The sequence below is a fragment of the Haliotis rubra genome, unplaced genomic scaffold, assembly GCF_003918875.1.
Source record: "Haliotis rubra isolate DU_JTF1 unplaced genomic scaffold, ASM391887v1 Scf1616, whole genome shotgun sequence".
Taxonomy (NCBI): Eukaryota; Metazoa; Mollusca; class Gastropoda; order Lepetellida; family Haliotidae; genus Haliotis; species Haliotis rubra.
This window is the reverse complement of record NW_025765577.1, coordinates 1-141,293: the sequence shown is the minus strand read 5'-3', so window position 1 is coordinate 141,293 and position 141,293 is coordinate 1. Positions and strand designations below refer to the sequence as shown.

The window sequence follows — 141,293 nt, the reverse complement described above, 5'->3', positions numbered from 1 at the left end:
CTTTATTGTTTATTCTGAAACAATTATTTGAAAGATTAGGTAGTGCATTCTTTTATAATAAAACAAATTGTTTCAGCCTTCCTCAGTATACACCTATTGTTATGAAATGAAGTCTATGTTGTTACAAACATTGCGTATCAATGCTTCGATGATGACCGATCTGTGGACCACAAGCACCCAGCCATCCACGCACGCAGAGTTCCTTCCCTTATATACGCGTCCCGGTTACCGCAGGTCGAACCGTGCCATACCCATGACTGGTTTCGCAAAATGACCACCGTCCGCTTTCGTCACACGTGTAACTTATAAGTCATGATATATCTGGAATAGTATTCAGTACCTAGTGGCGGAAGGGGATTTCCATGCAGTTTCCTTTAGACTTGAATTAAGGAAACATTGATAGTTATTTCAAAACACCCACTTCACTATAACATACTCTATCGCATTCAGACACAAGAGACACGTGGACGCGAGGGCTTTCACCTGGTCAGTGAGTGAGTGTTACGGTTCCACTACTGAGTCACGTGAAAAGCGACCGCGTGCTTAATCTTCATTGTCCCGTCAGCTTCGAGGTGAGCGATGCCGTTCAACTTCCTCATGTGAAGATGTAGATGAATCCCGAAACCCGGTTCATCTAGTTCGTTATTTCTTGGTTTGTTGAAATCACGGGGTACACAAACTTTTGGAAGCAAAGCTCACTCGTACCCTTTATCGACTTGAATCTAGTCAAAATATTGCATTGTCACCGTGCCGATCTGACACAATCAAAATGGCGGATCGCGACATGGATGAAAACCAAGTGGTCCGATAATGACCAACTTGGACAATGATGAACTCACCCAGGTTTGCAAAACAAAACCATCAGCAATCACATAGATTGATATTGAATCTGAAAGCAATGAATAAACAAGTAGAGTAGTTGCATTTTAAAATAGAATCACTGAATCAGTTCTAAAATTGGTAAAAGAAACTGTTGATGGCGTCTATTGATCTCAAAGATGTTTACTATTCATGTCGCATGGCACAGGAACACAGAAAGTTTCTCAGGATTTATTTGGCGAGGTCAAATGTATCATCACACGTAAGAGCAATGATGGATGTAACACCACAGCTGTAAGTCATCTATTAATCACATGGACACCAGCCATTCAGAAACGTGCAATCAACTTACCGAAATGATTTAGGATTTTGCATTGAAATTATTATTTGATTTCAGTTGCTCACATTCCTGGTGTAGAGAATATCTCGTGGACGCTGAGTCGCGCTTTAAACAGGAAAAAGAAAGAATGGAAACTAGATGAGAAATTACCGAGAAAAATCTCTTGACATACTGAAGGTTGCCTGATGTAGATCCAGACCCAAATGCTTTCGCTATTGATGCATTATCACTAACTTGGCCGCTATGTTTTGATTGAACTTGGTCATGTTTTGATCCTTGGTCATGCTTTGATTGAACTTTGGTCATGCTTTGATTGGTGTCAACATAATTCCTCCTTTCAGTGTCCTGACTCAAACCCTTCAGAAGATGGACCGGAACGGGGTACCGCGTGGTGGTTGCACCTTACTGACCGGACGGGGCACCGGGTGTGGTGGTTGCACCTTTACTGGACCGGGACGGGTGTGGTGGTTTAACTTACTGACCGGACGGGCACCGGTGTGGTGGTTGCACCGGACCGGGATCGGGTGTGGTGGTTGCAATCCTTACTGACCGGACGGGGCATGCTGGGTGTGGTGGTTGCATCTTACTGGACCGGGGACGGGGCACCGGATGGTGGTTGCACCTTTACTGGACCGGGACGGGGTAATCGCGTGGTGGTTGCACCCTACTGACCGGACGGGCACCGGGTGTGGTGGCGGTAACTTGACTGGGACGGGGCACCGGGTGTGGTGGTTGCACCCTACTGACCGGACGGGCAAAGGCGTGGTGTTGCACTGACCGGGACGGGTGTGGAACACCCTACTGGACCGGGACGGGGCACCGGGTGGTGCCGCACCCCTTCTGACCGAGACAAGTAACTGGGTGTGGTGGTTTAACCACTGACCGGACGGGGCACCGGGTGTGGTGGTTAAGACCCTACCGGGACCGGGATCGCACTGGTTGCACCCCATTGCCAACCAAGGTTTGTTCCCGATGTTGATCTGCCTTCTGATCGACGATCCCTGATCCTTCAGATGGGAAACTTCTTTGCCTAGTGAAACAGCCAGCAGGAGATTCACCTGATGCACAGGACACCGCAGTTAATGATGCCACTTTGTCACTTTGTGCGAGATACACCTATCTCGAACGCTGGAGGAATCATCATGTTGGAGGAAAGGCACAACAAAGCAGTACAAGTCTTTAATTCTTACCAGGTAAGAAATTTATTGTGATTCAAGGCATGATTAATCTGTTTACACTATGTCTAGAGGATGGGATTAACTTTCACCAGATTCAGCATAGCGATGGATTGGGCTATAGTGGCAGTGAATACGTTTCTCCCAAAAAGCTTTATCTTCAGTGATATCACTCCCCGATGGTGTTTCATTTGAGAACATTTCTTGGTTAAAAAGTTTTATAAGGAGTTTTGAATGAAACCAATCCTTAATTAATGCCATGGTTTTAATTTGGATGTGGACATTGTTTTGAATCATCATCATTTTGAGTCTCCAGCTCGTGAAACCAGTCTCAACGATAACCTCAAGACAGATGTTGTTAGCTTTATTGACTGACAAAGGTGTCAAACATTCCATTCTTTGATATCAACAGTATGCAACATCTGCCCCAACGTGTGTGTTTCATGAACTCTAGAACCAGTAAATATTACAAGAAATCGGCTAAGACAACCACAATTCAAACTTTGGTGATTTTATTTATCTTCAGTTAACCAAAGCATTAAGTGCATTTAGCGTGAGTTTAATATCATCAACATTGTAATTTATGTCTGTAATACATCAGATTGTGATTCGATGTAACAAGTGTTCTCCGTTCTTTCCAATTACACAGTTTTAACACGATGGAACTTGTTATTTCTGTTCATGGATTACAGCCTTTGTCTTACCTGACTCCGTAGTGACCTCATATTGCGACGAGGTAGAATTGAAAAGTCCATAATTTACATGTAAGGTGAATTTTGATTGTAGTTCAGGAATGGAGGAGTCATGAGGAGGAGCCTTATACGTTGTGATGGATGCGTACATTCACAGCCAAAATGAAGATTAAGCACGCGGTCGCTTCACATGCCTCCTCTGTGTATTGGGGAATCGAACCCGGATCTTCAGCGTGACGAGCGTGCAGGGGAACAAGAACTTATCACTTCAGTTTTGCTTTTCGGCATTTGCCACTCTTCATGTGTTGGGACAGACGCCATTGCGACCCTGCCAGGCGTAGATACTCATCCTCAATATAACAGTAAGACTGCGTGCAGGATGTGGAGCTATTGCGTTTCTTCTTGAGCCGCTTATATTGAGCTGAAACATGTAAAGAGGCATGTGTTCAAAGTGTCACAGCAGAAAAGAACTGAATCATCAAGGTCACCAACTTTATGGCCAGCCATGTTTCTCAACCAGTCAAAACAACAACCTACAACTACAAAACTACTACTATAATCTCGCTAATACTACTTCTTTTCTATATTCTTCTGTTTTAGTGTATATTCTACACTGAAAACACAAACATTCGCCATGCTATTTGAAATGCCATGCAGCAAGACAGAATAATGGTCGAATGATATAATTCCCTTGTATGATTTCCCTTCCCAGCCATTGGGACGAAACAAAAGCAAGAACAAGACACGCCAACACATCCAACGAGTCGGCAATGTCAACTGATGGTAATCATAATGATCTGAAATCTTTGGATCAAAAGTCGAGTTTGAAATTTACGAACAAGGGAAGCAATGCGATAAATGAAGCAACATTTTCAGAAATTAGTTTTCCAAAATGTCAATGCTTATATTTCGCAAAAGAGTTAATTTCCTACAGGACAATCGCACAATCTTAGTTTTTCAGCAACCCATGCTGGTCGTAAGAGACGACTAACGGATCGGATCGGGTTCGCCGACTTGTTGACACATGTCATCAAATTCCAACCAGATCGATGCTGTTGATCACTGGATTGTCTGGCTCGGACTGGATTATTTACAGACCGCAGCCATATAACTAGATTACAGCTGATTGCGGCGTCAAACAACAAGCAGTCCCATAACTTCATTGTATTACGTAATGTACCATGAGACGTGTATCGTGTCTTGTTGTACGTAATGTACCATGATACGTATCGTGTCCATGTTAAATGTAATGTACCACGAGACGTGTATCGTGCCCATAAGCAAATCCTCTGTACGTACAATGAGACGTGTATCGCCCATGTTGTAAGTATCCTGTAATGCACTCATGAGACGTGTATCAAACAAGCTGTGGGTATCCTGTAATGTACCATGAGACGTGTATCGTGTCTATGTTGCAAGTATCCTCCGCACTTCACCATGAGACGTATCGTCCATGTTGTAAGTATCCCTTGCAAATGCACCACGAGATGCATCGTGTCCGTTGTAAGTATCCCGTAACAAAAATCATGAGACGCATCGCCCTTGTTGCAAGTATCCCCTGGCAATGTACCACGAGACGTGCATCAAAGTCTATGCTTCGTAAGAACTCGGTATCGGATTATGGCATCGCGTCTTGCTCGTATATCCTCTTACCAGAGACGCATATCGCGTCTTGTTGTAAAGAACTTCAACATGAGATATATCGTGTTCACGTTAAAGAATCCGTATCAAACATTAGCACGTATCGTTCCATAGCCAGGTATCCTCGGTATGCGTATCGTTATGTTACACTGGTTTATGAGGGTCGCAAGTCTATGTTTTATATCCCGTAATGGCCAACGAAGAGGTATATCGTTCATAAAACAACTTTCGTAGCCCTACGAGACGCATCGCAAGTTCAGGCTTATCCCGTGGACTTCATCGATGAGAGCCAAATCGTGTCTATAAACAGGTATATCCTCTGGTCAAAACATGACGTATCGCGTCTGTTAAAGTATCCTGACAACCACGAGACGTGTCGTGCCTTTGTTGTGGGTATTATCAACCATGAGAATGCGTATCGTGTCTATGCGCCAGTATCTTCTGTGGTCGCACATGAAGAGTATCGTCCACAAAGTATCCCCCTGTACCGATCATAAGATCTGTATCGTGTTATGTTAAAGTATCCTCCTGTAATCATTAACATGATACGAATTGTATCACCATGAATGCACGTCTTTGTTGGTATTCAGTATCGCCGTATCGCGTCGCGCCAGTATCTTCGAGATGGCCGTGTCTATATTGGTATCCTCTGTATCATGACGCAGGTCAGCCTTTAGCCAGTAATCTCGTATCGTCGATGAGATGCGTATCGTACCTATGTTAAGTATCCTCCGAGATGTCGTTTTGTTGTATCCTTTCAAATGATGAAGATGCGTATCGTGTCTATGTTGTAGTATCCTGCACGCACCATGAGACGCATGTTCATGTTAAAGAATCCCCTGTAATGCACGAGACGTATCGCGCTCAAAGTATCCTTGGATCATGAAAGACGTGCAGTCGTGCCATAGGTATCCTCAACATGGCGTAATGTCTGGCGTTTTGTAAATATAAAGAACTCTCCGTGGTCAACATGAGATGGTATCGTACCAGCATCCCTCTGGCACGTACCGATGAGACGTCGCCCATACTGTAAGTACCTGGTAATGTGTCATGAAGATGGTTATCGTGCCCATGTTAAAGAATCCTCAAAATATATGTTGTCGTCTATGTTAGTATCCTGGGACAAACCATGAAGATATACAGTTCATGTCGAATCAACAAACATGAGATGTTATCGCGTTCGGCGTTGTGGCATCCCCGGATGACGCAGTCTGCGTTATGTTAGCATCCCTCTGTAACTTCAACATGATTACGCGCATCGCATCCGTAATGCAACATGAAAGACGTATATCGCGTTCATGTTGTAAGATTTGTGGTCAACATGAAGAATTTATCGTGCCATGTTAAGTATCCCCTGTAGAAGTATCCTCTGGTTTCTAAATATCGTGCCACAATCATGAAGATGCGTATCGTACCGAAGAATCCTCAAAGCGAGATGTAAAGTCTATGTTAGTAACTTTCTTCAAATCATCAAAATTCAGTATCCTGATGCGTATCAAAATTGTGTTGGGTGCAATCAAATGATGAGACGCGTATCGTAAGTTCAGCCAGTATCCTCCAACGAGACGTCTGAGCATCCCGTATTGATCATGAGATATAAATGCCCTTGTTGTAGCCTTCGTAATATTATGACGGCTATCGTCTATAAAGCCAGGTAACCGGTAACATGAGACGCATATCGTGTTCATAAGAACTCTGGTCGTAAACATGGGGCAATGTGTCTATGTTGGCATCCCCGTAATGGACGAGACGTGTCGCGTCTGGCATCTCAATGCCGATGACGCAAGTTCAAATTTTTTGGTGATATCTTCAAATACGAGGGAGTTCATCGTTCGAGCATAACCGTATGTAACATGAGATGCGCATCGTCTATGTTAAAGTTAACTTCAACTTTGTCGATATCGTTGCAGCATCCCCGTTTTGCCGATGATGAATGCGTATCGTGTCTTTAGCCAGGTATCCTCCGTAATGCACCGATGAAGATGGGTATCGTCTTTGAAAGCCGGGGGCGATTCGGTAACGCAAATCACGAGACGGCATCGTGTCTATGTTGTAAGCATCCCGTAACGGATCACGACGCATCGCTTCAGGGTGAACTGTAAACATGACGTATCGCTATAGTAAAAACTTCGTAACATGAAAGATTGAAGTCTGGCGTTAAGAATACTTCAAATGCGTACGAAGACGCATCGTCTATAAGTATCCCCGGTCGGATCATATCGTGCCATGTTGTGGGTATCCCGGTTCTGCCGATGATATGCGTATCGCAAGTCTACAGCATCCCCCGGATGTATCGATGAAGATGTAATATCGCATTCATGTTAAAGAATCCTCTGTACGCGAGATGCGTGTCGTGTCTATGTTAAAGTACTGGTCGTCGCCATGTTGTGTCCGGTAATACGTAATAGTCGCCCATGTTAAAATATGAGATCGCGTAACAAGCCCAGCAGCCAGTAATCCCGGTAATGTGGTCACGAGACGTAGCGTCGTGTTCATGTTAAAGAATTACGAGGTATCGCGTTCATGTTGTAGCATCCCTGTAATTTATATCGCGGTTGCAATCCCCGTAATGCACATGTGGATCGTGACTGGCGTTTTAAGTATCCGTAATGCAATTACGAAGACGCATCGCGTCTACAGCCAAGAACTTCAGGCCACCCGAGATGTTCGCGTTAAAAAAGATCTCAACATGAAGACGGCGTGTCTATAAGTATCCCGACCAGCAAGCTGCTATCTCCTTGAAAACGCACCATGATGCGTTATCGCGCCCTTGTTGTGTGAACACGAGACGGCTATCGTGTTCGTGTTAAAGCATCCCGTAATGGATCATGAAAGATGTTATCAAAATCTCTTTGTAAGTATCCTTCAATAACATAGATTTGGGCCCATGTTGTTATCCTCTGTATCAAACATGAGACGCATATCGTAAATTCCATAAGATCCTTCACGTACCGATGAGACGCATCGCTTCCGTGCCAGTATCCTCACCATTAGAGGGCAGTCGTGTTCATGTTGTAAAGAATCCTCGAAAATAACATGAGATTATCGTTCAAGATCCTTAATAAATTACGAGGTATCGTAAAGCCCGCTATCCTTCCGGACGCAACATGAAGACGCGGTCGTCGTTATGCCAAGCATCCCCGGTCGTATCCCGGTCGTGTTCCGAAGGTAATCCTTCGGTCAAAATGCATCGTAAGTCGTTAGCCAGGTGTCCTCTGTGGTCAACATGACGCGTATCGTGTCGTTAGTGCCAGTATCAATGTATGACGCAGTCAAAGTTGGTGTTAAGGGTATCCTCTGTAATTTCATCATTGATTACGTATCGTCTGAATATCTAATAAATACGAGCATGGCTGGTCGTTCATGTTAAAGAATCTCTTCACAAAATATGGCGTTATGTTGTGCGCAGTCTCGTAATGCACCATGAAGACGCGTATCGTGTCGTTGGCTGGGTATCCCCGTGGTTAATATGCGTATCAAGCCCAGCAGCCAAGAACCTTCGGTCGTAAACATGCGTATCGTGCCTGGCGCCAGCATCCCGCACAACATGAATGTATATCGTGTTCATGTTGTAAAGAATCCTTCGTAACGTACCATGAGACGTCGCTCATAGCCAGCATCCCTGTAATGGATCATGACGTGCAGCCGTGCTGTGTTGTAGCACTTCAATGCAACATGATTATGCAGGTCGCATTCGACAGCCAGTATCCCCACGTGGCCCATGAGATGGCTATCGTGCCCATGTTGTAAGAATCTCTGTATGCGCACCATGAGATGAAATGTGTTCGTTAAAGGTCCTTCAGGGTCGTGTCATGAAGATGTAGCACTTGAAAGAAGTATCCTCTGCCATGTAGTGAGCCTGCATTTATAAGCGTTAATCCTCTAAATGTGTGGTCGTGTCTTTAGCTGGCAGCCAGGGACAAACACGAGATTTAAGGCCGTGTTAAAGTATCCTCTACCGGATCATGAGCATCTACGTCGTTGTGCCAGCAGTCTCTCTGCGAGATGCAGTCGTAAGCCCAGTTGCAGTCCTGTAATGTACCATGGTCGGTTATCGTGCCCATGTTAAGAACTTTCAACATGAGACGTGTATCGCGTTCGCGTTAAACCTTCGTATCAAACCATGAGACGTAAAAGTCTTTCGTTGTAAGGTCCAATAACATGAGGTATATATCGTGTCTACAAATAAGAATTGTGGACAAATCACGAATGGGTCGTTCGCGTTAAAGTATCCCCTGTGGACGCAACATGATCGTGTCGTTAGCTGCAAGCATCCCCCGTAATGCATCATGACGCATATCGCAAAGCCTATGGGTGAACTTCAATCGCACCACGACACGTGCAGGTCGTCGTTGTTAGCAGTCCTCCGTGGTCAACATGAAGACGCACGTTCATATTAAAGAACTTCGTATCAAATACAAAGTTCATGTTGGCATCCCCTGTAATTTCACCACGATTGCCGCATCCCCAGTTCATGCTCTTTATATCATTTCGTATCGTACGACGGCGTCGCGTCTGTTAGAGAATGTCAGTTCAGCCGTAAGTACTGTATCGTACCATGAAGACGCGTATCGTAAACGTTGTTGCTATCCCCACGATGATGCGTATCGTTCATAAGCCAGTATCCAATGCAACATGAGATGCGCACGTCTTTGTTGGGGTATCCCCCGAAATCATGAAAGACGCATCGCGTCGTTGTTAAAGTATCCCCGTACGATGAGACGCGGTCGCGCCCTCAGTTGTCAGAATCAACATGAAGACGCCAAGATCCTCCGTATCGAGATGTCGCCACCACGCAATCACGACAGTATCGCGTTCATGCCTTTAAGTACTTTGGTATCGCGGAATATCGTGCTCAGTTGTAAAAGAATCCTCCGGCGAGAGATGCGTTCGAAAAAGCCAGTATCCTTCGAAGGAGATATCGTCTATAGCCTGTCGATGACGCGTATCGTAACCCTTTGTTGTGGGTATCCGTATCGTATCATGAGATGTGTCGCGTCTTGTGCCGGGCTAATAACATGAGACGCGCATCGTACCTTACAGCACGGATCATGAGACGCATCGCGTCTGGAAGTTAAAGACACCGTAACATGAAGAATGTATCGTCTATGTTGCAGAATCCTTTCCGTGCATGGATCATGAGACGTGCCATGTTGGGGAAAAACTTCCGCCTACCGATGATTACGCGCATCGCGTCTGCTGTAAGTATCCTTCCGGTAAATGCAACCATGAAGATGCGTATCGTGTTCCTTGTTGTGCATCCTTCCGGTGAAATACGACAACGCGTATCGTAAACAAAAGCCAGCTGGCATTTTCACGTACCGATGAAAGACGCATCGCGTCAAACAGCCAGTATCCTCTGTATCGATGAAAAGTTATGTTATATCCCCTGTAATTTCACGATATGCGTATCGCGTCTGTCTTTGCGATCGTATCAACATGCTCAAGAATTCCTCTGTAATAACAGAAGACGCAGTCAAATTATAAATAGTATCCTGTAATTGAGACGCGTACGTGTCAGCCAGCTGGCATCCATGAGGCGTATCGTGTTCATGTTGTGCATCCTTCAACATGATGCACGTGTCTTTACTGTAGTATGGTCTTCCGGTATCGTTATCGTGTCATATCCCGTGGATCATAACGGTCGCGCCCTGAACCTCCGTAATGCACATGAAAGACGTATCGTGCTCCGCGTTAGCATCCCCGTGGGTCGATCATGACGCGTCGTTACGTTGGGGCACCGGTAATTTCCGATGATACGTATCGCGTTCATGCCTTGGCATCAAAACATGAGACGCGTCAAAATCTTCGGCGTTAAAGAACTCCGTGAAATGATGCGTCGTGTCTGAAGGCCAGTATCCGGTCAACTGATGAAAGAGTCGCCCGTTAGCATCCCCGTAATTTTAAAGATGCAGTTCGTTGTATAGTCTCCGTAAATGTATCGCGCCCTTGTTGCGGAACTTTCCGTAAAATATGAGACGCAGTATCGTACCGCTGCCAGGTACGGATCATGAGCATCTATCGTGTCTTCAAGAATACCTTAACAAAAACATGAGATATGCGTATCGCGTCTATGTCGTAAGCATCCCCCGTATCGATCATGAGATAACGTATCGTGCCATGTTGTGTTAACTTATGACGTATCGTCTGTTCAGGGTGTCCTTCGTAATGTACCGAGATGCGCATCGTAACCTTTGTTGGTCCCCAAATGTGTCGATGAAGACGCATCATGTTGTATATCGTACCATGGCTGGTCGTGTCTGGCGTTGTAAAGAATAGTGTATCGTGTCTATGCCGTATCCTTCTGGTCGGACATGAGACGAGCCGCCGTTGTGGGTATCCTCTGTAATTTTGTCGATGATCGTGTCTATGTTTTAGTATCCCCCGTACAATGAGACGGTTGAATGTGTTCATGTTGTAAGAACTCTCTGTGGTCAAAATAAAGATGCGTATCGTGTCTATAAAGCCAGTGAACTTCGGGACAAAATTGAGAATGCATCGTGTTCATGTTGCGTTAGTCCTCGGTATCGTGAATCACGAAAGACGGCGACGTCTGGCGTTGTAAAGAACTTTCCGTGGACAAACATGATACCGTAAAGTTCATGTTGTAAGTATCCTTCGGTATCAAACATGCGACGTTCATGCAGTTATCCCCGTAATGTAACCATGGCGGTATCGTACTATGTTGTGCTATCCCCAACATGAAGACGTATCGTGTCTTTGTTGTGGGTATCCTTCAGCCCTCGCAGACGCGTATCGTAAAATCTTTGTAGCCAGTAACCGTGGTCGATGAGATGCGTATCGTGCTCCATGTTGCCACATGACGTGTATCGCGTCTGGCGTTGTAAGTAACCTCTCGTGGATCATGAGACGCCATGTTGTATATCCCCGTGTCGATGATTACGTATCGCCTGTTTTGGTGCAGTCCTTCGAACATGATGCAAGGCGTCGCAAAGCCTGCGTTCGTAAAGAACTTTCGCGGTATCGTGTTCATAGCTGTAAGTAGTCCTCTATCGCCGTTGCCGGGTACTGGTTTGTCATTTATGCATGCCAGTATCCCCGTACCCAAACATTAGATGTACGTGTCTTTAAACAACTCGAACAAACATGGCGAGGTAAGCCAAAATCGTAACGGACGAGACGCGCATCGTGTCTGTGTTGTGTATCCTCGTAATGTACCATGTAAAGTCGCGTTCATGTCAGTATATCCTTCAATGACGCATCGCTCATAAAGCCAAAGAATCAACATGAAGACGTCAAAAAGACAAGCATCCCCGTAATGGATCATGAGACGTACGCCATGTTGTGGGCAACTCGGCAGATATGTAAAGTCGCAAGTTCGCGTTTAAGTATCTCTTCAAAATATATATATCGTGCCCATGTTAAAGAACTTCCGTAATAAACATGAGACGTATCGTGTTTGCGTTGGGTATCCTCGGTCGTACCGCGACAGGTATCGTGTTTATGCCGTAAGTATCCTGGTAATGAGATGCACATCGCGTCTGGCGTTGCAATAGTCTTCAACATGAGTATCGTAAAGTTCATGTTGGGTATCCTCCGTAACATGAGACGCATATCGCCTATGTTAAGAACTTCGTAATGCACCAAGAAGATCGCGCTCATGTTGTGGGTACCGGATCGCGAGACGTATCGTGCCATGTTAAGTATCCCCCGTGATATGCGTATCGCGTCTATGCAGTGACCGTAACATGAGACGTATATCGCCCGGCTGCTGTACCAGCGTATCGTGTCTATACAGCAATCCTCTGTGGGTCGGATCGATATATCCCTCTGTGGCTCTCAACATGAGGTATCGCCGTTTGCACCATGAAGATTTAATATCGTGTTCATAAATAAGAAAATATGAAGACAAGCGTTAAAGCATCCCCGTAATGGACATAGTATCGCAAGTTCATGTTGGGCAACCGTATCGTCTGGGCGTTTTGCTGGTCCTTCGGGGTCGTGTTAGTATATCGTGCCCATGGGGCCAAAGAATTCTCCTCGTAATGTACATGCAGACGCATCAGCCCAGCCAGTACTTCGGCTGTCGATGAGATGCGTATCGTGCTCCATAAACAAGTATCCTCCGTATCACCATGAGACGCGTACGTGTCTTTGTTGGGGTATCCTGTAATGCGCCGTAGTCTTTGTTGGGCATCTGTGGCCGTAACATGAGACGTATCAACAGCTGGGTATCCCTGTAATGTGCGAGACGTATCGCGTCTATAGCTGCATCCTCTGTAATGTAATATGAAGAGGGCGTCGTGCCTGGCGCTAGTCAGGTCATGGTCGCACGTCTATGTTAAAGCATCCTTCCGAGATGCGTATCGTGCTGGCGCGTATCCTCTGCATTCTTACCGATGATATGCACGTGCCCATGTTTGGCATTTCCTTTTCGTATCGTACAATGAGATGCATATCGCGTCTGGCGAATCTCGGTCAAATTACGAGATTTATCGCTCATGTTGCAGTCTTCGTAACATGAAGATGGTATCGTGCCCATAAGCCAGCAGTCCTTTATGGCACGTAAGCCCATGTTAAGCATTGTACGCGCCGATGATGCGTATCGTGTCTATGTTGCGGCATCCCGTATCGTACCATGAGTGCATAGTCGTACCCAAAGCCAAAGAACCTCCAATGCTCGATGAGACGCATCGCGTCTGATGTCAAGTACGCTCCGGTATCGATCATGACGTATCGTATTACGTTAGCATCCTGTATCACGATATGCATCGTGTCTATGTTTTAATCCCGTGGTCGTACCGATGAAGATATCGTGTTCATGTTGTAAAGAATCATCAAAATCATGAAGATATCGTGTCTATGTTGTGGGTAGGTCCTTCCGTGGTCGTACTTCTGACGTATATCGTGCTCCATGTTAAGGTCCCTCCGTAATTTTGCCATGAGATTCGTATCGTGTTCATGTTGTGTTATCCTCTTAAATCGCTCGATGAGATGCATCGCGTTGTTGTGCATCCCGCACGTACAACATATAAGCCAGCATCGACGCATCGTGTCTTTGTTGAACTTCCGGTCGTAACATGAGAATGAAGTATCAAAGCCTGGCGTTGTACCTTCAATGTAACATATAATGCGTCTATGTTAAAGTAGCTGTAATGCACCACGATTATCGTCCATGTTGTAAAGCATCCCCGGTAATGCACCATGAAGATGAAGAACAGTTCATGTTGTGCCATCTCTCATCAAAATATGACGCATCGTACCCATAAGAACCGCACCATGAAGACGCGTAAGTCGTGTCGTTAAAAGCCAGTAGTCCTTCCGTGATGCATCATGAGATGCATATCGCGTCTATGTTAAGTATCCTTCAGTAACGCACCACGACACGCGTATCGTCGTTACAGTATCCAAACATTATCGTCGTTGGTTAGTACAGTAACGCACCGAAGACACGTATCGCTGCGCTGTGTTATCCCCGACTTCACCACGACAGGTCATCGCGTTCATGTTCTTTGCATCATTCAATAAAATACGAGATATCGCGTCTGCGTCAGAATCCTTCTGGTCGTCGATGACGCGTACGTTTTATACAGCATCCCGTATCAAAATCACGACGCATCGCGTCAGCCAGTATCCTCCGTAATCAATATGAGACGCATCGCACCATGTTGTAAGTAGTCCGGTCGCAACATGAAGATGCGTATGTTCAGCCGTAAGAACTGGTCGCACCATTACGAAGACGCGTATCGCGTCCATGTCAGTAATCCCCGTATCGGACGATATGGTCGCGTTCAAGTATCCTTCAATGTTCACGAGACGTCTATGTTGTAGCATCCTCCGTAATAAAATATCGCGTCCATGCCGTTAGCTTTGGTCGTACCGATGATATCGTGTTCAAATAAGGTCCCCGTAGAGGACGCAAAGTTAGCATCCTCCGTAACTTTACCACGATACGCGCATCGCGCAGTTTGCGAATTCTCCGGTAATGTGTTAATGAAGATGTAAGAACGTGCCTGGTCAAATCACGAGATCGTGTCTACGTTATCTCGTGTCGTCAGAGATAGTATCGCAGTCTATAAATAAAGTATCCCCGGTATCAAAACATGAAGACGTTCATGTTAAGAACCTCCAATGGAACATGACGTATCACGTTCATAGCCAGTATCCTCCGTACTAACACGAGATTATCGCGTTCATGTTAAGTATCCCGTAATTATGAGACGTGTCGCAAGCCTCCAGCCAGTATCTCGTAATGCAACATGATGCGCATCGTAAGCCTGTTGTGCGAACTTTCGTATCAAACATGAAGACGCGCATCGTGCCCATGTTGTGGCGTCTCCGTAATGATCGATGAGACGCATCGTGTTCGTTACTGTGGTCGTCGAGGCACGCGTTCATGTTGTAGTGCAAACATGAGATGCATATCGTGTTCATGTTAAAGAATACTGGTCAAAACGATGAAGATGCAAAAATGCAAGCCCATATCCCCAAACATGATAAAGTTGGCGTTAAAGCATCCTCCGTAATTTCATCGATGATAGTGCATCGCACCATAAGTAATCCTTCGTATCACAATGAAGAGGGCGAACAGCAGTTCATAAATAAAGAACTTCAGACGTTCACGAAGATACGTTATCGTTATCCGTATCAACATGAGACGTGTATCGCAAGTTCATAAAGCTGTGTATCCGGTATAAAATTACGAGACGCATATCAAATTCATGTTGTAAGAACTTCGTAATGCAACATGAAGACGCGGTCAGCCCATGTTGTATCCTCCGTATCAACATGAAGACGCAATATCGCGTTCATGTCGTAAGAATCCTTCAAATATGATGTCGTTCATGCTGTGTACGTTCCATGACGCGTATCGTGCTGGCGTTAAAGTATCCCTCTGTAATTTTAACATGACATGCGTATCGCGTCCATGTTTTGGTAACTTTCGTGGTCATACCATGAAGATATCGTTCATGTTAAGAATCGTAAATCACGGTGCTCATGTTAAAAATAATCTCCAATCATTTAGCGACGCATATCGCCCGGCATCCCCTGTACTTTACCATTATGTTGTAAAGCATTCTAACGCAACATGAAGATGCACGTCTTGTTGGGGTATCCCGTAATAATGATATCGCGTTCATGTTGTCCTCCGTGGCCGGAGGTATCGTGTTCCTTTGTTGGGTTATCCTTCGGACAACATGCACGTGCCCATGTTAGAAATCAGGCAAACAGAGATGTATCGTCTATGTTGCGTTATCCTTCAATGTACCATGACACGCATCGTGCTCGCGTTGGGTAACTTCCGTAATAACATTATCGTGTTCATGTTGTAAAGAACTCCGTGGTCAAAACATGAAGATGCGTATCGCAGTCTAAGGCCAGTAGCCTTCCGTCAAATGAGAGACGCGTACCGTCGTTGTTAAAAGTATCCCTCCGTAAACATGAAGACGTAAGTCGCGTTTCAAATAAGTGTATCCTTCAATGCACCACGACGGTGTCGTGTCGTTGTGGATGAGACGCGCATCGTGTCGTTAGTTAAAATCCTTCCGTCAAAACATGACATCACGTATCAAAGAGCAGCCAGGGGCATCCCTCGTACTCTACCACGATACGTATCGCGTTCCGTTTTAGTATCATTCGTAACGCACCATACCATGTTAAGAATCTCGTATCGGTGGGCCGATGAAGACGCGCATCGTGCCCGCACGTACCGCTTACACGTATCGTAAGTCATTGTTGTGGGCATCCTTGCACCACCATGTATCGCAAAGTCTATGCGGGTTCTTCAAAATGCACCATGAGCGTATCGTAACCCTTGTTGGCAGTCCTCGTATCAAACATGAGAATGCATCGCGTCTGGCGTTAAAGGCATCCCGTGGGTCGGGATCATGAGAAAATGCCTTGTTAAAATCCTTCAATGTAAACATGTATCGTACCCAGTATCCTTCTGTAATGTAACATGAGAAGCATCGTGTTCATACCGTATGATGCGTATCGCGTCTGGCAACAGTATCCTCGTATTATGTTGGTGTTGGGGCATCCTGTAATTGCCGATGATATGTATCGTTCATGTTTGTTGGTTCTTCCGTAATGTACACGAAGATGCATATCGCCTATGCCAAGAATCCTTCCGTAACATGAGATTTCAGTATCGTGCCATGTTGTAGCAGTCCCGGTGGTCGCCGTTCATGTTGTGCTATCCTCGAAAATGCACGAGACGTATGTCGCAAGTCTATGTTAAAACTGTACGTACCATGAGATGGCACGTGTCTGTTAAAGAACTTTGCACAACATGAAAGACGGAGAATAAAACGCCAAAGATCCTCTGGTCAGGTATCGCGTTCATGCTGGGCATGTTCCTGTAATGATCGGCGAGACGCGTATCGTGCCATGTTAAAGCATCCTCTGTAATTTTACCGATGATTATGCACGTGTCTATGTTTTGTTGGCTGTAATGAGATGTGGGCGTCGCCTGGAGTAGCTAAGAAGTCCGCAACATGACGTATCGTGTTCATGTTGGGTAACTTCAACATGAGACGGCGGTCAAAGAGTACAAGTATCCCGTATCTTTATCGTTCAAGGCTGGGGCATCTCTTAAATGCACCATGAGATGCGTATCGCAGCTCCTGTTGGTATTCTTCCGTGGTCGTACAATGAGACGTATATCGCCTGGCAGCCAGTATCCCATCGCTATATCCCCACGCACCATGGTGTTCATGTTGCGTTAATCCTCTGTAATGTACCATGAGAGGCAGTATCGTGTTCATGTTGCAGTCTCTCCAGCAATGCAAAATGCGGTCTCTGTAATGTGTTCACGAGACGCAAGGTCGTGTTCATAAGAAGGTATCAAAATTACGTAGCCGCACCATGTTGGGTATCCTCGTAATAAACATGACGCGCATCGTGTCGCCAGTGTCCCCGTAACGCATCATGAGACGGTTGAAATGCTCAGCTGGGCATCCTCGTAATGCACCATGACACGTGTCGTGTCGTCAGGGTATCCTCCGTAATGTGTCGAGACGCGTATCGTAAACAACAGCTGGTAACCTTCGTGGTCGTCGAAGATCACGTATCGTTATGTCAGCATCCCGTAATTCCACCACGATGCGATCGCGTCTATGTTCGGTATCATCTGCACGCAATACGAGACGGCGATATCGTTCATGTTAGCATCATCGTACCATAAAGTAATTTCCATCAAAATCACGACGTATGTGTCAAATAAAGGCAACTTCCGTAATCACGAGACGTATCGCGTCTGTTGTAAAGTATCCTTCAGACGCACCGATGAGATGCGTATCGTAAATTCCGGCATCCTTCCGAAGATATCGCGTTCATGTTAAAACCCGGTGGAACATGCGTAATGTCTTTGCGCCAGTATCGTAAGCCCATAGTATCCTGTGGTCGCAAACATGAGATGCATAAAACCATGTTGGCATTTGGTCGTATCGCGTCTATGTTAGTAACTTCGGTATCGATCATATGACGCGTACGCCATGCCAGTAGCATCCCCGTGGTCTACGATAGAACGTGCGTCTGATCCCCGTATCGTAGCCAATGAGACGCATATTCATGTTAAAAGAATCCCCAATGACGATGCGTACTTCCGTATCGTAAACACGAAGAGTGTATCGTAACCATGCCGCTATCCGGTAATGTCATGAAAGATTTGGTCGCGTCCATGTCAAGAATCCGTAATAAAATATCGTTCGAGCAGCCAGCAACCGTAAACATGCGCAAGTCAAGAACTTCGGTCAACATGAAGATGCGTATCGCGTCCATGCCGGCATGCCCCGTATCGGATCATGAAAGATACGTATCGTGCTGGCGTTAAAGTAATCCCTCCGTAATTTCATCGATGATATTGCGTAACGCGTCTATGTTTTGCGATCTCCTCTCAACCATGAGACGGCATCGTGTCTTATGTTAAGAACTCTGTAATGTAACATGACGCATCGCGTCTGGTGTTAAAAACCCCTGTGGTCACCGGTGTTCATGTCAGCATCCCGTAATTTGCCATTACTTCCGTATCGTGCTCCACGTACCATGAGATCGCCTTTGTTGCTAACTCCGTACGCACAATGAAGATGTATATCGTTCCATGTTGCGCTATCCCGTAATGATCATGAGATGTATCGTTTCAGCCAGTATCCTCCGTATCGTAAACAGAAGATACATCACCATAGCCAGTTATCCTCCGTAATGCATCGTACCCGTTGGGGTATCCTTCGTGGTCGCACGCATAAAGTTCATGTTAATAAACATGAGAGGTATCGTCTACATATCCGGCACGTAAATATGACGTACGTTCATGTTGGTATCCTTCGTGGTCGTTCATGAAGACGCGTATCGTGTCGTTGCCAGTATCCCGTAATGCATCATGAGATTTACAATCGTGTCTATGCTGCGACTTTCCGCACCATGACACGCAAATGTCGTTGTTGCAACCAATGCAACATGACGTATGTCAAACAGCCAGGCCTGCATAAACATGATATCACGTATCGTGCCAGCAAAGTCTGTGGGCATCCTCCAGTACTTTACCATGATACGTATCGCGCCTTAAGTATCAATTCAATCGCACCACGAGCATATATCGCAAGTTCATGTTACCAATGCACCACGATGTATCGTGTCTGGCGTTAAAAACGATGACAGCCAGTATCCCTCTGTATTTAACATGAGATGCGTATCGCCTGTACAAGTATCCCTCTGTAATGCGATGCGTATCGTGCCTTTAAAAACTTTCTGACGTAACATGGTGTTCATAAAATAGCATCCCGTGGTCGGATCATGCGTATCGTAAGCCTTGTTAAAGAACTCTGTAAAACATGAGACGCGTACGTGTCTATGTTGCATCGTGGAAACATGAGACGCATATCGTGCCCATAAAGTTGTAAGAATACTTCAAAATCATGCAAAATATGCCAGTATCCCCGGTCGGATCGAGGAGACGCAAATATGTTGTATATCCCCGTAATTTTACCGATGATACGTGACGCAGTTTTATATCCTCTGCAATGCAATAATGGAGACGGCTGACGTTCATGTTGGGGCACCATGAAAGATGGTATCGTTCATGTTAGTCCTTCGTATAAAATTGATGAGACGTCTATAAAACAGGTGAACTTCGGTATCGTATCATGAGATACGTTCATGTTAAAGATCCTTCGTGGTCGTACCATGAAGACGTATCGCGTCAGTAACTTCAATAGCCGACGTACATCGTGCACCATGTTAAAGAATCCTTCCAGACAACCACGAAGAGGTATCGCGTCTGCTGCCAGCATGCCCGTAATCGAGAAACATGAGACGCATCGCGTTGTGTTGTGGGCATCCCGTAATCTCTGTCATTATCGCCGCGTATCGCGTTCCATATCCTCTGTAATGTACCATGAGATGCATCGCGTCTATGTTGGGACCATGAATGGCATCGTGTCTATGTTGGGTAATGATACTTAAAACATAGACACGACACACGTCCCATGGCATTAAATTACAGAGGATACTTACAACATAGAGCACGATACACGTCTCATGGTACATTACAGAGGATACTTTACAACAACGACACGATACACGTCCTCATGGTACATTACAGAGGATACTACAACAAAGACATCGATACACGTCTCATGGTACATTACAGAGGATACTTACAACATAGACACACGATATACGTCTCATGATGCATTACAGAGGATACTTTACAACAACGACACGATACACGTCTCATGGTACATTACAGAGGATACTTTACAACATAGACATCGATACACGTCCCATGGTACATTACAGAGGATTCCTACAACATAGACACGATATACGTCCCATGGTACATTACAGAGGATACTTTACAACATAGACACGATACACGTATCATGGTAAATTACAGAGGATACTAGACACGATACAACATAGCACACAACATAGATACACGTCTCATGGTACATTACAGAGGATACTTACAACATAGACACGATACACGTCCCATGGTACATTACAGAGGATACTTACAACATAGACACGATACACGTCTCATGGTACATTACAGAGGATTCTTACAACATAGACACGATATACGTCCCATGGCAATATTACAGAGGATACTTTAAACATAGACACGATACACGTATCATGGTAAATTACAGAGGATACTTACAACATAGCACAATACACGTCTCATTGTACATTACAGAGGATACTTACAACATAGACACGATATACGTCTCATGGTACATTACAGAGGATTCTTACAACATAGACACGATATACGTCTCATGGTACATTACAGAGGATACTTTCACAACATACACACGATACTACGTCTCATGGTACATTACAGAGGATACTTACAACATAGACACGATACATACGTCTCATGGTACATTACCGAGGATACTTACAACATAGACACGATATACGTCTCATGGTACATTACAGAGGATACTTACAACATAGACACGATACACGTCTCATGGTACATTACAGAGGATTCTTACAACATAGACACGATATACGTCTCATGGTACATTACAGAGGATACTTAAAACATAGACACGATACACGTCCCATGGTAAATTACAGAGGATACTTTCACAAACATAGCACGATACACGTCTCATGATCCATTACAGAGGATACTTACAACATAGACACGATACACGTCTCATGGTACATTACAGAGGATTCTTACAACATAGACACGATACACGTCTCATGGTCCATTACAGGATACTTACAACATAGACACGATACACGTCCCATGGTACATTACAGAGGATACTTACAACAAAGACACGATACACGTCTCATGATCCATTACAGAGGATACTTACAACATAGACACGATACACGTCTCATGGTACATTACAGAGGATACTTACAACAAAGACACGATACACATCTCTCATGGTACATTACAGAGGATACTTACAACATAGACACGATACACGTCTCATGGTAAATTACAGAGGATACTTACAACAACGACACGATACACGTCTCATGGTACATTACAGAGGATACTTACAACATAGACACGATACACGTCTCATGGTACATTACAGAGGATTCTTACAACATAGACACGATATACGTCTCATGGTACATTACAGATGATACTTAAAACATAGACACGATACACGTATCATGGTAAATTACAGAGGATACTTACAACATAGCACGATACATGTCTCATGGTACATTACAGAGGATACTTTTACAACAACGACACGATACACGTCTCATGGTACATTACAGAGGATACTTACAACAACGACACGATACACGTGTCATGGTACATTACAGAGGATACTTACAACATAGACACGATATACGTCTCATGATGCATTACAGAGGATACTTACAACAACGACACGATACACGTCTCATGGTACATTACAGAGGATACTTACAACATAGACACGATACACGTCTCATGGTACATTACAGAGGATTCTTACAACATAGACACGATATACGTCTCATGGTACATTACAGAGGATACTTACAACATAGACACGATACACGTGTCATGGTACATTACAGAGGATACTTACAACATAGACACGATACACGTCTCATGGTACATTACAGAGGATTCTTACAACATAGACACGATATACGTCTCATGGTACATTACAGAGGATACTTACAACAAAGACACGATACACGTCTCATGGTCCATTACAGAGACATATACATACACGATGACTTACAGAGGATACTTACAACATAGACACGATATACGTCTCATGGTACATTACAGAGGATACTTACAACAAAGACACGATACACATCTCATGGTACATTACAGAGGATACTTACAACATAGACACGATACAGGTCTCATGGCAAAATTACAGAGGATACTTACAACATAGACACGATATACGTCTCATGGTACATTACAGAGGATACTTACAACATAGACACGATACACGTCTCATGGTACATTACAGAGGATTCTTACAACATAGACACGATATACGTCTCATGGTACATTACAGAGGATACTTAAAACATAGACACGATACACGTATCATGGTAAATTACAGAGGATACTTACAACATAGCACGATACACGTCTCATGATCCATTACAGAGGATACTTACAACATAGACACGATACACGTCTCATGGTACATTACAGAGGATTCTTACAACATAGACACGATATACGTCTCATGGTACATTACAGAGGATACTTACAACATAGACACGATACACGTCTCATGGTACATTACAGAGGATTCTTACAACATAGACACGATATACGTCTCATGGTACATTACCGAGGATACTTACAACATAGACACGATACACGTCTCATGGTACATTACAGAGGATACTTACAACATAGACACGATACACGTCTCATGGTACATTACAGAGGATTCTTACAACATAGACACGATATACGTCTCATTGTACATTACAGAGGATACTTAAAACATAGACACGATACACGTATCATGGTAAATTACAGAGGATACTTACAACATAGCACGATACACGTCTCATGATCCATTACAGAGGATACTTACAACATAGACACGATACACGTCTCATGGTACATTACAGAGTATTCTTACAACATAGACACGATATACGTCTCATGGTACATTACAGAGGATACTTACAACATAGACACGATACACGTCTCATGGTACATTACAGAGGATACTTACAACAAAGACACGATACACGTCTCATGATCCATTACAGAGGATACTTACAACATAGACACGATACACGTCTCATGGTACATTACAGAGGATACTTACAACAAAGACACGATACACATCTCATGGTACATTACAGAGGATACTTACAACATAGACACGATACACGTCTCATGGTAAATTACAGAGGATACTTACAACATAGACACGATACACGTCTCATGGTACATTACAGAGGATACTTACAACATAGACACGATACACGTCTCATGGTACATTACAGAGGATTCTTACAACATAGACACGATATACGTCTCATGGTACATTACAGATGATACTTAAAACATAGACACGATACACGTATCATGGTAAATTACAGAGGATACTTACAACAACGACACGATACATACGTCCTCATGGTACATTACAGAGGATACTTACAACATAGACACGATACACGTCTCATGGTACATTACAGAGGATACTTTACAACATAGACACGATATACGTCTCATGGTACATTACAGAGGATACTTACAACATAGACACGATATACGTCTCATGATGCATTACAGAGGATACTTACAACATAGACACGATACACGTCTCATGGTACATTACAGAGGATACTTACAACATAGACACGATACACGTCTCATGGTACATTACAGAGGATTCTTACAACATAGACACGATATACGTCTCATGGTACATTACAGAGGATACTTACAACATAGACACGATACACGTCTCATGGTACATTACAGAGGATACTTACAACATAGACACGATACACGTCTCATGGTACATTACAGAGGATTCTTACAACATAGACACGATATACGTCTCATGGTACATTACAGAGGATACTTACAACAAAGACACGATACACGTCTCATGATCCATTACAGAGGATACTTACAACATAGACACGATATACGTCTCATTGTACATTACAGAGGATACTTACAACAAAGACACGATACACGTCTCATGGTACATTTAAGAGGATACTTTCTACAACATAGACACGATACACGTCTCATGGCATCCATTACAGAGGATACTTACAACATAGACACGATACACGTCCTCATGGTACATTACAGAGGATACTTTACAACATAGACACGATACACGTCTCATGGTACATTACAGAGATTCTTACAACATAGACACGATATACGTCTCATGGTACATTACAGAGGATACTTACAACATAGACACGATACACGTCTCATGGCAAAATTACAGAGGATACTTACAACATAGACACGATACACGTCCCATGATCCATTACAGAGGATACTTACAACATAGACACGATACACGTCTCATGGTACATTACAGAGGATTCTTACAACATAGACACGATATACGTCCCATGGTACATTACAGAGGATACTTTACAACATAGACACGATACACGTCCTCATGGTACATTACAGAGGATTCTTACAACATAGACACGATACACGTCTCATGGTACATTACAGAGGATACTTTACAAACATAGACACGATACACGTCTCATGGTACATTACAGAGGATACTACAACATAGACACGATACACGTCCCATGGTACATTACAGAGGATTCTTACAACATAGACACGATATACGTCTCATTGGTACATTACAGAGGATACTTTTAAACATAGACACGATACACGTATCATGGTACATTACAGAGGATACTTACAACATAGACACGATACACGTCTCATGATCCATTACAGAGGATACTTACAACATAGACACGATACACGTCTCATGGTACATTACAGAGGATACTTTACAACATAGACACGATATACGTCCTCATGGTACATTACAGAGGATACTTACAACATAGACACGATACACGTCTCATGGTACATTACAGAGGATACTTACAACAAAGACACGATACACGTCTCATGATCCATTACAGAGGATACTTACAACATAGACACGATACACGTCTCATGGTACATTACAGAGGATACTTACAACATAGACACGATACACGTCTCATGGTACATTACAGAGGATACTTACAACATAGACACACGATATACGTCTCATGGTACATTACAGAGGATACTTAAAACATAGACACGATACACGTCTCATGGTACATTACAGAGGATACTTACAACATAGACACGATACACGTCTCATGGTACATTACAGAGGATTCTTACAACATAGACACGATATACGTCTCATGGTACATTACAGATGATACTTAAAACATAGACACGATACACGTATCATGGTAAATTACAGAGGATACTTACAACATAGCACGATACACGTCTCATGGTACATTACAGAGGATACTTACAACAACGACACGATACACGTCTCATGGTACATTACAGAGGATACTTACAACAACGACACGATACACGTGTCATGGTACATTACAGAGGATACTTACAACATAGACACGATATACGTCTCATGATGCATTACAGAGGATACTTACAACAACGACACGATACACGTCTCATGGTACATTACAGAGGATACTTACAACATAGACACGATACACGTCTCATGGTACATTACAGAGGATTCTTACAACATAGACACGATATACGTCTCATGGTACATTACAGAGGATACTTACAACATAGACACGATACACGTCTCATGGTACATTACAGAGGATACTTACAACATAGACACGATACACGTCTCATGGTACATTACAGAGGATTCTTACAACATAGACACGATATACCGTCTCATGGTACATATTACAACAGAGGATACATTACAGAGAGATACTTTACAACAAAGACACGATACACGTCTCATGATCCATTACAGAGGATACTTTCACAACATAGACACGATATAATGTCTCATGGTACATTACAGAGGATACTTACAACAAAGACATCAATGATACACATCTCATGGTACATTACAGAGGATACTTTACAACATAGACACGATACAGGTCTCATGGCAAAATTACAGAGGATACTTACAACATAGACACGATATACGTCTCATGGTACATTACAGAGGATACTTACAACATAGACACGATACACGTCTCATGGTACATTACAGAGGATTCTTACAACATAGACACGATATACGTCTCATGGTACATTACAGAGGATACTTAAAACATAGACACGATACACGTATCATGGTAAATTACAGAGGATACTTACAACATAGCACGATACACGTCTCATGATCCATTACAGAGGATACTTACAACATAGACACGATACACGTCTCATGGTACATTACAGAGGATTCTTACAACATAGACACGATATACGTCTCATGGTACATTACAGAGGATACTTACAACATAGACACGATACACGTCTCATGGTACATTACAGAGGATTCTTACAACATAGACACGATATACGTCTCATGGTACATTACCGAGGATACTTACAACATAGACACGATACACGTCTCATGGTACATTACAGAGGATACTTACAACATAGACACGATACACGTCTCATGGTACATTACAGAGGATTCTTACAACATAGACACGATATACGTCTCATTGTACATTACAGAGGATACTTAAAACATAGACACGATACACGTATCATGGTAAATTACAGAGGATACTTACAACATAGCACGATACACGTCTCATGATCCATTACAGAGGATACTTACAACATAGACACGATACACGTCCCATGGTACATTACAGAGAGTATTCTTACAACATAGACACGATATACGTCTCATGGTACATTACAGAGGATACTTACAACATAGACACGATACACGTCTCATGGTACATTACAGAGGATACTTACAACAAAGACACGATACACGTCTCATGATCCATTACAGAGGATACTTACAACATAGACACGATACACGTCTCATGGTACATTACAGAGGATACTTACAACAAAGACATCGATACACATCTCATGGTACATTACAGAGGATACTTCACAACAAAGACACGATACACGTCCTCATGGTAAATTACAGAGGATACTTACAACATAGACACGATACACGTCTCATGGTAAATTACAGAGGATACTTACAACATAGACACGATACACGTCTCATGGTACATTACAGAGGATTCTTACAACATAGACACGATATACGTCTCATGGTACATTACAGAGGATACTTACAACATAGACACGATACACGTCTCATGGTACATTACAGAGGATACTTACAACATAGACACGATACACGTCTCATGGTACATTACAGAGGATACTTACAACATAGACACGATATACGTCCCATTGTACATTACAGAGGATACTTAAACATAGACACGATACACGTATCATGGTAAATTACAGAGGATACTTACAACATAGACACGATACACGTCTCATGATCCATTACAGAGGATACTTACAACATAGACACGATACACGTCTCATGGTACATTACAGAGTATTCTTACAACATAGACACGATATACGTCTCATGGTACATTACAGAGGATACTTACAACATAGACACGATACACGTCTCATGGTACATTACAGAGGATACTTACAACATAGACACGATACACGTCTCATGATCCATTACAGAGGATACTTACAACATAGACACGATACACGTCTCATGGTACATTACAGAGGATACTTACAACAAAGACACGATACACATCTCATGGTACATTACAGAGGATACTTACAACATAGACACGATACACGTCTCATGGTAAATTACAGAGGATACTTACAACAACGACACGATACACGTCTCATGGTACATTACAGAGGATACTTACAACATAGACACGATACACGTCTCATGGTACATTACAGAGGATTCTCACAACATAGACACGATATACGTCTCATGGTACATTACAGATGATACTTAAAACATAGACACGATACACGTATCATGGTAAATTACAGAGGATACTTACAACATAGCACGATACATGTCTCATGGTACATTACAGAGGATACTTACAACAACGACACGATACACGTCTCATGGTACATTACAGAGGATACTTACAACAACGACACGATACACGTCTCATGGTACATTACAGAGGATACTTACAACATAGACACGATATACGTCTCATGATGCATTACAGAGGATACTTACAACAACGACACGATACACGTCTCATGGTACATTACAGAGGATACTTACAACATAGACACGATACACGTCTCATGGTACATTACAGAGGATTCTTACAACATAGACACGATATACGTCTCATGGTACATTACAGAGGATACTTACAACATAGACACGATACACGTGTCATGGTACATTACAGAGGATACTTACAACATAGACACGATACACGTCTCATGGTACATTACAGAGGATTCTTACAACATAGACACGATATACGTCTCATGGTACATTACAGAGGATACTTACAACAAAGACACGATACACGTCTCATGATCCATTACAGAGGATACTTACAACATAGACACGATATACGTCTCATTGTACATTACAGAGGATACTTACAACAAAGACACGATACACATCTCATGGTACATTTAAGAGGATACTTACAACATAGACACGATACAGGTCTCATGGCAAAATTACAGAGGATACTTACAACATAGACACGATATACGTCTCATGGTACATTACAGAGGATACTTACAACATAGACACGATACACGTCTCATGGTACATTACAGAGGATTCTTACAACATAGACACGATATACGTCTCATGGTACATTACAGAGGATACTTAAAACATAGACACGATACACGTATCATGGTAAATTACAGAGGATACTTACAACATAGCACGATACACGTCTCATGATCCATTACAGAGCATACTTACAACATAGACACGATACACGTCTCATGGTACATTACAGAGGATTCTTACAACATAGACACGATATACGTCTCATGGTACATTACAGAGGATACTTACAACATAGACACGATACACGTCTCATGGTACATTACAGAGGATTCTTACAACATAGACACGATATACGTCTCATGGTACATTACCGAGGATACTTACAACATAGACACGATACACGTCTCATGGTACATTACAGAGGATACTTACAACATAGACACGATAAACGTCTCATGGTACATTACAGAGGATTCTTACAACATAGACACGATATACGTCTCATTGTACATTACAGAGGATACTTAAAACATAGACACGATACACGTATCATGGTAAATTACAGAGGATACTTACAACATAGCACGATACACGTCTCATGATCCATTACAGAGGATACTTACAACATAGACACGATACACGTCTCATGGTACATTACAGAGTATTCTTACAACATAGACACGATATACGTCTCATGGTACATTACAGAGGATACTTACAACATAGACACGATACACGTCTCATGGTACATTACAGAGGATACTTACAACAAAGACACGATACACGTCTCATGGTACATTACAGAGGATACTTACAACAAAGACACGATACACATCTCATGGTACATTACAGAGGATACTTACAACAAAGACACGATACACGTCTCATAGTAAATTACAGAGGATACTTACAACATAGACACGATACACGTCTCATGGTAAATTACAGAGGATACTTACAACATAGACATGATACACGTCTCATGGTACATTACAGAGGATTCTTACAACATAGACACGATATACGTCTCATGGTACATTACAGAGGATACTTAAAACATAGACACGATACACGTCTCATGGTAAATTACAGAGGATACTTACAACATAGACACGATACACGTCTCATGATCCATTACAGAGGATACTTACAACATAGACACGATACACGTCTCATGGTACATTACAGAGGATTCTTACAACATAGACACGATATACGTCTCATGGTACATTACAGAGGATACTTAAAACATAGACACGATACACGTCTCATGGTAAATTACAGAGGATACTTACAACATAGCACGATACACGTCTCATGATCCATTACAGAGGATACTTACAACATAGACACGATACACGTCTCATGGTACATAACAGAGTATTCTTACAACATAGACACGATATACGTCTCATGGTACATTACAGAGGATACTTAAAACATAGACACGATACACGTATCATGGTAAATTACAGAGGATACTTACAACATAGCACGATACACGTCTCATGATCCATTACAGAGGATACTTACAACATAGACACGATATACGTCTCATGGTACATTACAGAGGATTCTTACAACATAGACACGATATACGTCTCATGGTACATTACAGAGGATACTTACAACATAGACACGATACACGTCTCATGGTACATTACAGAGGATTCTTACAACATAGACACGATATACGTCTCATGGTACATTACCAAGGATACTTACAACATAGACACGATACACGTCTCATGGTACATTACAGAGGATACTTACAACATAGACACGATACACGTCTCATGGTACATTACAGAGGATTCTTACAACATAGACACGATATACGTCTCATGGTACATTACAGAGGATACTTAAAACATAGACACGATACACGTATCATGGTAAATTACAGAGGATACTTACAACATAGACACGATACACGTCTCATGATCCATTACAGAGGATACTTACAACATAGACACGATACACGTCTCATGGTACATTACAGAGGATTCTTACAACATAGACACGATATACGTCTCATGGTACATTACAGAGGATACTTACAACATAGACACGATACACGTCTCATGGTACATTACAGAGGATACTTACAACAAAGACACGATACACGTCTCATGATCCATTACAGAGGATACTTACAACATAGACACGATACACGTCTCATGGTACATTTCAGAGGATACTTACAACAAAGACACGATACACATCTAATGGTAGATTACAGAGGATACTTACAACATAGACACGATACACGTCTCATGGTAAATTACAGAGAATACTTACAACAACGACACGATACACGTCTCATGGTACATTACAGAGGATACTTACAACATAGACACGATACACGTCTCATGGTACATTACAGAGGATTCTTACAACATAGACACGATATACGTCTCATGGTACATTACAGAGGATACTTAAAACATAGACACGATACACGTATCATGGTAAATTACAGAGGATACTTACAACATAGCACGATACAGGTCTCATGATCCATTACAGAGGATACTTACAACATAGACACGATACACGTCTCATGGTACATTACAGAGGATACTTACAACATAGACACGATACACGTCTCATGGTACATTACAGAGGATACTTACAACAAAGACACGATACACGTCTCATGGTACATTACAGAGGATACTTACAACAAAGACACGATACACGTCTCATGATCCATTACAGAGGATACTTACAACATAGACACGATACACGTCTCATGGTACATTACAGAGGATTCTTACAACATAGACACGATATACGTCTCATGGTACATTACAGAGGATACTTACAACATAGACACGATACACGTCTCATGGTACATTACAGAGGATTCTTACAACATAGACACGATATACGTCTCATGGTACATTACAGAGGATACTTACAACATAGACACGATACACGTCTCATGGTACATTACAGAGGATACTTACAACATAGACACGATACACGTCTCATGGTACATTACAGAGGATTCTTACAACATAGACACGATATACGTCTCATTGTACATTACAGAGGATACTTAAAACATAGACACGATACACGTATCATGGTAAATTACAGAGGATACTTACAACATAGCACGATACACGTCTCATGATCCATTACAGAGGATACTTACAACATAGACACGATACACGTCTCATGGTACATTACAGAGTATTCTACAACATAGACATCGATACAACATAGACACGATATACGTCTCATGGTACATTACAAAGGATACTTACAACATAGACACGATGCACGTCTCATGGTACATTACAGAGGATACTTACAACAAAGACACGATACACCTCTCATGGTACATTACAGATACACGTCTCTACGATTACTACAACAAAGACACATCGATACACGTCCCCATGGTAAATTACAGAGGATACTTTACAACATAGCACGATACACGTCTCATGATCCATTACAGAGGATACTTACAACATAGACATCGATACACGTCTCATGGTACATTACAGAGTATTCTTACAACAAAGACACGATACACGTCTCATGATCCATTACAGATTATACTTACAACATAGACACGATACACGTCCTATGGTACATTAATACAGAGGATACTTACAACAAAGACACATTACGATACAATCAATCATCATGGTACATTACCATGAGGATACTTACAACAAAGACACGATACACGTCTCATGGTAAATTACAGAGGATACTTACAACATAGACACGATACACGTCTCATGGTGGTACATTACAGAGGATACTTACAACATAGACACGATACACGTCTCATCGTACATTACAGAGGATTCTTTACAACATAGACACGATATAATGTCTCATGGTACATTACCAGGATACTTAAAACATAGACACGATACACGCATCATGGTAAATTACAGAGGATACTTACAACATAGCACGATACACGTCTCATGATCCATTACAGAGGATACTTACAACATAGACACGATACACGTCTCATGGTACATTACAGAGGATTCTAACAACAAAGACACGATACACGTCTCATGATCCATTACAGAGGATACTTACAACAACGACACGATACACGTCTCATTGTACATTACAGAGGATACTTACAACAAAGACACGATACACATCTCATGGTACATTACAGAGGATACTTACAACATAGACACGATACACGTCTCATGGTAAATTACAGAGGATACTTACAACAACGACACGATACACGTCTCATGGTACATTACAGAGGATACTTACAACATAGACACGATACACGTCTCATGGTACATTACAGAGGATTCTTACAACATAGACACGATATACGTCTCATGGTACATTACAGATGATACTTAAAACATAGACACGATACACGTATCATGGTAAATTACAGAGGATACTTACAACATAGCACGATACACGTCTCATGGTACATTACAGAGGATACTTACAACAACGACACGATACACGTCTCATGGTACATTACAGAGGATACTTACAACAACGACACGATACACGTCTCATGGTACATTACAGAGGATACTTACAACAAAGACACGATACACATCTCATGGTACATTACAGAGGATACTTACAACAAAGACACGATACACGTATCATGGTAAATTACAGAGGATACTTACAACATAGCACGATACACGTCTCATGATCCATTACAGAGGATACTTACAACATAGACACGATACACGTCTCATGGTACATTACAGAGTATTCTTACAACATAGACACGATACACGTCTCATGATCCATTACAGAGGATACTTACAACATAGACACGATACACGTCTCATGGTACATTACAGAGGATACTTACAACAAAGACACGATACACATCTCATGGTACATTACAGAGGATACTTACAACAAAGACACGATACACGTCTCATGGTAAATTACAGAGGATACTTACAACATAGACACGATACACGTCTCATGGTACATTACAGAGGATACTTACAACATAGACACGATACACGTCTCATCGTACATTACAGAGGATTCTTACAACATAGACACGATATACGTCTCATGGTACATTACCAAGGATACTTAAAACATAGACACGATACACGTATCATGGTAAATTACAGAGGATACTTACAACATAGCACGATACACGTCTCATGATCCATTACAGAGGATACTTACAACATAGACACGATACACGTCTCATGGTACATTACAGAGGATTCTAACAACAAAGACACGATACACGTCTCATGATCCATTACAGAGGATACTTACAACAACGACACGATACACGTCTCATGGTACATTACAGAGGATACTTACAACAAAGACACGATACACATCTCATGGTACATTACAGAGGATACTTACAACATAGACACGATACACGTCTCATGGTAAATTACAGAGGATACTTACAACAACGACACGATACACGTCTCATGGTACATTACAGAGGATACTTACAACATAGACACGATACACGTCTCATGGTACATTACAGAGGATTCTTACAACATAGACACGATATACGTCTCATGGTACATTACAGATGATACTTAAAACATAGACAGGATACACGTATCATGGTAAATTACAGAGGATACTTACAACATAGCACGATACACGTCTCATGGTACATTACAGAGGATACTTACAACATAGACACGATACACGTCTCATGGTACATTACAGAGGATACTTACAACAACGACACGATACACGTGTCATGGTACATTACAGAGGATACTTACAACATAGACACGATATACGTCTCATGATGCATTACAGAGGATACTTACAACAACGACACGATACACGTCTCATGGTACATTACAGAGGATACTTACAACATAGACACGATACACGTCTCATGGTACATTACAGAGGATTCTTACAACATAGACACGATATACGTCTCATGGTACATTACCGAGGATACTTACAACATAGACACGATACACGTCTCATGGTACATTACAGAGGATACTTACAACATAGACACGATACACGTCTCATGGTACATTACAGAGGATTCTTACAACATAGACACGATATACGTCTCATGGTACATTACAGAGGATACTTACAACATAGACACGATACACGTCTCATGGTACATTACAGAGGATACTTACAACAACGACACGATACACGTCTCATGATCCATTACAGAGGATACTTACAACACAGACACGATATACGTCTCATGGTACATTACAGAGGATACTTACAACAAAGACACGATACACATCTCATGGTACATTTAAGAGGATACTTACAACATAGACACGATACAGGTCTCATGGCAAAATTACAGAGGATACTTACAACATAGACACGATATACGTCTCATGGTACATTACAGAGGATACTTACAACATAGACACGATACACGTCTCATGGTACATTACAGAGGATTCTTACAACATAGACACGATATACGTCTCATGGTACATTACAGAGGATACTTAAAACATAGTCACGATACACGTATCATGGTACATTACAGAGGATACTTACAACATAGCACGATACACGTCTCATGATCCATTACAGAGGATACTTACAACATAGACACGATACACGTCTCATGGTACATTACAGAGGATTCTTACAACATAGACACGATATACGTCTCATGGTACATTACAGAGGATACTTACAACATAGACACGATACACGTCTCATGGTACATTACAGAGGATACTTACAACATAGACACGATACACGTCTCATGGTAAATTACAGAGGATACTTACAACAACGACACGATACACGTCTCATGGTACATTACAGAGGATACTTACAACATAGACACGATACACGTCTCATGGTACATTACAGAGGATTCTTACAACATAGACACGATATACGTCTCATGGTACATTACAGATGATACTTAAAACATAGACACGATACACGTATCATGGTAAATTACAGAGGATACTTACAACATAGCACGATACACGCCTCATGGTATTACAGAGGATACTTACAACAACGACACGATACACGTCTCATGGCACATTACAGAGGATACTTACAACAACGACACGATACACGTCATGGTACATTACAGAGGATACTTACAACATAGACACGATATACGTCCCAGGATGCATTACAGAGGATACTTACAACAACGACACGATACATCGTCCCATGGTACATTACAGAGGATACTTACAACATAGACACGATACGTCTCATGGCACATTACAGAGGATTCTTACAACATAGACACGATATACGTCCCATGGTACATCACCGAGGATACTTACAACATAGACATCGATACACGTCTCATGGTACATCACAGAGGATACTTACAACATAGACACGATACACGTCTCATGGTACATTACAGAGGATTCTTCTTCACAACATAGACACGACATACGTCCCCATGGTACATTACAGAGGATACTTTCACAACATAGACACGATACACGTCCCATGGTACATCACAGAGGATACTTACAACAAAGACATCGATACACGTCCCATGATCCATTACAGAGGATACTTTACAACACAGACACGATATACGTCCCATGGTACATCACAGAGGATACTTACAACGTTACACGATACACATCCCATGGTACATTTAAGAGGATACTTACACAACATAGACACGATACAGGTCTCATGGCAAAATTACAGAGGATACTTTACAACATAGACACGATATACGTCCTCATGGTACATTACAGAGGATACTTACAACATAGACACGATACACGTCTCATGGCACATTACAGAGGATTCTTACAACATAGACACGATATACGTCTCATGGTACATTACAGAGGATACTTTTGAAACATAGTCACGATACACGCATCATGGTACATTACAGAGGATACTTACAACATAGCACGATACACGTCTCATGATCCATTACAGAGGATACTTACAACATAGACACGATACACGTCCATGGTACATACAGAGGATTCTTACAACATAGACACGATATAATGTCTCATGGTACATCACAGAGGATACTTACAACATAGACACGATACACGTCCCATGGTACATTATGAGATTCTTACAACATAGACACGATATACGTCCTCATGGTACATTACCGAGGATACTTACAACATAGACACGATACACGTCCCATGGTACATTACAGAGGATACTTACAACATAGACACGATACACGTCTCATGGTACATTACAGAGGATTCTTACAACATAGACACGATATACGTCCCATGGTACATTACAGAGGATACTTAAAACATAGACACGATACACGTATCATGGTAAATTACAGAGGATACTTTCTTACAACATAGCACGATACACGTCTCATGATCCATTACAGAGGATACTTACAACATAGACACGATACACGTCTCATGGTACATTACAGAGTATTCTTACAACATAGACACGATATACGTCTCATGGTACATTACAGAGGATACTTACAACATAGACACGATACACGTCTCATGGTACATTACAGAGGATACTTACAACAAAAGACACGATACACGTCTCCATGATCCATTACAGAGGATACTTACAACATAGACACGATACACGTCTCATGGTACATTACAGAGGATTCTTACAACAAAGACACGATACACATCTCATGGTACATTACAGATACTTACAACAAAGACATATCCGATACACGTCTCATGGTAGTAAGTACAGAGGATACTTACAACATAGACACGATACACGTCTCATGGTAAATTACAGAGGATACTTACAACATAGACACGATACACGTCTCATGGTACATTACAGAGGATTCTTACAACATAGACACGATATACGTCTCATGGTACATTACAGAGGATACTTAAAACATAGACACGATACACGTATCATGGTACATTACAGAGGATACTTACAACATAGACACGATACACGTCTCATGATCCATTACAGAGGATACTTACAACATAGACACGATACACGTCTCATGGTACATTACAGAGGATTCTTACAACATAGACACGATATACGTCTCATGGTACATTACCGAGGATACTTACAACATAGACACGATATACGTCTCATGGTACATTACAGAGGATACTTACAACAAAGACACGATACACGTCTCATGATCCATTACAGAGGATACTTACAACATAGACACGATACACGTCTCATGGTACATTACAGAGGATACTTACAACATAGACACGATACACGTCTCATGGTACATTACAGAGGATACTTACAACAAAGACACGATACACGTCTCATGGTACATTACAGAGGATACTTACAACATAGACACGATACACGTCTCATGGTACATTACAGAGGATACTTACAACATAGACACGATACACGTCTCATGGTACATTACAGAGGATTCTTACAACATAGACACGATACACGTCTCATGGTACATTACAGAGGATACTTACAACATAGACACGATACACGTCTCATGGTAAATTACAGAGGATACTTACAACATAGCACGATACACGTCTCATGATCCATTACAGAGGATACTTACAACATAGACACGATACACGTCTCATGGTACATTACAGAGTATTCTTACAACATAGACACGATATACGTCTCATGGTACATTACAGAGGATACTTAAAACATAGACACGATACACGTATCATGGTAAATTACAGAGGATACTTACAACATAGCACGATACACGTCTCATGATCCATTACAGAGGATACTTACAACATAGACACGATACACGTCCTCATGGTACATTACAGAGGATTCTTACAACATAGACACGATATAATGTCTCATGGTACATTACAGAGGATACTTACAACATAGACACGATACACGTCTCATGGTACATTACAGAGGATTCTTACAACATAGACACGATATACGTCCCATGGTACATTACCAAGGATACTTACAACATAGACACGATACACGTCTCATGGTACATTACAGAGGATACTTACAAACATAGACACGATACACGTCTCATGGTACATTACAGAGGATTCTTACAACATAGACACGATATACGTCCCATGGTACATTACAGAGGATACTTAAAACATAGACACGATACACGTATCATGGTAAATTACAGAGGATACTTTACAACATAGCACGATACACGTCTCATGATCCATTACAGAGGATACTTACAACATAGACACGATACACGTCTCATGGTACATTACAGAGGATTCTACAACATAGACACGATATACGTCTCATGGTACATTACAGAGGATACTTACAAACATAGACACGATACACGTCTCATGGTACATTACAGAGGATACTTACAACAAAGACACGATACACGTCTCATGATCCATTACAGAGGATACTTACAACATAGACACGATACACGTCTCATGGTACATTACAGAGGATACTTACAACAAAGACACGATACACATCTCATGGTAGATTACAGAGGATACTTACAACATAGACATCGATACACGTCTCATGGTAAATTACAGAGGATACTTTACAACATAGACACGATACACGTCTCATGGTACATTACAGAGGATACTTTACAACAAAGACACGATACATCGTCTCATGGTACATTACAGAGGATTCTTACAACATAGACACGATATACGTCTCATGGTACATTACAGAGGATACTTAAAACATAGACACGATACACGATACGGTACGTATCATGGTAAATTACAGAGGATACTTACAACATAGCACGATACAGGTCTCATGATCCATTACAGAGGATACTTACAACATAGACACGATACACGTCTCATGGTACATTACAGAGGATACTTACAACATAGACACGATACACGTCTCATGGTACATTACAGAGGATACTTACAACAAAGACACGATACACGTCTCATGGTACATTACAGAGATACTTACAACACATAGACACGATACACGTCCCATGGTACATTACAGAGGATACTTACAACATAGACACGATACACGTCTCATGGTAAATTACAGAGGATACTTAAAACATAGACACGATACACGTCTCATGGTACATTACAGAGGATTCTTACAACATAGACACGATATACGTCTCATTGTACATTACAGAGGATACTTAAAACATAGACACGATACACGTCTCATGGTAAATTACAGAGGATACTTACAACATAGCACGATACACGTCTCATGGTACATTACCGAGGATACTTACAACATAGACACGATACACGTCTCATGGTACATTACAGAGGATTCTTACAACATAGACACGATATACGTCTCATGGTACATTACAGAGGATACTTACAACAAAGACACGATATACGTCTCATGGTACATTACAGAGGATACTTACAACAAAGACACGATACACGTCTCATGATCCATTACCGAGGATTCTTACAACATAGACACGATACACGTCTCATGGTACATTACAGAGGATACTTACAACAAAGACACGATACACGTCTCATGGTACATTACAGAGGATACTTACAACAAAGACACGATACACATCTCATGGTACATTACAGAGGATACTTACAACATAGACACGATACACGTCTCATGGTAAATTACAGAGGATACTTACAACATAGACACGATACACGTCTCATGGTACATTACAGAGGATACTTACAACATAGACACGATACACGTCTCATGGTACATTACAGAGGATACTTACAACATAGACACGATACACGTCTCATTGTACATTACAGAGGATACTTACAACATAGACACGATACACGTCTCATGGTACATTACGTACAACATAGACACGATACACGTATCATGGTACATTACGTACAACAAAGACACGATACACGTCTCATGGTACATTACGTAATACAGCAAGTTACATAGGACTGCTTGTTGTTTGACGCCGCAATCAGCTGTAATCTAGTTATATGGCTGCGGTCTGTAAATAATCCAGTCCGAGCCAGACAATCCAGTGATCAACAGCATGAGCATCGATCTACAGTTGGAATTTGATGACATGTGTCAACAAGTCGGCGAGCCCGATTACCCGATCCCGTTAGTCGTCTCTTACGACCAGCATGGGTTGCTGAAAAACTAGGGTGTGCGGTGTCCTGTAGGGAAGTGAAACTCTTTACGAAATATAAGCATTGACATTTTGGAAAACTAATTTCTGAAAATGTTGCTTCATTTTATCGCATTGCTTCCCTTGTTCGTAAATTTCAAACTCGACTTTGTGGAGTCCAAAGATTTCAGATCATTATGATTACATCAGTTGACATTGCCCGACTCGTTGGATGTGTGTTAGCGTGTCTTGTTCTTGCTTTGTTTCGTCCCAATGGCCCCTACCAGGAAGGGGAAATCATACAAAGGAATTATATCATTCGGCCATTATTCTGTCTTGCTGCATGGCATTTCCAAATAGCATGGCGAATGTTTTGTGTTTTCAGTGTAGAATATACACTAAAACAGAAAGAATAGAAAGAAGTAGTATTAGCAGTTATAGTAGTAGTTTTGTAGTTGTAAAGTTGTTTTGACTGGTTGAGAAACATGGCTGGCCATAAAGTTGGTGACCTTGATGATTCAGTTCTTTTCTGCTGTGACACTTTGAACACATACTTACTCTTTACATGTTTCAACTCCAATATAAGCAGCTCCAAGAAAACACAACCAGCTCCACATCCTGCACGCAGGAGTCTTACTGTTATATTGAGATGAAGTATCTACACTTGTAGGGTCACACAATGGCGCGTCTGTCCCAACACATGAAGAGTGGCAAATGCCAGCAAAACTGAAGTGATAAGTTCTTGTTCCTTCCCTGCACGCTCGTCACGCTGAAGATCCGGGTTCGATTCCCCAATACACAGAGGAGGCATGTGAGAAGCGACCGCGTGCTTAATCTTCATTTTTGTAAAGCTGTGAATGTACACACATCCATCACAACATACTCATGACTCCTCATGACTCCTCCATTCCTGAACTACAATCAAAATTCACCTTACATGTAAGTCTCGTTTGGCTTTTCAATTCTACCTCGTCATAATATGAGGTCACTACGGAGTCAGGTAAGACCTCAAAGCTGTGTCCATGAACAGAAATAACAAGTTCCATCGTGTTAAAACTGTGTAATTGAAAGAACGGAGGAACACTTGTTACATCGAATCACAATCTGATGTATTACAGACATAAATTACAATGTTATTGATAAACTCACCTTAAATGCACTTAATGCTTTGGTTTAACTGAAGATAAAATAAAATCACCAAAGTTTGGTGTGGTTGTCTTAGCCGATTTCTTGTAATATTTACTGAAAGTGTTGGTTCTAGAGTTCACATGAAACACACACGTTGAGGCAGATGTTTGCATACTGTTGATATCCAAAGAATGGAATGTTTGACACCTTTGTCCAGTCAATAAAGCTAACAACATCACTGTCTTGAGGGTTAACTCGTTGAGGCCTAGTTTCACAGCTGGAGACTCAAAATGATGATGATTCAAAACAATGTCCACATCCCAAATTAAACCATGGCGTGGATGAGACGGTTTCATTTCAAAAACTCCTTATAAAACTTTTTTAACCAAGAAATGTTCTCCAAATGAAACACCATCAGGGAGTGATATCACTGAAGATAAAGCACTGCGGGCTGTATTCACTGCACTATAGCCCAATCCATCATATGCTAGATCTGGTAGAAAGTTAATCCCATCCTCTAGACATAGTGTAAACAGATTAATCTGCCTTGAATCACAATAAATTTCCCACCTGGTAAGGTAAGACTTGTACTGCTTTTGTGTGCCTTTCCTCCAACACTTGATGATTCCTCCAGCGTTCCGAGATAGGTGTATCTCGCACAAGGATTTCCTGACAAGTGGCACATCATTAACTGCGGTGTCCTGTGCATCAGGTGAATCTCTGCTGGCTGTTTCACTAGGCAAAGAAGGGATTTCCCATCTGGGAAGGATCAAGGGATCGTCGATCAGAAGGCAGATCAACATCGGGAACCAAACCTTGGTTGGCCAGTAGGGTGCAACCACCACACCCGGTGCCCCGTCCCGGTCCAGTAGGGTGCAACCACCACACCCGGTGCCCCGTCCCGGTCCAGTAGGGTGCAACCACCACACCCGGTGCCCCGTCTCGGTCCAGAAGGGTGCAACCACCACACCCGGTGCCCCGTCCCGGTCCAGTAGGGTGCAACCACCACACCCGGTGCCCCGTCCCGGTCCAGTAAGGTGCAACCACCACACCCTTTGCCCCGTCCCGGTCCAGTAGGGTGCAACCACCACACCCGGTGCCCCGTCCCAGTCCAGTAGGGTGCAACCACCACACCCGGTGCCCCGTCCCGGTCCAGTAGGGTGCAACCACCACACCCGTTACCCCGTCCCGGTCCAGTAAGGTGCAACCACCACATCCGGTGCCCCGTCCCGGTCCAGTAAGGTGCAACCACCACACCCTTTGCCCCGTCCCGGTCCAGTAGGGTGCAACCACCACACCCGGTGCCCCGTCCCGGTCCAGTAGGGTGCAACCACCACACCCGGTGCCCCGTCCCGGTCCAGTAGGGTGCAACCACCACACCCGGTACCCCGTCCCGGTCCAGTAAGGTGCAACCACCACACCCGGTGCCCCGTCCCGGTCCAGTAAGGTGCAACCACCACACCCGGTACCCCGTTCCGGTCCATCTTCTGAAGGGTTTGAGTCAGGACACTGAAAGGAGGAATTATGTTGACGCAATCAAAGCATGACCAAGTTCAATCAAAGCATGACCAAGTTCAATCAAAACATGACCAAGTTCAATCAAAACATGACCAAGTTAGTGATAATGCATCAATAGCAAAAGCATTTGGGTCTGGATCTACATCAGGCTTAACCTTCAGTATGTCAAGAGATTTTCTCAGTAATTTCTCATCTAGTTTCCATTCTTTCTTTTCCTGTTTAAACGCGACTCAGCGTCCACAGATATATTCTCTACACCAGGAATGTGAGCAACTGAAATCCAAATATAATTTCCAATGCAAAAATCCTAAATCATTTCGGTAAGTTGATTGCACGTTTCTGAATGGCTAGTGTCCATGTGATTAATAGATGACACAGCTGTGGTGTTATCCATCATTGCTCTTACACGTGTATTGATACATTTGACCTCGCCAAATAAATCTGAGAAACTTTCTGTGTTCCTGTGCCATGCGACATGAATAGTAAACATCTTTGAGATCAATAGACGCCATCCAACAGTTTCTTTTTACCAATTTTAGAACTGAATTCAGTGATTCTATTTTAAAATGCAACTACTCTACTTGTTTATTCATTGCTTTCAGATTCAATATCAATCTATGTGATTGCTGATGGTTTGTTTTTGCAAACCTGGGTGAGTTCATCATTGTCAAGTTGGTCATTATCGGACCACTTGGTTTCATCCGTGTCGCGATCCGCCATTTTGATTGTGTCAGATCAGCACGGTGACAATGCAATATTTTGACTAGATTCAAGTCGATAAGGGTACAGTGAAACTTTGCTTCAAAGTTTGTGTACCCCGTGGTTTCAACAAACCAAGAAAATAACGAACTAGATGAACCAGGTTCTGAGTTCATCTACATCTTCACATGAGGGAAGTTGAACAGCGTCTGCTCACCTCGAAAGCTGACGGGACAATGAAGATTAAGCACGCGGTCGCTTTTCACGTGACTCAGTAGTGACGAGGTAGAACCATACTTACTCACTCACTGACCAGGTGAAAGGCCCTCGCGTCCACGTGTCTCTTGTGTCTGAATGCGATAAGTATGTTATAGCGAAGTGGGTGTTTGAAATAACTATCAATGTTTCCTTAATTCAAATCTAAGGAAACTGCATGGAAGCTCCCTTCACGCCACTAGGTACTGAATACTATTCCAGATATATCATGACTTATAAGTTACACGTGTGACGAAAGCCGGACAGTATGCATTTTTGCGAAACCAGTCATGGGTATGGCACGGACCGACCTAGAAACAACCGGGACGAGCCAGGACGCATGCTATAAAGGTGTCTTCAAGGGAAGGAACTCTGCGTGCGTGGATGGCTGGGTGCCCCTCCCCATCCTGGTCCACAGATCGGTCATCATCAAGCATTGACCTTTTGGTGTTTCCACCACAGTAGCAACTACATAGACTGCTCATCAAACCATTTCCTCCAACACACTGCAGACAATAGGTTGGCAGTGAGTAAAGGCTGGAATAATTTTGTTTTGGTTTATGAAAATGAATTCGTTAGGTAAATAAAAGAATACTACCTAATCACTTTCAAATAATTTTGGATTGACTGTCCAGAGGCCAAACGTACCTGAATATTTATAATAATTTAATCTAATTTCCTATAATACTAATAGATAGTATTGAGAATGATTGGACGGTATTAATGGTACTTCGGTATAGCGCAATACGCTTTTCAAGTCGCTTTTCAAAATTCTTTCTGAGAACCGTTATATTGGGTAAAGAACAAATTATCTTTATGGTTTGAATTAAAACCTCCTACACAGACTTTCATTCACAACAATGTTTTCCGTCGTTATTCAGTGACGAAACGGTAAACTATAATATTATAGATGGTATGAAAAAAAAATAGAATCCCTGACTATGTAACCTAATTTTGGCATTGATGTTATCAGAACCATGTTTAGGGACATATAATGTAGAAAATAGGATTGACATGCGCAATTAGTGTCGCTCACTGTCAAACATTCACTGTTCCCAATATATCACAAGGCGTATCGCAATACGGGCAACTGGATCGCAATATATATTGCAAGACAAGTTATATTTGCCAATATACAGCCCCAGTGTTGGGTGGGCTGTATCTATAAATCAGACGTTCACTGTGATACCGTGCTAGTACTGATTCCCAAGTTGAACCAGACTTTCACTGTAAATACCGTGCTAGTACTGATTCCCAAGTTGAACCAGACGTTCACTGTGATACCGTGCTAGTACTGATTCCCAAGTTGAACCAGACGTTCACTGTAAATACCGTGCTAGTATTGATTCCAAAGTTGAACCAGATGTTCACTGTGATACCGTGCTAGTATTGATTCCCAAGTTGAACAAGACGTTCACTGTGATACCGTGCTAGTACTGATTCCCAAGTTGAACCAGACGTTCACTGTGATACCGTGCTAGTACTGATTCCCAATTTGTATCAGACGTTCACTGTGATACCGTGCTATTACTGATTCCCAAGTTGTATCAGACGTTCACTGTGATACCGTGCTAGAACTGCTTCCCATGTTGAACCAGACGTTCACTGTGATACCGTGCTAGTACTGATTCCCAAGTTGAACCAGACATTCGCTGTGATACCGTGCTAGTACTGATTCCCAAGTTGTATCAGACGTTCACTGAGATACCATGCCGCAGTGAAGCATGAATACCCCACTCAGACACATTATACTAACTCCGTGCCGACCAGCCCTTGTTGTACCCATTAATGCCGAGCGCCAGGCAGGGACCAACAAGTACCATATTTTTTTCACGTCTTTTGGTATGACGCGGGCGGGGATCGAACCCGCGACCTTCCGCTCTCCGGGCGGGCGCTCTAACCACTACACCACGGAGACGGTATGTTGAACCAGACGTTCACTGTGATACCGTGCTAGTACTGATTCCAAAGTTGTATCAAACGTTCACTGTGATACCGTGCTAGTACTGATTCCCAAGCTGAACAAGACGTTCACTGTGATACCGTGCTAGTACTGATTCCCAAGTTGAACCAGACGTTCACTGTGATACCGTGCTAGTACTGATTCCCAAGTTGAACCAGACGTTCACTGTGATACCGTGCTAGTACTGATTCCTTAGTTGAACCAGACGTCCACTGTGATACCGTGCTAGTACTGATTCCCAAGCTGTATAAAACGTTCACTGTGATACCGTGCTAGTACTGATTCCAAAGTTGAACCAGACGTTCACTGTGATACCGTGCTAGTACTGATTCCCAATTTGTATCAAACGTTCACTGATATACCGTGCTAGTACTGATTCCCAAGTTGAACCAGACGTTCACTGTGATACCGTGCTAGTATTGATTCCCAAGTTGAACCAGACGTTCACTGTGATACCGTGCTAGTATTGATTCCCAAGTTGTATGAGACGTTCACTGTGATACCGTGCTAGTACTGATTCCCAAGTTGAACCAGACGTTCACTGTGATACCGAGCTAGTACTGATTCCCAATTTGTATCAGACGTTCGCTGTGATACCGTGCTAGTACTGATTCCCAAGCTGAACCAGACGTTCACTGTAAATACCGTGCTAGTACTGATTCTTATGTTGTATCAGATGTTCACTGTGATACCGTGCTAGTACTGATTCCAAAGTTGAACCAGACGTTCACTGTGATACCGTGCTAGTACTGATTCCCAAGTTGAACCAGACGTTCACTGTGATACCGTGCTAGTACTGATTCCAAAGTTGTATTAGACGTTCACTGTGATACCGTTCTAGTACTGATTCCCAATTTGTATCAGACGTTCACTGTGATACCGTGCTAGTACTGGTTCCAAAGTTGAACCAGACGTTCACTGTGATACCGTGCTAGTACTGATTCCCAATTTGTATCAGACGTTCACTTTGATACCGTGCTAGTAGTGCTTCCCAAGTTGAACCAGACGTTCACTGTGATACCGTGCTAGTATTGATTCCTAAGCTGAACCAAACGTTCACTGTGATACCGTGCTAGTACTGATTCTCGAGCTGAACCAGACGTTCACTGTGATACCGTGCTAGTACTGATTCCCAAGTTGTATCAGACGTTCACTGTGATAACGTGCTAGTACTGATTCCCAAGTTGTATCAGACGTTCACTGTGATACCGTGCTAGTACTGATTCCCAAGTTGTATCAGACGTTCACTGTGATACCGTGCTAGTACTGATTCCCAAGTTGAACCAGACGTTCACTGTGATACCGTGCTAGTAGTGCTTCCCAATTTGTATCAGATGTTCACTGTGATACCGTGCTAGTATTGATTCCCAAGGTGAACCAAACGTTCACTGTGATACCGTGCTAGTACTGATTCTCAAGCTGAACCAGACGTTCACTGTGATACCGTGCTAGTACTGATTCCCAAGCTGAACCAGACGTTCACTGTGTTACCGTGCTAGTACTGATTCCCATGTTGTATCAAACGTTCACTGTGATAACGTGCTAGTACTGATTCCCAAGCTGAACCAGACGTTCACTGTGATACCGTGCTAGTACTGATTCCCAAGTTGAACCAGACGTTCACTGTGATACCGTGCTAGTACTGATTTCCAAGTTGTATCAGACGTTCACTTTGATACCGTGCTAGTACTGATTCCCAAGCTGAACCAGACGTTCACTGTGATACAGTGCTAGTACTGATTCTCAAGCTGAACCAGACGTTCACTGTGATACCGTGCTAGTACTGATTCCCTAGCTGAACCAGACGTTCAATGTGATACCGTGCTAGTACTGATTCTCAAGCTGAACCAGACGTTCACTGTGATACCCTAGCTTCCAGATTTTGTTTTTACCTCTCTGGGTTCGATTACATTCTAATATTCCGGAAAACGGCGAGTAATTTCCACTCCAATCTTGTCTCCCAGTCTACGTTTAGTCATCAGCACACTACTGCCTTCACATGAATGACAACAGCACCAACACACAGAATGAAATATCAATACAACACCGTTTTACAGCGTTTACATCACTGAAACAAGGCAACTTACACTGCGGTGATGATCACCCATACCTCGAGTTCCGGTAGACTGGCCATACCTCGGTCATGTTGGCTTGACTAGGGTTTACGAGATACTGGAAGGTGTATACTGAGCGGATTATATTTCGCTTCCTCTTGAGACAATGCGCCCTTGTCAGAGAACACCCTCAATCCTGCTCCTATGACTTAGGCGTGACATGAAACCAAACTCCGTGTGCAGCACGGTAAACATGACGGTGTGGTCTGCCTCAGGTGGAGAACCTTCACCGTCATGGACGGGCATTTACGTTTTCTGGCCACTGTGGTGATTTCAGTTATCGCTACGGTAAGTAAACTATAGTAGATCACTGATTTGGCTCTGTGTCGTAGTTCCAATGAAGTTCAGGTTTCTGTGTGAATGTCACTTTGTTACGGGGCTCGGTGTTGTTGGACTATAGGCTGATCAGTTTGTATTGGAAGCATATTATATGGCATGCCATAAACAGAAATATCCACCTGACTACCTTTGCTCGACATTTAAAGCTAAACCTCGCTGGGATCCTTCATATATTGACGCAGGAACTTTTGAAACTTGAGGGTTTTCACCACAAGATTTCACCCTAGTGGAAATATAGGTGAACAAAATGATCTTCAATGAGAACGGTTGATGCTTCTGTTGCGTGTCCTGTATGGGTATTCTTCATCGTACAATCCCACATAAGTGTGGTAGTGTGGTAGTGTGGTAGTGTGGTAGGGTGGTAGGGTGGTAGTGTGGTAGGGTGGTAGGGTGGTAGGGTGGTAGTGTGGTAGGGTGGTAGTGTGGTAGGGTGGACACTCGACGTGCTTGTACTGTACTATGTCCTCACAAACAAGCCGTTTTGACTTCCAACAAAATAACTGCACTTCGTATGCTCGTCTACTCCTATATTCATCTTGAGTTTTGCTAACCCGTGAAGATCCGGGTTAGAATGAACCTTCAGTAACCCATGCTTGTCGTAAGATGCGACTAACAGGATTGGGTGGTCAGGCTCGCTGGATTGGTTGACACATGTCATCTGTTGCCAATTCCGCAGATAGATGCTCATGCTGTTGATCACTGGATTCTCAGGTCCTCGATTATTTACAGACCGCCGCCATATAGCTGGAATATTGCTGAGTGAGGCGTAAAACTAAACTCACTCACTCACTTGAGTTTCGGTAATTTCTGTTTCAGAGTGAGGGACAAACAACGAAGACAATGGGGAACCTCACGCTGGTCTGTCGCCCGGGTGAGTAGCTGGTACATTACACCCGCCATGGACCGTTGTGTACCCACGCTGGTCTGTCACCCGGGTGAGTACCTGGTACATTACACCCGCGATGGACCGTTGTGTACCCACGCTGGTCTGTCACCCGGGTGAGTACCTGGTACATTACACCCGCGATGGACCGTTGTGTACTCACGCTGGTCTGTCGCCCGGGTCAGTAGTTGGTACGTTACACCCGCGATGGACCGTAATGGAATCACGCTGGTCTGTCGTCCGGGTGATTAGCTGGTACTGACTGACTGACTGACTGAGTTTAGTTTAACGCCGCTTTTAGCAATATTCCAGCAATATCACGGCGGGGGACGCCAGAAATGGGCTTAACACATTGTGCCCATGTGGGGAATCGAACCCGGGTCTTCGGCGTGACGAGCCAACGCTTTAACCACTAGGCTACCCCACCGCCCCGATTAGCTGGTACATTACACCCGCGATGGACCGTAATGGAATCACGCTGGTCTGTCGTCCGGGTGATTAGCTGGTACATTACACCCGCCATGGACCATTGTGTACTCACGCTGGTCTGTCGCCCGGGTCAGTAGTTGGTACATTATACCCGCGATGGACCGTTGTGTACTCACGCTGGTCTGTCGCCCGGGTGAGTACCTGGTACATTACACCCGCGATGGACCGTTATGGAATCACGCTGGTCTGTCGTCCGGGTGATCAGCTGGTACATTACACCCGCGATGGATCGTAATGGAATCACGCTGGTCTGTCGTCCGGGTGATTAGCTGGTACATTACACCCGCGATGGACCATTGTGTACTCACGCTGGTCTGTCGCCCGGGTCAGTAGTTGGTACATTATACCCGCGATGGACCGTTGTGTACTCACGCTGGTCTGTCGCCCGGGTGAGTACCTGGTACATTACACCCGCGATGGACCGTTATGGAATCACGCTGGTCTGTCGTCCGGGTGATCAGCTGGTACATTACACCCGCGATGGATCGTAATGGAATCACGCTGGTCTGTCGTCCGGGTGATTAGCTGGTACATTACACCCGCGATGGACCATTGTGTACTCACGCTGGTCTGTCGCCCGGGTCAGTAGTTGGTACATTATACCCGCGATGGACCGTTGTGTACTCACGCTGGTCTTTCGTCCGGGTCAGTAGCCGGTACATTACACCCGCTTACTTTACTTAGTTGTACCAATGTTACTCATCTGTACCTACCCAAGCTGTGATGTTATATGATTTACTCGCCTGTACCTAGTTGTCAAGCAGACTGGCTATATGGTACTCGTCTGTACCTATTCAGGCCGCGATGTTATATGATCTTATCGTCCGTATCTAGTTTTCAAACCGTGATGTTATATGATTTACTCGTCTGTATGTAGTTGTCAAACCGTGATCTTATATGTTACTCGTCTGTATGTAGTTGTCAAGCCGCGATGTTATATGATTTACTCGTCTGTATCTAGTTGTCAAGCCGTGATGCTATATGTTACTCGTCTGTATCTAGTTGTCACGTTGTGATATTATATGATTTACTCGTCTGTATGTAGTTGTCAAGCCGCGATGTTATATGATTTACTCGTCTGTATCTAGTTGTCAAGCCGTGATGCTATATGTCACTCGTCTGTCCAGATCTAGTTGTCACGTTGTGATATTATATGATTTATCTGTCTGTATGTAGTTGTCAAGCATGATGTTACATGATTCCATCTGTCCATCCATTGTCAAGCCGTGATGCCATATGTTACTCGTCACTGATATTATATGATTTACTCGTCTGTACGTAGTTGTCACATCTCGTCTGTAGCCTAGAAGCCGTGATGCTATTCGTCTGTACGTAGTTGTTACGTTGTGATGATCATGTAGTTGTCCAACCGTGATGTTATCTTTAGATTTGTATATGACGGGGAGAGAATGGAGTAGTGTCCAGAGGTAGATGGTGTAGTGAGGAGAGTAGATGTTGTATGTCAGTCATGGGGGAGAGTAGATGGTGTATGGGGAGAGCAGATGTTATAGATGATGTAGGGGACATGATAGTGGGGAAGTAGATGGTGTAGTGGAGGAGTAGATCACATGGGGAGAGATGAGATGAGTAGTGGGTAAAGAGATGGAGCAGAGATGGTGTAGTGGGGAAGTAGATGAGGGAGTATATGAGGTAGTGGGGGAGAGTAGACAGTGGAGGAGCAGACGTGAGAGTAGCAGTGGGGAGGAGATGGTGTAGACAGATGATGAGGTGAGTAGATGATGAGTAGAGGAGGGGAGGTAGGTGATGTAGCAGGATAGAAGTAGAAGTAGATGGTGTAGGGAGTAGAGCAGATGATGATGTGAGTGGAGTGGGGAGAAAGGAGTAGGGAGAGTAGATGATGTAGGGGAGGTATATGATGTAGGGAGAGCAGATGATGTAGAGATATATGAAGTAGTGGGGAAGTGAGAGTGGGGAGTAGACAGTAGTGAGGAGAGCAGATGGTAGGAGAGTAGATGGAGAGTGGGGAAGTAGATGGTGTGAGGAGAGTAGATGAGAGTGGGGAGTAGAGACAGAGTAGATGAGGGGAAGCAGTGTAGTGGGGAGACAGTGGGAGAGTACGTGTGGGAGGGAGAGTAGATGGTGTAGTGGAAGAGTACAGTAGATGGTGTAGAGAGTAGATGGTGTAGTGAAGAGAGTAGAGATGTAGGGGACATTAGATGGTGTAGTGGGAGAGTAGATGGGTAGTGGGGGAGGTAAAATCGTGTAGTGTGAGTAGATGGAGTAGAGAGAGTAGATGGAGTAGTGGGGGAGTAGATGGTGTAGTGGAGAGTAGATGATGAGGGGACAGTAGATGGTGTAGTGGGGAGAGTAGATGGAGTAGTGGGGAGAGAAATGTGGTGTGAGTGGGAGAGAGTAGATGACAGTAGATGGTGTTGTGGGAGAGTAGATCGTGTACAGAGTAGATGATGTAGACAGAGCAGTGGAGGGAGAGTATATGGTATGGAGAGTTGAGAAGGAGAGTAGATGTGTAGGGGAGAGAGTGGTGAGTGTGGAGAGTAGATGATGGAAGTAGTGGTTAGAGTAGATGGTGTAGTGGAGGAGTAGATGTGTGAGGGGGAGAGTAGATGGAGTAGTGGAGGTAGATCAGTAGTGGGGAGGGAGAGTAGATGGTGATAGTGGGGAGAGTAGATGATGAAGAGTGGTTAGAGTATGGTGTAGTGGGAGAGTAGATGATGTGGGGAAGTAGATGGTGTAGTGGGGAGAGTAGATGAAGTAGTGGGGAGAGTAGATGGTGTAGTGGGGAGATTAGATGGTGTAGTGGGGAGAGTAGATGATGTAGGGGAGAGTAGATTGTGTAGGGAGGGAATAGATGGTGTATGGGGAGAGTAGATGATGTAGGTGGAGAGTAGATGGTTGAGTGGGGAGGGTAGATGAAGTATTGGGGAGAGTAGATGGTGTATGGGGAGAGTAGATGGTGTATGGGGAGAGTAGATGGTGTACGGGGAAGAGTAGATGGTGTAGGGGGAGAGTAGATGGTGTAGGGGGGAGATTTTGGAGAGACTGACTAATGTAGAAGGTGGAAGAGAGTGTTTGGAGCTTGTCTGTGTCGATGTTCAGAGGACTGGAGCATGTAGAGAGGGTAGGGTGACTGGCTGTTGTAGTTGGTAGAGAGACCGGTTGTTGTACCGGTAGAGAAATTGGTTTCCCCCACCCCATAAACTCACACCGTGATGTTGCTGGAATATTGCTTACAGCGGCGTGCAAGGCATACCAGGAAGTGGGAGGTAACAGAATCACTGACTGCAGGTCTGGTAATATGAGAAGTTAGTACAAGGAATCTGTAGGATTACTGCGACGCAATATATGCAGATAAAAACAGAAAAAAACTGACATTTTCTGTGTAACTCAATTCGTCGAATGACAAGCACATTTGGAAAGGACGATTGTGTTTCACGGACATGCCGGGTGGGTGGCTTAGATTTGCAGCAATATCTATTTCTACACCTCGCCCAAGTCAGCATGTAACCGGATGGTGATGGGGGAGAACAATGCCAGACAGAAGCTTCTGGTTGGAGTGTTTAGTTTGCTTGTGTAAATGGAATGGACACCCTATAATGCACACGACGATAACATCAACTCTCATACAAGTGAATATTCACGCATATTCATGACATACCAGGTCATTTCTAATATCTTGAGAGACAGGCAAACTATCAGTACCCTGTACTGGGGTATTGGTTCTCAAATTGCAGTGTTCGCCCTGGGTACATATGTACAGAGGCGTTGTTGTCAGACCCTGTGATAGCAATTTAGCTTATCACGTTGCATCATGCCTTCGAAGTATCATAATTCAAAGTCTTCGTCGCCCAAATAAAATGGTACCTCTGTGTCATTACGACTTCGTTTGGTGTTTGGGTAGGGTCAGTGGTATCATTCAGCGGTAAAGTGTGTTACCTCAAACTGCCTCGTAAATCAGGTCATCCATACACGACACTGCCTTCGTTTGTACACTAATGTCGCCCATGCATGTGCTACCTCCAATGTTACCTCCAACTTGCTATGTAACTGCCTGGTAAATCAGGTCATCCATATGCCTGCAATGTTACCCTCAAACTGCCTCGTAAATCAGGTCATCCATACACGACACTGCCTTCGTTTGTACACTAATGTCATACATGCATGTGTTACCTCCAACTGCCTGGTAAATCAGGTCATCCATACACGACACTGCCTTCGTTTGTACACCAATGTCATACATGCATGTGTTACCTCCAGCTGCCTGGTAAATCAGGCCATCCATACACGACACTTCCTTCGTTTGTACACTAATGTCATACATGCATGTGTTACCTCAAACTGCCTCGTAAATCAGGTCATCCACACGCGACACTGCCTTCGTTTGTACACTAATGTCATACATGCATGTGTTACCTCCAACTGCCTGGTAAATCAGGTCATCCATACACGACACCGCCTTCGTTTGTACACCAATGTCATACATGCATGTGTTACCTCCAACTGCCTGGTAAATCAGGTCATCCATACACGACACTGCCTTCGTTTGTACACCAATGTCATACATGCATGTGTTACCTCCAACTGCCTCGTAAATCAGGTCATCCATACACGACACTGCCTTCGTTTGTACACTAATGTCATACATGAATGTGTTACCTCCAACTGCCTGGTAAATCAGGTCATCCATACACGACACTGCCTTCGTTTGTACACCAATGTCATACATGCATGTGTTACCTCCAACTGCCTGGTAAATCAGGCCATCCATACACGACACCGCCTTCGTTTGTACACCAATGTCATACATGCATGTGTTACCTCCAACTGCCTCGTAAATCAGGTCATCCATACACGACACTGCCTTCGTTTGTACACCAATGTCATACATGCATGTGTTACCTCCAACTGCCTCGTAAATCAGGTCATCCATACACGACACCGCCTTCGTTTGTACACCAATGTCATACATGAATGTGTTACCTCCAACTGCCTGGTAAATCAGGTCATCCATACACGACACTGCCTTCGTTTGTACACCAATGTCATACATGCATGTGTTACCTCCAACTGCCTCGTAAATCAGGTCATCCATACACGACACTGCCTTCGTTTGTACACCAATGTCATACATGCATGTGTTACCTCCAACTGCCTCGTAAATCAGGTCATCCATACACGACACTGCCTTCGTTTGTACACCAATGTCATACATGCATGTGTTACCTCCAACTGCCTCGTAAATCAGGTCATCCATACACGACACCGCCTTCGTTTGTACACCAATGTCATACATGAATGTGTTACCTCCAACTGCCTGGTAAATCAGGTCATCCATACACGACACTGCCTTCGTTTGTACACCAATGCCATACATGCATGTGTTACCTCCAACTGCCTGGTAAATCAGGTCATCCATACACAACACTGCCTTCGTTTGTACACCAATGTCATACATGAATGTGTTACCTCCAACTGCCTGGTAAATCAGGTCATCCATACACGACACTGCCTTCGTTTGTATACCAATGTCATAGATGCATGTGTTACCTCCAACTGCCTGGTAAATCAGGTCATCCATACACAACACTGCCTTCGTTTGTACACCAATGTCATACATGCATGTGTTACCTCCAACTGCCTGGTAAATCAGGTCATCCATACACGACACTGCCTTCGTTTGTACACTAATGTCATACATGAATGTGTTACCTCCAACTGCCTGGTAAATCAGGTCATCCATACACGACACTGCCTTCGTTTGTACACCAATGTCATACATGAATGTGTTACCTCCAACTGCCTCGTAAATCAGGTCATCCATACACGACACTGCCTTCGTTTGTACACTAATGTCATACATGAATGTGTTACCTCCAACTGCCTGGTAAATCAGGTCATCCATACACGACACTGCCTTCGTTTGTACACCAATGTCATACATGCATGTGTTACCTCCAACTGCCTGGTAAATCAGGTCATCCATACACGACACCGCCTTCGTTTGTACACCAATGTCATACATGAATGTGTTACCTCCAACTGCCTGGTAAATCAGGCCATCCATACACGACACTGCCTTCGTTTGTATACCAATGTTATACATGCATGTGTTACCTCAAACTACCTGGTAAATCAGGTCATCCATACACGACACTGCCTTCGTTTGTACACCAATGTAATACATGCATGTGTTACCTCAAACTGCCTCGTAAATCAGGTCATCCATACACGACACCGCCTTCGTTTGTACACCAATGTCATACATGCATGTGCTACCTCCAACTGCCTCGTAAATCAGGTCATCCACACGCGACACTGCCTTCGTTTGTACACCAATGTTATACATGCATGTGTTACCTCCAACTGCCTCGTAAATCAGGTCATCCATACACGACACTGCCTTCGTTTGTACACCAATGTTATACATGCATGTGTTACCTCAAACTGCCTCGTAAATCAGGTCATCCATACACGACACTGCCTTCGTTTGTACACCAATGTCATACATGCATGTGTTACCTCAAACTGCCTCGTAAATCAGGTCATCCATGCACGACACTGCCTTCGTTTGTACACCAATGCCATACATGCATGTGTTACCTCAAACTGCCTCGTAAATCAGGTCATCCATACACGACACCGCCTTCGTTTGTACACCAATGTTATACATGCATGTGTTACCTCCAACTGCCTCGTAAATCAGGTCATCCATACACGACACTGCCTTCGTTTGTACACCAATGCCATACATGCATGTGTTACCTCCAACTGCCTGGTCAATGCCCCAATCCTTCCGAAGATTTTCTGTCTGTAGATATGTCGGTAGATACAAGGAGTAAACAAGCCAAATATCCCTTCTACTTTCCTTTCTCTGTTCCAATCAGATGAAATGATGGTTTTTCGAAATGTAACCTCGGTTCAAACTCAAGTTCATGTGTTTTTTGTGCTCGCCCTGCAAGTTCCTAACGATACTTCTATGTATATATTGGGAAGGGAATGTTTCCATTAGGCAGGTGCGTGTTTATGGTTATTCAAACGTCACACTACTTCGTCATGACTGGGCGGTGGGGTAGCCTAGTGGTTAAAGCGTTGGCTCGTCACGCCGTAGACCCGGGTTCGATTCCCCACATGGGCACAATGTGTTAAGCCCATTTCTGGTGTCCCCCGCCGTGATATTGCTGGAATATTGCTAAATACGGAGTAAAACTAAACTCAGTCAGTCAGTCGTCATGACTACATTTCAGGAAGTACATTAGTACAACTACACCAACATTCCATGTGAGGTGTCCAGAATACATTACCCACACCAACAACGACCACGCTGTTTCATCATTATAATGGGTTGGTGTGATTCAGTTGACCTGTCACACTGGTTCAAGTTTTGAAACTTCAATATTGATGTGAGATACAGCATAGCTCTGTTACCATGGTTATATCGTTGTTCATTGGCCATGTGGTTAGACCAGGATATAAGTGAGTGAGTGAGTGAGTTTAGTTTTACGCCACACTCAGCAATATTCCAGCCATATGGTGGCGGTCTGTAAATAATCGAGTCTGGACCAGACAATCCAGTGATCAACAACATGAGCATCGATCTGCGCAATTGGGAACCGATGACATGTGTCAATCAAGCCAGTGAGCCTGACCACCCGACCCCGTTAGTCGCCTCTTACGACAAGCATGGGTTACTGAAGGTTCATTCTAACCCGGACCTTCACTGGTTCAGGATATAAGTGGGGATATACCAAACAGGGATATATCGGGACATATCTGAGCAAAATAATGTTAAATCTAAAACTTATGTAAACGGGTAACAGAATTCTACCACAGTTGTCGTACCAAGGCAACACACCGACAGAAGATTATCCGTTATTAGATACCCAGCTCGAACGGTGTACTAACGGCAACACTGGTGACAAGTCGTGGACTTCTAATATTTACAATAGTTGCTGTGCTGAATGTTCACTGAGCGTGGACACTGACAGAAGTTAAAGTAGCTGATAGTTTTGATACACAATGCCATTTAGAAAGTGGTCAAATGTACAATCACAAAGAAAGTGTAATCCTAAATATAACATATGTCACAGCTGATAGTTTGTTACCTTTACTTCCCTATATCCAATGCTTAAGTATATGATAGTTTGTTTCCTTTACTTCCCTATATCCAATGCTTAAGTATATATTGTTTCCTTTACTTCCCTATATCCAATACTTAAGTATATGATAGTTTGTCGCCTTTACTTCCCTATATCCAATGCTTGAGTATATGATAGTTTGTTCCCTATACTTCCCTATATTCGATACTAAAGTATATGATAGTTTGTTTCATTTACTTCCCTATATCCAATACTTAAATGTATGATAATTTGTTTCCTTTACTTCCCTATATCCAATACTTAAATGTATGATAATTTGTTTCCTTTACTTCCCTATATCCGATACTTAAATACATGATAATTTGTTTGCTTTACTTCCCTATATCCAATACTTAAATGTATGATAGTTTTTTTCCTTTACTTCCCTATATCCAATACTTAAATGTATGATAGTTTGTTTCCTTTACTTCTCTATATCCAATACTTAAATGTATGATAGTTTTTTTCCTTTACTTCCCTATATCCAATACTTAAATGCATGGTAGTTTGTTTCCTTTACTTCCCTATATCTGATACTTAAATGCATGATAATTTGTTTCCTTTACTTCCCTATATCTGATACTTAAATACATGATAGTTTGTTTCCTTTACTTCCCTATATCCAATACTTAAATACATGATAGTTTGTTCCCTATACTTCTCTATATCCAATACTTAAATACATGATAATTTGTTTCCTTTACTTCCCTATATCCGATACTTAAATGCATGATAGTTTGTTCCCTATACTTCCCTATATCCGATACTTAAATACATGATAATTTGTTTGCTTTACTTCCCTATATCCAATACTTAAATGTATGATAGTTTTTTTCCTTTACTTCCCTATATCCAATACTTAAATGTATGATAGTTTGTTTCCTTTACTTCCCTATATCCAATACTTAATACTTAATATGTGATGATAGTTTTGTTTCCTTTACTTTAAATACATGATGGTTTGTTCCCTATATCTCAATATCTTAAATGCATGATAATTTGTTTCCTTTACTTCCCTATATCCGATACTTTAAATGCATGATAGTTTGTTTCCTTTCCGATGCTTAAATACATGATAATTTCTTTCCCTATATCCTTTATACTTTAAATGTATGATAGTTTGTTTCCTTTACTTCCCTATATCCAATATCCAATGCTTAAATGTATGATAGTTTGTTTCCTTTACTTCCCTATATCCAATACTTAAATGCATGATAGTTTGTTTCCTTTACTTCCCTATATCCAATACTTAAATACATGATAGTTTGTTCCCTTTATTTCCCTATATCCAATACTTAAATGCATGATAGTTTGTTCCCTTTACTTCCCTATATCCAATACTTAAATGCATGATAGTTTGTTTCCCTTTCTTTCCCTATATCCAATACTTAAATGCATGATAGTTTGTTTCCTTTCTTTACCTATTCCAATACTTAAATGCATCCTTACTTCCCCATATCCAATACTTAAATACATGATAGTTTGTTTCCTTTACTTCCCTATATCCAATACTTAAATGTATGATAGTTTGTTTCCTTTACTTCCCTATATCCAATGCTTTAGTATATGATAGTTTGTTTCGTTTACTTCCCTATATTCAATATTAAATGCATGATAGTTTGTTCCCTATACTTCCCTATATTCAATACTTAAATACATGATAATTTGTTTCCTTTACTTCCCTATATCCAATACTTAAATGCATGATTGTTTTTTTCCTTTACTTCCCTATATCCAATATTTAAGTATAGGGCTAACTAACACAAGCCTGTATTGCTCCAAATAACTAAAGAAACATTGTAATTCTGTTCAGACGCAGCAATATTTCTTCTGAGCTTCAGTGCAGAAGGAGTACCCTGTTAAATGGCTGTATGCCAAACATTGTGTCATTCCAAATTGTACCATCTAGTTCCTGTAAGTATTATACCATCAATAGTTCTATCTTACAGGTTGGACGTTTTATGGAACCAACTGTTACCTGAAAGTATCCTCAGCGATGGAATGGGAGGAAGCAAAAGATCTCTGTGAAAGGTAGACAAGGGGAATATATCACCCTATTTGAAATGTCTCTGTAGCGTTAAAACTTGCAAACACCGTGATCTATACCAGGATTTTAGCCTCATCAGTGCAATATTTACTTATCTAACTCCAGGCACATTGCGTCAGTTCGGTGTCCGAGACCATCCAGTACAGCATGAGGAACAAAAATGTGTTGATACACGTGTTTGAAACATACAACAGTTAAACTTTCACGTTTGTGTTTCATAACAGAGAATTGGGAATGCCTTTGGAGATACAAGATGAAGTTGAAAACAAAGCTTTTGCTGAAATGGCGGCTTCATGGAACTTGTTCTGGGTTGGAGAAAAGATTAATGGTAAGGTACAGTTCATTGGTTGAATCTTGAACATGAAGTAAACAATGCATTAGATAGTATCCTGCCTGGTGTTTCATTGGTATGTTGGCCCAGTGTTTTGGTTACCCTGCATCGGCTAACACCAGTATAATGACTCCATTATATACTGACACTGGAACTATGTGGACATGGGATTCCATTGTTCTGTACCAGCTACCGTGACTTCTTTGAGAGGCCACGACGTTTCGATACTGGTTCTCGTATCGTTTTCAAGTGAGAATGGTACAGAGAGAGAACAGGTGATATATATATACAACAAGACTAATTAACAATCAAGGCGGAGTAACGATGTGATGATAACAAAAAAAGGGATAACAGAGGATTATAGGGATAAGCATAGAGGCCCGTGGAAGCCAATGATACACAGAGCATAGAACGGCTTTTATGTGTATCCCCGTTGTCCACTGCTATCCTGTATTCACTATCATCACATTGTGATTACACAATGCCATTTAAAAAAGTAGTCAGATGTAACATATGTTATATTTGGGATTACACTTTCTTAGTTTCTTAATTACACTTTCTTACTAAGAAAGTGTAATCCCAAATATAACATATGTTACATTTGACCACTTTCTAAATGGCATTGTGTCATCATACCGTTCGGCCGTGGAAGCTTTGCCAATTAACACTTATCAGAGGGGTACACAAAGCCAGCAGTCTAGACCACCAGTTGTGGAAGTCGCGGTAGCTGTGTGGGTTAGGCGGCTGACTTTGTGTGCTGGCGATTAGGTGCCTGACTCTGAGGGTGTGAGTTCGAGTCCCGGACGGAGTACAACTCAAAAAGTACTACAATTTGTACTTTACTAATAAACTTTAATAACAAATATAACATATGTTATCACATTGTTAATTGTGTATACATTCTATGCTCTGTGTATCATTGGCTTCCACTGGCCTCTATGTTTATCCCTGTAATCCTCTGTTATCCCTTTATTTGTTATCATCACATCGTTATTCCGCCTTGCCTTGTTAATTAGTCTTGTTGTATATATATATATCACCTGTTCTCTCCCTGTACCATTCTCACTTAAAAACGATACAAGAACCTGTATCGAAACGTCGTGCTTAAGAATAAAAGAAGTTGTCATCCATATATATTTGTTCTAGCTACCGTGAGGTGGAGTAAACCTGCTCATGTGATGACCCCAACCTCGGATTCCTACAAGGGCTCCTGGGACATTTAATTCTCATGTGATTCCCCTGACCTCAGATACCTGCACGGGCTACTGGGACGTCTAGTTCTCGTATGTGATTCCCCAAACCTCATATTCCCGTAAGGGCCCCTGGGACAATTAATTTATCACGTGATTCCCCTAACCTCGGATTCCTACAAGGGCTACTTGGTCGTTTACTTCTCATGTGATTCTCGTGACCTCAGATTCCTGCACGGGCTACTGGGACATTTAATTTATCATGTGATTCCCCTGACCTCAGATTCCTGCACGGGCTACTGGGACGTTAACGAGCCCCCAGCAAGTGTGAAGGAAGGAGATTGTGCTGCTGTGCAGAAGAACGGTCGTTGGAAGGTTGTGTCATGCCAGAGTCGTCTCCCTTTCTTTTGCAAATCTCCGTCCTGTTTGGAAGGTGATGTATTTTGCATTTGTCACATAACTCCATGTACTTTAGCATATCTTCCATATTTTCACAGAGGATAATAAACCTAGTAGGCCAGTAGAAACTGCACTGAACCTAGACATTTCTGATAACAGGCCAAATTTGTGATTATCCTGACCAGAAGGGTGTTATTGGTCACCATGAAAAACCCAAAGAAAATCAAGATGGGGAAATATATTTTTTGTGCATGGTTTTGAGGGTGGGGTCTATTGTCTTTTCATCCACATTTCAGCATGAATGCGCGTGTCACGGCTACATAGTTCACAACTAGTTTTTGGTTTATCTTCATACTGGTTAGTATTTTCATTTATAAAGAAGCCTACTTTCATCAAAATGTAAAATATTTAAATTATTTACCGATGTCGGCCATCTTGAATTAAAAATGGCTGCCATTTTGAAATCAAGATGGCCGCATATCACAATCAAGAAGGTCAGCTTCTGTTGCCTCTACTGTATATGAGGTCGTGAATCTCAAGGTTAATGGTTGCAATAATTTTCTGTTATATTTAAATAATTTTCTCTTTACATTGCCTCACTTCAATAAGAAACATTCTATGACATCAATCTTTTGCAATGCTTGAATGAGGTTTCGATCAAAATTCTGTTTGAAGCAAATGGAGCGAGATGCAAAAACTGTTTGCCTTTCTTGACATGACTTTGCTTCTGGTTAAACCTGTCTCATCAAATACAATGTTGTACCTGACTGCTGCTGTTGGCAATCTCATAATACACTGAATACTTTTGGACAGCATCATTCCACATGTGATCTTCCAGCTATATTAATTATGAAATATGTATACGTATCCATTTTCTGTCAGTTACACTATATTTTGAGGCGTGAGTAGACAGAATATGATAGTGATTGCTGTGAATAATGCGGGCCGAAGTTATAAATATCCGAGGGACACACGATTTCACAGCAGCTAATAGAAACATTCTTTTTAAACATTTTGAGTAAACTTACCGTCTCGTTGTTGATACCAACAGGGATCATTATGACATAAAAATGAAAACAAACACGAGTTCCCACAGTAAAATCTTTATTAGAACGGTAACTGCCAGTTGTCTTGTGGTCTGAGTTGGCCGCGATGTAACAGAGATGTTTATTCAACGTTATTTTAGTCATCTACGTCCGGATTACAAAGCATTGTTCCCATAGCAAGTTGATTGTCGGGACTGTTGTTTTAGTCCGGAATCCGTAATTAAGAGAGTCCGGATAATAATGATAAATTAAGAACAATTTTGCCGGGATTTGGAGATTCGTGGGTTCTTTTAAGTGTACAGGGTTGTGTACTGTACACTAGGGGTTGTGACAACACTGAACGAGTCTGCACACAAAATTGACGTCGGGTGGGCTCGATCCCGGCACCTTCAGCTCGCCGGATCACTAGCCTGGCGTCTTAGATCGCTCGCCCACTGCGCCCCACTATTTATAGATATAAGTTGTTTCTGTCACTTCATGAATAGATCGGTTGCATGTTTGCTGTGATAGATCAGTAACACCAAGACATCTGTGTCATCCACATAAACAACCACTTCATCTGTGCTTTTGGGCATCATGATAGCTTGTCTTGCAACAACAGCAGCAGCATCGCCCTCTCCACCAGCATGTTCAACAGGTATTCCTACTGAGGTTCTGAGAGCAGGTAGATTAAAGCCTGCTTATTCTGCTAGTTTGACAGGAAACCTGCTTTATCTTGAAGGACTGGAGTTGTGCTCTTCATTATTATGGCTGGTGAAGGTATCTTTTTAATTTTTCTCCTCATCGGCTCAGGCTCCTTGGTGGTCGCATTTTCATAGTGTCAAACACTACACAACATGGACGATTCTGTGTAGGTCTGTGCATGACACGATTAACATAGATCTTGCATATTTCAGCAATGGTCCGAATCCTTGGCCATGGTATATGCTGGAAACGTGCACATCCATTAATGACTACGCTTGGTGTTGTGTGTGCTTCTTCTTTGTGGTAATGTGTAAGCAGATATTTGGCCAGGGCAGACTTGGGCATTTTCTCATGGATCCAACATCATGGGAGAAAGCTGGTGGCACTGCTGCAAGTTCAAAGGAGAAGACATCATGATATGGAGGACCACTCACAAGACTTATTTATAGTAATCGCTTCTTCAACACATTTCCAGATGTCATGCCTGTCATATTTGTGCACAGAGCAGCCATTTGGTTTGTGCTGAATTCTTGTGGGTGATGTTGATGAATCCTCCTTTAGTTTTGCCTGCTCTGATTAGACATTGCTCTATGACCATGTCTCTCCCAGTGTCACTCCATAATTGCTTCGGGTTTCTTCTGATTGTAAACAGAACAGCTTCCATTGGTACTTTCACACAAGAGCACAGACAAAGACAATCGTGAAGATACAATCTGCAGAATTTGGCATAGTTGTTGTGTCCAGATGCTGGGTAACATGCCTACTGTTGGTTGCTTTCAGATGTAACTGCCAGTTCCCAGTGTGCTCTGCTCTCACAAACATCCTTACAGTGGAAACAAAGTCCATGAACATCAGCCACAGCTTGTCCTTGATGGTGATTTCTTCTGATCTTTCAGTTCAAGCAGTTGCACATGAAGCTGTTTGAGATTTTCACAGGCTGTGTTATCAACTTGTGATTCATGATTCATGTTTGTCAAGGTCACAGCACTTCGTCTCCCCTCTACTTCTGCAATAGTTATTCTTGATCCAAAATACTGAAGGAGGCGGCGTTTAAAATAGGTCGAAATCCCAGTAGGCAGATCAGCAGCATACAGACCCAACAGCTACTGTAGAGTGTACAGCTTTCCATTCTGCATACTTTCTGGCAGCAGCTCACACAAGGAACTGAAGGCTGTGTTCTTAATGTTTCTTGCTGAATCTGCAGAGTCTGTCCTTGCTGGCCATTCATGCTCATGCAAAAACCACTCCATGCAATGGCTGTGGTGTGTTGCCTCAACTGCACCAGTGTTACCAGCAACAACATCAACTGCCTTATCATCAGATTTCCTCCCACAGAAGTTGAGAACGGTCTCTTGCAGAATACTTTTTTCCCTCTGCTGAAAATATCAATATTGCTGATTGCTGAATTTCTATTTGGATGTTATTGAAGGTCTTCCAAATCACTATCATGTGCACATGATAAGGCAATGAGCCCTGTAGTTAATATACTGTTCCCTGGTCTCAATACACATGACTATTTTCTGAGCTTTCAGTATGTTCGATGATGCTGAGTATGACATTCTGCATTTTTCATGGACAAAGCTAATTTTATTTGATTAAAGAGTTGATGAATCATTACAAAGAGTTGATACTTTGAGTAGAATGTTTAAACCCTTGTCTCCTAGTTTCACTTCTCCTGAACCATTGTGACAAATGACACGTCATGATGGAGATCGAAACATATCTATAAAGAAAATAAACACTCCATTAAACTTATGATTAAACATAGGCGTATTTGGAAGTGGCAAGACATATTTTTTGGCCAATTATTATTTAGAAAATATATATAAACCTGTTTCACATCTTATATATTTCACTAATTGTGATAACTAAACTGATGTGCAAAAGAAAGTACACAGGTTGTGTTTCTTCCAATAAGATAAAAATACCTTTTGATGAAATGGAAAATGTATGTTGAAGCACACTGCAATACACGTGTTTTATCAGCAAAATGACCTTGTAACAATAAACAGCGATGTAGTAATGGCCACTGCAGACGGTCCCTACGATGCTGGAAGGTCAAGGCCATTCCACGTAGCTGTCGGTAGGCCCATACATGCCAGCAGGACGAAGTCGTCTTGTCACTGTGAATCGGCTTACGCAATGACCCAATGATGTGGCTGCTGATGACGTCACCGTCAACATCCAGTTGCGTAGGTGAATAACCCGCAGATAGCGGGGTGTTGTGACTCTGGAACATCCACTTCTGGGTCGATCACATGTCTGGCCTGTCGTACTGAAACGGTTAAACAGCCCAATTATGGTTTGCCTTGTGTAACCCAATGTCCTTGCAATATCGCTGTTGAAAGCACCCATTTTGACATCGATTTCTACTGGCCTATAGTTGTGATAACTGTCATATTCCTTTATGAGAACAGTTTTGTAAATGACAGGTTCGTTCGACTGTGGACGTGGAAAATGCCTGAACAGCAAGTGGAAGTGTGACGGCATCAACGACTGTGGCAACAACAGGGACGAGATGGACTGCAGTAAGTGACACTATCTGTATGTTCATTAGTACAAGCCCTCAGCCTTAGCCTTCGTAAAGACTGTAACGTTGAGATCCTGATTTATGACCATTATGATTCTGTGATGCCGGATCCGTGATTTTCCGTTTTCTCACACCAGAGTGGAATTTATTCTTGTTTATTGTCTCTGTTACCACTACAGCACATCAATGAACAGAGACACGTTACACATAAAATTGTTGTCTGTATTGGGCAGCAACGTAAGTTCATTATGAGAGACACTATCAACATGAAATTCTAAGTCTCATCTGTGAAGATCTCCCTTGTGTAAGTAAAGGAGAGTTGCTAGACGTCAAGGAATCCGACTTGAACCCACTAGGACAATTGACGAGAACAACAGGCAAGGGTTTCATGTCAGAAGATGCAGGTAGTGGCACAATGAGCAGAATGTACTGGAGCTGTGTCAGGTGTACTGTGTATCCTTGTAGCACACAAAGCAGTTCCTCCCAGGACATTTCTTCATATTACAGAGTTAGTTACATGTTTAGAAACAATTTATTCTGTGATATTATCCACACTGAAAATAGCAATTCATATGGAAATGACATTTGTGACATTTCATCTATGTTTAAGGTTCAAAGTGTACATTTATAAAGACCGGCGCCAGTGGCAGAATCAACTACTTCAGCGGCTACACCAACAACTCCGACTGTATGTGGACCATCATCTCACCTCCTGGAACACAGCTTGGAGTCACGGTACACAGGGAGATAACCGCAGTTGGAGGCGTAACGCCCTCAGCATATCGTATATATACATTCGTGATGAAATATGCTAGATAATATCATCATTCTACTCTGGACTATTCCATTGTCTCTACATGTAGCATATTTTTTGAAGTGGTAGGGATATCTGGGAACGCTGCGATAGCATCAGGGAACGTGTATATCAGGGGTCCTCTACAAGTTGCTCATTTGCATGTTTTTGTTGTCTAATATGGAGCGAAGAGATGCAGAGCGTGAGTAACTGGTGTTTTGCTTGTTTCAGTTCAGCTCAGTGCGCCTGGAAGATAAGGTGGATATACTGGAAGTGAGGGTTGGGGGCCAGACGATACTGGACACCCGGGTGTTGGAGACACTGACAGGCAGCCTCAGCAACAAGGTTATCTTCAGCACCAACAACATGATGCTGCTACGTCTTACATCCGACTCCTCCGTTACAACATTTGGCTTCGACCTCACCTGGTCGTCATGTAAGTTGGTGGATTGTGTTGGGACAGCTTGCCTTTTCCTTCTTTACATGTTTCTTTGTATTATGTTTTTGTGGATTCTTTTCACAGCTAACAATAACCTCTCGACGGACGTCCGCCCTATGACTGCTGGGTCTTCGTGGACAGCCTTGACGTCGCCATTCTTCCCCAGTACCCCACCTAGTGGTTTCCGACTTGAGTGGTTGGTGTTCAGCTCAGACAATACAATTGTCACACTCATGGTAAGTTGATCTTATACACAGCTAACACTGCCGACTTGAGTGGTTGGTGTCCAGCTCAGACAATACAAGTGTCACACTCATGGTACAAATCCTCCGCTCAGTGTACAGATTTCGGGGAGTGCACAGATCGAGTGTACAGTCTTACAAAATTATTTATCTTGGAGTAGCGGGGAGGCCCGGCCCCCTGCTCATCAAACGGGGGTAAACAGCTGCCCAAGTAACCATCTCTTCAAGATATTTCAAGACGCATCTTTGATATATTCATGACTTCTTCTAAGATCAACACGAAACTTATGGATGTTCTTCCAATACATCTTGTAATAATTCAAACGATACCTCATCTCAATTAACCTTGCCGTGGTGCCAGGAGGTACATCCAGGTTGTATATAGCTAAACGGTCATAAAATATCTACTTCCTGATCTAAAAAAAAAACTTTGCCGAAGAAAGTAGCATTGTTGTTTTCACCAGCCTTTAAATCAATAATGTATTGTGCTGTTGAAAGCTAAACCCAAACTAGTGCTCCCCCAGAATACCTGCCAAACTGTGATTGCTTCGAGGCTGGTGGACAGAAACTTTGGGAAATATACTAAAAATCATTGAAAACGCTCCAGTCTAACCTTTTCCATATTTTCATCAAGATGGATTTCAGCATGAAATGATCAATGGATATAACTAGCATGAAGTCGAAGGGCATGTCCAGTTGAAAAAAAATGCTTTAGAAGCAAATTCCTGTCCACAGTATGACTCTTAAGTCCAAAATGCATCAACATGCAGCCACGCCATGAAAAATGCGCGAATTTAATTCTGAAATCATACTGACTGTGACATTAAGCAGGTGTATGAGAACCAATTCTCATTGCTTCACTAACGATTGTGAAACGAGGACAGAGATGCCAAGGTTAACACCTCAGGAAAGAGAACGTGCACTAGGCATGATTCAGGTTGGCATCAGCAGCAGGGATATTGCTCGACAACTTGGACTTGGCTTCATAGACGACATCAGTAGACAGGCAGCACCCGTGACCTTCAATGACCTTGGCAACAACATGTTACGACGCTCAATCAGGATCGCCATATAGACATTGTCCATATCAGTGATTGAACACTGCCGACTGCCAGGACTGCTGCACTTGTTCAAGGTTGACGTGGGGGTCATCAGCGCTGACTCCATGCGACGCCGTCAACACGCTACAGGGCTCCATGCTCGACGTCCTTACGTTGGACCAATTCTGGTCTGACACCGTAATGAGCCTATGCAATGGGCTAGCAGGCATTTTCAGTAAAGGTTACAACAATGGCATGGTGTCGTAGTCACTGACGAGTCACGTCTTCATCTTTATAATGCTGACGGCCTATTACGTGTTTGGCGTAGACATGGTGAACGTTATGCTGATGAGTGTGTGGTTCAGACAGACCTTTGGGTGGTGGGAGTGTCATGGTCTGGAGTGGAATAAATTACAATCACAGGACTGCCTTCATGTCTGTCAAGGGAGAGTTAATGCCCTTTATTACCGTGAGCAGATTCTTCAGAATCACATCGTATCTGTCTTCAATCACCACCAAGAAGTCCCTACTTTTCAACAGGACAACGCACGGGCACACACAACAAGACTTTCCATGCAGTATCTGGCCCAGCAACACATCCAGGTTATTCATTGACCAGCACAGTCGCCAGATGTATCCCCCATGGAGCACTTGTGGGACGAAATTGGTCAAAGTCTTTCGCGGCGACAACAGATGCGAAACATCCGGGAGCCTGAGGCTGCACTACTGCAGAAGTGGAATGCCATCCTCAAAAACTCTATTCGGACGCTTATTGACTCAATGAGGAGACGTTGAACTGCATGTGTCAATGCAAATGGCGGTCACACGCGATATTGACCTTTCGTTTTGACCCCACGTGTGTTTGATCCTTTCTGACTGTGGAACATTTCAATGAATGAGCGTCTTTTCTGTGTTGTTGTTTTTGTCAGTCGGCCATCTGTTATTATCCACTCAAAAATATCAACTCCTTACACGTGCTTTTAATAATCTGAACTTTTATAAGTGGTGCGCTTTCAATGATGTTCAGTAATTATTACAGTCAGTTTCAGTTTGTCCAGGTTTCATACAAATAGACATTATTTAATGTTTCAAAAAAGTTATGTCAGAAAAAGTGAACCGATTTCGATTTTTTAAAGCATAATATTGGTGAAATCTTGATAAATATAATGATATTTGTTCTCTTGTGCACTATGCATATGCTTTGTTGAGGTGGAGGACGTTGACCTTGGCCCTGACTGGAAGCTGATGGTCTACAATGGGGAAGGGTATGCCGACTCACTGCTGAAAGCCTCCAGACGGACGCATCTCTCTTCTCCCGCCATCTATTTCTCCACCGCCCGTAAAATTCGGATTATCCTGAAAGGGAAAGACACGTCTGGAGGGGGACGTGGCATTAAGTTCAGGGTTAAGAATGGTAAGCTGAGGTTAATGTGATATCTAGCACTATACATATCAATGATCAGTGTGGGTTATTGCTACATAAACGGTCTGGGAATGCATTTTGTAATCGATAGAATTCATCACCAGATGCATTGTTGAGTCACTGATTCAAGCATGCTCTAAACGAGAAGTAAAGAGAATCTATGCATCCCTCGTCTGTAGGATGCAACGTTGAGATACAAGCAGCTAGTGGCACAGTGACCTCTCCTGGATTCAACAAGAAGATATACCCGACCTCTGTGACCTGTTCCTGGAAGATTCAGGCGCCGAGTGATGCGAACAGGAACCTCATGGTCAAATTCCTTTACCTCGTTCTGGAGACCGTTGGCAAGGATCTAATCGAGGTACACTATTACAGACGTCATGTCTTGCAAACAAATCAAAAAAGACGTAATCTGGTAAAATTATTATCTCTGTATTACTGACGATGTCTGTAAGGTTATAGTAGTTGGAATATTAAGACCTTCATACAATAAATCAGATAATGCTATAACCTTTACCGAAGAGCGATATGTAACTGCGATGTCACTATACGACAGATATACAATGGTTCCGACGCCTCGGCTGCAGCCCTTCACTCGGGCAGCGGCTACACCGGGGACCTAACGTCATCTCTTCCCAGCGTCAACGGAGGCAACACTCTCTTCGTCAGGTTCAAGTCCAGCCTCATCCAGGACGAGGGGGGTTTCCAGTTTGAGTTCTCAATAGGTGAGCGTCACTGATCAGCATTAGGTATCCCACACACCTATTGGTGAGAAATCCGTTTGAGAAAGTTGGTGAAACACGAGTGAGATCGAGGTCCTTGATTGGCTATTCCTTGGTGATGGCCTCCGGTCAGAATGTGAGGAACAAGTTTCCTTGTGGTAATGCATTTGGAGGTTTCCTTTTTCTTCAGTCCCAATTAACGCCTGTTTATCTAGCTTGCTTCTTCACCATCGCATTTATCATTTACAGATGTAACTGGAACCTCTTTGTCAAGGCTTGCACTTTGATACGCCCTTTGTCTTTTGTATCACAAGCAGCAGGCGAAAAGGCAACATATGCATCATCGATTCTACAGTGAAATGATCAGATATCAGTGTTTACAAGGAGGCATTACTGCATTCGTATCTATCATATAACATGTAAATTAAATGTCTTTTTTCCCTGTGCACAATAAGCACAGTCGCCTGTGTAAGTTCGCTCCTAAAATGGTTCCAGTTTCTTCCGATATAGCCCCTAGTGTGATAAACAACAGTTTTCTGACCCCTGTATTTTCAGGAGATGACCCGAGACTCACCCCTGACAAACCTAAGTGCTGCGACTTTACGTTTTACATTAATGTTTACAATTTTGCTGAACATATGTGTGTTCCATTCACATACCAAGATTTATCTATTTCAGTGAACATCACTGACAAATAATTTGCTTTTGTCCAGATTGTCCGTCTGTTCCTGACTCTGAACATATGGTGAAATTATCTGCCGCTACAGCCTATCTGAGTTCTGTGACTGTCAACTGCAACACTGGATACTCGTTCAAACAGGAGGAATATTATCAACAAGCTACTGTGTCTTTCCTTTGTGAGAAGGGAGGGAAGTGGGATAAACCGAGATATCCTACCTGTCAGGGTAAGTTACACAGTGAGGGCAAGTAACACGTGCTGTCAGGGCAAATAACACTGTCATGATAAATAACACTGTGATAGCAAGTAACCCTGTCATGGTAAATAACACTGTGATAGCAGGTAACACTGTCATGGTAAATGACACTGTGATAACAAGTAACACTGTTATGGTAAATAACACTGTGATAACAAGTAACACTGTCATGGTAAATAACACTGTGATAAGAAGTAACACTGTCATGGTAAGTAACACTGTGATAACAAGTAACACTGACAGGGCAAGTAACACTGTGATAACAAGTAACACTGTCATGGTAACACTGTGATAACAAGGAACACTGTCAGGGTAAGTAACACTGTGATAACAAGTAACACTGTGAAGGCAAGTTACACTGTCATGGTAAATAACACTGTGATAGCAAGTAACACTGTCATGGTAAATAACACTGCGATAACAAGTAACACTGTCATGGTAAATAACACTGTGTTAGCAAGTAACACTGTCAGGGCAAGTAACACTGTGATAACAAGTAACACTGTCTAGGTAAGTAACACTGTGATAACAAGTAACACTATCAGGGCAAGTAACACTGTGATAACAAGTAACACTGTGAAGGCAAGTAACACTGTGATAACAAGTAACACTATCAGGGCAAGTAACACTGTGATATCAAGTAACACTGTCTAGGTAAGTAACACTGTGATAACAAGTAACACTGTCTTGGTAAGTAACAGTACTGTGATAACAAGTAACAGTGTGAAGGCAAGTAACATTGTGATCCCAAGTAGCACTGTGAGGATATGAAACACTTTCAGGGGAAGTAACACTGTCTGGATATGAAACACTTTCAGGGGAAGTAACACTGTCTGGATATGAAACACTTTCAGGGGAAGTAACACTGTCTGGATATGAAACACGTTCAGGGGAAGTAACACTGTCTGAATATGAAACACTTTCAGGGGTTGTAACACTGTCTGGATATGAAACACTTTCAGGGGAAGTAACACTGTCTGGATATGAAACACTTTCAGGGGAAATAACACTGTCTGGATATGAAACACTGTCAGGGGAAGTAACACTGTCTGTATATGAAACACTTTCAGGGGAAATAACACTGTGGTGATATGAAACACTTTCAGGGGAAGTAACACTGTCTGGACATGAAACACTTTCAGGGGAAGTGACACTTTCTGGATGTGAAACACTTTCAGGGGAAATAACACTGTGGTGATATGAAACACTTTCAGGGGAAGTAACACTGTCTGGATATCAAACACTTTCGGAGGAAGTAACACTGTCTGGATATGAAACACGTTCAGTTGAAGTGACACTTTCTGGATGTGAAACACTTTCAGGGGAGATAACACTGTCTGGATATGAAACACTTTCAGAGGAAGTAACACTGTCTGGGTATGAAACACTTTCAGGGGAAGTAACACTGTCTGGATATGAAACACTTTCAGGGGAAGTAACACTGTCTGGATATGAAACACTTTCAGGGGAAGTAACACTGTCTGGATATGAAACACTTTCAGGGGAAGTAACACTGTCTGGGTATGAAACACTTTCGGAGGAAGTAACACTGTCTGGATATGAAACACTTTCAGGGGAAGTAACACTGTCTGGATATGAAACACTTTCAGGGGAGGTAACACTGTCTGGATATGAAACACTTTCAGGGGAAGTAACACTGTCTGGATATGAAACACTTTCAGGGGAAGTAACACTGTCTGGATATGAAACACTTTCAGGGGAAGTAACACTGTCTGGATATGAAACACTTTCAGGGGAAGTAACACTGTCTGGATATGAAACACTTTCAGAGGAAGTAACACTGTCTGGGTATGAAACACTTTCAGAGGAAGTAACACTGTCTGGGTATGAAACACTTTCAGGGGAAGTAACACTGTCTGGGTATGAAACACTTTCAGGGGAAGTAACACGGTAAAGGGTAGTAAAGGGAAAGGGACACTATGAGAATATGTTACATTGTTAGGTTGAGTCCAAGTGCCAATCTAGGCAGTATTCCAAGCATCTGCTGGTCCTTAAATAAATGCTGTTTGGTTATCATAAACACAATAACGTCACGTCTCGGTACGTCGACGCGCTGCAGCTGTCAACTGATTCATATATCTGATACCTCACTAACGCATGTTCTTACATATCTCCTAAACTTGACATTGTAAAAAGCATTACAACACATACTACTACCAAAGTAAGAAGCCCCATGACACATACCCCTCTCAGTGTTAGACGTCCTATATCACATACTGCTACCAAAGTAAGAAGCTCCATGACACATACTCCTCTCAGTGCTAGACGTCCTATATCACATATTGCTACCAAAGTAAGAAGCCCCATGACACATACCCCTCTCAGTGTTAGACGTCCTATATCACATATTGCTACCAAAGTAAGAAGCTCCATGACACATACCCCTCTCAGTGCTAGACGTCCTACAACACATACTACTACCAAAGTAAGAAGCCCCATGACACATACCCCTCTCAGTGTTAGACGTCCTACAACACATACTGCTACCAAAGTAAGAAGCTCCATGACACATACCCCTCTCAGTGTTAGACGTCCTATATCACATACTGCTACCAAAGTAAGAAGCTCCATGACACATACCCCTCTCAGTGTTACACGTCCTATATCACATACTGCCACCAAAGTAAGAAGCCCTATGACACATACCCCTCTCAGTGTTAGACGTCCTATATCACATATTGCTACCAAAGTAAGAAGCCCCATGACACATACCCCTTTCAGTGTTAGACGTCCTATATCACATATTGCTACCAAAGTAAGAAGCTCCATGACACATACCCCTTTCAGTGCTAGACGTCCTACAACACATACTACTACCAAAGTAAGAAGCCCCATGACACATACTCCTCTCAGTGTTAGACGTCCTATAACACATACTGCTACCAAAGTAAGAAGCCCCATGACACATTCTCCTCTCAGTGTTAGACGTCCTATAACACATACTGCTACCCAAGTAAGAAGCCCTATGACACATACCCCTCTCAGTGTTAGACGTCCTACAACACATACTGCTACCAAAGTAAGAAGCCCCATGACACATACCCCTCTCAGTGTTAGATGTCCTACAACACATACTGCTACCAAAGTAAGAAGCCCTATGACACATACCCCTCTCAGTGTTAGACGTCCTACAACACATACTGCTACCAAAGTAAGAAGCTCCATGACACATGCTCCTCTCAGTGTTAGACGTCCTACAACACATACTGCTACCAAAGTAAGAAGCCCCATGACACATACCCCTCTCAGTGTTAGACGTCCTATAACACATACTACTACCAAAGTAAGAAGCCCCATGACACATGCTCCTCTCAGTGCTAGACGTCCTACAACACATACTGCTACCAAAGTAAGAAGCCCCATGACACATTCCCCTCTCAGTGCTAGGCGTCCTATAACACATACTGCTACCAAAGAAAGAAGCCCATGACACATACCCTCTCAGTGTTGGGCGTCCTACAACACATACTGCTACCAAAGTGAAGCCCATGACACATACCCCTCTCGGTGTTAGACGTCCACCACACACATACTGCTACCAAAGTAAGGGCCCCATGACACATACCCCTTACATTGTTAAACGTCCTACAACACATACTGCTACCAAAGTAAGAAGCCCCATGACACATACCCCTCTCAGTGTTAGACGTCCTATAACACATACTGCTACCAAAGTAAGAAGCCCCATGACACATACCCTCTCGGTGTTAGATGTCCACCACAACACATACTGCTACCAAAGTAAGAAGCCCTATGACACATACCCCTCTCAGTGTTAGACGTCCTACAACACATACTGCTACCAAAGTAAGAAGCCCCATGACACATGCTCCTGTCAGTGTTAGACGTCCTACAACACATACTATTACCAAAGTAAGAAGCCCCATGACACATACCCCTCTCAGTGCTAGGCGTCCTACAACACATACTGCTACCAAAGTAAGAGGCCCCATGACACATTCCCCTCTCAGTGCTAGGCGTCCTACAACACATACTGCTACCAAAGTAACAAGCCCCATGATACATACGCCTTTCAGTGTTAGACGTCCTACAACACATACTGCTACCAAAGTAAGAAGCCCCATGACACATACCCCTCTCAGTGTTAGACGTCCTATAACACATACTGCTACCAAAGTAAGAAGCCCCATGACACATTCCCCTCTCAGTGCTAGGCGTCCTACAACACATACTGCTACCAAAGTAACAAGCCCCATGATACATGCTCCTCTCAGTGTTAGACGTCCTACAACACATACTGCTACCAAAGTAAGAAGCCCAATGACACATTCCCCTCTCAGTGCTAGGCGTCCTACAACACATACTGCTACCAAAGTAAGAAGCCCCATGATACATACGCCTTTCAGTGTTAGACGTCCTACAACACATACTGCTACCAAAGTAAGAAGCCCGCTGACATATACCTCTCAGTGTTAGACGTCCTATAACACATACTGCTACCAAAGTAAGAAGCCCCATGACACATTCCCCTCTCGGTGCTAGGCGTCCTATAACACATACTGCTACCAAAGAAAGAAGCCCCATGACACATACTCCTCTCAGTGTTAGACGTCCTACAACACATACTACTACCAAAGTAAGAAGCCCCATGACACATACCCCTCTCAGTGTTAGACGTCCTATAACACATACTGCTACCAAAGAAAGAAGCCCCATGACACATACCCCTCTCAGTGTTAGACGTCCTACAACTGAAAAAGTCATACTGCTACCAAAGTAAGAAGTCCCATGACACATACCCCTCTCAGTGTTAAACGTCCTACAACACATACTATTACCAAAGTAAGAAGCCCCATGACACATACCCCTCTCAGTGTTAGGCGTCCTACAACACATACTGCTACCAAAGTAAGAAGCCCCATGACACATTCTCCTCTCAGTGTTAGACGTCCTACAACACATACTGCTACCAAAGTAAGAAGCCCCATGACACATACCCCTCTCAGTGTTAGACGTCCTACAACACATACTGCTACCAAAGTAAGAAGCCCCAAGACACATACCCCTCTCAGTGTTAGACGTCCTACAACACATACTGCTACCAAAGTAAGAAGCCCCATGACACATACCCCTATGACACATAACACATTCGCCTGCCACTGTAAAATGATCTTAAACAAATACTCCTCTCAGTGTAAAAGTGGTGAGCTGTCTTTTAACAAAGTATGGTGAGCGAACAAAACAAGGTTACGTAGTAGGTTCCTGACATAAGAATACTTCTGAGAAAGGAGATATAACATCTGTTAAAAGAATTATAAAGGTTTGCTTGGATGGACAATTACGACATTCAGGTGGTATGTAGCGTTGTATCAACTCAGAGTAAGCATCACATACCAAAAGGAAATGATATGCATCTTCAGCAGCATCACGACTACAGTATCTACTGCAGGAAAATTTCCTTTGTGAAACATAAAATCACAATAACAAGGAAACTGGGCTAATGGTGTTCTCACTGACTTAATGTTTACACAATAGAGGTACTTTTCACAAATAAATTGTTCTTTGAAAAAAGAATATGTGTACGAACGTATATTTTGTTTTAAGTTGGCTGACCAGTTCAGTCTTTAAATGCCTTAAGTACAAGTGACAGGAATATGGCTTTGTTTCCTTTGCTTTGTTTCAATCCATGCTTGGCAAAGTCCTCCTTCGAATGGAGTGATGTTTGACAAGGGTAGCCCAATGAGATTGTTTCTAGTCGCAGCAGAATGTTTGTTATATAACGTATATGTTTTCAATGGGTAGCATGTGTAAAGCTTTTAACCAATAAGAAATAGAACGTGTAACTGTATAACCATGTTTTGGAAATAATTCCACAAATGGGATATTAGTTGGTCTTCTTACATCAACAAAACGTTTTAATACAAAGCTTTTCTTAAATACAGTTATATTTACGAAGACCACATATTTCACACCCATACATCAATATAGATAATATTTTACCTACATATCATAAGACACAGATTGAAAGCTTAAAAGATGTCTTTGTACAGACATTGGTACTTTCTAGGCCGTAAAAGCTGAATCTTCTACATGTGCTTAACAAGAAAGGCATCTTGTGAATGACAGACTTACATTATTGTATCATTTATCAATTGTTTTATCGGAAAACATTTATAGAGAAATATTTCTGTTTTTGAGAGATTACGGCCATTTCAATAAACATCACCTTTGATTTTTTTGTTTTCATGTTACCGAAAGTGACACAGAGTCACAATAGCGTTCTAGAAATCAGTTTGTTTTTGAAGACCAATTACTGAATAAGATAAAAAGAACAACATCGTCCAGAAACAAAAGTAAAATTCAAGTGAATCTGAATAACTATTCAGAAAAAATGAAAATAGAAAAGAGCTCAGAAAACAACCTTGCCAAAGCTAGTTGGACAAACAAAATGATCTGAATTTACATTATTGAATGTTCGTACACTCGCTTTCACATTTTCGTAGACCATCTTTAATACTAGATCCATGTTTGTACAAACCAACTTCTCACCTAGATTTAAGATCACACACTTATAGAAACTGACGAGTGCCAGTCGTAAAACAGACATAGTCTGAAATGTAAAACATTGGTATGATATCTGTCTCAATGCCGATTGGTCCCATTGCAGTGGTGTACTGTGGAGCCCCGGAGGCCATTGCGTTCGGTTTCGTGAAGAACTACAGTGGCAATGTTATGTATAACAGTACAGCTGTCTATGAATGCTACAATGGCTACAAGATGCAAGGGACACCGGAAGTGACGTGTAGTACATCCGGCGAATGGCAGACGCTTCCCTCATGTGAATGTATGTATCTATAGAAATGATAAATAATAATCAACAAATAACACATACTTGAGTGGTTGGCACATATTGCATTATATACTGAAAGGCAAAAGAAACGTCGTAATATTAGAAGTGACATGTAAGTATCAATGGAGTATTTGAACCTATTCTTTTTTAAATGTACACCGGAAGTCTAGTTTTGAGGAAAACATGAATCGTGGTCGTATAGCCTGTTTTCCCCAATAAAGGATTGTTTGAGATTGAGGTTTGAACTGTTTTTGTTTGTGTAAAGGGATGAGTTCGCTCAAACACAACATTGAAATCGAGATGCACATGCATAATGCATGCATCCAGACATAAATTGCCGGCTTGAATCGTTCACTAGTTTTCTGAACACAGCACTATACATAGGTCTAAAGTTTGTTGACTTTCGATGTCACTTTTGATTGCTTCTACTGCTATATCTTCAGGAAGACTACTAGAATATTGTAGAATAGCACAAATGTATAATTTTAACAATATGGACATAAATTATGAATTCATAATAATAGACTGACACTGTATGTTCAAGGCTGGTTAATATATGTTGACCTATTGACACAATATATCACACCGCAAATGTTTTGGCCTCCCCTTAGCTGTCACGTGTGGTGCTGCTCCTGATGTGACGAATGCTGATTCCAACATCATCACCAAGACAGGTGCGACGGCGTACGGGGCAATCGTGGAATACATGTGCAAGGCCGGCTATGAGATTAAAGGATCCTCGCGCAGACTCTGCAACGCTACCAACGTGTGGAGCAATACCGCCCCAACCTGTGAAAGTAAGCACAGAGCGTTTAGACACCACCCTTCTTGTGAAAATACGAACAGATTATTTAAAAACCTCCACACTAGGGACAGTACGTACAGAGTATTTAAACACTTCCCAACTTGTCACTGTTCGTACATAGTATTTAAATACCTCCCCACTTGTCACAGTACGTACAGAGTATTCAAATACCTCCCCACCTGTGACAGTACGCACAGATTATTTAAATACCTTCCAACTTGTCAAAGTAGGTACAGTGTATTTAAATATCTCCCCACAAGGGACAGTACATACAGAGTATTTACATACCTCCCCACTTGTCAGAGTACGTACATAGTTTTAAATACCTCCCCACTTTTTGCAGTACGCACATAGTATTTAAATACCTCCCCACTCGTCACAGTACGTACAAAGTATTTAAATACCACACACACACACACACACACACACTTATCACAGTCCGTAAAGAGTATTTAAATACCTCCCCACTTGTCACAGTACGTACAGAGTATTCAAATACCTCCCCACCTGTGACAGTACGCACAGATTATTTAAATACCTCCCAACTTGTCAAAGTAGGTACAGTGTATTTAAATATCTCCCCACAAGGGACAGTACATACAGAGTATTTACATACCTCCCCACTTGTCAGAGTACGTACATAGTTTTAAATACCTCCCACTTTTGCAGTACGCACATAGTATTTAAATACCCCCACTCGTCACAGTACGTACAAAGTATTTAAATACCCACACACACACACACACACACACACTTATCACAGTCCGTAAAGAGTATTTAAATACCTCCCCACTTGTCACGGTACGTACAGGTATTCAAATACCTCCCCACCTGTGACAGTACCTTTCAGATTATTTAAATACCTCCCAACTTGTCAAAGTAGGTACAGTGTATTTAAATATCTCCCCACAAGGGACAGTACATACAGAGTATTTACATACCTCCCCACTTGTCAGAGTACGTACATGGTTTTAAATACCTCCCCACTTTTTGCAGTACGCACATAGTATTTAAATACCTCCCCACTCGTCACAGTACGTACAAAGTATTTAAATACCACACACACACACACACACACACTTATCACAGTCCGTAAAGAGTATTTAAATACCTCCCCACTTGTCACAGTACGTACAGAGTATTCAAATACCTCCCCACCTGTGACAGTACGCACAGATTATTTAAATACCTCCCAACTTGTCAAAGTAGGTACAGTGTATTTAAATATCTCCCCACAAGGGACAGTACATACAGAGTATTTACATACCTCCCCACTTGTCAGAGTACGTACATAGTTTTAAATACCTCCCCACTTTTTGCAGTACGCACATAGTATTTAAATACCTCCCCACTCGTCACAGTACGTACAAAGTATTTAAATACCACACACACACACACACACACACACACTTATCACAGTCCGTAAAGAGTATTTAAATACCTCCCCACTTGTCACAGTACGTACAGAGTATTCAAATACCTCCCCACCTGTGACAGTACGCACAGATTATTTAAATACCTCCCAACTTGTCAAAGTAGGTACAGTGTATTTAAATATCTCCCCACAAGGGACAGTACATACAGAGTATTTACATACCTCCCCACTTGTCAGAGTACGTACATAGTTTTAAATACCTCCCCACTTTTTGCAGTACGCACATAGTATTTAAATACCTCCCCACTCGTCACAGTACGTACAAAGTATTTAAATACCACACACACACACACACACACACACACACACACTTATCACAGTCCGTAAAGAGTATTTAAATACCTCCCCACTTGTCACAGTACGTACAGAGTATTCAAATACCTCCCCACCTGTGACAGTACGCACAGATTATTTAAATACCTCCCAACTTGTCAAAGTAGGTACAGTGTATTTAAATATCTCCCCACAAGGGACAGTACATACAGAGTATTTACATACCTCCCCACTTGTCAGAGTACGTACATAGTTTTAAATACCTCCCCACTTTTTGCAGTACGCACATAGTATTTAAATACCTCCCCACTCGTCACAGTACGTACAAAGTATTTAAATACCACACACACACACACACACACACACACTTATCACAGTCCGTAAAGAGTATTTAAATACCTCCCCACTTGTCACAGTACGTACAGAGTATTCAAATACCTCCCCACCTGTGACAGTACGCACAGATTATTTAAATACCTCCCAACTTGTCAAAGTAGGTACAGTGTATTTAAATATCTCCCCACAAGGGACAGTACATACAGAGTATTTACATACCTCCCCACTTGTCAGAGTACGTACATAGTTTTAAATACCTCCCCACTTTTTGCAGTACGCACATAGTATTTAAATACCTCCCCACTCGTCACAGTACGTACAAAGTATTTAAATACCACACACACACACACACACACACACACACACTTATCACAGTCCGTAAAGAGTATTTAAATACCTCCCCACTTGTCACAGTACGTACAGAGTATTCAAATACCTCCCCACCTGTGACAGTACGCACAGATTATTTAAATACCTCCCAACTTGTCAAAGTAGGTACAGTGTATTTAAATATCTCCCCACAAGGGACAGTACATACAGAGTATTTACATACCTCCCCACTTGTCAGGTACGTACATAGTTTTAAATACCTCCCCACTTTTTTGCAGTACGCACATAGTATTTAAATACCTCCCCACTCGTCACGGTACGTACAAAGTATTTAAATACCACACACACACACACACACACACACACACACACTTATCACAGTCCGTAAAGGTATTTAAATACCTCCCCACTTGTCACAGTACGTACAGGTATTCAAATACCTCCCCACCTGTGACAGTACGCACTGGATTATTTAAATACCTCCCAACTTGTCAAAAGTAGGTACAGTGTATTTAAATATCTCCCCAGGGACAGTACATACAGGTATTTACATACCTCCCCACTTGTCAGGTACGTACATAGTTTTAAATACCTCCCCACTTTTTGCAGTACGCACAATAGTATTTAAATGCCTCCACACTCAGTCACGGTACACACACACAAATGCCACACACACACACGCCTTATCACAGTCCGTAAAGAGTATTTAAAATGCCTCCCCACTTGTCACGGAGTACGTACAGGTATTTAAATACCTACCCACACACACATCACACCAAAAACATACAAATGTTCCCCACTTGTCTGCACACACAACTTGTCACAGTCCTTGCAGTTATTTAAATATCTCCCCCTACTTGTCACAGTACATACAGAGTATTTAAATACTTCCCACACATTGTCAGGTGCGTACATAGTATTTAAATGCCTCCCCACTTTTTGCGAGTACGCACATAGTATTTAAATGCTTCCCCACGTCGTCCAGACATTACGTACAAAGTGTTTTTAAATGCACACTTACACAGTCCGTAAAGAGTGTTTAAATGCACAGTACGTACAGAGTATTTAAATACTTTCCCACATGTGACAGTACGTACATAGTATTTAAATACTTCCCCACATGTGACAGTACGTACATAGTATTTAAATACTTCCCCACATGTGACAGTACGTACATAGTATTTAAATACTTCCACACATGTGACAGTACGTACATAGTATTTAAATACTTCCCCACATGTGACAGTACGTACATAGTATTTAAATACTTCCCCACATGTGACAGTACGTACATAGTATTTAAATACTTCCACACATGTGACAGTACGTACATAGTATTTAAATACTTCCCCACCTGTGACAGTACGTACATAGTATTTAAATACGTCCCCACATGTGACAGTACGTACAAAGTATTTAAATACACTTGTGACAGTACGTTCGGAATATTTACATACCCCCCCTCCCAATTGTGACAGTTCGTACAGTGTATTTAAATACCTCCCCACATTTGACAGTACCTACATACTATTTAAATAACTCCCCACTTGTCACAGTCACATACACAGTACCTTAATACCTCTCCACTTGTGACAGTACATACATAGTATCTAAATACCTCCCCACTTGTCACAGTACGTACAGGGTATTTAAGTACCTCCTCACTTGTCACAGTACTTACATGGTATTTAAATACTTCTCCACCTGTAACACTACGTACATATTATTTAAATACCTCCCCACTTGTGACAGTACATACATAGTATCAATACAATTCCCCACTTGTGACAGTACATGCATAGTATTTAAATACCTCCCCACTTGTTACAGTACGTACATAATATTAATACAATTCCCCACTTGTGACAGTAGAGGGCATAGTATTTAAATACCTCCCAACTTGACACAGTTCGTTCATAGTATTTAAATACCTCCCCACTTGTGACAGTACATGCATAGTATTTAAATATCTCCCCACCTGAAACAGTACATACATAGTATTTAAATACCTCCCCACTTGTGACAGTACGTATAGAGTATTTAAATATCTCCCCACCTGTGACAGTACGTAAAGAGTATTTAAATATCCCCCCACCTGTGACAGTACAAACAGAGCATTTAAATACCTCCCCACCTGAAACAGTACATACATAGTATCTAAATACCTCCCCACTTGTGACAGTACATACAGTGTATTAAAATACCTCTCCACTTGTCACAGTACGTACGGAGGATTTAAATATCTCACCACTTGTGACACTACATGCAGAGAATTTAAATACCTTCCCACTTTTTACAGTACGCACATAGTATTTAAATACCTCACCACTTGTCACAGTATATACAGAGTATTGAAATACCTCCACACCTGTAACAGTAGGTACATAGTATATAAATACCCCCCCCCATCTGTTACAGTATATACAGAGTATTTAAGTACCTCCCAACTTGTGACGGTACGTACATATTAATTAAATACCATCCCACATGTGACAGTACGTACAGAGTACTTAAATACATTTGACACAGTACGTACAGTCTATTTATATACCCCCTCAAACTTGTGACAGTTCGTACAGTGTATTTAAATACCTCCCCACATTTGACAGTATGTACAGAGTATTTAAAAACCTCACCACCTGTCACAGTATGTACATAGTATTTCAATACCTTCCAACATGTGACAGTACGTACAGAGTATATACATACCTCCCCACTTGTCAAGTACGTACAGAGTATTTAAATACCTCCCAACATGTGACAGTTTGTACAGGGTATTGAAATACCTCCCTACTTGTGACAGTACGTACATATTATTTAAATACCTCCCCACCTTTTACAGTATGTACATAGTATTTTAATACCTCCCTACTTGTGACAGTGCGTACAGATTACTTAAATACCTGCCCACCAGTCACAGTACGCACAGATTATTTAAATACCTCCCCACATGTGACAGTACATAAATAGCATTTAAATACCTCCCCACTTGTGACAGTACGTACAGAATATTTAAATAGCTCGACATGCACTTGTTACAGTATGTACACAGCGTTTAGATACCTCCCAACTTGTGACAGTACAGAGAAAGTACTTATATCCCTCCCCACTTGTGACATTGTCCACATACCATTTATCAACACTGCCCCAGGTGTGAGTAAATACAGACCATATCGACACTGCCCCAGGTGTGAGAGTAAATACAGATCATATCAACACTGCCCCAGTTGTGAGAGTAAATACAGACCATATCAACACTGCCCCAGGTGTGAGAGTAAATACAGATCATATCAACACTGCCCCAGTTGTGAGAGTAAATACAGACCATATCAACACTGCCCCAGGTGTGAGTAAATACAGATCATATCAACACTGCCCCAGTTGTGAGAGTAAATACAGACCATATCGACACTGCCCCAGGTGTGAGAGTAAATACAGATCATATCAACACTGCCCCAGTTGTGAGAGTAAATACAGACCATATCGACACTGCCCCAGGTGTGAGAGTAAATACAGACCATATCAACACTGCCCCAGGTTTGAGAGTAAATACAGATCATATCAACACTGCCCCAGTTGTGAGAGTAAATACAGACCATATCAACACTGCCCCAGTTGTGAGAGTAAATACAGATCATATCAACACTGCCCCAGTTGTGAGAGTAAATACAGACCATATCGACACTGCCCCAGGTGTGAGTAAATACAGACCATATCGACACTGCCCCAGGTGTGAGTAAATACAGACCATATCAACATTGCCCCAGTTGTGAGAGTAAATACAGACCATATCAACACTGCCCCAGTTGTGAGAGTAAATACAGACCATATCAACACTGCCCCAGTTGTGAGAGTAAATACCGATCATATCAACACTGCCCCAGTTGTGAGAGTAAATACAGACCATATCAACACTGCCCCAGGTGTGAGAGTAAATACAGATCATATCAACACTGCCCCAGTTGTGAGAGTAAATACAGACCATATCGACACTGCCCCAGGTGTGAGAGTAAATACAGATCATATCAACACTGCCCCAGTTGTGGGAGTAAATACAGACCATATCGACACTGCCCCAGTTGTGGGAGTAAATACAGATCATATCAACACTGCCCCAGTTGTGGGAGTAAATACAGACCATATCAACACTGCCCCAGGTGTGAGAGTAAATACAGATCATATCAACACTGCCCCGGTTGTGAGAGTAAATACAGACCATATCAACACTGCCCCAGTTGTGTGAGTAAATACAGATCATATCAACACTGCCCCAGTTGTGAGAGTAAATACAGACCATATCAACACTGCCCCAGGTGTGAGAGTAAATACAGATCATATCAACACTGCCCCAGTTGTGAGAGTAAATACAGACCATATCAACACTGCCCCAGTTGTGAGAGTAAATACAGATCATATCAACACTGCCCGAGTCGTGAGAGTAAATACAGACCATATCAACACTGCCCCAGGTGTGAGAGTAAATACAGATCATATCAACACTGCCCCAGTTGTGAGAGTAAATACAGACCATATCAACACTGCCCCAGTTGTGAGAGTAAATACAGACCATATCAACACTGCCCCAGGTGTGAGAGTAAATACCGATCATATCAACACTGCCCCAGTTGTGAGAGTAAATACAGACCATATTAACACTGCCCCAGGTGTGAGAGTAAATACAGATCATATCAACACTGCCCCAGTTGTGAGAGTAAATACAGACCATATCAACACTGCCCCAGGTGTGAGAGTAAATACAAGATCATATCAACACTGCCCCAGTTGTGGGAGTAAATACAAACCATATCGACACTGCTCCATTTGTGGGAGTAAATACAGATCATATCAACACTGCCCCAGTTGTGGGAGTAAATGCAGACCATATCAACACTGCCCCAGGTGTGAGAGTAAATACAGATCATATCAACACTGCCCCAGTTGTGAGAGTAAATACAGACCATATCAACACTGCCCCAGTTGTGGGAGTAAATACAGATCATATCAACACTGCCCCAGTTGTGAGAGTAAATACAGACCATATCAACACTGCCCCAGGTGTGAGTAAATACAGATCATATCAACACTGCCCCAGTTGTGAGAGTAAATACAGACCATATCAACACTGCCCCAGTTGTGGGAGTAAATACAGATCATATCAACACTGCCCCAGTTGTGAGAGTAAATACAGACCATATCAACACTGCCCCAGTTGTGAGAGTAAATACAGATCATATCAACACTGCCCGAGTCGTGAGAGTAAATACAGACCATATCAACACTGCCCCAGGTGTGAGAGTAAATACAGATCATATCAACACTGCCCGAGTCGTGAGAATAAATACAGACCATATCAACACTGCCCCAGGTGTGAGAGTAAATACAGATCATATCAACACTGCCCCGGTTGTGAGAGTAAATACAGACCATATCAACACTGCCCCAGTTGTGGGAGTAAATACAGACCATATCAACACTGCCCCAGTTGTGGGAGTAAATACAGATCATATCAACACTGCCCCAGTTGTGAGAGTAAATACAGACCATATCAACACTGCCCCAGTTGTGAGAGTAAATACAGATCATATCAACACTGCCCCAGTTGTGAGAGTAAATACAGACCATATCAACACTGCCCCAGTTGTGGGAGTAAATACAGATCATATCAACACTGCCCCAGTTGTGAGAGTAAATACAGACCATATCAACACTGCCCCAGTTGTGAGAGTAAATACAGATCATATCAACACTGCCCCAGGTGTGAGAGTAAATACAGATCATATCAACACTGCCCCAGGTGTGAGAGTAAATACAGATCATATCAACACTGCCCCAGTTGTGAGAGTAAATACAGACCATATCAACACTGCCCCAGTTGTGAGAGTAAATACAGACCATATCAACACTGCCCCAGGTGTGAGAGTAAATACCGATCATATCAACACTGCCCCAGTTGTGAGAGTAAATACAGACCATATCAACACTGCCCCAGGTGTGAGAGTAAATACAGATCATATCAACACTGCCCCAGTTGTGAGAGTAAATACAGACCATATCAACACTGCCCCAGGTGTGAGAGTAAATACAGATCATATCAACACTGCCCCAGTTGTGGGAGTAAATACAGACCATATCGACACTGCCCCATTTGTGGGAGTAAATGCAGATCATATCAACACTGCCCCAGTTGTGGGAGTAAATGCAGACCATATCAACACTGCCCCAGGTGTGAGTAAATACAGACCATATCAACACTGCCCCAGTTGTGAGAGTAAATACAGACCATATCAACACTGCCCCAGTTGTGGGAGTAAATACAGATCATATCAACACTGCCCCAGTTGTGAGAGTAAATACAGACCATATCAACACTGCCCCAGGTGTGAGAGTAAATACAGATCATACCAACACTGCCCCAGTTGTGAGAGTAAATACAGACCATATCAACACTGCCCCAGTTGTGGGAGTAAATACAGATCATATCAACACTGCCCCAGTTGTGAGAGTAAATACAGACCATATCAACACTGCCCCAGTTGTGAGAGTAAATACAGATCATATCAACACTGCCCGAGTCGTGAGAGTAAATACAGACCATATCAACACTGCCCCAGTTGTGAGAGTAAATACAGACCATATCAACACTGCCCCAGGTGTGAGGTAAATACAGATCATATCAACACTGCCCCGGTTGTGAGGTAAATACAGACCATATCAACACTGCCCCAGTTGTGGGAGTAAATACAGATCATATCAACACTGCCCCAGTTGTGAGTAAATACAGACCATATCAACACTGCCCCAGGTGTGAGGAGTAAATACAGATCATATCAACACTGCCCCAGTTGTGAGGTAAATACAGACCATATCAACACTGCCCCAGTTGTGAGAGTAAATACAGATCATATCAACACTGCCCGAGTCGTGAGAGTAAATACAGACCATATCAACACTGCCCCAGGTGTGAGAGTAAATACAGATCATATCAACACTGCCCCAGTTGTGAGAGTAAATACAGACCATATCAACACTGCCCCAGTTGTGAGAGTAAATACAGACCATATCAACACTGCCCCAGGTGTGAGAGTAAATACCGATCATATCAACACTGCCCCAGTTGTGAGAGTAAATACAGACCATATTAACACTGCCCCAGGTGTGAGAGTAAATACAGATCATATCAACACTGCCCCAGTTGTGAGAGTAAATACAGACCATATCAACACTGCCCCAGGTGTGAGAGTAAATACAGATCATATCAACACTGCCCCAGTTGTGGGAGTAAATACAAACCATATCGACACTGCCCCATTTGTGGGAGTAAATACAGATCATATCAACACTGCCCCAGTTGTGGGAGTAAATGCAGACCATATCAACACTGCCCCAGGTGTGAGAGTAAATACAGATCATATCGACACTGCCCCAGTTGTGAGAGTAAATACAGACCATATCAACACTGCCCCAGTTGTGGGAGTAAATACAGATCATATCAACACTGCCCCAGTTGTGAGAGTAAATACAGACCATATCAACACTGCCCCAGGTGTGAGAGTAAATACAGATCATATCAACACTGCCCCAGTTGTGAGGTAAATACAGACCATATCAACTGCTTTAAGTTGTGGGAGTAAATACAGATCATATCAACACTGCCCCAGTTGTGAGGAGTAAATACAGACCATATCAACACTGCCCCAGTTGTGAGAGTAAATACAGATCATATCAACACTGCCCGAGTCGTGAGAGTAAATACAGACCATATCAACACTGCCCCAGGTGTGAGAGTAAATACAGATCATATCAACACTGCCCGAGTCGTGAGAATAAATACAGACCATATCAACACTGCCCCAGGTGTGAGAGTAAATACAGATCATATCAACACTGCCCCGGTTGTGAGAGTAAATACAGACCATATCAACACTGCCCCAGTTGTGGGAGTAAATACAGACCATATCAACACTGCCCCAGTTGTGGGAGTAAATACAGATCATATCAACACTGCCCCAGTTGTGAGAGTAAATACAGACCATATCAACACTGCCCCAGTTGTGAGAGTAAATACAGATCATATCAACACTGCCCCAGTTGTGAGAGTAAATACAGACCATATCAACACTGCCCCAGTTGTGGGAGTAAATACAGATCATATCAACACTGCCCCAGTTGTGAGAGTAAATACAGACCATATCAACACTGCCCCAGTTGTGAGGTAAATACAGATCATATCAACACTGCCCCAGGTGTGAGAGTAAATACAGATCATATCAACACTGCCCCAGGTGTGAGAGTAAATACAGATCATATCAACACTGCCCCAGTTGTGAGAGTAAATACAGACCATATCAACACTGCCCCAGTTGGCGAGAGTAAATACAGACCATATCAACACTGCCCCAGGTGTGAGTAAATACCGATCATATCAACACTGCCCCAGTTGTGAGGTAAATACAGACCATATCAACACTGCCCCAGGTGTGAGAGTAAATACAGATCATATCAACACTGCCCCAGTTGGCGAGGAGTAAATACAGACCATATCAACACTGCCCCAGGTGTGAGGTAAATACAGATCATATCAACACTGCCCCAGTTGTGGGAGTAAATACAGACCATATCGACACTGCCCCATTTGTGGGAGTAAATGCAGATCATATCAACACTGCCCCAGTTGTGGGAGTAAATGCAGACCATATCAACACTGCCCCAGGTGTGAGAGTAAATACAGACCATATCAACACTGCCCCAGTTGTGAGAGTAAATACAGACCATATCAACACTGCCCCAGTTGTGGGAGTAAATACAGATCATATCAACACTGCCCCAGTTGTGAGTAAATACAGACCATATCAACACTGCCCCAGGTGTGAGAGTAAATACAGATCATACCAACACTGCCCCAGTTGTGAGAGTAAATACAGACCATATCAACACTGCCCCAGTTGTGGGAGTAAATACAGATCATATCAACACTGCCCCAGTTGTGAGAGTAAATACAGACCATATCAACACTGCCCCAGTTGTGAGAGTAAATACAGATCATATCAACACTGCCCGAGTCGTGAGAGTAAATACAGACCATATCAACACTGCCCCAGTTGTGAGAGAGTAAATACAGACCATATCAACACTGCCCCAGGTGTGAGAGTAAATACAGACCATATCAACACTGACCCAGTTGTGGGAGTAAATACAGACCATATCAACACTGCCCCAGTTGTGAGAGTAAATACAGACCATATCAACACTGCCCCAGTTGTGAGAGTAAATACAGACCATATCAACACTGCCCCAGTTGTGAGAGTAAATACAGACCATATCAACACTGCCCCAGTTGTGGGAGTAAATACAGACCATATCAACACTGCCCCAGTTGTGAGAGTAAATACAGACCATATCAACACTGCCCCAGTTGTGGGAGTAAATACAGACCATATCAACACTGCCCCAGTTGTGAGAGTAAATACAGACCATATCAACACTGCCCCAGTTGTGGGTGTAAATACAGACCATACCTATGACGTCCCAGGCGACATTGACTGTGATGACAGCAAGTACATGTTCGTTTAGTTTAAGCTTTATCGACATCAACAGATACTGCGCGAACATTACGTCATTATAACAGGATGCTATTTTCTTCTTCCAAAGTATTATCCACAAATCCGTCTGGGTCTACCCATTACATCCCACGTTTGTAATTACATAACGCAAATAAATAACCCATGATCAAATCGAAGGTTTACTTGATGCGGCTGGCAACTCTCGACAATTTACGAGCTCTTCAATCATTTGCTGCCACTAGATATCACTAGAAATGCACAGCAGCCTCTTGTGAGACCTATTTATTTATTTCATATATCAGTAAGTAGCCGAATTATTAGCTTTTACATAGATGAAACAACACACATTGTCACGTGTCAGGCAACTTGAAGAAATGATGCGACACCAACTGGAGCACACCAAATCCAAACACAGTCACACTGAAAATGTATAAGTAAATACCACTAAAACAGGCTGTTTCAAGGAAGAAAATACAATATTCATTTATTACAGATTTACATGTGTTCTACCAATCCGCTTATTGATGTAACTACATGTATATTTTATATCTGTTTCCCAGGGATCAAATGTCCACTCCCTGAAATTTCAATGGGCTCCCTGAGCGTGGAGAAGCCAGCTGATTTCGAGGACAAGGTAAATCTGGCGTGTGAGCCTGGCTATTGGGCCTCCACAACAAACAAAACAGTCGCCGTCCTCACGTGTAAAGCGGATGGCAGATTTGAGGAAGTCTCCTGCGTGGGTATGTATAGTGAATTCTATTAACTCAGCTACATTCAAAGGCCAGAAACATGAGCTGGAGATATTCACCTGTGGGATGTTAGAACTTGTTTGTGTAATCTGTGTAATAACTTCACTGAGGTGAGAAGAACTAGAGTTATAGGCAGGCTGGGGTATACAGGTCTCCTCTAACGTTAAACTTGTTTAACTCTGATTGATATTCATCGCATGTGTCAGAAGTTTCCCAGCAATATTTGGTCTTCGTTGAAACTTTCATGCGATGTTTTCTGTGTAGATGAAGACGAGTGTGTCACCAAGTCCCCTTGCTTGTCTACACAGACCTGTGTGAACAATGTCGGCTCCCACAAGTGTGTGTGCAGACAGGGCTACAGACCAGGGACTGTCGTGCAGTGTGAAGGTTCGAGTGTACAACATGCATTTAGTTATGTTCAATATCAACTCAGTGTAGCGAAAGAGTACTGCAGTCGAAAGTGACATGTTAAAACATGTTTTGTATTGATTTTTGGGGCATAATTCGGAAATGCAAGTTTCAATTTCCTCAATCAGCCAAGCCCCCATGGCACTTATCAAAGACCCAAGGTCTCCCCTGCTCGCCCTCAGGGGCCCATTAAGGGCTCCGGTAACCCGGGTACTTTCGACCAACCGTGCAGGGTATTTGGACAATGAGGGTGGGAATTAGTACCTACCACTGAATAAAGGATTCATACTCTGAAAACAAAATGCATTCAATTTAAAAGTTAACTGAAAATCGCTGTAAGCATCATCACAATCTTCTGAACTGTTGAGATGATGAAAGCTACATTGTACTTCAAGTTAACAATGGGCTAACCTCGGGCAGCAGTGGTTACAGGTACTGTTGGTTGGTGAAGGGATGAAGTGCATTTCAAGTTAACAATGGATTAACCTCGGTCAGCAGTGGTTGGTGTGTACTGTTGGTTGGTGAAGTGATGCAGTGTATTTCAAGTTAACAATGGGCTAACCTCGGCCAGCAGTGGTTACAGGTACTGTTGGTTGGTGAAGTGATACAGTGTACTTCAAGTTAACAATGGATTAACCTCGGTCAGCAGTGGTTGGTGTGTACTGTTGGTTGGTGAAGTGATGCAGTGTATTTCAAGTTAACATTGGGCTAACCTCGGCCAGCAGTGGTTACAGGTACTATTGGTTGGTGAAGTGATGCAGTGTATTTCAAGATAACAATGGGCTAACCTCGGCGAGCAGTGGTTACAGGTACTATTGGTTGGTGAAGTGATGCAGTGTATTTCAAGTTAACAATGGGCTAACCCCGGTGAGCAGTGGTTACAGGTACTGTTGGTTGGTGAAGTGATGCAGTGTATTTCAAGTTAACAATGGGCTAACCTCGGCCAGCAGTGGTTGGTGTGTACTGTTGGTTGGTGAAGTGATGCAGTGTATTTCAAGTTAACATTGGGCTAACCCCGGCGAGCAGTGGTTACAGGTACTATTGGTTGGTGAAGTGGTGCTGTGTATTTCAAGATAACAATGGGCTAACCTCGGCCAGCAGTGGTTACAGGTCCTATTGGTTCGTGAAGGGATACAGTGTATTTCAAGTTAACAATGGGCTAACCTCGGCGAGCAGTGGTTACAGGTACTATTTGTTGGTGAAGTGATGCAGTGTATTTCAAGTTAACAATGGGCTAACCTCGGCCAGCAGTGGTTACAGGTACTGTTGGTTGGTGAAGTGATGCAGTGTATTTCAAGTTAACAATGGGCTAACCTCGGCCAGCAGTGGTTCGATGTACTATAGGTTGGTGACTACTTGAGCTTACGTCACAGATATCAACGAGTGCGGTGACGGTAGCGGCGGCTGCCAACACAGCTGCAAGAACTCCGCGGGATCCTACACCTGCACCTGCAAGGACGGATACAAACTGTTTGAAAATGGAACCAACTCGAAGTACATCGTGGAAGGGGAGACTGGTCTCAGGAGACTTGACGTTTACCATGTGAACCACTCGTGTGTCCGTGAGTAGCTTCAGTAGCGACAGTGGCGGTAATGTGGACACTTAACATATCATGATGACATAACTGCTGAATTAAAGACATCAGATAGCTTGGATGGACTTTAATTTGCAGGGTACATAAAACAATGACAAGGCGCGTATAGTCAAAGCAGCAACGTCAGCAGCTCCTAGTATAGGTGGGACGTAATTAGAAGGTGCAACACAATATCATGCTTCGTAATGACAGGGTAGGTCATATCTAGCTACAGCACAGCTGGAATACTGAAGGGCCAGGTAGCAAACGTGGCTGAGTTTCCGTGTTTATTACCTTCATTACTATGTCAGGGGGCGGTGGGTGATCTCGCTAAGGCGCCAGGCTAGTGATCCAGCGAGGTTTAGGTGTCGGGATCGAGCCCACCTGTGACCGGGTAAAAAACCTTGGAGTCAACCTTGGAGTCAACCCCCAGCGTACAGTACGCAGCCATGTGCACTTAAAAGAACCCCACGAATCCGTTGGTATATGACCAGATGGTGGCCACATGAATACGTGCAAACACCTAGTTGCGGGTACAGCAACGTGCAGTGAACTTGGACTAAGTACAGTGACTAAGTATCCCAGTCCACCCAGCTGTGAATGGGTACCTCGTTAGGAAGAGAGAGCCACAATAACTCGGTGCTCCTAGTGGCTGCAAGAGTGGTATACTCCCAAGTTGAGATTGATTTTACGATGTGCGACACTGACATCCAATGATCGAGGGAAAACATAGCAGCGCCTTGAGCATGCACTAGTTGCGTGGATATGTGAGTGAGTGAGTTTAGTTTTACGCTGCACTCAGCAATATCCCAGCTATATGGCGGCGGTCTGTAAATAATCGATTCTGGACCAGACATTCCAGTGATCAACAGCATGAGCATCGATCTGCGCAATTGGGAACCGATGACATGTGTCAACCAAGTCAGCGAAACTGACCACCCGATCCCGTTAGTCGCCTTTTACGACAAGCATAGTCGCCTTTTATGGCAAGCACATGGGTTGCTGAAGATCTATTCTACCCCGGATCTTCACGGGTCGCGTGAAATATCTTATAATAATTACTTCACGCCTGGGAATTACTTTTAGCGTCATTTTCTCAACGTTCGTTTTATTCCACACCATCCGTATTTCAGGGAACACGTGTCCTCGTCCTAGTGATGTCACCAATGGCGTCCTACACAGTGAGAAGCAGACCTTCTTCTACCAGGATGAGATTATGTACAGCTGCCAGCTGGGATTCTCCTTGAGCGGAGATGAGACGAGGACATGTCAGGCACCTGGAACCTGGTCTGGATCTGATCCTACTTGCACAGGTGAGTGGGTGGGCTGAAGGTACAGCTGGGTGGCACCGTGACTCTGCATCCTAAAGTTCGAAATTGACATCCATATGTTTGACCAAAATATCTCAGTTAGGTATTCAAATTTGGGCTTAGCATGTTATACATGATGGAAGTAACAAGGTATAAAGTCCTATGGATATACAACCTCTATATTACAATCCGTAGAACAATCTATCTTGTTCATCTCACCAACTGATTTTGTCACTTGTATATTCAGCTGTCACATGTTTTCTGTGTTACATACTGTACATGCCCAACTGTTCTTAGCCTTACAACAGTTACATTGCCCGTGTTGATATTGTCAGTGTTATTCTCCTTTCATCATTGCAGCAGTTACATTGCCCGTGTTGATATTGTCAGTGTCACCCTCCTTTCATCATTACAGCAGTTACATTGCCCGTGTTGATATTGTCAGTGTTATTCTCCTTTCATCATTACAGGTGTTACATTGCCCGTGTTGATATTGTCAGTGTCATTCTCCTTTCATCATTACAGCTGTTTCCTGCTCAGCACAGACACGACAAGGGACGGATGTCCAGAAGGAGAGGGCGGTTCGCATTGTCCCGACAACTCCTGTTCCGTTCAAGGGCAAGGTGGTTATAGGGTGCAGGAAGGAGGATAACTCCACCTTCAACAAGACCCTCTACTGTGCCTATGACAGCAAGACGAAGACATATACCTTACAAGGCGACTCCCCCATCTGTCCAGGTGAGATAAAGCATGACAGTGAGGCAAAGACATATACCTGACAAGGCGACTCCCCCATCTGTCCAGGTGAGATAATGTATGGCAGTGAGACAATGACATATACCTGACAAGGCGACTCCCCCATCTGTCCAGGTGAGATAATGTATGACAGTGAGGCAAAGACATATACCTGACAAGGCGACTCCCCCATCTGTCCGGGTGAGATAATGTATGACAGTGAGACAACGACATATACCTGACAAGGCGACTCCCCCATCTGTCCTGGTGAGATAATGTATGACAGTGAGACAACGACATATACCTGACAAGTAGATAATGTATGACAGTGAGAAGAAGACCTGACAAGGCGACTATATCTGTCCAGGTGAGATAATGTATGACAAGGAGACAGACTCCCCATCTGTCATGAGATAATGTATGACAGTGAGACTCCCGACATATACCTGACAAGGTGACTCCCCATCTGTCCAGGTGAGATAATGACATGACAGTGGAGACGAAGACATATACCTGACAAGGCGACTCCCCATCTGTCCAGGTGAGATAATGTATGACAGTGAGAAGAAGACATATACCTTACAAGGCGACTTCCCATCTGTCCAGGTGAGATAATGTATGACAGTGGTGTTCAGGTGAGATAATGTATGACAGTGAGACAATGACATATACCTGACAAGGCGGCACACCCATCTGTTCAGGTGAGATAATGTATGACAGTGAGACAATGACATATACCTGACAAGGCGACTCCCCCATCTGTCCAGGTGAGATAATGTATGACAGTGAGACAACGACATATACCTGACAAGGCGACTCCCCCATCTGTCCAGGTGAGATAATGTATGACAGTGAGGCAAAGACATATACCTGACAAGGCGACTCCCCCTCCTGTCCAGGTGAGATAATGTATGACAGTGAGACAATGACATATACCTGACAAGGCGACTCCCCCATCTGTCCAGGTGAGATAATGTGTATGACAGTGAGGCAAAGACATATACCTGACAAGGCGACTCCCCCATCTGTCCAGGTGAGATAATGTATGACAGTGAGAAGAAGACATATACCTGACAAGGCGACTCCCCCATCTGTCCAGGTGAGATAATGTATGACAGTGAGACAACGACATATACCTGACAAGGCGACTCCCCCCATCTGTTCAGGTGAGATAATGTATGACAGTGAGACAATGACATATACCTGACAAGGCGACTCCCCCATCTGTCCAGGTGAGATAAAGAACAGCAGTTGGGTCTGTTTCGGAAGCTTGACCAATGTAGCAGCAAGGTGAATGTTCATTGTCTTCATTGCTTTAATCACTTCTTTTATTTCAGATAAAACGTTTGGTGCTACTTTTGGTACTGCCATGGTAATTGCTTTGCGGTAATTTGTAAGAAAGGCTTTCTATCACTGTATGTGAAAGTGATTCTTCAATGCATGCTGATGATGTAGTCAATGATCATTTGTGATGATTGTGGGAAGGATGCTGCATGTTTGCATACAGTTACATCTCCCAAGTATGAAAGCAGAACGTTAATGACCCGCCGTGTAGTTGCGGTTTTTGTACCATGTGTTCGAAAGTTACAGTCACGTGAAGACATCACGTGGTCGCCAGTCGTGAGTACGTGTGGTAAGTGTGGGTACAGGCAAACCCGATCAAGTCAATGCAAGAATTCATTCGTCAGTAAACATTTGAGTTTTGTGGACTCATGAAATATATGTTTACTAATGTTTCAGTTGTTGACTGTGGACCTGTGGAGGACATCGCTGGCCTTAACAATCCTGACCTCGAGACGACAGGATCAACGTTTGGGACGTACTTTGAGTTCAGCTGCAGTACAGGGGCGACACTATCTGGGGTATCGACTGAAAACTCCACCACTGTGAGATGCCGAGAAAATGGTCGATGGGGATTTGGTAACCTCACCTGCAAAGGTAAATATCCACATGTGCGTGTATCATGTCTGGAAGTGCAGTAAATATAGTACAGTGATGACGACTGACGTTTGATTTCAATATGCAGATGATAAGGCAGTCGTAGTATCTACATTTATTTTCAAGACGATGGTGGAATGGGCGTGGTGTAAAAGTACATCCAAGAACCTATAGGCAGACACTATGGGCATTGTTGTGTTTCCAGCTACGAAGTGCCCGGATCCAGGTACGCCCGGGGGATCGGAGCAGATATTTGACAGCTACGAGCAGGGGAAGGTTGTGGCTTACAGGTGTACAAGACCTGGATTCACACCTGTTCCCGATGACAGCCGCACCTGCGTCTACTCAGACACCGCTAAGTCAGCATCGTGGACGGGAAGTGTTCCTGTGTGTGAAGGTAATCACTGGGTGGAAGTGTTCCTGTGTGTGAAGGTAATCACTGAATGGAAATATTCCAGTGAGTGAAGGTAATCACAGAATGGAAGTGTCTCTCTATGTGAAGGTAATCACTGGGTGGATATGTTCCTGTGTGTAAAGGTAATCAGTGGGTGGAAGTGTTCCTGTGTGTGAAGGTAATCACTGAATGGAAGTGTTTCTCTGTGTGTGATGGTAATCACTGAATGGAAGTGTTCCTGTGTGTAAAGGTAATCACTGGGTGGAAGTGTTTTTCTGTGTGTGACGATAATCACTGAATGGAAGTGTTTCTCTGTGTGTGACAGTAATGACTGAATGGAAGTGTTTCTGTGTGTGTGACGGTAATCACTGAATGGAAGTGTTTCTCTGTGTGTGACGGTAATCAATGAATGGAAGTGCTCCTGTTTGTGAAGGTAATCACTGGGTGGAAGTGTTTTTCTGTGTGTGACGATAATCACTGAATGGAAGTGTTTCTCTGTGTGTGACGGTAATCACTGAATGGAAGTGTTTCTCTGTGTGTGACGGTAATCAATGAATGGAAGTGCTCCTGTGTGTGAAGGTAATCACTGGGTGGAAGTGTTTCTCTGTGTGTGACGGCAATCACTGAATGGAAGTGTTTCTGTGTGTGTGACGGTAATCACTGAATGGAAATGTTTCTCTGTGTGTGACGGTAATCAATGAATGGAAGTGTTCCTGTGTGGGTGAAGGTAATCACTGGGTGGAAGTGTTCCTGTGTGTGAAGGTAATCATTGGGCGGAAGTGTTCCTGTGTGTGAGGTAATCTCTGGATGGAAGTGTTCCTGTGTGTGACGGTAATCACTGAATGGAAGTGTTTCTCTGTGTGTGACGATAATCACTGAATGGAAGTGTTTCTCTGTGTCTGTTAAGGTAATCACAGAATGGAAGTGTTCCTGTGTGTGACATTAATCACTCGGTTCAAGTGTTCCTGTATATGAAGGTAATCACTGGGTGGAAGTGTTTATAATGTATATCAATGTAATCACTGAATGAAAGTGTTCCTATATGTGAAGGTATTCACTGGGTGGAAGTGTTCCTGTGTGTGAAGGTAATCACTGAATGGAAGTGTTCCTGTGTGTGAAGGTAATCATTGGGTGGAAGTGTTTATAATGTATATGGATGTAATCACTGAATGAAAGTGTTCCTATATCTGAAGGTAATCACTGGGTGGAAGTGTTCCTGTCTGTGCAGGTAGTCACTGAATGTAAGTGTTCCTGTGTGAAGATAATCATTGGGTGGGAGTGTTCAGTGTGAAGGTAATCACTGATTGGAAGTGTTCCTGTGTGTGAAGGTAAACACTGGGTGGAAGTGTTTTTTCTGTGTGTGAAGGTAATCACTGAATGGTAGTGTTCCTGTGTGTGAAGGTAATCATGAGGTGGAAGTGTTCCTGTGTGTGAAGGTAATCATTGGGTCGAAGATTTCCTGTGTGTGACGGTAATCTTTCGGTCGAAATGTTCCTGTGTGTGAAGGTTTATCACTGAATGGAAGTGTTTCTCTATGTGTGAAGACAATCATTGGGTGGAAGTGTTCATGTGTGTGAAGGCAATAATTAAGTGGAAGTGATCCTGTATGTGAAGGTAATCATTTGGTTGAAGTGTTCCTGTATATGAAGGTAATCACTGAATGGAAGTGTTCCTGTGTGTGAAGGTAATCATTGGGTGGAAGTGTTCCTGTATATGAAGGTAATCACTAAATGGAAGTGTTTCTGTGTGTGAAGGTAATCGTAGGGTCGAAGTTCTCCTGTGTGTGAAGGTAATCACTGGATGGAAGTGTTCCTGTCTGTGAAGGTAATCACTGAATGTAAATGTTCCTGTGTGTGAAGATAATCATTGGGTGGAAGTGTTCCGTGTGTGAAGGTAATCACTGAATGGAAGTGTTCCTGTGTGTGAAGGTAATCACTGGGTGGAAGTGTTCCTGTGTGTGAATGTAATCACTGAATGTAAGTGTTCCTGTGTGTGAAGATATTCATTGGGTTGAAGGGTTCCGTGTGTGAAGGTAATCTTTGGTCGAAATGTTCCTGTGTGTGAAGGTTTATCACTAAATGGAAGTGTTTCTCTGTGTGTGAAGGTAATCATTTGGTGGAAGTGTTCCTGTGTGTGAAGGTAATCACTGAATGAAAGTGTTCCTGTGTGTGAAGATAATCATTGGGTCGAAGTGTTCCACTGTGTGAAGGTAATCGATGGGTGGAAGTGTTCCTGTGTGTGAAGGTAATCACTGAATGTAAGTGTTCCTGTGTGTGAAGGTAATCATTGCGTGGAATTGTTCCTGTGTGTGAAGGTACTCACTGGGTCGAAGTGTTCCTGTGTTTGAAGGTAATCATTAGGTGGAAGTGTTCCTTCGTGCGAAGGTGATCACTGAGTGGACGTGTTCCTGTCTGTGAATTTAATCATTTGAATCATTGGGAGGAAGTCTTTCTGTGTGAAGGTAATCATTGGGTTGAAGTGTTCCTGTGTGTGGAGGTAAGCACTGTCTCTACGTGTTCCGTGTGTGAAGGTAGTCACTGAATGTAAATGTTCCTGTGTGAAGGTAATCACTTGATGGAAGTGTTCCTGTGTTTGGAGGTAAGCACTGTCTCTACCTGTTCCGTGTGTGAAGGTAATCACTTTGTGGAAGTGTTCCTGTGTGTGAAGGTAATCACTTGATGGGAGTATTCCGTGTGTGAAGGTAATCACTGGGTGAAAGTGTTCCTGCGGGTGACGGTAATCATTGGGTGGAAGAGTTCCCGTGTGTGAAGGTAATCATTGTGTGGAAGTGTTCCGTGTGTTAACGTAATCACTGGGTGGAAGAGTTCTTGTGTGTGAAGGTAATCACTGAAGGGAAGTATTCCGTGTGTGAAGGTAATCACTGGGTGGAAGTGTTTCTGTGTGAAGGTAATCATAGAATGGAAATGTTCCTGTGTGTGAGGTAATCTCTTGATGGAAGTGTTCCTGTTTGTCAAGGTAATCACTGAATGGAAGTGTTCCAGTGTGTGAAGGTAATCACTATGTGGACGTGTTTCTGTGTGTGAAGGTAATCATTCAGTGGAGGTGTTCCTGTGTGTGAAGGTAATGATTGGGTGGAAGTGGTCCTGTGTGTGAAGGAAATCACAGAATGGAAGTGTTCCTGTGTGTGAAGTAATCACTCGGTTGAAGTGTTCCTGTGTCTGAAGATAATCATTCGGTGGAAGTGTTCAGTGTGTGAAGGTAATCACTGAATGGAAGTGTTTCTCTGTGTGTGAAGGTAATCATGAGGTGATAGTGTTCCTGTGTGTGAAGGTAATCATTGGGTGGAAGTGTTCCTGTATATGAAGGTAATCACTAGATGGAAGTGTTCTGGTGTGTGAAGGTAATCATTGGCTGGAAGTGTTCCTGTGTGTGAAGGTGCTCACTGGGTTTTAAGTGTTTTTCTGTGTGTGAAGGTAATCATTGAGTCGAAGTTCTCCTGTGTGAGAAGGAAATCACTGTGTGGAAGTGTTCCTGTGTGTGAAGATAATCATTTGGTGGAAGTGTTCCGTGTGTGAAGGTAATCACTGAATGGAAGTGTTCCTGTGTGTGAAGGTAATCACTGGGTGTAAGTGTACCTCTGCGTGAAGGTAATCTTTGGGTCGAAATTTTCCTGTGTGTGAAGGTTTATCACTGAATGGAAGTGTTTCTCTGTGTGTTAAGGTAATCATTTGGTGGAAGGGTTCCTGTGTGTGAGGTAATCACAGGGTGGAAGGGTCCCTGTGTGTGACATTAATCACTCTGTGGAAGTGTTCCTGTATATGAAGGTAATCACTGGGTGGAAGCGTTCCTGTCTCTGAAGGTAATCACTGAATGTAAGTGTTCCTGTGTGTGAAGGTAATCATTGGGTGGAAGTGTTCCGTGTGTGAAGGTAATCACTGAATGGAAGTGTTCCTGTGTGTGAAGGTAATCATTGGGTGGAAGTGTTCCGTGTGTGAAGGTAATCACTGAATGGAAGAATTCCCGTGTGTGAAGGTAATCATTGTGTGGAAGTGTTCTTGTGTGTGAAGGTAATCACAGAAGGGAAGTATTCCGTGTGTGAAGGTAATCACTGGGTGGAAGTGTTTCTGTGTGTGAAGGTAATCATAGAATGGAAATGTTCCTGTGTGTGAGGTAATGTCTTGATGGAAGTGTTCCTGTTTGTCAAGGTAATCACTGAATGGAAGTGTTCCTGTGTGAGAAGGTAATCACTGTGTGGAAGTGTTCCTGTGTGTGAAGGTAATCACTTTGTGGAAGTGTTTCTGTGTGTGAAGGTAATCAATCGGTGGAGGTGTTCCTGTGTGTGAAGGTAATGATTGGGTGGAAGTGGTCCTGTGTGTGAAGGAAATCACTGGATGGAAGTGTTCCTGTGTGTGAAGTAATCACTCGGTTGAAGTGTTCATGTGTCTGAAGATAATCATTGGGTGGAAGTGTTCAGTGTGTGAAGGTTATCACTGAATGGAAGTGTTCTTGTGTGTGAAGGTAATCCTTGGGTGGAAGTGTTCCTGTGTGTGAAGGTGCTCACTGGGTTTTAAGTGTTTTTTCTGTGTGCGAAGGTAATCACTGAATGGAAGTGTTTCTCTGTGTGTGAAGGTAATCATGAGGTGATAGTGTTCCTGTGTGTGAAGGTAATCATTGGGTGGAAGTGTTCCTGTATATGAAGGTAATCACTAGATGGAAGTGTTCAGTGTGTGAAGGTAATCACTGAATGGAAGTGTTCCTGTGTGTGAAGGTAATCACTGGGTGTAAGTGTACCTCTGCGTGAAGGTAATCTTTGGGTCGAAATGTTCCTGTGTGTGAAGGTTTATCACTGAATGGAAGTGTTTCTCTGTGTGTTAAGGTAATCATTTGGTGGAAGGGTTCCTGTGTGTGAGGTAATCACAGGGTGGAAGTGTACCTGTGTGTGACATTAATCACTCTGTGGAAGTGTTCCTGTATATGAAGGTAATCACTGGGTGGAAGCGTTCCTGTCTCTGAAGGTAATCACTGAATGTAAGTGTTCCTGTGTGTGAAGGTAATCACTGGGTGGAAGTGTTCCTGTGTGTGAAGGTAATCACTGAATGTAAGCGTTCCTGTGTGTGAAGATAATCATTGGGTAGAAGTGTTCTGTGTGTGAAGGTAATCACTGATTGGAAGTGTTCATGTGTGTAAAGGTAATCACTGAATGGAAGTGTATATAATGTATGTGAAGGTAATCATTAGGTGGAAGTGTTCCTGTGTGCGAAGGTGATCACTGAGTGGACGTGTTCCTGTGTGTGAATTTAATCATTTGAATCATTGGGTGGAAGTCTTTCTGTATGTGAAGGTAATCATTGGGTTGAAGTGTTCCTGTGTGTGGAGGTAAGCATTGTCTCTACGTGTTCCGTGTGAGAAGGTAGTCACTGAATGTAAATGTTCCTGTGTGAAGGTAACCACTTGATGGAAGTGTTCCTGTGTTTGGAGGTAAGCACTGTCTCTACCTGTTCCGTGTGTGAAGGTAATCATTTTGTGGAAGTGTTCCTGTGTGTGAAGGAAATCACTTGATTGGAGTATTCCGTGTGTGAAGGTAATCACTGGGTGAAAGTGTTCCTGCGGGTGACGGTAATCATTGGGTGGAAGAGTTCCGTGTGTTAAGGTAATCACTGGTTGGAAGTGTTCTTGTGTGTGAAGGTAATCACAGGATGGAAGTGTTCCTGTGTGTGAAGGTAATCACTGGATGGAAGTGTTCCTGTGTGTGAAGGTAATCACTGCTTGGAAGTGTTCCTGTGTGTGAAGGTAATCATTGGGTGGAAGTGTTCCTGTGTGTGAAGGTAATCATTTAGTGGAAATGTTCTTGTGTGTGAAGGCAATCACTGGTGGAAGATTTCCTGTGTGTGAAGGAAATCACTGGGTGGAAGTGTTTTTTCTGTGTGAAGGTTATCACTGTGTGTAAGTGTTCCTGTGTGCGAAGGTAATCACTGAATGGAAGTGTTTCTGTCTGAAGGTAATCACTTTATGGAAGTGTTCCTGTGTGTGAAGGTAACCTCTGGGTGGAAGTGGTCCTGTGTGTGAAGGTAATAAATGTGTGGAAGTGTTTCTGTCTGAAGGTAATCACTGGGTGGAAGTGTTTTTGTGTGTGACGGTATTCCCTAGATAAAAGTGTTTCTGTGTGACGGTAATCACTCGGTGGAAGTTTTGATGTGTGTAACGGTAATCACTGGATGGAATTGTTTCTGTGTGTGACGGTAATGATTGGGTGGAAGTGTTTCTGTGTTCGACGGTAGTCACTGGATGGAAGTGTTTCTGTGTTTGAAGGTAATCACTGAATGGAAGTGTTTCTGTGTGTGACGGTAATCACTGGATGGAAGTGTTTCTGTGTGTGACTGTAAGTGTTCCTGTGTGTGACAGTAATCACTGAATGGAAGTGTTCCTGTGTGTGAAGGTAATCACTGGATGGAAGCATTCCGTGTGTAAAGGTAATCACTGAATGGAAGTGTTCCTGTGGGTGACTGTAATCATTTGGTTGAAGTGTTCCTGTGTGTGAAGGTCATTACTGAAGGGAAGTGTTCCTGTGTGTGACGGTAAACACTGGGTGGAAGTGTTCCGTGTGTTAAGATAATCAGTGGGTGGAAGTGTTCCTGTGTGTGAAGGTAATCACTTAAGGGAAGTATTCCGTGTGTGAAGGTAATCACTGGGTGGAAGTTTTCCTGTGTGTGAAGGTAATCACTGGATGGAAGTGTTCCTGTGTCTGAAGGTAATCACTGCTTGGAAGTGTTCCTGAGAGTAAAGGTAATCATTTACTGGAAATGTTCCTGTGTGTGAAGGTTTATCACTAAATGGAAGTGTTCTTTTGTGTGAAGGCAATCACTGGGTGGAAGTTTTCCTGTGTGTGAAGGAAATCATTGGGTGGAAGTGCTCCTTGTGTGAAGGTTATCACTGTGTGCAAGTGTTCCTGTGTGTAAAGGTAATCACTGAATGGAAGTGTTTCTGTCTGAAGGTAATCACTTTATGGAAGTGTTCCTGTGTGTGAAGGTAATCACTGGGTGGAAGTGGTCCTGTGTGTGAAGTTAATCATTGTGTGGAGGTGTTTCTGTCTGAAGGTAATCACTGGGTGGAACTGTTTCTGTGTTTGACGGTAATCACTGGATGGAAGTTTTGATGTGTGTAACGGTAATCACTGAATGGAAGTGTTTCTGTGTGACGGTAATCACTGTGTGGAAGTGTTTCTGTGTTCGACAGTAGTCACTGGATGGAAGTGTTTCTGTGTTTGAAGGTAATCACTGAATGAAAGTGTTTCTGTGTGTGACGGTAATCACTGAATGGAAGTATTTCTGTGTGTAACGGTAATCACTGAATGGAAGTGTTTCTGTGTGACTGTAAGCACTGGGTGGAAGTGTTTCTGTGTTCGACAGTAGTCACTGGATGGAAGTGTTTCTGTGTTTGAAGGTAATCACTGAATGGAATTGTTTCTGTGTGTAACGGTAATCACTGGATGGAAGTGTTCCTGTGTGTGACGGTAATCACTGGATGGAAGTGTTTCTGTGTGTGACGGTAATCACTGATAAAAATCGTTTCTGTGTGTGAAGGTCATCACTGAATTGAAGTGTTCCTGTGTGTGACGGTAATCCCTTGGTGGAGGTGTTCCTGTGTGTGAAGGTAATGATTGGGTGGAAGTGGTCCTGTGTGTGAAGGCAATCACTGGATGGAAGTGTTCCTGTGTGTCAAGTAATCACTCGGTTAAAGTTTTCCTGTGTATGAAGATTATCATTTAGTGGAAATGTTCCTGTGTGTGAAGGTAATCACTGAATGGAAGTGTTCTTGTGTGTGAAGGCAATCACTGGTGGAAGTGTTTCTGTGTGTGACGGTAATCACTGGGTGGAAGTGTTCCTGTGTGTGAAAATAATCACTGTTTGGAAGTGTTTCTGTGTGTGACGGTAATCACTAGGTGGAAATGTTCCTGTGTGTGTGAAAGTAATCATTGGGTGGAAGAGTTCCTGTGTGTGACGTTAATCACTCTGTGAAAGTGTTCCTTTATATGAAGGTAATCACTGGGTGGAAGTGTTCCTGTCTGTGAAGGTAATCACTGAATGTAAGTGTTCCTGTGTGTGAAGGTAATCACTGGGTGGAAGTGTTCCTGTCTGTGAAGGTAATCACTGGGTGGAAGTGTTTAAAATGTATGTGAAGGTATTCACTTGGTGGAAGTGTTCCTGTGTGTGAAGGTAATCACTGGGTGGAAGTGTTTCGTGTGTGAAGGTAATCACTGAATGGAAGTGTTTCTGTGTGTGAAGGTTATCTTTGAGTTGAAGTGCTCCTGTGTGTGAAGGTAATCAATGGCTGCAAGTGTTCCTATGTGAAGGTAATCACTGAATTGGAAGTGTGTCTCTGTGTGTGAAGGTAATCACTGTGTGGAAGTGTTCCTGTGTGTGAAGGTAATCATTGGGCGGAATTGTTCCTGTGTGTGAAGGTAATCACTTGGTCGAAGTGTTCCTGTGTTTGAAGGTAATCATTAGGTGGAAGTGTTCCTGTGTACAAAGGTAATCACTGGGTGGACGTGTTCCGTGTGTGAAGGTAATCACTGATTGGAAGTGTTCCTGTGTGAAGGTATTCACTGTGTGGAAGTGTTCATGTGTGAGGGTAATCACTGAATGGAAGTGTTTAAAATGTCAGTGAAGGTAATCACTGGGTGGAAGTGTTCCTGTGTATGAAGGTAATCATTGGGTGGAATTGTTCATGTGTGTGAAGGTAATCACTAGGTCGAAGTGTTCCTGTGTGTGAAGGTAATCATAGAATGGAAGTGTTCCTGTGTGCAAAGGTAATCACTGGGTGGACGTGTTCCTGTGTTTGAAGTTAATCATTGAGTGGAAGTGTTCCTGTGTGTGAACGTAATCATTGGGTGGAAGTGTTCCTGTTCGTGAATTTAATCACTTGATGTAAGTGTTCCTCTGTGTGGAGGTAAGCACTGTCTCTACGTATTCCGTGTGTGAAGGTAATCATTGTGTGGAAGTGTTCCTGTGAGTGAAGGTAATCTCTGTGTGGAAGTGTTCCTGTGGGTGACGGTAATCATTGGGTGAAAGAGTTCCCGTGTGTGAAGGTAATCATTGGGTGGAAGTATTCCTGTGTGTAAACGTAATTACTGAAGGGAAGTGTTCCTGTGTGTGATTGTAGTCACTGGATGGAAGTGTTCCGTGTGTTAAGGTAATCTCTGGTTGGAAGTGTTCTTGTGTGTGAAGGTAATCACTGAAGGGAAGTATTTCGTGTGTGAAGGTACTCACTGTGTGAAAGTTTTCCTGTGTGTGAAGGTAATCACTGGATGGAAGTGTTCCTGTGTGTGAAGGTAATCACTGCTTGGAACTGTTCCTGTGTGTGAAGGTAATCATTGGGTGGAAATATTCCTGTGTGTGAAGGTATTCACTAAATGGAAGTGTTCTTGTGTGTGAAGGCAGTCACTGGTGCAAGATTTCCTGTGTGTGAAGGAAATCATTGGGTGGAAGTGTTCCGTGTGTGAAGGTTATCACTGTGTGCAAGTGTTCCTGTGTGAAGGTAATCACTGAATGGATGTGTTTCTGTCTGAAGGTAATCACTTTATGGAAGTGTTCCTGTGTGTGAAGGTAATCTCTGGGAGGAAGTGGTCCTGTGTGTGAAGGTAATAAATGTGTGGAAGTGTTTCTGTCTGAAGGTAATCACTGGGTGGAAGTGTTTTTGTGTGTGACGGTATTCCCTAGATGGAAGTGTTTCTGTGTGACGGTAATCACTCGGTTGAAGTTTTGATGTGTGTAACGGTAATCACTGAATGGAATTGTTTCTGTGTGTGACGGTAATCATTGGGTGGAAGTGTTTTTGTGTTCGACGGTAGTCACTGGATGGAAGTGTTTCTGTGTTTGAAGGTAATCACTGAACGGAAGTGTTTCTGTGTGTGACGGTAATCACTGAATGGAAGTGTTCCTGTGTGAGGGTAATCACTGGATGGAAGCATACCGTGTGTGACTGTAATCACTGGGTGGAAGTGATCCTGCGGGTGACTGTAATCATTGGGTGGAAGAGTTCCCGTGTGTGACGGTAATCACTGGGTGGAAGTGTTCCTGTGTCTGAAGGTAATCACTGCTTGGAAGTGTTCCTGTGTGTAAAGGTAATCATTTAGTAGAAATGTTCCTGTGTGTGAAGGTTTATCACTAAATAGAAGTGTTCGTTTGTGTGAAGGCAATCACTGGGTGGAAGTTTTCCTGTGTGTGAAGGAAATCATTGGGTGGAAGTGTTCCTTGTGTGAAGGTTATCACTGTGTGCAAGTGTTCCTGTGTGTAAAGGTAATCACTGAATGGAAGTGTTTCTGTCTGAAGGTAATCACTTGATGGATGTGTTCCTGTGTGTGAAGGTAATCACTGGGTGGAAGTGGTCCTGTGTGAAGGTAATAAATTTGTGGAAGTTTTTCTGTCTGAAAGTAATCACTTGATGGAAGTGTTCCTGTGTGTGACAGTAATCACTGGGTGGAAGTGGTCCTGTGTGTGAAGGTAATAACTTTGTGGAAGAGTTTCTGTCTGAAGGTAATCACTGGATGGAAGTTTTGATGTGTGTAACGGTAATCACTGAATGGAAGTGGTTCTGTGTTCGACGGTAGTCACTGGATGGAAGTGTTTCTGTGTTTGAAGGTACTCACTGAATGGAAGTGTTTCTGTGTGTGACTGTAATCACTGGATAGAAGTATTCATAGAAGGTCATCACTAGGTGGAATTGTTCCTGTGGGTGACGGTAATCATTAGGTGGAAGAGTTCCCGTGTGTGAAGGTAAACATTCGGTTGAAGTGTTCCTGTGTGTGAAGGTAATTACTGAAGGGAAGTGTTCCTGTGTGTGAAGGTAATCACTGGGTGGAAGTGTTCCTGTGTGTGAAGGTAATCAGTGGATGGAGGTTTTCCTGTGTATGAAGAAAATCATTTAGTGGAAATGTTCCTGTGTGTGAAGGTAGTCACTGAATGAAAGTGTTCTTGTGTGTGAAGGCAATCACTGGTGGAAGTTTTCCTGTGTGTGAGGGAAATCATTGGGTGGAAGTGTTTTTTCTGTGAGAAGGTTATCACTGTGTGCAAGTATTCCTGTAAGTGAAGGTAATCACTGGGTGGAAGTGTTCCTGTTTGTGAAGGTAATCACTGGGTGGAAGTGGTCCTGTGTGTGAAGTTAATCACTGTGTGGAAGTGTTTCTGTCTGAAGGTAATCACTGAGTGGAACTGTTTCTGTGTTTGACGGTAATCACTGAATGGAAGTTTTGATGTGTGTAACGGTAATCACTGAATGGAAGTGTTTCTGTGAGATGGTAATCACTGAGTGGAAGTGTTTCTGTGTTCGACAGTAGTCACTGGATGGAAGTGTTTCTGTGTTTAAAGGTAATCACTGAATGGAAGTGTTTCTGTGTGTGAAGGTAATCACTGGATGGAAGTTTTCCTGTGTGTGAAGGTAATCACTGGATGGAAGTGTTCCTGTGTCTGAAGGTAATCACTGCTTGGAAGTGTTCCTGTGTGTAAAGGTTATCATTTAGTAGAAATGTTCCTGTGTGTGAAGGTTTATCACTAAATGGAAGTGTTCTTTTGTGTGAAGGCAATCACTGGGTGGAAGTTTTCCTGTGTGTGAAGGAAATCATTGGGTGGAAGTGTTCCGTGTGTGAAGGTTATCACTGTGTGCAAGTGTTCCTGTGTGTAAAGGTAATCGCTGAATGGAAGTGTTTCTGTCTGAAGGTAATCACTTTATGGAAGTGTTCCTGTGTGTGAAGGTAATCACTGGGTGGAAGTGGTCCTGTGTGTGAAGGTAATAAATTTGTGGAAGTGTTTCTGTCTGAAAGTAATCACTTGATGGAAGTGTTCCTGTGTGTGACAGTAATCACTGGGTGGAAGTGGTCCTGTATGTGAAGGTAATAACTTTGTGGAAGTGTTTCTGTCTGAAGGTAATCACTGGATGGAAGTTTTGATGTGTGTAACGGTAATCACTGAATGGAAGTGTTTCTGTGTGTGACGGTAATCACTGAATGGAAGTGTTTCTGTGTGTGACGGTAATCACTGAATGGAAGTGTTTCTGTGTTCGACGGTAGTCACTGGATGGAAGTGTTTCTGTGTTTGAAGGTAATCACTGGATGGAAGTGTTTCTGTGTGTGACTGTAATCACTGGATGGAAGTATTCCTGTGTTTGAAGGTAATCACTAGGTGGAATTGTTCCTGTGTGTGACTGTAATCATTGGGTGGAAGAGTTCCCGTGTGTGAAGGTAAACATTCGGTTGAAGTGTTCCTGTGTGTGAAGGTAATTACTGAAGGGAAGTGTTCCTGTGTGTGAAGGTAATCACTGGGTGGAAGTGTTCCTGTGTGTGAAGGTAATCAGTGGATGGAAGTTTTCCTGTGTATGAAGATAATCATTTAGCGGAAGTGTTCCTGTGTGTGAAGGTAATCACTGAATGAAAGTGTTCTTGTGTGTGAAGGCAATCACTGGTGGAAGTTTTCCTGTGTGTGAGGGAAATCATTGGGTTGAAGTGTTTTTTCTGTGTGTGAAGGTTATCACTGTGTGCAAGTATTCCTGTAAGTGAAGGTAATCACTGGGTGGAAGTGTTCCTGTTTGTGAAGGTAATCACTTGGTGGAAGTGGTCCTGTGTGTGAAGTTAATCACTGTGTGGAAGTGTTTCTGTCTGAAGGTAATCACTGGGTGGAACTGTTTCTGTGTTTGACGGTAATCACTGAATGGAAGTTTTGGTGTGTGTAACGGTAATCACTGAATGGAAGTGTTCCTGTGTGTGACGGTAATCACTGAATGGAAGTGTTTCTGTGTGTAACGGTAATCACTGAATGGAAGTGTTTCTGTGTGACTGTAATCACTGGGTGGAAGTGTTTCTGTGTTCGACAGTAGTCACTGGATGGAAGTGTTTCTGTGTTTGAAGGTAATCACTGGATGGAAGTGTTTCTGTGTGTGACGGTAATCACTGGATGGAAGTGTTCCTGTGTGTGACGGTAATCACTGGATGGAAGTGTTTCTGTGTGTGACGGTAATCACTGAATGGAATTGTTTCTGTGTGTAACGGTAATCACTCGATGGAAGTGTTCCTGTGTGTGACGGTAATCACCGGGTGGAACTGTTCCTGTGTGTGAAAATAACCACTGGGTTGAAGTGTTTCTGTGTGTGACGGTAATCACTGGGTGGAAGTGTTTCTGTGTTCGACGACAGTCACTGGATGGAAGTGTTTCTGTGTTTGAAGGTAATCACTGTGTGGAAGTGTTTCTGTCTGAAGGTAATCACTGGGTGGAACTGTTTCTGTGTTTGACGGTAATCACTGGATGGAAGTTTTGATGTGTGTAACGGTAATCACTGAATGGAAGTGTTCCTGTGTCTGACGGTAATCACTGGGTGGAAGTGTTTCTGTGTTCGACAGTAGTCACTGGATGGAAGTGTTTCTGTGTTTGAAGGTAATCACTGAATGGAAGTGTTTCTGTGTGTGACGGTAATCACTGAATGGAAGTGTTTCTGTGTGTAACGGTAATCACTGAATGGAAGTGTTTCTGTGTGACTGTAATCACTGGGTGGAAGTGTTTCTGTGTTCGACAGTAGTCACTGGATGGAAGTGTTTCTGTGTTTGAAGGTAATCACTGGATGGAAGTGTTCCTGTGTGTGACGGTAATCACTGGATTGAAGTGTTCCTGTGTGTGACGGTAATCACTGGATGGAAGTGTTTCTGTGTGTGACTGTAATCACTGGATGGAATTGTTTCTGTGTGTAACGGTAATCACTCGATGGAAGTGTTCCTGTGTGTGACGGTAATCACCGGGTGGAACTGTTCCTGTGTGTGAAAGTAATCACTGGGTGGAAATGTTTCTGTGTGTGACGGTAATCACTTGGTGGAAGTGTTTCTGTGTTCGACGATAGTCACTGGATGGAAGTGTTTCTGTGTTTGAAGGTAATCACTGAATGGAAGTGTTTGTGTGTGTGAAGGTAATCACTGGATGGAAGTTTTCCTGTGTGTGAAGGTAATCACTGGATGGAAGTGTTCCTGTGTCTGAAGGTAATCACTGCTTGGAAGTGTTCCTGTGTGTAAAGGTAATCATTTAGTAGAAATGTTCCTGTGTGTGAAGGTTTATCACTAAATGGAAGTGTTCTTTTGTGTGAAGGCAATCACTGGGTGGAAGTTTTCCTGTGTGTGAAGGAAATCATTGGGTGGAAGTGTTCCTTGTGTGAAGGTTATCACTGTGTGCAAGTGTTCCTGTTTGTAAAGGTAATCACTGAATGGAAGTGTTTCTGTCTGAAGGTAATCACTTTATGGAAGTGTTCCTGTGTGTGAAGGTAATCACTGGGTGGAAGTGGTCCTGTGTGAAGGTAATAAATTTGTGGAAGTGTTTCTGTCTGAAAGTAATCACTTGATGGAAGTGTTCCTGTGTGTGACAGTAATCACTGGTGGAAGTGGTCCTGTGTGTGAAGGTAATAACTTTGTGGAAGTGTTTCTGTCTGAAGGTAATCACTGGATGGAAGTTTTGATGTGTGTAACGGTAATCACTGAATGGAAGTGTTTCTGTGTGTGACGGTAATCACTGAATGGAAGTGTTTCTGTGTTCGACGGTAGTCACTGGATGAAAGTGTTTCTGTGTTTGAAGGTAATCACTGAATGGAAGTGTTTCTGTTTGTGACTGTAATCACTGGATGGAAGTATTCCTGTGTTTGAAGGTAATCACTAGGTGGAATTGTTCCTGTGGGTGACGGTAATCATTGGGTGGAAGGGTTCCCGTGTGTGAAGGTAAACATTCAGTTGAAGTGTTCCTGTGTGTGAAGGTAATTACTGAAGGGAACTGTTTCTGTGTGTGAAGGTAATCACTGGGTGGAAGTGTTCCTGTGTGTGACGGTAATCACTGAATGGAATTGTTTCTGTGTGTAACGGTAATCACTCGATGGAAGTGTTCCTGTGTGTGACGGTAATCACCGGGTGGAACTGTTCCTGTGTGTGAAAGTAACCACTGGGTTGAAGTGTTTCTGTGTGTGACGGTAATCACTGGGTGGAAGTGTTTCTGTGTTCGACGACAGTCACTGGATGGAAGTGTTTCTGTGTTTGAAGGTAATCACTGTGTGGAAGTGTTTCTGTCTGAAGGTAATCACTGGGTGGAACTGTTTCTGTGTTTGACGGTAATCACTGGATGGAAGTTTTGATGTGTGTAACGGTAATCACTGAATGGAAGTGTTCCTGTGTCTGACGGTAATCACTGGGTGGAAGTGTTTCTGTGTTCGACAGTAGTCACTGGATGGAAGTGTTTCTGTGTTTGAAGGTAATCACTGAATGGAAGTGTTTCTGTGTGTGACGGTAATCACTGAATGGAAGTGTTTCTGTGTGTAACGGTAATCACTGAATGGAAGTGTTTCTGTGTGACTGTAATCACTGGGTGGAAGTGTTTCTGTGTTCGACAGTAGTCACTGGATGGAAGTGTTTCTGTGTTTGAAGGTAATCACTGGATGGAAGTGTTCCTGTGTGTGACGGTAATCACTGGATTGAAGTGTTCCTGTGTGTGACGGTAATCACTGGATGGAAGTGTTTCTGTGTGTGACTGTAATCACTGGATGGAATTGTTTCTGTGTGTAACGGTAATCACTCGATGGAAGTGTTCCTGTGTGTGACGGTAATCACCGGGTGGAACTGTTCCTGTGTGTGAAAGTAATCACTGGGTGGAAGTGTTTCTGTGTGTGACGGTAATCACTTGGTGGAAGTGTTTCTGTGTTCGACGATAGTCACTGGATGGGAGTGTTTCTGTGTTTGAAGGTAATCACTTGATGGAAGTGTTCTTGTGTGTGACGGTAGTCACTGGATGAAAGCGTTTCTGTGTGTGAAGGTAATCACTGGATGGAAGTGTTCCTGTGTGTGACTGTAATCATTTGATAGAAGTGTTCCTGTGTGTGACAGTAATCACTGGGTGGAAGTGTTTCTGTGTGTGAAGGTAATCACAGAATGGAAGTGTTCCTGTGTGTGACGGTAATCACTCAATGGATGTGTTTCTGTGTGTGACGGTAATCACTCGATGGATGTGTTCCTGTTTATGACGGTAGTCACTGGATGGAAGTTTTCCTGTGTGTGAAGATAATCATTTAGTGGAAATGTTCCTATGTGTGAAGGTAATCACTGAATGGAAGTGTTCTTGTGTGTGAAGGCAATCACTGGTGGAAGTTTTCCTGTGTGTGATGGAAATCTTTGGGTGGAAGTGTTCCGTGTGTGAAGGTTATCACTGTGTGCAAGTATTCCTGTAAGTGAAGGTAATCACTGAATGGAAGTGTTTCTGTCTGAAGGTAATCACTGGATGGAAGTGTTCCTGTTTGTGAAGGTAATCACTGGGTGGAAGTGGTCCTGTGTGTGAAGTTAATCACTGTGTGGAAGTGTTTCTGTCTGAAGGTAATCACTGAGTGGAACTGTTTCTGTGTTTGACGGTAATCACTGAATGGAAGTTTTGATGTGTGTAACGGTAATCACTGAATGGAAGTGTTTCTGTGAGATGGTAATCACTGAGTGGAAGTGTTTCTGTGTTCGACAGTAGTCACTGGATGGAAGTGTTTCTGTGTTTGAAGGTAATCACTGAATGGAAGTGTTTGTGTGTGTGAAGGTAATCACTGGATGGAAGTTTTCCTGTGTGTGAAGGTAATCACTGGATGGAAGTGTTCCTGTGTCTGAAGGTAATCACTGCTTGGGAGTGTTCCTGTGTGTAAAGGTAATCATTTAGTAGAAATGTTCCTGTGTGTGAAGGTTTATCACTAAATGGAAGTGTTCTTTTGTGTGAAGGCAATCACTGGGTGGAAGTTTTCCTGTGTGTGAAGGAAATCATTGGGTGGAAGTGTTCCTTGTGTGAAGGTTATCACTGTGTGCAAGTGTTCCTGTTTGTAAAGGTAATCACTGAATGGAAGTGTTTCTGTCTGAAGGTAATCACTTTATGGAAGTGTTCCTGTGTGTGAAGGTAATCACTGGGTGGAAGTGGTCCTGTGTGAAGGTAATAAATTTGTGGAAGTGTTTCTGTCTGAAAGTAATCACTTGATGGAAGTGTTCCTGTGTGTGACAGTAATCACTGGGTGGAAGTGGTCCTGTGTGAAGGTAATACATTTGTGGAAGTGTTTCTGTCTGAAAGTAATCACTTGATGGAAGTGTTCCTGTGTGTGACAGTAATCACTGGGTGGAAGTGGTCCTGTGTGTGAAGGTAATAACTTTGTGGAAGTGTTTCTGTCTGAAGGTAATCACTGGATGGAAGTTTTGATGTGTGTAACGGTAATCACTGAATGGAAGTGTTTCTGTGTGTGACGGTAATCACTGGATGGAAGTGTTTCTGTGTTTGAAGGTAATCACTGAATGGAAGTGTTTCTGTGTGTGACTGTAATCACTGGATGGAAGTATTCCTGTGTTTGAAGGTAATCACTAGGTGGAATTGTTCCTGTGGGTGACGGTAATCATTGGGTGGAAGGGTTCCCGTGTGTGAAGGTAAACATTCAGTTGAAGTGTTCCTGTGTGTGAAGGTAATTACTGAAGGGAAGTGTTCCTGTGTGTGAAGGTAATCACTGGGTGGAAGTGTTCCTGTGTGTGAAGGTAATCAGTGGATGGAAGTTTTCCTGTGTATGAAGGTAATCATTTAGTGGAAATGTTCCTGTGTGTGAAGGTAATCACTGAATGAAAGTGTTCTTGTGTGTGAATGCAATCACTGGTGGAAGTTTTCCTGTGTGTGAGGGAAATCATTAGGTTGAAGTGTTTTCTCTGTGTGTGAAGGTTATCACTGTGTGCAAGTATTCCTGTAAGTGAAGGTAATCACTGGGTGGAAGTGTTCCTGTTTGTGAAGGTAATCACTGGGTGGAAGTGGTCCTGTGTGTGAAGTTAATCACTGTGTGGAAGTGTTTCTGTGTGAAGGTAATCACTGGGTGGAACTGTTTCTCTGTTTGACGGTAATCACTGGATGGAAGTTTTGATGTGTGTAACGGTAATCACTGAATGGAAGTGTTCCTGTGTGTGACGGTAATCACTGGGTGGAAGTGTTTCTGTGTTCGACAGTAGTCACTGGATGGAAGTGTTTCTGTGTTTGAAGGTAATCACTGAATGGAAGTGTTTCTGTGTGTGACGGTAATCACTGAATGGAAGTGTTTCTGTGTGTAACGGTAATCACTGAATGGAAGTGTTTCTGTGTGTGACTGTAATCACTGGATGGAAGTATTCCTGTGTTTGAAGGTAATCACTAGGTGGAATTGTTCCTGTGGGTGACGGTAATCATTGGGTGGAAGAGTTCCCGTGTGTGAAGGTAAACATTCAGTTGAAGTGTTCCTGTGTGTGAAGGTAATTACTGAAGGGAAGTGTTCCTGTGTGTGACGGTAATCACCGGGTGGAAGTGTTCCTGTGTGTGAAGGTAATCAGTGGATGGAAGTTTTCCTGTGTATGAAGGTAATCATTTAGTGGAAATGTTCCTGTGTGTGAAGGTAATCACTGAATGAAAGTGTTCTTGTGTGTGAAGGCAATCACTGGTGGAAGTTTTCCTGTGTGTGAGGGAAATCATTGGGTTGAAGTGTTTTTTCTGTGTGTGAAGGTTATCACTGTGTGCAAGTATTCCTGTAAGTGAAGGTAATCACTGGGTGGAAGTGTTCCTGTTTGTGAAGGTAATCACTTGGTGGAAGTGGTCCTGTGTGTGAAGTTAGTCACTGTGTGGAAGTGTTTCTGTCTGAAGATAATCACTGAATGGAACTGTTTCTGTGTTTGACGGTAATCACTGGATGGAAGTTTTGATGTGTGTAACGGTAATCACTGAATGGAAGTGTTCCTGTGTGTGACGGTAATCACTGGGTGGAAGTGTTTCTGTGTTCGACAGTAGTCACTGGATGGAAGTGTTTCTGTGTTTGAAGGTAATCACTGAATGGAAGTGTTTCTGTGTGTGACGGTAATCACAGAATGGAAGTGTTTCTGTGTGTAACGGTAATCACTGAATGGAAGTGTTTCTGTGTGACTGTAATCACTGGGTGGAAGTGTTTCTGTGTTCGACAGTAGTCACTGGATGGAAGTGTTTCTGTGTTTGAAGGTAATCACTGAATGGAAGTGTTTCTGTGTGTGACGGTAATCACTGGATGGAAGTGTTCCTGTGTGTGACGGTAATCACTGAATGGAAGTGTTTCTGTGTGTGACGGTAATCACTGAATGGAATTGTTTCTGTGTGTAACGGTAATCACTGGATGGAAGTGTTCCTGTGTGTGACGGTAATCACTGGGTGGAAGTGTTCCTGTGTGTGAAAGTAATCACTGGGTTGAAGTGTTTCTGTGTGTGACGGTAATCACTGGGTGGAAGTGTTTCTGTGTTCGACGATAGTCACTGGATGGAAGTGTTTCTGTGTTTGAAGGTAATCACTGGATGGAAGTGTTCTTGTGTGTGACGGTAGTCACTGGATGAAAGTGTTTCTGTGTGTGAAGGTAATCACTGGATGGAAGTGTTCCTGTGTGTGACTGTAATCATTTGATGGAAGTGTTCCTGTGTGTGACAGTAATCACTGGGTGGAAGTGTTTCTGTGTGTGAAGGTAATCACAGAATGGAAGTGTTCCTGTGTGTAACGGTAATCACTGGATGGAAGTGTTTCTGTGTGTGACGGTAATCACTGGATGGATGTGTTCCTGTTTATGACGGTAGTCACTGGATGGAAGTGTTCCTGTGTGTGAAGATAATCATTTAGTGGAAATTTTCCTATGTATGAAGTTCATCACTGAATTGAAGTGTTCTTGTGTGTGAAGGCAATCACTGGTGGAAGTTTTCCTGTGTGTGATGGAAATATTTGGGTGGAAGTGTTCCTGTTTGTGAAGGTAATCACTGGGTGGAAGTGGTCCTTTGTGTGAAGTTAATCACTGTGTGGAAGTGTTTCTGTCTGAAGGTAATCACTGAGTGGAACTGTTTCTGTGTTTGACGGTAATCACTGAATGGAAGTTTTGATGTGTGTAACGGTAATCACTGAATGGAAGTGTTTCTGTGAGATGGTAATCACTGAGTGGAAGTGTTTCTGTGTTCGACAGTAGTCACTGGATGGAAGTGTTTCTGTGTGTGACGGTAATCACTGAATGGAAGTGTTCCTGTGTGTGACGGTAATCACTGGATGGAAGTGTTTCTGTGTGTAACGGTAATCACTGAATGAAATTGTTTCTGTGTGTAACGGTAATCACTCGATGGAAGTGTTCCTGTGTGTGACGGTAATCCCTGGGTGGAAGTGTTCCTGTGTGTGAAGGTAATCAGTGGGTGGAAGTGTTTCTGTGTGTGACGGTAATCACTGGGTGGAAGTGTTTCTGTGTTCGACGATAGTCTCTGGATGGAAGTGTTTCTGTGTTTGAAGGTAATCACTGGATGGAAGTGTTCCTGTGTGTGACGGTAGTCACTGGATGAAAGTGTTTCTGTGTGTGACTGTAATCACTGGATGGAAGTGTTCCTGTGTGTGACTGTAATCATTTGATGGAAGTGTTTCTGTGTGTGACGGTAATCACTGGATGAATGTGTTCCTGTTTATGACGGTAGTCACTGGATGGAAGTGTTCTTGTGTGTTTAGGTAATCACTTAATAGAAGTGTTCATGAAGAAAACGGTGAGTGGAAGGTAATTTAATAGTTGATGCAGTGATAGGTACCGGCATTCATTATACTGTCTTTTACAAATACACACTGCAGGTTCAGGTATTAGAATTACCCTGAATGTGATGTAGAATATAATTGCACGTTTGGACACATTTTGAGTTTTATCAAATATGACTCTTTAAATAATATATAAACGGAAACATGTAAATTTGAATGACATAAAATTGCATAAAATAAAAATTATTTCAAAACTTAGAAAATAATTATGTATGAAATTTGATGTGCACAGTGAACTTACCCATTTTTGCTTTTTTTAAAAAACCCGAAGTTCCCACACCTGATATTGAAAATTAAAGAATGGTTCATTACTCTCTAGCCTCTGAATGTCACGGAAGCACGTTATTTCGACATAAACTACGTGTACGTCATGGCGCGGCTTACAGAAAATCAATATCTCCAGGCCGTGGGTATGCTGGAGACTGGAATTGCCCAAAATAAATGGCCAGACATTTTGGTGTCATAGAAACAGGGTCGCATCTCTTTGGAGACGTTTTCAACACAATGGGAACACCAGATACAGTACAACCAGGAATTATTGAGAATTAAAGATTGTAATTTTGTTATTTTTTTCACTCATTGCTCACGTATTAAATGTGAATATTAGCAGAACATAACTCCAGATTCAAAGACAGGTGAACAGTTAGTATTTTGTCAAGTCACCATGGGTAGCAATGCAGGCTTCAATGCGGCGGGGCATACTACTGATCAAAGAAGTTAGAAAGTCGTGGTCCATGCTGCCCCAATATCGGACCACCTCTTCTTTCATTTCAGCAATATTTGTCAGATTTTTCTTATTGACACTTTCCTTCATAAGTCCCCAAACATTTTCTATTGGATTTAGGTCAGGGCTATAGCTTGGCCAATCTAAATATGTCATATTTTGGGTCCGAAACCAGGCCTGTGAATGCTTTGAACAATGTTTCGGGTCGTTTTCCTGCTGGAAAATCCAAACATTTCCATAGAACACGTGAGCAGATGGAAGTAAATGTCCCTCCAGAATATCTGTGTACCGCTCACTGTTCATATTCCCTTCAAGTACACAGAGGGGCGTTGCCCCTAACACAGATCTAGATATGCCACCCCACACGTTAAATTTCGGACTGTACTTTGGGCGCTGATACAAAGGTTTTTCAGTTTGTTTGGTCCAGAATTTCAGTGTATTAGGAAACAGCCACACAGAACTTTCATTTGAGAAAATCACATTGTCCCAGTTAAAATTTCTATGCTGTAAGCACCAGTTCAACCTTCGCTCCTTTTGTACAGGTTTCATGATCGGTGATGGAATTCCTCGACTTTCCTGCCAACCCATTGCATGCAGCTCAGTTCTAATTGTCTCCTTACAGACAGCCACAGTTCATCTATCAATCATATCCAGTCTTAAGTTTTCTAAACTCCTTCGTTTGTTTTTAGAAACAAGAATACCAAGCCGCCTCCTGTCACCGACAGTCAATTTTCTGCGCCTACCTGCGCCTCCCTGGTGCTCAATGCCATATCCATTTGCAATATTTTTCAAAACACGATAAACAGTGGACAAAGGGATGCCTGTTCTACTTGAAATCACTTTAGCTGATCTGATGTCCTTGTTATAATACTCTAAAATCAACTTCCTCTTCTCGAAATCATCCATACTGAGGATCACTGAAAATGTCGTCTGCTAGCAAGTAAACAAAGGGGGATAACCCTTCACAAAACTAATGAAAAGGGATTAACGGAGTTGTCTCTCTTGAATGAAACCAAACACTGGATAGCTGGTCAAGGCTGTTTATACTAGAAATCAAATTAAACATATTCCTAAAATTCTCAGTAATTTCTGGTCATACTATAGTTACCTCGGACCGGCCGTCAACGCGTGAGGTCAGCAAGACAACCACATTCGGGTGACCCATCGAGATTGACTGCTCTGACCATTCCTGACTTACGTCCAATCAGTTCCAGGACTCTTCGGAACCGACTGAGGGAGCACAACATCCGGCCCCGATGGTTTTCAATACGTCCAATATTTTGCTCCAACGTCATCGACAGGCACGTCTTGCCTTGTTCAGACAACATCTACAGTACAGTAGACAAGATCGGAATGGTGCTTTGTTCACTCACATTCCGGTACTCCCCTGGCCAGCTATTTCTCCGGACCTGTCCCCTGTCGAGCACGCTTGGGGTCACATGGAGCAACGTTTACGTCAAGCCCAGAATCAGCCATTGACCTTTGCTGAAATGGGATAAGCGTTGGTTCAGACATGGAACAACATTTCCTGAGCTTTCGTCAATTACTTCGTGTCGTCTGTGCGTCGTCGTTATCAATGGTGTACACACACGATACTGGACTTGTGAATTGACTTTTGACACCACATCTCTTCAAGACCAGTGATTAAGGACAATACCACAAGTCATGTTTTCTTTTTGCATTAAAAATGGCACAACAGCAAATAACGCACATTCTCTTTATTCCAGTGGTATATTATATCATATTGTATTGCAGAAACACACTTCAAATAATGTTATACATTGTGTTATATTATATTGTATTTTGTTTGCACAAACTTCAATAGGTAATGTATACTGTATTTAGATACAATGCCCCCGGTGTTTGCCAACTGTGACGGTGACAGGAACATTACCATCTACAAGATGCAGGTACCAAACATCACCATCCCCTCCGTTCAAGACAACTCTGGCTTTCTTAGCATGAAAGGTTTTATCCTTCCGCGTGGCTTCAATCCAGCGGACCCAGTGTTGAGGAACACAGAAGTAACTTATGAAGCCACGGATGGTGCTGGTCGAAGTTCCCAGTGCAAGTTCCATATCAATGTCAGAGGTAGGTGACAAGCTGTACGTTTTCAGGTGTTTAATTATAGACACAATCTCCTCAGTACAGTGTGTACTGTTACAGACACAATCTCCGCAGTGCAGTGTGTCCTCTTATAGACACAATCTCCCCAGTACAGCGTGTACTGTTACAGACACAATCTCCTCAGTATAGTGTGTACTGTTACAGACACAATCTCCTCAGTACAGTGTGTACTGTTACAGACACAATCTCCTCAGTACAGTGTGTACTGTTACAGACACAATCTCCTCAGTACAGTGTGTACTGTTACAGACTCAATCTCCTCAGTACAGTGTGTCTCCATGCACAATCTCCTCAGTACAGTGTGTGCTGTTACAGATACAAACTCCGCAGTACAGTGTATTTGTTCAGTTATCATACTCTCACACACACATACTCGTCCTCACACACACACTGTTTTTAAAATCGAAAGGTATGACAACGCACATACATTCACGTGAAAACAATGAACTTTCGCGGACACATGTTCACATATACAGCATCACTCACAGATAAATACACAGTTACTCACACACGCACACGCACACGCACGCGCACGCACTCACAGCGAACACCAGCTACTAAATGTGTTTTCGCATAGTATTACGCTGATATGTACAAAAACAGTAGATATTAGTGTTATCTTATCAACTTATAGTTTAGCAATAAAAATTTAAAAACTCCGAAATAAAAAAAAACAAAAAAACTAAAAGTGTAGGGTTCTTCTGTTTGTTTATGAAAATGTCCTATGACTTATCAGAAATGAGCTCCATCACCCTGGACTGTCCTCATATAACATACAATGTGACATCAACGACACCCACCACATACAACATCGCCGACCAGATCACCCACAGCAGCGGAGCACTGACCTCTTCCCCCACAACCATCGTCAATTTGACCAATGTGGGCACGTTCAATGACTACAGAGTCACGCTGCGCAACGACCAGGGATTTGAAAAGACTTGCACCTTCCAAGTTCTGATCAAAGGTAAACTCCCTTCTTTCTAACTTTTGTGCTTTACCCCGACAACACGATGATAACAGTTAAACTATTTATGTGCGATGAGGGGGTTGTTGAAAGGGAATATTCAGATTATTCCGGTTCGTAATGCAGTCTTGCAGATGGGTACTCTGTCACTCTGATTCTCTATGCACAGGTCTAGATATAGATCAGACAGTTTCCCTTATGTTGGTTTAGACAGTAAATCTGGGGATGGCCACTTAACCCTTATTGTTATGGAATAATTCCTGTCACAGGCACTTTGAGTTTAAACCTAAGAATTCCAAAGACTATCTCTTTGATTATGGCCCTGAACATGTTCATTATAGCAGAAACAATATACATACAGTTATACACATCAAATCTTGAAATACTATTCTTATTGAATTAACCTTTTCTTGAATGTTCGAGTGTTTTTATACGAACACAAATAATAGTCTGCTGAGGACATTATATTACATAGTCTCGGCACTTATGTTGATGCTTTTGGACAAACATGAAAAACACATTTACTGCTCGCTCATGTTGTTTAAGCTGGAAAGTGTTTCCACGAGCTGACCAACAGTCTACAGAACGCTGACGTTAATCGCTCCAGCAACAACGACAACAGCATCCTCTCCTCTGTCGTCACCTGCAAAAATGGTTATGCCCTTGCCGACGGCTCCACAAGTCGTACATACAACTGTTCGGGAGAGAATTTCTGGTCACCATCTTTACCTCTCGAGGACTGTTTACGTAGGTGGACGGTTGCCAATGTAATCTTTATGGTACATGTAGTACCACTTGCAGGTTGCTGGTTGACACTGACAAGGCGTTATAACGCATATAACTGGTATGACTTTCCCAAGTCTCTCCCAATCTCCCCTACTGTCAGCACCTCTCTCTCTTTCTCTTACACTGTCTCTCACTCTTCTTTAGATAGATAGATAGATAGATAGATAGATAAAGGGTTTTTATAAGGAGAAATATCTGGACTCATTTTAAACTCTTCAAAGAAAGTTGGGGAACTTAATTTTTAATTTAGGATTGTAAAAATGTGGATATGATTATAATGAATGTTTTGAGAGTGCATCACCACTTGCACTTCTTTATGGGCATCCTTGTTTGTACAGTAATCACTCTTGAAAGAGAAATGGTCTGTCTTTGAAAAGTTTGTTAGCGCTTATACTTCCTATCTAAAATAAGAATATTAGTCTCCGCTACTTTTTTTTAAGAGTATATATTAATATACGTTGTGTACATGTACTCTGTGAAGCCTGCCACATCCTGTGTACATGTACATATTTCAACTGTTTGTACACATTGGTACCACAGCCTCCTCCATCACCGAGTACACGTACAAGGTCAGCCTACACCTGAAGTCCAGGGACCTGGTGAACGCGGCCAGTGCATGCCGCAGTGACTTAGCAAAACTTTACAACGATGTGATATCCCCCAATGCATCCGGCATCAACAATCTGTGTCCGATTCAGGGACAGCTGAACGCCAGATACCGCTTCAGTGTCGCCGAGGCCATCTTTGTTGGTGTTCCCGCTCTCTTTGATGTATGTACACGTGTCTGTAGCTTTGTTCTGTACACAAGTATTGAGTATTGCCAGAGTATTTCCAGACAATTCCATAAACGTGGCGAAACGAATTCATCTATTTCATTTTGTCATGAATAACCGGTACCTCTTTTAACTTAGCTCTCAGTTTTGAAACTTTGTATCAATATTCATATTTGCACTGGTATTGTCGAACCCTATGTTCCTTTCAGCATAAGGTGGAACTTACGCTTAAACTGGAAAATTACGATGGACAGAACACGGGTCCTGAACTTTGCGCCGGCAATATCAACCTACAGAAGACAGTGTTGTTTGGGCTGGAACCCGGAGACTGTGCCTTCACTGTGCAGGACAGTTCCACAGGTGTTAATCTCACACGGTCCGGACAATCCTGCAGTGTCGGGTACCAGCTGAGAGACGTCGGAGGAAGCAAGAAGTGTCGTAAGTTGTCTGCTTGAGTGGGTTTAAGTGTGTTGTCAGCTTGCTCTCTCAAGAAGTGTCGTAAGTTGTCTGCTTGAGTGGGTTGAAGTGTGTTGTCAGCTTGCTCTGTTAAGAAGTGTCGTAAGTTGTGTGCATGAGTGGGTTTAAGTGTGTTGTCAGCTTGCTCTCTCAAGAAGTGTCGTAAGTTGTCTGTTTGAGTGGGTTTAAGTGTGTTGTCAGCTTGCTCTGTCAAGAAGTGTCGTAAGTTGTCTGCTTGAGTGGTTGTAAGTGTGTTGTCAGCTTGCTCTGTCAAGAAGTGTCGTAAGTTGTCTGCTTCATTGGGTTTAAGTGTTTTGTCAGCTTGCTCTGTCAAGAAGTGTCGTAAGTTGTCTGCTTGAGTGGGTTGAAGTGTGTTGTCAGCTTGCTCTGTCAGGAAGTGTCGTAAGTTGTCTGCTTGAGTGGGTTTAAGTGTGTTGTCAGCTTGCTCTGTCAAGAAGTGTCGTAAGTTGTCTGCTTGAGTGGTTGTAAGTGTGGTGTCAGCTTGCTCTGTCTGCCTTCTGTTGATGTTCTTCCAGCAGTTGTGCCGTGAAGGAAACGTGGGTAGACGTTCAAGTATAAATCATAGTTACAATGTACCAACGGCAAACCACACAAATACTCTATCCTGGTGTATCTAAAGATTGATTGTTACGTAACTACGGAGACCTTAATACTATGTGAAAAGTGTTGCTTGACGCCGCCAGTTGATACAGCTGTATATAGCGTAAATAACATGTGATGTTTGGTATAACACTTCCTCTGTAAAGTACAGGTTGCAGTACCTTTTGAGGTTTGAGTCTCGTCCTGGACTCGAAACAACACTTTCAGACTGAGGTCTAATCCCCAGCATACAAAGTCAGTGATCTAACCACCTAAATGACAGTCTGACAATTGAAAACAAGAGCCGTGTAAACTTACATTGTCAAAATTCTACACGTGATATAGACTACTAGTTGAATATAATGTCCAGATGAAATGTCTCAAGTAAGTCAAGCATGGAGAGACACGTGAAGAATATATCAAGCGTTGGGTTATCTAGGTAGACATGTCATCACTGCCTATGTGTTGTGGTGATCTGTCGCATCTCCGTCAGATACCGTGAGTGAATGTATCCTATAGCCACCATGGAGTACGTTCATTGATGTAAACGCCATGTTCGTATGTCGCCGTACTTTACATGTATATCTATGTTCACACAGGGTGACACATGTCTACGTGTCACGATGGGCCAACAAACAGCATGAAACCAAAATTCAATGAAACCACCTGTCATTATCAGAGTATCTGAAAAAACGGAACACGTCAGAAAACGAGATAAATTCTTTACCCAAAAGGATCCAACTGTTAGCATCGCGGGTGACGCAGTGGTGCAACCACGAGGGTCACATCAGCTCGAGGTAGTGTCTGGATGGTTGCCAAGGGACGATTGTTCCACTCTCCAGAAAGAGCATTGCTGAGTTCTTGCCAGCAGCTCGTTTCACGTGCGTTGGATCGAGTGATCAAGCATGGGTCCACTGTGTGGACTATGGTCATCACTTCTAAGTAGACATCAATAACCGTGACAAGATTTGGTCGTGTGTTATCGTCAGTTAGGATGTCGTCCAGTCCGATTGCACTTGCACACGGTGACACGCACAGAATGTCATCCCTGTAACATAATCCTACTGATCCCACCCTAAACCATCATCCCTGCTGTCTTTCAACAGATATCTCTGTATGTTTCACTACCGCGCTGCTGTCTTTCAACAGATATCTCTGTATGTTTCAGTACCGTGTCCCCACGGATACTCGTCGTCCCCCAGTGGAGATTGTGTTGAGTGCCCTGACGGTCAGTATCAGGACCAGCCCGGACAACCCTCCTGTAAGAGCTGTGGCAGCGACATGTACTCACTGACCCCACGGACCAGCAGAGCAAGATGTGTCAGTGAGTGCGATGTTCACCTGCTTGTATTTGAAAGAATACACAACTATTGAAACTACCTACGGTGATGGTGCTTCAGGTGTGAATGTGTTGTGTTAACACTGTGGACTGTATTGTTTCAGATAAGTGTCGTCCTGGGTTCTATTCTACAACAGGGCAGCAGCCATGTGTTGAGTGCCAAGAAGATACGTACTGGGTGAACGCCACTCATTGCCTACCATGTCCAGATGGAGGCTCCACCTTGTATGTAGAGGGCACCACCAGCATATCCGCGTGCAGAGGTAAGGTGTATTATTCTTATAGATACAGAGACGATGTGGTTGTGTCAGATGTAGAGACTGTGTGGTTGTGTCAGATGTAGGGATTGTGTGGTTGTGTCAGATGTAGAGACTGCGTGGTTGTGTCAGATGAAGGGACTGTGTGGTTGTGTCAGATGTAGGGACTGTGTGGTTGTGTCAGAAGTGAGGCTGTGTGGTTGTGTCCGATGTAGAGGCTGTGTGGTTGTGTCCGATGTAGGGACTGTGTGGTTGTGTCCGATGTAGAGACTGTGTGGATGTATGCGATGTAGAGAATTTAATAATAATAATAATAGTGGGTATTTATAACTGCGCCTGTATCCGTGCATTTAATGCTCGCTCAGGGCACTACAAAAAAGGTAAAATGTACAATGTATACATGGCACTTCAAATAGAATGGAACCCTATGGAGAAGTAATTAGTTTTTAGGAGGGACTTGAAAGAGTTAAGTGATTCGGCAAATTTGACGATCATGCGCTCCCCGTTATAAAGCAGGGCACTATAAAGATGTGTTGGGTTATCTTATTCTAGCGTTAAGTCGGGCTGGGAGGAAATTAGCGTAGGAAACGAAACATGATTTATGCTGTAATTATGGGGTAATGTTATTATTTTTTATTATTATAGGATATTTATGTAGCGTATTTTAAATCTCAACTCCCCGGGGATCATACAACTCTTGCAACAACTAGGCACTCCGAGTTATTGCAGCTTTCACATCCTAGCGAGGTACCCATTCACAGCTGGGTGGAATTGGACACATAGTCACAGTACTTTGTCCACGTTTACTTCACGTTGCTGTACCCGCAACTAGGTGTTTGCACGTATTCATGTGGCCACCATCTGGTCATTTACCAACGGGTTCGTGGGTTCTTTTAAGTGCACAGCAGGGTTGTGTACTGTACACTAGGGGGGTAATGTTCGGTTAAGAAGGCTTGGTTTGGGTGGTGTTATAAGAGATGTTTAAGGAATTGATGTATCCGAAAGACTGAATGTGTGCCAGTAAAGGAATTGTGGGTGGTATTTGCAAGTTGTGGAGTTTTTGTTTCTATTTATCTACGTATTTCTCTGAAATAAACTATTACTGTTGCTCAGTTTGTCTATGTTATTTCCCAATAAGCGTTATGCCCGATTGAAAGACTGGTCACTGAGTTTTGAGTTGCGAACAAGTCAACACAAACACACTTTGTAAAATAAAAGTATACAACGCAAAGTCCACGAAAGGTTGATTTAACATCTTGTACCTACGTCACACGTTAGTTTAACTCAGCTGGCCCTGGGAGTCTGTAGCTGCTGAGAACCACGCCTGTTATATTGTGTTACATACATACAGGGTGTGAAACACAGGCATAACCCACACAATCCTCACCCAACCCAATTATCTGACATGAATGAACGTGAGATTGTTTTGCCGGTGTGACAAACATACCACGAAACGATATCTGCTCTTTGCATTTTGTATCATCATCCCTTGTGCTACTCTATGGTGTTATTCGTCTGTTCCAGCACCGTGTCCCAGTGGTCAGTACTCCGTGACTGGCTACGCTCCCTGTACACCGTGTCCTCGCCATTTTTACCAAGACTCCAGAGCACAGACACAGTGTAAGGAGTGCGACACAGACCAGATCACAGAACAGACAGGCTCAAAGACACTTAGTGACTGTAAACCCGGAAGTAAGTCAACTCTTTCCTTCAAAGAAATTTTGATAGAGAATGTGACACAAACTAATACTAAACTATATATATAGACTAGTATGCTGAATACAAATGTGATTCTTTCTTCATCTACTGAGAAGGTAAGAAATGGCAACATCGTATTACGATTATTTGAATAACGGATATATACTGTATTACTTTTTCGAAATATTTCGTTCCTTTAATAAAGTTAATTGTTCGACAACTTTTCCTCCAGTCACCCATCCAGCAAAAACAAAAAGCTTAAAGTGTAGGGTTCTTCTGTTTGCTTATGAAAATGTGCTATGATTTATCAGAAATGAGCTTCATGACCCTGGACTGTCCTCATATAACATACAATGTGACATCAACGACACCCACCACTTACAACATCGCCGACCAGATCACCCACAGCAGCGGAGCACTGACCTCTTCCCCAACAACCATCGTCAATTTGTCTAATGTGGGCACGTTCAATGACTACAGAGTCACGCTGCGCAACGACCAGGGATTTGAAAAGACTTGTGCCTTCTAAGTTCTGATCAAGGTAAACTCCCATCTTTCTAACCTTTGTGCTTATGTTCGTTTATGGCCACTTAACCCTTATTGTTATGGAATAATTCCTGTCACAAGCAGTTTGAGTTTAAACCTAAGAATTCTCTTTGATTATGGCCCTGAACATGTTCATTATAGCAGGGAAACAATATACATACAGTTATACACATCAAATCTTGAAATACTATTCTTATTGAATTCACCTTTTGTTGAATTTTCGAGTGTTTTATACGAACACAAATACGTCCAATTTTGCTCAACACTTATGTTGATGCTTTAGACAAATGCAACTAAACACATTTACTGCTCGCTCATGTTGTTTAAGCTGGAAAATGTTTCCACGAGCTGACCAACAGTCTACAGAAAGCTGACGTTAATCGCTCCAGCAACAACGGCTACAGCATCCTCTCCTCTGTCGTCACCTGCAAAAATGGTTATGCCCTTGCCGACGGCTCCACAAGTCGTACATACAACTGTTCGGGAGAGAATCTCTGGTCACCATCTTTACCTCTCGAGGACTGTTTACGTAGGTGGACGGTTGCCAATGTAATCTTTATGGTACATGTAGTACCACTTGCAGGTTGCTGGTTGACACTGACAAGGCGTTATAACGCATATAACTGGTATGACTTTCCCAAGTCTCTCCTAATCACCCCAACTGTCAGCACCTCTCTCTCTTTCTCATACACTGTCTCTCACTCTTCTTTACCCCGTCTTTCTCTATCTGTTCTTACACACACACATAAACAATAGATAGATTGTTTAGTCTCCGCTACTTTTTTTTAATAGTATATATTAATATACGTTATGTACTTGTACTCCGTGAAGCCTACCACATCCTGTGTACATGTACATATGTATATTTCAACTGTTTGTACACTTTGGTACCACAGCCTCCTCCCCCATCACCGAGTACACGTACAAGGTCAGCCTAGATCTGAAGTCCAGGGACCTGGTGAACGCGGACAGTGCATGCCGCAGCGACTTAACAAACCTTTACAACGATGTGATATCCCCCACAACATCCGGCATCAACAATCTGTGTCCGATTCAGGGACAGCTGAACGCCAGATACCGCTTCAGTGTCGCCGAGGCCATCTTTGTTGGTGTTCCCGCTCTCTTTGATGTATGTACACATGTCTGCAGCTTTGTTCTGTACACAGGTATCGAGTATTGCCAGAGTATTTCCAGACAATTCCATAAACGTGGAGAAACGAATTCATCTATTTCATTTTGTCATGAATAACCGATACCTCTTTTTACTTAGCTCTCTGTTTTGAAACTTTGCATTAATATTCATATTTGCACTGGTATTGTCGAACCCTATGTTCCTTTCAGCATAAGGTGGAACTGACGCTTAAAGTGGAAAATTACGATGGACAGAACACCGGTCTTGAACTTTGCGCCGGCAATATCAACCTACAGAAGACAGTGTTGTTTGGGCTGGTAGCCGGAGAATGTAGCTTCACTGTGCAGGACAGTTCCCCAGGCGTTAATCTCACACGGTTCGGACAACCCTGTAGTGTCGGGTACCAGCTGAGAGACGTCGGAGGAAGCAAGAAGTGTCGTAAGTTGTCTGCTTGAGTGGGTTTTAAGTGTGTTGTCAGCTTGCTTTGTCAAGAAGTATCGTAGGTTGCCTGCTTGATTGGGTTTAAGTGTGTTGTCAGCTTGCTCTGTCAAGAAGTGTCGTAAGTTGTCTGCTAAAGTGGGTTTAAGTGTGTTGTCAGCTTGCTCTGTCAAGAAGTGTCGTAAGTTGTCTGCTTGAGTGGTTGTAAGTGTGTTGTCAGCTTGCTCTGTCAAGAAGAGCCGTAAGTTGTCTACTTGAGTGGGTTTAAGTGTGTTGTCAGCTTGCTCTGTCAAGAAGTGTCGTAGGTTGTCTGCTTGATTGGGTATAAGTGTGTTGTCAGCTTGCTCTGTCAAGAAGTGTCGTAAGTTGTCTGCTTGATTGGGTTTAAGTGTGTTGTCCACTTGATCTGTCAAGAAGTGTCGTAAGTTGTCTGCTTGAGTGGGTTTAAGTGTGTTGTCTGGTCGAGCTTGCTCTGTCAAAGAAGTGTCGTAGGTTGCCTGCTTGAGTGGGTTTAAGTGTGTTGTGAGCTTGCTCTGTCAAGAAGTGTCGTAAGTTGTCTGCTTGATTGGGTTTAAGTGTGTTGTCAGCTTGCTCTGTCAAGAAGTGTCGTAAGTTGTCTGCTTGAGTGGGTTTAAGTGTGTTGTCAGCTTGCTCTGTCTGCCTTCTGTTGATGTTCTTCCAGCAGTTGTGCCGTTAAGGAAACGTGGGTAGACTTTCAAGTATAAATCATAGTTACAATATACCAACAGCAAACCACACCAATATTCTATCCTGGTGTATCTAAAGATCGATTGTTACGCAACTACGGAGACCTTAACACTGTGTGAAATGTGTTGCTTGACGCGGACAGTTGATACAGCTGTATATAGTGTAAATAGCATGTGATGTTTGGTGTTACACTTCCTCGGTACAGAGTGTAGTACCTTTTGAGGTTTGAGTCTCGTCCTGGATTCGAGCCAACACATTCAGACTGAGGTCTAATCGCCAGCATACAAAGTCAGTGAACTAACCACCTAACTGACGGTCTGACAATTGAAAAGAAGAGCCGTGTAAACTTACATTGTCAGAGTTATACACGTGATCTAGACTACTAGTTGAATATAATGTCCAGATGAAATGTCTCAAGTCCGCTAACACATAAGTCAAGCATGGGGGGACACGTGAAGAATATATCAAGCCTTGGGTTATCTAAGTAGACATGTCATCACTGTCTGTGTGTTATTGCGTGTAGTGGTGATCTGTCGCATCTCCGTCAGATACCGTGAGTGAATGTATCCTATAGCCACCAGGGGTTACGTTCATTGATGTAAAACGCCATGTTCGTATGTCGCCGTACTTTACATGTATATCTATGTTCACACAGGGTGACACATGTCTACATGTCACGATAGGCCAACAAACAGCATGAAACCAAAATTCAGTGAAACCACCTGTCATTATCAGAGTATCTGAAAATAGGGAAAACGTCAGAAAACGAGATAAATTCTTTACCCAAAAGGATCCAACTGTTAGCATCGCGGGTGAGGCAGTGGTGCAACCACGAGGGTCACATCAGCTCGCGGTAGTGTCTGGATGGTTGCCAAGGGACGATTGTTCCACTCTCCAGAAAGAGCATTGCTGAGTTCTTGTCAGCAGCGCGTTCACGTGCGTTGGATCGAGTGATCAAGCATGGGTCCACTGTGTGGACTATGGTCATCACTTCTAAGTAGACATCAATAACCGTGACAAGATTTGGTCGTGTGTTATCGGCAGTTAGGATGTCGTCCAGTCCGATTGCTCCTGCACACGGTGACATGCACAGAATGTCATCCCTGTAACATAATCCTACTGATCCCACCCTAAACCATCATCGCTGCTGTCTTTCAACAGATATCTCTGTATGTTTCAGTACCTTGTCCCCACGGATACTCGTCGTCCCCCAGTGGAGGTTGTGTTGAGTGCCCTGACGGTCAGTATCAGGACCAGCCCGGACAACTCTCCTGTAAGAGCTGTGGCAGCAATATGTACTCACTGACCCCACGGACCAGCAGAGCAAGATGTGTCAGTGAGTGCGATGTTCACCTGCTTGTATTTGAAAGAATACACAACTATTGAAGCTACCTGCCGTGACGGTGCTTCAGGTGTGAATTTGTTGTTGTGTTAACACTGCGGACTGTGTTGTTTCAGGTAAGTGTCGTCCTGGGTTCTATTCTGAAACAGGGCAGCAGCCATGTGATGGGTGCAACGAAGATACGTACTGGGTGAACGCCACTCATTGCCTACCATGTCCAGATGGAGGCTCCACCCTGTATGTAGAGGGCACCACCAGCATATCAGCGTGTAGAGGTAAGGTGTATTATTCTTATAGATACAGAGACGATGTGGTTGTGTCAAATGTAGAGACTGTGTGGTTGTGTCAGATGTAGAGACTGTGTGGTTGTGTCAGATGTAGAGACTGTGTGGTTGTGTCAGATGTAGAGACTGTGTGGTTGTGTCAGATGTAGGGACTGTGTGGTTGTGTTACATGTAGAGACTGTGTTGTTGTGTCTGATGTAGAGACTGTGTGTTGTGTCAGATGTAGAGACTGTGTTGTTGTGTCAGAAGTAGAGACTGTGTGATTGTGTCAGATGTAGAGACTGTGTGTTGTGTCAAATGTAGACACTATGTCGTTGTGTCAGATATAGAGACTGTGGTTGTGTCAGGTGTAGAGACTGTGTGGTTGTGTCAGATGTAGAGACTGTTTGGTTATGTCAGATGTAAAGGTTGTGTGGTTGTGTCAGACGTAGGGACTATGTGGTTGTGTCAGATGTAGAGACTGTGTGGGTATGTCAGATGAAGAGACTGTGTTGATGTATGCGATGTAGAGAATTTAATAATAATAATAGTTGGGATTTATAACTGCGCCTGTATCCGTGCATTTAATGCTCCCTCAAGGCACTACAAAAAAGGTAAATCTATGTACAATGTATACATGGCACTTCAAATAGAATGGAAAGCTATGGAGAAGTAATGAGTGTTTAGGAGGGACTTGAAAGAGTTAAGTGATTCGGCAAATTTGACGATCATGCGCTCCCCATTATAAAGCAGGATGCTGGGCACTATAAGGAGGTGTTGGGTTATCTTATTCTAGCGTTAAGTCGGGCTGGGGAAATTAGCGGAGGAAACGAATTTGATTTAGGCTGTAATTATGGAGTAATGTTATTATTCTATATTATTATAGGATATTTATATAGCGAAAATATCCACGCAACTAGTTTATGCTCAAGGTGCTTGTATATTTCCCTCTCGATCACTGGATATCAATCTCAACGGGTTCATCGTATTTTCAATCTCAACTCCCCGGGGATCATACAACTCTTGCAACCACTAGGCGCACCGAGTTCTTGCGGCTTTCACATCCTAGCGAGGTACCCATTCACAGCTGGGTGGACTGGGACAGATAGTTACAGTACTTTGTGCACGTTTACTTCACGTTGCTGTACCTGCAACTTGGTGTTCGCACGTATTCATGTGGCCACCATCTGGTCATTTACCAACGGATTCGTGGGTTCTTTTAAGTGCAAAGCAGGCTTGTGTACTACACACTAGGGGGTAATGTTCGGTTAAGAAGGCTTGGTTTGGGTGGTGTTATAAGAGATGTTTAAAGAATTGATTACCCGAAAGACTGAATGTGTGCCAGTAAAGGAATTGTGGGTGGTATTTACAAGTTGTGGAGTTTTTGTTTCTATTTTTCTACGTTTTTCTTTGAAAAAAACTATTATTGTTGCTCAGTTTGTCTATGTTATTTCCCAATAAGCGTTATGCCCGATTGAAGGACTGGTCACTGAGTTTTGAGTTGCGAACAAGTCTTCACAATCACACTTTGTAAAATAAAAGTACACAACGCAAAGTCCACGAAAGGTTGATTTAACATCTTGTACCTACGTCACACGTTAGTTTAACTCAGCTGGCCCTGGGCGTCTGTAGCTGCTGAGAACCACGCCTGTTATATTGTGTTACATACATACAGGGTGTGAAACACAGGCATAACCCACACAATCCTCACCCAACCCAATTATCTGACCTGAATGAACGTGAGATTGTTTTGCCGGTGTGACAAACATACCACGAAACGATATCTGCATGTTTTATCATCATCCCTTGTGCTACTCTATTGTGTTATTCGTCTGTTTCAGCACCGTGTCCCAGTGGTCAGTACTCCGTGACTGGCTACGCTCCCTGTACACCGTGTCCTCGCCATTTTTACCAAGACTCCAGAGCACAGACACAGTGTAAGGAGTGCGACTTAAACCAGACCACAGAACAGACAGGCTCAAAGACTCTTAGTGACTGTAAACCCGGAAGTAAGTCAACTCTTTCCTTCAAAGAAATTTTGATAGAGGATGTGACACAAACTAATGCTAAGCTATACATATAGACTAGTATGCTGAATACAAATGTGATTCTTTCTTCATCTACTTGTAAGAAATGGCAACATCGTATTACGATTATTTGAATAATGGATATTACACTTTCGAGATATTTCGTTCCTTTAATAAAGTTAATTGTTCGACAACTTTTCCTCCAGACACCCATCCAGCAAAAACAAAAACTTAAAGTGTAGGGTTCTTCTGTTTGTTTATGAAAATGTGCTATGATTTATCAGAAATGAGCTTCATGACCCTGGACTGTCCTCATATAACATACAATGTGACATCAACGACACCCACCACTTACAACATCGCCGACCAGATCACCCACAGCAGCGGAGCACTGACCTCTTCCCCAACAACCATCGTCAATTTGTCTAATGTGGGCACGTTCAATGACTACAGAGTCACGCTGCGCAACGACCAGGGATTTGAAAAGACTTGTGCCTTCCAAGTTCTGATCAAAGGTAAACTCCCATCTTTCTAACCTTTGTGCTTATGTTCGTTTATGGCCACTTAACCCTTATTGTTATGGAATAATTCCTGTCACAAGCAGTTTGAGTTTAAACCTAAGAATTCTCTTTGATTATGGCCCTGAACATGTTCATTATAGCAGAAACAATATACATACAGTTATACACATCAAATCTTGAAATACTATTCTTATTGAATTCACCTTTTGTTGAATTTTCGAGTGTTTTTATACGAACACAAATACGTCCAATTTTGCTCAACACTTATGTTGATGCTTTTAGACAAATGTGCTAAACACATTTACTGCTCGCTCATGTTGTTTAAGCTGGAAAATGTTTCCACGAGCTGACCAACAGTCTACAGAAAGCTGACGTTAATCGCTCCAGCAACAACGGCTACAGCATCCTCTCCTCTGTCGTCACCTGCAAAAATGGTTATGCCCTTGCCGACGGCTCCACAAGTCGTACATACAACTGTTCGGGAGAGAATCTCTGGTCACCATCTTTACCTCTCGAGGACTGTTTACGTAGGTGGACGGTTGCCAATGTAATCTTTATGGTACATGTAGTACCACTTGCAGGTTGCTGGTTGACACTGACAAGGCGTTATAACGCATATAACTGGTATGACTTTCCCAAGTCTCTCCTAATCACCCCAACTGTCAGCACCTCTCTCTCTTTCTCATACACTGTCTCTCACTCTTCTTTACCCCGTCTTTCTCTATCTGTTCTTACACACACATAAACAATAGATAGATTGTTTAGTCTCCGCTACTTTTTAATAGTATATATCAATATACGTTGCTGTACTTGTACTCCGTGAAGCCTACCACATCCTGTGTACATGTACATATGTATATTTCAACTGTTTGTACACTTTGGTACCACAGCCTCCTCCCATCACCGAGTACACGTACAAGGTCAGCCCTGAATCTGAAGTCCAGGGACCTGGTGAACGCGGACAGTGCATGCCGCAGCGACTTAACAAACCTTTACAACGATGTGATATCCCCCACAACATCCGGCATCAACAATCTGTGTCCGTTTCAGGGACAGCTGAACGCCAGATACCGCTTCAGTGTCGCCGAGGCCATCTTTGTTGGTGTTCCCGCTCTCTTTGATGTATGTACACATGTCTGCAGCTTTGTTCTGTACACAGGTATCGAGTATTGCCAGAGTATTTCCAGACAATTCCATAAACGTGGAGAAGCGAATTCATCTATTTCATTTTGTAATGAATAACCGATACCTCTTTTTACTTAGCTCTCACTTTTGAAACTTTGTATCAATATTCATATTTGCACTGGTATTGTCGAACCCTATGTTCCTTTCAGCATAAGGTGGAACTGACGCTTAAAGTGGAAAATTACGATGGACAGAACACAGGTCTTGAACTTTGCGCCGGCAATATCAACCTACAGAAGACAGTGTTGTTTGGGCTGGTAGCCGGAGAATGTAGCTTCACTGTGCAGGACAGTTCCCCAGGCGTTAATCTCACACGGTTCGGACAACCCTGTAGTGTCGGGTACCAGCTGAGAGACGTCGGAGGAAGCAAGAAGTGTCGTAAGTTTTCTGCTTGAGTGGGTTTTAAGTGTGTTGTCAGCTTGCTCTGTCAAGAAGTGTCGTAGGTTGCCTGCTTGATTGGGTTTAAGTGTGTTGTCAGCTTGCTCTGTCAAGAAGTGTCGTAAGTCGTCTGCTTGATTGGGTTTAAGTGTGTTGTCAGCTTGCTCTGTCAAGAAGTGTCGTAAGTTGTCTGCTTGAGTGGGTTTAAGTGTGTTGTCAGCTTGCTCTGTCTGCCTTCTGTTGATGTTCTTCCAGCAGTTGTGCCGTTAAGGAAACGTGGGTAGACGTTCAAGTATAAATCATAGTTACAATCTACCAACAGCAAACCACACCAATATTCTATCCTGGTGTATCTAAAGATCGATTGTTACGCAACTACGGAGACCTTAACACTGTGTGAAATGTGTTGCTTGACGCGGACAGTTGATACAGCTGTATATAGTGTAAATAGCATGTGATGTTTGGTGTTACACTTCCTCGGTACAGAGTGTAGTACCTTTTGAGGTTTGAGTCTCGTCCTGGACTCGAGCCAACACTTTCAGACTGAGGTCTAATCACCAGCATACAAAGTCAGTGAACTAACCACCTAACTGACGGTCTGACAATTGAAAAGAAGAGCCGTGTAAACTTACATTGTCAGAGTTATACACGTGATCTAGACTACTAGTTGAATATAATGTCCAGATGAAATGTCTCAAGTCCGCTAACACATAAGTAAAGCATGGGGGGACACGTGAAGAATATATCAAGCGTTGGGTTATCTAAGTGAACATGTCATCACTGTGTCTGCCATGTGTTATTGCGTGTAGTGGTGATCTGTCGCATCTCCGTCAGATACCGTGAGTGAATGTATCCTATAGCCACCAGGGGTTACGTTCATTGATGTAAAACGCCATGTTCGTATGTCGCCGTACTTTACATGTATATCTATGTTCACACAGGGTGACACATGTCTACATGTCACGATAGGCCAACAAGCAGCATGAAACCAAAATTCAGTGAAACCACCTGTCATTATCAGAGTATTGTATCTGAAAATAGGGAAAACGTCAGAAAACGAGATAAATTCTTTACCCAAAAGGATCCAACTGTTAGCATCATCGCGGGTGACGCAGTGGTGCAACCACGAGGGGTCACATCAGCTCGCGCAGTAGTGTCTGGGTGGTTGCCAAGGGACGATTGTTCCACTCTCCAGAAGAGCATTGCTGAGTTCTTGTCAGCAGCGCGTTCACGTGCGTTGGATCGAGTGATCAGCATGTGGGTCCACTGTGTGGACTATGGTCATCACTTCTAAGTAGACATCAATAACCGTGACAAGATTTGGTCGTGTTTATCGGCAGTTAGGATGTCGTCCAGTCCGATTGCTCCTGCACACGGTGACATGCACAGAATGTCATCCCTGTAACATAATCCTACTGATCCCACCCCCTAAACCATCATCGCTGCTGTCTTTCAAGCAGATCATCTCTGTATGTTTCAGTACCTTGTCCCCACGGATACTCGTCGTCCCCAGTGGAGGTTGTGTTGAGTGCCCTGACGGTCAGTATCAGGACCAGCCCGGACAACTCTCCTGTAAGAGCTGTGGCAGCAATATGTACTCACTGACCCACGGACCAGCAAGAGCAAGATGTGATGTCAGTGAGTGCGATGTTCACCTGCTTGTATTTGAAAGAATACACAACTATTGAAAGCTACCTGCCGTGACGGTGCTTCAGGTGTGAATTTGTTGTTGTGTTAACACTGCGGACTGTGTTGTTTCAGGTAAGTGTCGTCCTGGGTTCTATTCTGAAACAGGGCAGCAGCCATGTGATGGGTGCAACGAAGATACGTACTGGGTGAACGCCACTCGTTGCCTACCATGTCAGATGGAGGCTCCACCTGTATGTAGAGGGCACCACCAGCATATCAGCGTGTAGAGGTAAAGGTGTATTATTCTTATAGATACAGAGACGATGTGGTTTGTGTCAAATGTAGAGACTGTGTGGTTGTGTCAGATGTGCAGAGACTGTGTGGTTGTGTCTGTCAGATGTAGAGACTGTGTGGTTGTGTCGAATGTAGAGACTGTAGAGACTGTGTAGGTTGTGTGTGATGTGTTACATGATACTGTGTGGTTGTGTGTCACATGTAGAGACTGTGTGTTGTGTCAGATGTAGAGACTGTGTTGTTGTGTCAGATGTAGAGACTGTGTTGATTGTGTCCAGATGTAGTAGAGACTGTGTGGTTGTGTCAGATGTAGAGACTGTGTGTGTTGTGTCGTGATGTAGAGACTATGTGTTGTGTCAAATGTAGACACTATGTCGTTGTGTCAGATATAGAGACTGTGGTTGTGTCAGGTGTAGAGACTGTTTGGTTATGTCAGATGTAAAGGTTGTGTGGTTGTGTCAGACGTAGGGACTGTGTGGTTGTGTCAGATGTAGAGACGCTATTAATGGGTATGTCAGATGAAGAGACTGTGTTGATGTATGCGATGTAGAGAATTTAATAATAATAATAGTTGGGATTTATAACTGCGCCTGTATCCGTGCATTTAATGCTCCCTCAAGGCACTACAAAAAAGGTAAATCTATGTACAATGTATACATGGCACTTCAAATAGAATGGAAAGCTATGGAGAAGTAATGAGTGTTTAGGAGGGACTTGAAAGAGTTAAGTGATTCGGCAAATTGACGATCATGCGCTCCCCATTATAAAGCAGGATGCTGGGCACTATAAAGAGGTGTTGGGTTATCTTATTCTAGCGTTAAGTCGGGCTGGGGAAAATTAGCAGAGGAAACGAATTTGATTTAGGCTGTAATTATGGAGTAATGTTATTATTCTATATTATTATAGGATATTTATATAGCGAAAATATCCACGCAACTAGTTTATGCTCAAGGTGCTTGTATATTTCCCCCACTCGATCACTGGATATCAATCTCAACGGGTTCATCGTATTTTCAATCTCAACTCCCCGGGGATCATACAACTCTTGCAACCACTAGGCGCACCGAGTTCTTGCGGCTTTCACATCCTAGCGAGGTACCCATTCACAGCTGGGTGGACTGGGACACACACTCACAGTACTTTGTCCACGTTTACTTCACGTTGCTGTACCTGCAACTTGGTGTTCGTTCGCACGTATTCATGTAGCCACCATATGGTCATTTACCAACGGATTCGTGGGTTCTTTTAAGTGCAAAGCAGGCTTGTGTACTACACACTAGAGGGTAATGTTCGGTTAAGAAAGCTTGGTTTGGGTGGTGTTATAAGAGATGTTTAAAGAATTGATTACCCGAAAGACTGAATGTAACAGTAAAGGAGGTGTGGGTGGTATTTACAAGTTGTGGAGTTTTTTGTTTCTATTTTCTACGTTTTTCTTTGAAAAAAAGCTATTGTTGCTCCAGTTTGTCTATGTTATTTCCCAATAAGCGTTATGCCCGATTGAAAGACTGGTCACTGAGTTTTGAGTTGCGAACAAGTCAACACAAACACACCTTGTAAAATAAAGTACACAACAAGAAAAGTCCACGAAAGGTTGATTTAACATCTT

The 141,293-nt window shown here is 42.7% G+C and overlaps 3 protein-coding genes and 1 long non-coding RNA gene across 4 annotated transcripts; 3 read left to right on the top strand and 1 right to left on the bottom strand.

Moving 5' to 3' along the window:
• Window positions 1-42,800: 42,800 nt before the first annotated feature.
• LOC124271604 lies at window positions 42,801-44,303 on the bottom strand. Its single transcript, XM_046706752.1, has 2 exons — window positions 44,232-44,303; window positions 42,801-43,574 (listed from the first exon to the last, which is right to left on the bottom strand). The coding sequence occupies exons 1-2, from the start codon at window positions 44,301-44,303 to the stop codon at window positions 42,801-42,803; spliced, it is 846 nt and encodes a 281-aa protein (XP_046562708.1).
• Window positions 44,304-48,787: 4,484 nt separating this feature from the next.
• On the top strand, window positions 48,788-71,342 carry LOC124271603 (cubilin-like). The gene is made up of 12 exons (XM_046706751.1): window positions 48,788-48,902; window positions 49,770-49,824; window positions 60,389-60,470; window positions 60,711-60,814; window positions 62,291-62,440; window positions 66,569-66,664; window positions 67,277-67,401; window positions 67,691-67,895; window positions 67,983-68,134; window positions 70,390-70,594; window positions 70,783-70,964; window positions 71,160-71,342. The coding sequence occupies exons 1-12, from the start codon at window positions 48,849-48,851 to the stop codon at window positions 71,340-71,342; spliced, it is 1,593 nt and encodes a 530-aa protein (XP_046562707.1). The 5' UTR covers window positions 48,788-48,848.
• Window positions 71,343-79,019: 7,677 nt separating this feature from the next.
• Window positions 79,020-137,132, top strand: LOC124271600 (sushi, von Willebrand factor type A, EGF and pentraxin domain-containing protein 1-like). The gene is made up of 27 exons (XM_046706750.1): window positions 79,020-79,086; window positions 79,704-79,889; window positions 92,392-92,571; window positions 92,845-92,967; window positions 94,362-94,550; window positions 95,696-95,875; window positions 96,398-96,610; window positions 98,348-98,545; window positions 98,751-98,942; window positions 122,067-122,312; window positions 123,085-123,315; window positions 123,862-124,062; window positions 124,642-124,871; window positions 125,084-125,312; window positions 127,099-127,254; window positions 127,374-127,532; window positions 129,051-129,218; window positions 129,536-129,742; window positions 130,099-130,267; window positions 130,602-130,899; window positions 131,112-131,340; window positions 133,229-133,384; window positions 133,507-133,665; window positions 135,495-135,662; window positions 135,965-136,195; window positions 136,528-136,728; window positions 137,092-137,132. The coding sequence occupies exons 1-27, from the start codon at window positions 79,020-79,022 to the stop codon at window positions 137,130-137,132; spliced, it is 5,007 nt and encodes a 1,668-aa protein (XP_046562706.1).
• Window positions 137,133-137,162: 30 nt separating this feature from the next.
• Window positions 137,163-139,342, top strand: LOC124271602. The gene is made up of 3 exons (XR_006897090.1): window positions 137,163-137,323; window positions 137,536-137,764; window positions 139,245-139,342. It is a non-coding gene; the product is annotated as an uncharacterized LOC124271602 (long non-coding RNA).
• The last annotated feature ends 1,951 nt before the right edge of the window (window positions 139,343-141,293 follow it).

Bases quoted from the DNA above. Each gene is read 5' to 3' on its own strand.
- LOC124271604 (XM_046706752.1), bottom strand. From the start codon at position 44,303: ATGGCGGATCGCGACACGGATGAAACCAAGTGGTCCGATAATGACCAA. The intron at 43,575-44,231 runs GTTTGCAAAAAC...TCCTCCTTTCAG, and splicing joins ACAATGATGAACTCACCCAG to TGTCCTGACTCAAACCCTTC.
- LOC124271603 (XM_046706751.1), top strand. From the start codon at position 48,849: ATGGACGGGCATTTACGTTTTCTGGCCACTGTGGTGATTTCAGTTATC. The intron at 60,815-62,290 runs GTAAGGTACAGT...CCCTGACCTCAG, and splicing joins GGTTGGAGAAAAGATTAATG to ATTCCTGCACGGGCTACTGG. The intron at 62,441-66,568 runs GTGATGTATTTT...TGTAAATGACAG, and splicing joins ATCTCCGTCCTGTTTGGAAG to GTTCGTTCGACTGTGGACGT.
- LOC124271600 (XM_046706750.1), top strand. From the start codon at position 79,020: ATGCAAGGGACACCGGAAGTGACGTGTAGTACATCCGGCGAATGGCAG. The intron at 127,533-129,050 runs GTAAGGTGTATT...CGTCTGTTCCAG, and splicing joins CAGCATATCCGCGTGCAGAG to CACCGTGTCCCAGTGGTCAG. The intron at 136,729-137,091 runs GTAGGTGGACGG...TTGGTACCACAG, and splicing joins ACCTCTCGAGGACTGTTTAC to CCTCCTCCCATCACCGAGTA.